At 44.6% G+C, this 144,179-nt stretch overlaps 2 protein-coding genes across 3 annotated transcripts in view; one reads left to right on the forward strand and one right to left on the reverse strand.

Moving 5' to 3' along the window:
- Positions 1 to 8,416: 8,416 nt before the first annotated feature.
- Positions 8,417 to 69,322, reverse strand: GPAM (glycerol-3-phosphate acyltransferase, mitochondrial). Of its 2 annotated transcripts, none has more exons than XM_056120564.1 (21): positions 68,814 to 69,322; positions 36,189 to 36,319; positions 34,089 to 34,211; positions 31,279 to 31,352; positions 30,479 to 30,592; positions 28,385 to 28,531; positions 27,577 to 27,673; positions 26,492 to 26,628; positions 23,218 to 23,317; positions 22,368 to 22,580; positions 20,226 to 20,339; positions 18,773 to 18,858; positions 17,866 to 17,984; positions 15,399 to 15,469; positions 14,619 to 14,883; positions 13,683 to 13,825; positions 11,978 to 12,055; positions 11,268 to 11,408; positions 10,992 to 11,181; positions 9,343 to 9,401; positions 8,417 to 8,756 (listed from the first exon to the last, which is right to left on the reverse strand). In XM_056120564.1, the coding sequence occupies exons 2-21, from the start codon at positions 36,288 to 36,290 to the stop codon at positions 8,640 to 8,642; spliced, it is 2,490 nt and encodes an 829-aa protein (XP_055976539.1). In that variant the 5' UTR covers positions 36,291 to 36,319; positions 68,814 to 69,322; the 3' UTR covers positions 8,417 to 8,639. The 2 variants fall into 2 exon arrangements, with proteins under 2 accessions (XP_055976539.1, XP_055976538.1); XM_056120563.1 differs by lacking the exon at positions 68,814 to 69,322 and adding an exon at positions 38,308 to 38,430.
- A 55,644-nt stretch (positions 69,323 to 124,966) lies between these two features.
- Positions 124,967 to 144,179, forward strand: part of TECTB (tectorin beta) — a 21,946-nt gene continuing 2,733 nt past the window's right edge. The window contains exons 1-8 of the mRNA XM_056120980.1: positions 124,967 to 125,077; positions 126,091 to 126,281; positions 129,297 to 129,439; positions 129,540 to 129,612; positions 136,882 to 136,985; positions 137,115 to 137,198; positions 141,618 to 141,780; positions 143,325 to 143,397. Coding sequence (XP_055976955.1) covers positions 125,002 to 125,077; positions 126,091 to 126,281; positions 129,297 to 129,439; positions 129,540 to 129,612; positions 136,882 to 136,985; positions 137,115 to 137,198; positions 141,618 to 141,780; positions 143,325 to 143,397 — 907 coding nt within the window. The 5' untranslated portion in view covers positions 124,967 to 125,001. The remainder of the gene's footprint in view (positions 125,078 to 126,090; positions 126,282 to 129,296; positions 129,440 to 129,539; positions 129,613 to 136,881; positions 136,986 to 137,114; positions 137,199 to 141,617; positions 141,781 to 143,324; positions 143,398 to 144,179) is intronic.

Consider the following 144,179-nt stretch of genomic DNA (forward strand, 5'->3'; position numbering starts at 1 on the left):
TTGGCTATTGTGAACAGTGCTGCAATGAACATGTAGGTACAGATGTCATTTCTACTGTGCTTTTTTTGCATCCTCGGGATATATTCCCAGAAGTGGTATTGCGGGGTCATACGGAAGCTCAATTTCTAGTTTCTGAAGGACTGTCCATATTGTTTTCCAGAAAGGCTGGACTAGTGGGCATTCCCACCAACAGTGAAAGAGTGTCCGTTTCCCCCCACATCCACGCCAGCACCAATTGTTTTTGTTCTTTTGAATTTGTGCCAGTCTTTGTGGTGTGAGATGATATCTCATTGTTGTTTTGATTTGCATCTCCCTGATGGCTAGTGATGTGGAGCATTTTTTCATGTGCCTCTTGGCCATTTGTATTTCTTTTTTGAGGAAACTTTTGTTCATTTCTTCTCCCCATTTTTTGATGGGGTTGGAGGTTTTTTCTTGTACAATTCTACTAGTCTTGTATATCCTGGATATTAATCCCTTATCAGATGGGTATTGAGTAAATATTCTTGCAGCGCTGTTCACAATAGCCAAAATCTGGAAATAACCCAAGTGCCCTAGAATAGATGACTGGTTAAAGAAACACTGATACATCTACACAATGGAATACTATGCAGCTGTCAGGAGAGATGAAGTCATGAACTTTGCTTATAAATGGATAGACATGGAGAGTATCATGCTAAGTGAAATGAGTCAGAAAGAGAGCAACAGGCATAGAAGGACTGCATTCATTTGTGGAGTATAAAAAAACATAACATGAGGCTGACACCTAAGGATAGTAGATACACAGGACAGATAGATTGCTCCATAGCTGGAAGCCTGACTCATGAGCAAAGGGGAGAAAGCAGCTGGAATAGAGAAGGGATCACTAAGAAAAAAATGGCTGGAGGAATCGGTCGGGATGGAAGATGTGTGCAGAAAGTAGATACAGGAACAAACAGGATAACCTCTCAGGGTCTGTATTGCAAACCATAATGCCCAAAAGTAGAGAGAGATTATGGGGAATCATGTCTGCCATGGAGGCAGGGGGAGGGTGGGAAAGGGGGGGTGAGTATACCGGGGATATTGGTGGTGGGGAATGTGCACTGGTGGAAGGATGGGTGTTTGATCATTGTAGGATTGTAACCCAAACATGAAAGCTTGTAACTATCTCATGGTGATTCAATAAAATTTAAAAAAAATAATAAGACTTGTAGCGTAACTGTCTGGGTGGTCAGAGAAGGTCCCCGGGGCCCTCCCCACTGCACTCTCCTCAGCAACACTGGTTCCTTCATAAACTCAGCAACTTGGATTTTTCTTTAGACCCCTAATTATTTCTCTTAGACCCTTTTTTTTGCCAACTAGAATGGAAGCTGCATGAGAAACGGCCATTGGCATAGTTCACTCTGTGTCCTTTACAAGTGCTCCATAAATGTTGGGAAGGAAGGAAGGAAGGAAGGAAGGAAGGAAGGAAGGAAGGAAGGGAGGGAGGGAGGGAGGGAGGGAGGGAGGGAGGGAGGAAGGAAGGAAGGAAGGAAGGAAGGAAGGGAGAAAAGGAAGGGAAGAAGGAAGGGAGGGAGGGAGGAAAGGAAGGGAAGAAGGAAGGAAGGAAGGAAGGAAGGAAGGAAGGAAGGAAGGAAGGAAGGAAGGGAGAAAAGGAAGGGAAGAAGGAAGGGAGGGAGGGAGGGAGGAAAGGAAGGGAAGAAGGAAGGAAGGAAGGAAGGAAGGAAGGAAGGAAGGAAGGAAGGAAGGAAGGAGGAAAAGGAAGGGAAAGTAGAAAGGAGGAAAGGAAGGATGTATAATTGAAAGGAAGACAATGAACAGATAGAAGAATGGTTGAATAGAGGGCAGGACAAAAGGAAAGAGTATGGGGGAAATTGCCTGCCAGGGAGGCAGGGAAAGGGTGGGAAAGGGGGGGTATACTGGGGAGATGGGGGGCGGGGTGTGCTCTGGTGGAGGGATGGGTGTTTGATCATTGTGTGATTATAACTCAAACATGAAAGCTTGTAACTATCTCACGGTGATTCAATTTAAAAAAAAAAGAATAAAAGGCAGGAGGCAGGAATGGTTAGAAAGGAGGGTGGGTGGATAGAGGGAGGGAGGGAAGGAGGGAGAGAGGGAGGGAGGGGTGATGGGTCTGGTGAGGTGCAGTGAGGGTCCTGAAGCAGTAACAGCCATCGCAGACCACCTAGCGAAACTAGGAGCCCAGCGTTGGGGCTTAGGGAGCAGAAGGTTCGGGAGCCGGAACGCAGAGGTGGGCAGTGACCTGCGCCCAGCCGTGTGGGGCGCGGGGTGGGCTGCAGGGAGCACGCCCCTTGCCCCGGGTCTGTCTCCCCTTTCCTCCTTTCTTCCACTCGGCGGCCCCGTCCCAGGGTCGTTAGTGGCACAGCGGCAGTGTGAGCCGCCCCACCTGCCCAGGGGCACCCCGCGGCGGGAGGGGCAAGCGCGGGTGCAAGGATCCCACCTTCGCTGCGGGACCCTGAACGCCCGCGGTGGAGCAGCAGCGCCACCTCGTGGGCAGAGCTGACAGGCGCGGCGTGGCCGCACCCTTCGGCCGCACCCAACTCGCCTCTGAAGTTCCCGCGCCCAGGTCTCACCCCTACCTGGTGTTCTGTCGGAGCGTCCGGGAAAGCAGGGGTCCGCAGAAAGGCTTCTGAGTCGCCCTGGAGCTAAAAGCGATCTCGGTAGCTCGCCAGACTTGGCGCGCGATGCTACTGCTTCGTGCAGGTTCTTGGGTGCACTGTGTTGGCCAGAGGAGGCCGTTTATCAGGAGACTTGCACCCACCCGACAGGCTTGCAGAACCGGGATTCAAACTTGCAACCGCCTCCAGGGCTCCTGGGTGCCACCTGCTCCGGAGGTGTGGTAGGGGGAGTAAGGGGCAGGGAGGGGGATGCTGCAGCCACAGAGCAAAGATCATAAAAACCAGAATCTCCTGGCTGGCTGTGGTACCTGCTCAAGCCTGCTTGGGCCCAGGTGCCTGGGATTTGGAACGTTAGAAAGCCTTTAGGCGCGTTCCACAGGTTAAGGCACTGGTGATGCGAATCTCTGGCATAGGGTCCCTCAAGGACAATTTGGTGGCCCAAATTCTGTTCACTTCTCTCTAAATTCTGTTTCCATTGTCTTTGGGTATTTGTTACAGAATCGATTTATTCTTTTTTTTTTTTTTTTTTTTTTTTTTACAGTTAAGGCAATGTAGGGCTGATATTTGTGTTCTTGTGGGACACCGTTCCTTCACTGGCCCACCACCAAAGTGCTCCAGGACACCCACATCCCCTACCCCATGCCTCTTTACCTCACCTCTCCCCAATCCGCCCCCTTTCTGGAGTTCTCATTTGTATCCCAGTGCCCAGTGTGTGAACAATCTTATCTGGAGCCTTGTTTCTCTGTCGGGCACAGGTGAGATGACCCGGTGCTTGTCCCTCTCCCCTGGCTCACTTTGCTCAGCACAGCACCCTCCAATTCCCGCCAAGTTCCATTTTTTTTAATTCACTGCTGCATAGTATTCCACTGCATCTAGAGACAACTCCTTTATCCATTCATCTATTGTTGGATGTTCGGGTTGATCCTATCTCACACATCAGAATCTTAGAAGTATCTATGGAGGCCTTCAACATGTGAAAACTGGGCTTTTCACATTTAAAAAAAAAACTGATAAAATCAAAAACAATTTTTTTTTTTTTATTGACGGAGCAGAAGGTGAGGAAGTTGGCAGGGAGTGAGAAGATGCAGCAGTGCTCAGGGCTGACTCCTGGCTCTGTGCTCAGGTGCTCGGGGATCATGCCTGGTGGGACACAGAGAATGCAGTGCTGGGCTCAACCCTGGGTGAGCTGCATGGAAGGCAAGCACCAAACTTGCTGGGTTGTCTGTTTGTTTTGTGGCCACACCTGGCAATGCTCAGGAGGCTCCTGGTTCTGTACTCCGGTGGGGCTTAGGGAACCATCTGGGGTGCCAGGGATAAAACCTGAGCTGACCACACACAAAACAAGCACCCTGCCTGATGTACTATCTCTTCAGCCCCCTCAAACAATCCTTTTAATCAGAGGACCAGCAGTGGCCGCTGGGCGAGAGGAGCAAGGAAGCACTGGTAGTAGTCCAGCAGTGGACTCATAAAGATCAAGAAAGAGTTGCTCATGGGAACTCAGTCAGTCAAGGGGCCAGGCGTGGACATCCCCCGGGGCAGACAAGAAAAAGCCTTTGTGTTGGTTGAGGACTTCTCTTAGGACTTTGCTGCTGGTACTTATGGAAGACAGACTGCCGAGTGTCAGAAGGAGAGTGGGTGTGATGAAGCTTAGCACGGGACTAAGCATCCCGAAATGAGGCCTCCCGGTCACCGACTAGGAGAGTAGTGGTATGGGTTCGTGCTGCTCATGTTTGACGGGTCGTGCGTGGCACCAGCTAGAGTTGCTCTGGCAAAGAGGAGAATGGGATGGTCTCAGGGTCCGGTAAGGGGAGTCTGGGCACCAGCATCAGAGAAGAAGGCAGAAGGTGGGAGCTGAAAGTTGTGAGGAGGATGGTCACGGGTATGGGGGTCAGCTGTGACACCTGGGGAACGAGCTTGTCCCCTCTCTGGGGAACTTGCTCTCAGGAGAAGCCACATCTGGGTGCTTCCAAAGGACCCAGAGCACTCCTAAAAAGACTTGTTTGTCAAAAAAGCAAAATAGTTGAGAACTTAAATTGAATGAGTGAGGAGCCCTGACCAGGTCAGTGCATACTTCTGTGACACATCTGTAAAAATATGGCAGGAGCCTTTTTCCAGGAATCTGCACACAAAGCCAAACTTGTACATCTCCAAGTCTGCTCAAGTTTAAAGAGCTCTGGGTCAATAATAAAATCGTACGTTGCAAGTTCGTAAATTTAGGTACAATTGTCATTAAAGACTGCACGCGTGTTAAGAAGAGTCCAAAGAAAGTCAAACAACTATAAATGAATCACGTAGGGAATGTTTAACTACAAAAGGAGGACAAAAGATGTTCAACATTTTTATTTATTAAAACAAAACTACATCTCTGTGCTTCTTACAATACATCCACAGGCATAAAAATCAATCAACATTTTCAAATAAGTCTCTCTCACAAAGTCACGTGTGTTATTTTACAGTACTTCATAGCAATTCTTTTTACAAGAGTCTAACATTTCTTTGTACAACAGGCAAACAGTTTAACACCTTCCATCAAGGCATTTCAGAGCTTTAGATCTTTAGAAATAAAGTCAAAGTCTCTTTCAAATGCAATCATTAGTTTGTATTAAACTAAAATGCCGAGTCTCAATTTCCTAAGAGTGTTTAGGAAAAAAACAGATTTACATCCAAATTAAATCTTATAAACCTTGATGATAGATTCTATCACGTTTAAACACTAGAACTATCTATGGATAAAAATCTGCATTCAAATATGCAGTGTTTCCTCCTAGATCTGTATTATCCATTCCATTTAATTTTTGTGTTAAATCTGCTTTTAGTGGAAAAAAGAAATCAATGTCAGTTGATCTTTCCATCAAAGGAAAGAGCATTCATATTACAGTTTTCTGTGCTTTTGTCTCAAGGGGAAGAAACAGATATCCATTGAATGATAGTACAATTCTACCAATTGTACAAAATGCATACAAATTCTGCCCAAGTGCCATCGGTTGATTATTCTTATATCCCCCGAAGGAACGACCTAATATGGTACTTCCATGGGGTAGTAGAGAGAGGTTCGAGCCCCGATGGGGGAAGAGGTCCTAGGCTACAGTAATTTGGGACATGCTGGGTCAGACAGCCATGCTTGGCCAGACCCGGAGCCCTTATTGCGAGAAGTGCACTGTGAGACTGTGAGTTTCTAGGACTAAGAGAATCCGTGAGCAAACTCATTTACCAGCGAAACACCTGTAAAACACCTACATAGACACAAAGAACTATGGGAAAGGCTTTCCCCTTCAGGGAACAGGAAATTCCACCATCTGAGGTTACAGTCCTGATAACGTCACCGCGTAGGGAGTCTCTCTTCTCCTGAGATTCAACGGACCTCGGAAGGACCGAGAGATCGTGCTTTCTCTTACGACTTCTACACGCTTCGCGCTCATTATTTCCCTCTGTTTTTCTTAAAAATTTAAGAGAACAAGATTTCCTTCCCCTGTTCTGAATGACTTAGGACATTCTCATTTTGAAAGAATGCGGCTGCATATTGCTTATTATGAGGTTTGTTTTTTCTTTCTTTTATTTTTTTTTCCTGGCTGTTGTCAGGTTGTGTTTTAGCTTGACTCACAGTCTTCCCCTGGAGAGCATGCATTTCAGTTTCAGAGAAATGCAAAAGAGTAAACTGTAATAAATTATTTACAAGCACCTAGTTTGTTTAATCTTACATGGAAGCCATTCGCTCTTGGAAAACAATACGAATTAATCTCCTAGCAAGAGAGTGCTTCTGGAAGCCTAATTGTGATGACATATGTGTTTCAGTAATCAGGCACTGAAGAATGAGTTGTGCGAAAAATTAACTCAAGGGTCAGCGTGTCTGGATGAGCATAACTTTGGTTGAGATTTTTCTTCCTTAAGAAAAGGTTTCAAAGCACCAGTTAATTAGGAAAAGCATGCGCATTTATTCTCACAGTGAGCTAAGTGGCGAGAGAGTACTAGCAAATCAGAAGCGGCAGGCATTCCCGGAAGCGGTTAAGGTTTCCAGAAAACAAACCAACTGAAAGGAAAAAGAGAGCCCAAGAAGCCAGGGGGCTCTGCCCAGGATGGCCAGGTGAGGCTCTCAGCAGAGGCCACGGTGCTCCTCGAAGGGCAGCCTCCACCAAACTCATCATCAGCTAACTGCGCCTTTGGGTCGCCCTGGCTCTGTCCTTTACAGGGTGAATGAAAGAGACCGGCAAAATGTTCGCTTGCCCTGTGAGAAACTCCCACGGGAGAGATAAAGACCCCCGGGGGGGATTCTCCCCAAGGCAGCACTTTGTAAGTCAAGTGCTGGGCCACCAGAAGTCCCTTCCATCCAGCTACTGTCACACTCATGATGGCTGGGGGTGGGGGGAACAGGGTGGGCGGGGGAGAGGGATTAGGGCAGCACAGACCGACTCCTCCAGTGGGGCAGCGGCACTACCAGCATTACTGCTCTGAGCATCACGGGAGCACTGACCTGCGGGCCTGGGCCCGGCGCTCTCCTTCCCCAAACCCTGCGGGACCTTCACAAACCACTAGCAGTGCTCAAAATCCAAACTTCTCCAAGCACAAACCGATGTCTCGGGCCTCTTAGGGTCAACTCAAAAGATGAGGCAATGCTCATCCGGTAAAGATGTCCGGGTAGGTAATACCGAGGGAGAGAAGGAAGCTGTCAGAAAAATGGCTGGGCATCACCCGATTACGGAGAATCCATCACAATTCCTACCACAAACTAACAAATATGGCCCCTGCTCACAGAAAGAAAGGCACCTGCCCATCAGGATCAGATGATTTTTTATAATTGTTTGCTACATAATTGTCAAGTCACTTGCCGCTGTTTGGCCTTGGGGTTTAGGAAGAAGCCCATTAAAAACTTGTAAAAACCATGATTTCATTTTATTTTTTTTTTCTTGATGCTAAAAATCAATAAATGCTTCCATCCACTGACCAGCCAGCTGGCCTGTCAGTACTCTGGACAGGCTGCTCACCGTCAAGGGAGTTGGGGGCCCCGCCGGCACCCACATACCATCCTCGGGGCCAACACAGACCACCCCAAGCAATCAAGCAAGTCAGCACAGCTGCTGTCCCTGCAAGAGGCTGACAACAGCGGGGCCAGGGAGGGGCAGGCCAGGGGCCGGGAAGCAGAACGGAGGGGACACGGGAGTCAGTCCCAAATACTTGCTGGTCATTTAATACAATGGCACTTTTTTTGATATGGGTGGGAGTGTTTGAATTCAGCTTTCTGGCCAGGTTTCCCCTGAATGTGGCCAGCCAAGCTGACTTCCTCCTGTAGCCCGGAACCTTAACTCGTCACAGGGTCACTTTCCCTGAACGGGGGTCCAGACACTTCCTGAGCCTGCCAGCAGGGGGCAGCACAGTGATCCCTGGCTGTGACGCACATCAGCTCAATCATTTTTGTAAAGCACTTGGGGGGGGAGGGTAGGATCGGGGTTCCCATTTAAAACCGATCGACAAAGGTAAAACTGCAAAGAAACAGTGAAGGGACGATTCAGTTATTTCCAGAGGAAGCACAGACCATCAGAAAATAAACCAACAAATCGCCTGACGGCACAAGTCTCCATAAGATTCGGTTCTAGGACACAACTACATTTGAAAAAAAAAAAAAAAAAAGAAAAGAAAATCCATCACAGTAATTAGTCCTTAACAGTTAAGTCGTACTTAAAACATAAATTTTTAATAAGCTCCAAAATAACTGTTTTCAGATTTCATTTTTGTACTCTACTGATTCTGATCGAGTTTGGAGGCTGCGCCCCCCCCACCCCCTCTCGACACCCCTCCCCCCAACGCCGCCTGCGGGATCCTTTGTCACCTCAGCGTGGGGGTGTGCACAGATGCACGGACGAGGGCTGGGCGAAGGCACTTGTCTCCCAGGAGGTCCCCCCAGAGCGGGGCAGGCCGGACCACACGCCACACCTTCCACTCTCCGGCTTGAGGCCAGCCAGAGCCCACAAGGGGCGGGTCCCGTCCCGGCCGGGAACGTGCCAGGCGCGGGGGGGTGGGGGCCAGCGTGGCCTACAGCACCACGAAGCTGAGGATGTACTCCAGGAGTTTCTGCCGGTTGCACTGAGGTAGGAAAGTGCTGCTGAGTTCTAGAACAGACACTCGCTTCTGTTTGGTCTCTTTGAAAACCTAGGGAGGGAAGGAAAAGACAAAATTCAGGACCTGAAGATTCAGAGAACATGCTCGTCACTCCACCCTGCTGCCTGCCACCCAGAAAGGCCTCGAAGACCCGGGACTGGCAGGATCCTGGACATGGGTCCCCGGGGGATGGAGCTCAACCAGGGAGTCTGACTGTACACTCCATGGTGGAAGAAGGTCATGATAAGGCTCTTGGGGGGGGGGGGAAGCAATTGGGGTCTCCGGGCAGCTCAGCTCGAACGGTACAAAAGGCGCGGGCTATCTGCAGGTAGCCTGGCAGTGCCCACAAGGATGGGAGACAACCATGACGCTGGGACAGGAGGAATGTCCCCGCGGAAGTCCTGGCACCACCCAAGACACACTGGTTCATGCTACAATGCAGGAACGGTTCAACAAGGAAGAGGGAACCCAGGACAAGGCCAGCGCACATAGGTCTATACCGACAGGCCTGGCGCAGCGGGGCCCGCACCGGTGAACCTGGCAGACGGTGTGTCTCGGGGGCCACACACCAGACCTACACCGGGGGCAAAGACAAGCCCCCACGGAAGTCCTTCCACCGAAATCAAAGGCCACTCACCCCGATGTCCTTGAACATTTTCACGGCATTCTTCACGAGGCAATAGGTGGCACTCTCAGCTGGAAAGGAAAGGCAAGACCCCGTCAGCCGTGCAGGCCCCCAGAGCAGGAAAAGCCAATGCAGTGAGGACGGGGGAGGGGCCCCCACACAAGCCTACCCCACGTGGCCTGTGAGCTGAAGCTTCGACAGTTTAGGTTTCTTGAAAGCATCATCTTCCCAGGGAAGAAAGAGGAAGAGAGACAGGCGGAGGGGGCACGTGCGGAGCTGGACCCTTTCCACGGCCCCTCTGTTTCTAAAAGTTCAGGTTTATTTCAGCTCCTGTATAAAGTGCCATTCACGACCCTCGCATGACAGGCTGTATCGAATTCCAGCCAGAGCAGGGAATGACCGAGACACCTCTACCGGAGCATCCTGTGTGAATGGGGGGGTGCGTGCCCCCCAAAGGCGGGGTGGGTCGGGCACGGCCCAGCAGAAGTGCTCACAGCAGTGAGAAATAGAGTCTGAACCTAAAGCCACCCAAATGCCCATCAACCAAAGCTATCGCTCTAAGGCGGAAAACAGGCCCGTGACGGATGACGAAGCAAGACTGGCCGCCAGGACAAAGAACCAGGTACTCAGGGCTTCACTTATCCCCGTGCTCTGGGTGAGGGCTGGAGTCACACAGCCAAACACAGACTCAACACAGAAAACGGAGATCTAAGCGGTCACCAAACAAACACACACTATCCTCCCGTTGTTCGTCGATTTGCTCGAGCGGGCCCCGTAACGTCTCCATTCTGAAACTTGTTGTTACTGTGTTTGGCATAGCGAATATGTCACGGGGAGCTTGCCAGGCTTTGCCATGTGAGCGAGATACGCTCGGTAGCTTGCCAGGCTCTCTGAGAGGGACGGAGGAATCAAACCCAGCTCAGCCGAGCAGACTGCATGCAAGGCAAACGCCCTACCGCTGTGCTATCGTTCCAGCCCAAGCGGTAACCACTAGAACTTTGTAACATGCCTGCCCAGGTGACAGCTGGGAAGGTGGGGGAGGGGGGCATGGGGGGTTGGGGTGGGAAGAAACCTGGGAACAATGCTGGAGGGAAGCTGGCACTGGTGGTGGGATTGGTGCGGAAATATTCTATGTCTAAAACTCAACTATGAATAACACTGTACGTCACTGTCACTATCACTGTCACTGTCCTCCCGCTGTTCATCGATTTGCTCGAGCGGGCCCAGTAACGTCTCCATTTTGAGACTTGTTGTTACTGTGTTTGGCATATCGAATACGTCACGAGGAGCTTGCCAGGCTCTGCTGTGCTGTGGTAGCTTGCCAGGCTCTCCGAGAGGTGTGCATCACAGTTCTTTAATTAAAAAAAAAGAACAAAAATATAACTAAGGGCAACAATGTGGGGGCTCTTAGTAACAATGCTAGGAGGGAGAGGGGGAGAGGGGAAGAGAGGGAGAGGAGAGAGAGAGAGAGGGAGGGAGGAAGAGAGAGGGAGGGAGGAAGAGAGAGAGAGGGAGGGAGGAAGAGAGGGAGGGAGGAAGAGAGAGAGGGAGGAAGAGAGAGAGGGAGAGAGGAAGTGGGAGGAAGAGAGAAAAGGAGGGAGGAAGAGAGAGAGGGAGGGAGGAAGAGAGAGAGGGAGGGAGAGAGGGAGGGAGGGACGTACCATACACAGCAATGCTCCTCTCCGTCCTGGTGATGAGGTACCGGTGGAGCTTCTGCAGGTACTCGGGCTCGGCCACGGGGCCGCTGAAGTTGTGGATGAAGATGGCCGCGGAGCTGTAGGCCTCCAGCAGCGGGCCCAGGAGCCTCTGCAGGAAGCCGATGAACTGCTGGTGCTCCTTGGACTGGCTCACCTAAGGGTGCGAGAGCGGGCGGTGAGGGGACCACAGGGGACGAGGGCCGGAGGCGGGAGACTCCCACGCGTGTCGCGGCAGCGCACCTTCAGGTAGCAGTCCCGCTGCTCCTCGCCGAAGTCGCTGTCCTCGTCCTCCTCGTCGCTCCGCCAAGACGGAGGCGCAGGGAGCTTCTTCCCCCAGTGCTGCTCGGCGAGGCCGGGGCTCATGTCCTCCTGGTCATCTTGCTGCGTCCAGGAGAGGACACGAGTGAGCAGGACGCGAGGCCACCTTCCCACCCGCTCTCTTCCGCCTCCCCTCCCAAGCTCAAGGTCGCTGGGGACACAAAAGGAGTGAAGGAAGGACCAAACAAAGGCCATGTGAAAGTCCCCTCGCCTCTCCTACACTGAGATCTACTTTCCCAGGCCACCTCCTCTAAAACAATCACACCAGAATTAAAACGGAACCTCCAGCGGGAAACGTGCCCGCACGCATGCAAGCTAATGAATGAGCCCGCTTGGGAGGTCACACCTGGCACTTCAGAACACAAGCCGCCCGCGGGGGGGAGGGACAGGCATGCGTTAGACAACACAGCCATGCAAATAGAAATCAAAACGCTCAACAGTCCCCCCAGACCTTCCCTCTCAGACCACCTCCCAGACCTTCCCTCTCCTCCTCATCTGGATTTGAGGATGCGTCTAGCGCAATCTACCCGTTACAGTGACTGGCCATCATGTTAGTTAATATTACTGATAGAAAAGATGAGAAAATGAAGAGCCAGAAACGGAAGAATAGAACGGTCAGCTTGTCCTCTTACCTCTGCCACCGTGAGAATGCCATACTGGATAAACCTTCCGACTGTTTCATGGCAAACCTGGTAAAACGTCTGGCAGGGCTGCAAGAAAAGGCACAGGAATGTGAATGTCGCTGCTGCATCCTGCCTGCTTTAAAGGCTGAGAGCACAGAGCCGGGGTGCTTACATCCCTCCCACAGACCCCCCAATCTGCCCAACTAAGCCTGCTCTAAGATTTCTCTTGCCCACCCTCTTAATGAGGACAGCAAAGTCTGGGGGAGCTCTCACTCAGCTGGCTGGCACAGCACCCAATACCACCCGCCCGCTAAGGGTGCTTCTAAGCTATCTTCCTGCGCTCCCCTCCCTGCCCCCAGCCCCCCAAGCAGAGCAAGCCCTAGGAAGGGTTGCCTGTCAGGACACTGCTAGTCATTTTTTTGGGGGGGGGGCTTCTGGGGTCACACCCAGCGATGCTCAGGGGTTTACTCCTGGCTCTGCACTCAGGAATTACTCTTGCTCAAGGGATCATATGGGATGCTGAGGATTGAATCAGGGTCAGCTGCATGCAAGACAAATGCCCTCCCCACTGTACTATTGCTCCAGCTCCAGGATTTTATCCTAAGACGATCTTTCCATGATAATTTCCCTTGTAACAAATATTGGACACAATCATGGTACATGAGAGAACGCAATAGGCAAATGCCCCAAAAGGGACAAGGTTGATCCTTGGGATGCTTATTCGCCCCGCCCCTCTCGAGCTCCCTGCTCCCATCCTGCCACCCATGGGTTCTGTCAGACTTAACCCAGGATCCCCACCCTGCCACATACAAGAATGCCAAATTTGTATTTCTCCAAATACGTGTCCTCAAAAATGCTCCAAGGCACCCACGTAAGTGAGGAGGACAAGATTAGACTCTGTGGACTGAGTGATTGCAAAGGCAGTGAATGAACACAGGTCCTCAAGTGCAAGGCTGTGCCTGCCACTGAGTCAATCCCAGCCCAAAACATGAGACTTAAATAAAGTATGATTTCTACTTGGGGCTGGAGCCATAGCACAGTGGGTAGGGCGTTTGCCTTGCACGCAGCCAACATGGCCGACCCGAGTTCGATTCCTCCACCCCTCTCGGAGAGCCCAGAAAGCTACCGAGAGTATCTCACCAGCACGGCAAAGCCTGGCAAAGCCTGGCAAGCCACCCGTGATGTATTCGATATGCCAAACACAGTAACAACAAGTCTCACGATGCAGATGTTACTGGGCCCGCTCGAGCAAATCGATGAATAACGGGAAGACCGTGACCGTGATTTCTACTTGTCGATGAATTCAAAGGAGGAAAGAAAATCTGTTCTATCTATCATACCTATAAATGCCTTATAAATGTCAGGTCATGCTGTTCTGGAGCCCAAATGCTCCTTGGGACTCCTGGGCCCAGTTGGGAAGTGAGAAAGGACTGAGCTTTTCCGAGTGTTTCGGTCTCCGAGGTTTCCGCCCAGTGACCCTGGACCTGACTCACAGAGAGCAACCCGTGATCAGGCCCAGGATTGCCCAGAGCTGGACAGCAAGCCACGATGATGAGGACATAGCGGGTTAGTGTTCGCCAAGACCCGGGATCGACTGCAAGCTTCGATAATGGACCAAAACCCAAAAAAATCTCTCAGAGAAGAGCAAAGAAGCTTCGTGATGTCACAAAATGTCCCAGACCAGACCAGAAGGACAGGGGCATAAAGTACTTACGAGTGATATGGTGCCTTCATTCGAGAGCAGGTAGCAGAGGCTGGCAGCTTTCCGCACCAGCTGCTCCTGGCTGACCAAGTTAGGGGATGCACCTGAAGGTCCCCCCGAGCCCCTCTTGTTCAGAACTGCGTAAAGGCTGCAGGCTGCAAAAATAAAAGCATCAGGGAAGCTGGCAGCTCCAGAGCGCCAAGAAGTGCTCTGGCCGACTTGAGTACGTCAGATTACCTTAACTGCTAATACAACAAAAATAGGACCCTACATCCCCTGGACACATGGATTTTTATAAATCCCTGCCTGATTACTGTCCAGTCACCCCTGTGGTCCCAACTCCATCACACTCCCATTTGGGGAGCTTCAGTCTCCTCCACACTCCTCCTCTACTTCCTCATTGTCACATATGAGTGCCCTCTGTCCACTTCAATGCCACGTCTGTGTAACATCTCATTTAGCTGTCCTGCTGTTCCTGGAGAGCAAGACACCTTGCCTGTCCTCCTTAGTACAGAGGAATACTGTGCATTCTGTAACTAAAAGACTACGGAAATACTTGTCCCAAAAAATGGGAAAAGATAGCACAGCGGTAGGGTGTTTGCCTTACAAGCGGCCAACATGGCTGACCCGAGTTCGATTCCTCCGCCCCTCTCGGAGAGCCTGGCAAGCTACCGAGAGTATCTCATCCGCACGGCAAGCCTGGCAAGCTACCCATGATGTATTCGATATGCCAAACACAGTAACAACAAAGTCTCCAATGGAGATGTTACTGGGCCCGCTCGAGCAAATCGATGAACAACAGGAGGACCATGACCATGACCACGAAGCTATAGTATTTATACTTTCATTAGAAAACTAAAAACAGAGCAAACAGGGGTCCCATTGCCCAAACCGAATTCAACTGACCATGTGTCTTAAGCCCCTTTTCTTTTCCATGAGAACACATACCTATGATGGCCTCCATGATAAAGACGTGTAGGACGCCATTGCTGTAGAAGTTGAGTTCAAAGACTGATGGGACCGTGGTGCTGGGAGTAATAAAAAACTCATCATTCCTGCTGGTGTGGGTGATGGTGACACAGTTTCCCAGCAGCTGGATGGCGTGCATGACCACATCTTCTGAATTTCCAGAGAACCCCAGGTCAAAATCACGAGCCAGGACTTCTTCCTTCATCACAAAGAAGTCCTCCACCAGTGTGGAGAGATCAATGCCCTAGAGAAACCAACAGAAATGGTGAAATAGTACCTGCCAAAAGGCAAGAGAGGCTGTTCAAGGCACTTTTCTTCTTGCCTTGCCTTTCCACACGTACAGAACACCCATGCAGAGTTATTCTGCAAAGGGGTGAAAAAAATTAGACCTCCAAGGCCAGAGAGATAGTACAAGGGATAAGATGTATATACCCCCCATACAGCTGACAATGGTTTGATCTCCGGCATTGCCTGGACAGTCTGGAGTCCCACAAGCACCACCAGTATGGCCCATGTAATCCTGGCACCACAAGGCCCAATCGGCGCTGCATCTTTGTGCCAGCCTCATTGGCTGAGAATTTAACAAAGAAAAAGGAAAAGCCAGTAACTGGATGAGTACACACAGCACTAGCCACAACACTGAGCACACAGGATCCCAACGAGGAGGAGCGCACCCATCAGAAAGTCAACAGTGCTTGTGCTGCTCGCAGGAATTTCCCCAGATGTTCTATTCCACTCCGGGGGACTTTGCGGACATACCTGCCTGTGTCTGTAGAGGAGCAGGCAGGCCACGATGTGTGTTGACATGATGGCACAGGATTTGCTAGCAGCTGGAAGGCAAACACCACGCATTAGCTGTACAGATACGTAAAATAGAGATAAAACTCGTGGTGAAGGAGATTCTGAAAGTGGTTACTTAGAAGTAGCCAAAGTACCTAAATCTGAGTCCTCCATCCACATCCTCCACCTGTGATTTACCAAAAGGAACTTGGACCATTACATGGCATTGTGGCAATGCAACCTCATTGAGCTCACTATTCATCAGAGCCAATACGAGAAAATTCAATGCAAGACAGATCACCCTTCATGCAAGGGGATGTAGAGACTGCATCCAGGGCACAGTTAGGAAAACATCCTGATCCCAAGCACGGGCCAGTCCCAGGAGCTCACCTGTAAGTGCTCCTAGACTCGGGCTACTAGAACGGCAAGTCTACTCTTGAGCAAGGATTTACCACCACACTGACCCACAAATGGAGTGGGGGTGGATGAATCTGAAGTCAGAGATTCTGAGTTCAAATTCTAACTTCTACACTGATTTCATGACTTGGAGAAAAGTACGTGAAATATCAAGCCTCAGCTTCCTTGTTGGCAAAATGAAATTCTCACCTACTTGACTGGGCCATATAAAAATAAAACAATTTTCATCCAGGTCCGAAGGTAGGTCAGAGTTAAGAAGGAAGGAGGTAGAAACACCTTTGAAAATGACTGCGGTCCACAGCCCAGCACTCAAAATGTATGGAAAATCATCATTACATAAATTAAACATGAGAATGTCCAAGGAGTAATCTGAAATCAGGACATGATTTGCAAATATTTTTAATTACTATAGATTCACAAATTCACCCTGAACGAATGGTTTGAGGCTCTTCGTGTTCCTGGAGCGAGCAGACGCCACTGGGCTACACTAGCATGCAACAGGGATAAATGGAGATGGTACTGGCGCCTGCTCGAGCAAATCGATGAGTAACGGAATGTCAAGTAATCAAGTGATCAAGACTCACAAATACTTCATTGTTATTGTACCTAGTGCTCAAATACATACACACACACACACACACACACACACACACACACACACACACACATATATAAGACAGTACAGTGGGCATTTGCCTTACACATAGCTGAACCAGATTCACTCCCCAGCACTATATATATGGTCCCTCTAAGTCCTACCAGAAGTGATCCGTGGACACAACTGGATGTGGCCCAAAATCAAAAATGAAACAAACTTGAAAAAAAACACCCTAGACTACCTAGTATCCTATGTATGGACATTACAAAGAACGGTTCACCGTTCACGGTCCTCCCGTTGTTCATCGATTTGCTCGAGCGGGCCCAGTAACGTCTCCATTGGAGACTGTGTTGTTACTGTGTTTGGCATATCGAATATGTCACGGGGAGCTTGCCAGGCTCTGCCGTGCGGGCGAGATACTCTCGGTAGCTTGCCAGGCTCTCCGAGAGGGGCGGAGGAATCGAACTCGGGTCAGCCATGTTGGCAGCTTGTAAGGTAAACACCCTACCGCTGTGCAAAGAACATCTATAAAAAATTTAAAAGCCTGAATATTTGATTCAAAACTGCATAACAACGAGGTTGAAAACCCTCAAAGCGACACCCTGACTGCTCGCGCGTTGGGATTTGCATGGCCTCCCAGCCCATCAACATTGAGGCATGTTATTATTAGCATCCAGACTCAAGACCATCAGATGTGCTGAGAAAGGTGGCCGGGAGCAGAGCAGTTGCTGTGGAAGGAGCAAGCCAAGAGGAGGAAGACTCAGCAGGAATCGCTGAGGGGGACCTGGACAGCAGACAAGGATGAGGACGACCTGCCACCTACAGGCTGGACCATGGGTCCCGCTGCAGCTGCCGTTGCAACTGCTCTTGTAGGACATTAAAGCTGCCTTGACCCAACAATGCCGTCAGAACTTCAGGACACTGATCATGCCCTCCCTGACCCCTGCTCCAATCTGGGTCTTCCCACCCAGCTCTCCAAACAAGGACCGATGCTCGTGACGACAGGGATATTCATGATCCCGCAGGTGGTCCCGGCAGCTAACACTGGGCTCTCCACCTTCACAGCTGCTGAGTGCAGCACCCACAGATCATCTGCGTGGCCAGAGGGAAGGGCACACGCATACGACTATAAACGAGGCGCTGTTATCACAGTTCCAAGGAACGAACTCCTGAGACTGGCAGTTTCCTGAAAGATTAAGAAGCGACAGGCGAGCGCCCACTACTCGGCAGGTGAAGGCGCCACACAGGGGATATCGCTTGCTAAATGGGTCCCTCAGCACCACCTCGCTCCTAGCAGCCTTCCAACTCCCCGTTGGCATGCTGGGTGGCTGAACCAGATGCACAGGCAAACCTTTGCACACTCCCAAGCCGTGTGTTGTGCACGGCCTGACCCTGCGCTGCAGGTCGAGAAGAGCTGGGCCTCCCACTTACTGAAGAGGATGTGCTCGGCCAGATTGGCGATCAGTCTCCTGCGGAATGACTCGTCGGCTGCATTTCTCGACTCGTTGATGGCTGATGCATCTGCGCCTTCTTCAGCGGCATCATTGGGCCTGAAAGGTTTCGGGTTTTTTAATTAGCTCTTTTTAATTACTATAAGGCAAGTTGGATGGGAGAAAGGTTTTTAAACATACTGGATACTTGGAAGCAATATGTGTTCCAAATTTAAACCATAAATAGATACACTTTATGTATGGTAGGCACATTACTTGTGAAATCCATTGAGAAATGCACAAAACATTTATGACATTTCTGGTTTTCCTGTTTGTTTACATGTTTTGGGCCACACCTGGCAGCGTTCAGGGCTTACTCTTGGATTGGCACTCAGGGATCACTCCTGGTGGCCTCAGGAGACCATTTAGGGTGCCAGAGACCAAACCCCGGTCAGCCCTGTGCAGGGCAAATGCCCTACCCACTGTACTATCACTCTGGCCCCTGTATGCCATTTCTGAAGACAAGATTCTTGAATACATTAAAGAACTTACTATTCTTTTTTTTTATTTATTTAACTATTCCATTTTCTAAGTTATGATTCAACTCAAATTCTACAGTTGGGGGCAGTAGTGGGGGGAAAACAAAGCTTTTATATGTATAACTTTGTATAACATGCATAAACCACTAAAAAGAATTCATTTCCAATATACGAGAGCATTTGCCAAAGAATGAATCACAGAACCAAAAGATTTTACAATGCAAATAATCAAAGACCTCCAGACTGATACAAAAACATGTCACTTGAATATGTTTTGTTGGACCAAAAGAAAAGCTTTTCAGGTAGCTCCTCAAGGAGAAGTGAAATGCAACACATTCAATGCAAAGCACACGAGGGAGCCACTCTCACCTGGAAGGAAGGATTGCTGGCAACAGCGCCTGTTCCAGGGAGACGGGTGCAGATGCTGGCTTCTGACTCTGGCTTTCTAAATATTCCTGGGAAACAACAGAGCACAGCCATTCATTCTCGGCCTCTTGCTCGCGCCAACACAGAGGAGACATCATTTAATCTTCAAAAAGGCAGAAGGCAATAAATGGCTTATAAACTGGGCCGTGCTACAGAGGATGAGCAATATTTTCTCCATCCTGCACACTCTGCACACTCTTCACAAGCCCAGAATGACTCAGCACGCTACCAGGGATAAAATCCAAGAACTGAAGACCCGAAGAAGCAGAGAGTGCTGCTTCAGGAACACTGTTTTACCACAAGAGAAAATATTTTAACTTGCCTCATGATTATTAAATAAAAAAAAAAAAAATTACACTCCCAGTGCAAATCTGCTCATCAACACATCCATACTTTAAAAAAAAAAAAAAATCTGACCGCTTGCAAGCCACAAATTAGTCCAAAGAACCTTAATTCAAAGGCGGATTCTAACAAGAGAGAACCTGTACCATGGCCACAGTCAAACAAATCCAAGAGAAAGGGTAGAAAGAAATGACGAGATTCTTAAATCTCACAGGAAATGAGCGTCTGCTCGGGAAAACTGCAAAGCAGAACAGAGTGGTGGGACTTAGGCTCCTCAGCCCAGGCTGGCCAGTCCTCTCCTCTGCCCTCTTTCCCCAGGACAAGGAGCCTGAGCACCTCGGGAACCTGCCCTCGCTGGCTGCTCCCTGTCCACGCTGTGGGCATCAGAGTTCGATCAGCAGGTCAGTCTGATAGCAGTGGACTGTCACTGTCACTGTCCTCCCGTTGTTCATCGATTTGCTCGAGCGGGCCCAGTAACATCTCCATTGTGACAACTGTTACTGTGTTTGGCATACTGACTACGACATGGGTAGCTTGCCAGGCTTTGCTGTCCGGGCAAGATACTCTCGGTAGCTTGCCGGGCTCTCCGAGAGGGGCAGAGGAATCGAACTCGGATCCTCCATGTTGGCCGCTTGCAAGGCAAACGCCCTACCCACTGTGCTATTGCTCCAGCCCATGGCAGTGGACATAGCCTGCTTTGCCCAGCTCTCAGGACTCATGTTTTCAAAAACTTCTCCAAGGGCAAGTTCAAACCAGAACAGGGAGTGTTGATGATATACAGATGCACAACACAACATGGAAAGCACGGATGTTGAAAAACAGCAATGAATGTCAAGATCAGTATCTCCCAAAGGCAAGAAAAATTCACTCTTCTTGGTCAACGCATGTGCTGTGGTAGAAAAATCTAGGAAACACCATCCTATCACCACCCTCTGCTTTCAAGAGAGGACAGTGAGGCCCGGATCCTACAGAGCAGAGGGAGAGTTGGGGCCCAGGGCCAACCTTGCTGTCCACCTTCTGCATGCAGCCCTGCTAGGCCCCCAGGGACACTTGCCTTCAGGGAAAACGGCTGTGCAAAGTCCACCCGGACACACCCGTAGTTCTTCCGAAGCATCCGAATAACGCCTCTGGCCACACTCCAAAGACTCTCGTTCTTCTTAGGTTTTCCCTAAATTCCAATTTTGAAAGAATGAGATGGTGAGAAATAAGGCTGATGTACCGCCAACATTCTGTTATCCAACGTAGCATGCACTGTATGTTCTGGAGGCGGTCGTGAAAAAGACCACCAAAAATGAAGGAAAATCAAGACTCCTGACTGACACTGGTCAGAAAATGTTCCGCAATTAAAGATGAACTTGAGACAAATATGAATCTCAGACTTACTTGGTCGACAACACGGTTTTCTAAGTGTTTCCTAGAAAGGGAAAGGGGGTACAAAGGGTGGGGTCGCAGGGGTCATTTTAATAGTGTAATGGCACCGAAAACAACGGAGACAGGCACAGTGAGGACGACACACATATGCTCCTCAAATGTGACAAGTGTTAGTAAACCAACGCTGAGTCGGTTCAAATGCGATTTAGAAAATTATGCTATGGTCATGTCACTGGGATCTCCATGTCGGCGATGAAAGCCAGAACATGTAATACTGACTCACTGTGTGTGCAGCTGTGCACAAGAATTCAAGTGGCGACTAGTTCAAAACAAAAATGCTCAGGAGCCTGGAAAGCCGGTTCGCTGTGAGCAGGAGAAGGGAAGGCGTCAAAGAGGCCCTGGTCTGAGGTCTGACCATCACCAGAACCTCAATACCTTCCGGTGGATAATGGAACACCAGCTCCAGCCTGGCAGTGGCCTTTAACTCACTGCCCATTTCATAAGCAGGTACTGACTTGTGAAGAGCCATCAGGCACAATGATGGCCACATAATGGATACAGGACTCAGGCGGGACCTCAGGAGGCTCAGGCAGAGCAAAGAGCGTAGACAGGACACTCACACAGTGTGGGGCAAACCCTTAAGACATATCCAGGTAGTTATCAGGGTTACAGGCTTATTTTTCAATATCTCAAGTATCCCAAGTTCCCAGGCGTCTTTCTGGTATTTGGATGGGGGATGAGAGGGAGTGGAGGCTGTAGTATACTTGAAACAAACATCTTGGCCAAGACTTCCACACTAAATAGAACCAAAACTAAATCCCTTTAGAATTCATACCCTGCTGGTAGAAACCGTGAAGGTACTTTGAAATGTATTTGGGGATGGCAAATTGTATTTTGCTATATGTATTTTGAAGGACTGGCAGTACCTGCGAAGCTAAACACAGAGGTACCACCCATTCTATTCCAAAACACAGACAAGTGAAATGCATACAAAACATAGGTCATTAAGCCGGACATCCAGGAATGAGTCCCATCCCCAAAGTGGAAATCGAACTCCCTTCCGCCACTGGGCAACCAAGCGTCTATTCTTACGATGGAATGCCATCTGTCCGTACGAATGGGGACACTCTAACTAGAGGCAACAACGCGGTTGACTCACAGGCAGCTGCTAGAGCAAAGCACACTGGATGCGACAGAGTCTACACACTCACAGTAGCAGGCTGAGAGGCACAAAACATGCGCAATCGATCTGCTCTGTCAGAAGTCAAGGGGAAGCTGTGCTTAAGGGAACAGTGGAGAAAGCAGTAGAAGGGGTTGGTTCCCAGGTCAGTAGTGCTGGTTACATGGGCATGCGCACTTTCTGATCATTCATGCATGCTTACGGCTCATATAGTCTTCTGTACCTATTCTACTTCAGTGTAATAAAAATGTATTGACACTCCTCAAATTAATTTATGGTTGCTTTTCAAACATGTTCCCAGCCATGCCACAGGCCCAATTTAGAAGCTGCACAAAAGGAGACCCTGGGGAGAATGAACCTCATGTAATTCCCCACATGGCAGCTCTATGCTAAGCCTCTCCCTTCTCCCAGCCCTAGGTCCCAGGCCAATACCGAGGAATGGATTCGGTTCCAGCAAGTCCAGAAAGCACCACGTCAGCATTACCAACCAAAACGAGAGAGGCGGCGAAAGCCACTGTCCAGGCCCCCCTCACCCTGTCTCTGACTGTGCTCTAGGATTGGGGAAACTAAACACCATTCTTAGTTAAACCTAAACACATTGATCCCTCAAAGAACAGAAGCCTCTGTCTTCAGGAGTCCTCTTACCAGCTGTTCGCCATTGTAGTGGCCTTCAATAATACGATCATAGGCGATTCCAACAGGTATTACCAGGATGTCTGGGATGGTGTTGGCAGACAGAGTATCCACCACTACTGACAAAAGGCCTGCTCGAGCACAGGACGTTTTCCCACTCCTAGAGCGTGTCCCCTCCAGGAAAATCTCCAAGAACTGTTGTTGTCGAAGGAGTTCAACTACATGCTGGAATACAAGGAAAAAGTAAAGCATGAACTTAAGATCACACAACACAGGACAAAAACTCAGCATGCTCCATTTTATTTTTTTTTTATTTCTTCGTGTACTTTTTTTTTATTAAAAATTTTTTTAATAGTGAGACATCATGAGGTACAGTTGCAGACTTACACATCTTTGTGCTTGGGTTTCAATCATACAATGATCAAACATCCATCCCTCCACCAGTGCCCATTTCCCACCACCACGGATCCCAGTATCCCTCCCACCCCCCATCCTCCCCATCCCACCCTGCCTCTGTGGCAGGGCATTCCCCTCTGTTCTCTCTCTCCTTTTGGGTGTTGTGGTTTGCAAAAGAAACATTGAGTGGCAATCATGTTTGGTCTATAGTCTACTTTCAGCATGCTCCATTTTAAAACAACCAACAACCACCACAAAAACATTCTGACTTGACTACTGAAATATATATATTTAGTATCTATTTTATATTAGCACATTATATTTTGGTGTTATCAATAATTAATCTAGCCTCTCACCCAAGCAATAATCACTCAAATAATTAAAAATCTCCCTCAAGTCCATCCTTTCATCCACACCCACAGGGAAAACCATCATCTGGGCTTTAAGGGTAAAAGGTGGCACATACCCCGTGGAGCAAAGCTCTGTAGAGAATATCTTTCCGTCCATCTGGCGTTTCATCTAGCCTCCGTCGTATGAAAAAGCCCCCAAGCTTGTGGATCAACGTACTATGAATTCAAGAATGCATTAATTATTTATGAAGAAAAGTATCAAAGAAAGACTCAAATCCAAATTATTTCCTAATATTTGCCATTTGGGTATAAACCATGTACATCGTTTGAGCTACTGACAACACCAATATGCTATGTTTCCATTATTGACTCATTTCAGTTATTTGTACTGTTCATCAGCCTTCAGAATTTCACTGTGCAATAAAGACCTACTGTGCCTGCTCCAAGCTATTACCCCACGAAGGTGATGGTACGGATTCTAAGAGTTATGACAGGTTCTACCCTTTTCAAATTCTGTCCAGTATCTCAAGACACTGACTGCTAGACATCCTAAAATTTTCTTATAGCACATTTATTACAAATGAAAGCTCCTTTAGGAAAACTCTCTCTCTAAAAAAAAAAAAAAAACATACTGCTTAGAGCAAGTACATGTGAGAAAAGGACAATTTTATCACATTGAAAGCAAGCACAACCATCCTTCCAAAACATAAAACAGAAACCTGCTGCATGGACAGAGAGAGGAGTAAAACAATTCTCTTCACAAACCCGAGTCTCTTTCTGCAACACTGATTTAAGTCAACTTCTCCACACTCGAAACTTCATCCTACTCTTTTCAAACAGTGACACTAATATAAGTATGCATTTCAGTATCTTTGAGATTCAATTATGAAGGTCTCAATAAATGGCCCCAGACTTATATCACTCTTTGAGAATAGAACTGTAGAATAAATTCATATAAAAAAATAAATGTGACGAACCATCCACAAAGATTCCTCCTTAGAAGTGGATGCTGAAAACAAGAGACTTACAGGTATCAAGAGAAAGTAGACAACAGACTGGGATGTCTATTGCCTAGTATATCTGAATGAATGATGAGCTAAGCCTGTAGTTCAAGAAAAGGAATCCTGGGGGCCAGAAAGGTAGTACAGCAGGCAGAGTCCTTGCCTCACACATGGCTGACCCAGGTCCAATCCCCAGTATCCCTTACCAACCCCAGAGCTCACCCTTCTCTGAAGGGATCCCTAAGCATAGAGCCAGCAGTAAGCCCTGAGCTCTACCAGGTGTGGCCCAAATACACACACACACACACACACACACACACACACACACACACACACACAACACAGGAAAAAAAATGAGTGAGAGAGAGAGAAAGTATGTTGGGTTATGAGAGATGCTTAGTGTTTAAGCACTTGTAAGTGGAGAGCCAGACCTGAAGAGAAATGAGTGCTGAGTTGTTCTGATTATAGGCAAGGCAAACGACCGTGTAGCAAGATTTCTCGAGAGCCCAAACGGAACAGTCCTCTTTGCTCAACTTTTCTACCCACCAGCAATTTTCTGATCATTTCTAATTTGGCGTTCTGGGTCCTTAATAAAGGGAATTGGTGGCCAGGAAAGTAAAATATGCTATTGCCCAGAAGGCATGTCTATCCTCGATGGCAGGGGCCTCTCTGTTGTGTGGCTGTTGTTTGTCTATCCCTGCCCCCTCCCCATCATACTAGGCACTATTTGAAGGCAAAGTCTATGCATCCTGTTACATCTTCTGTAAGCACAGCTACGTACCGACTGGCAAAATGAATGAATGCCTTCTTTTCCAGCATTCACATGGGTATGATTCCATATGGAACTTGGAATCAAAGGATTAGGAAGGCGTTCCCTGGACTATAAGGCTGAGGATCAGACTTCACTGCATGCAAAGGATGCCTGCCACCCAGCTAGACCCAACTTGCCATGCTGCCAGCCCACTGCCCTTCCCGCCACTCTCCAGACGGAGCTCCTCACAGTCTCCCCTTTACAGAGCAGACCTGACTAACCATCCCCTAGGCCTATCCAGATACCACTGCTAAGACCTGGGTGCCTCCCTCCCTTCCTGCCCCTCTGTGGAGCCATAGCTGGACTAGCACAATTCCTAAAACAGTCTCTAAATCTACGCCCCACCCTCCAAGAGCACTCAGAAACTCTTCATTTAAACCTCCAATATCTTTCACCAGAACTAGGCAACAGACAGAACTGATTTCACCCCTTCTAATCCAAAATGACTTTCCAAGACACAAAATTACACCTGTCATTTCTCATGCTTGGGGCACACTAGACTCCAGCTGACAAACTGTTTGGGATCCAGTTTTCACTACCAATGCAGTCTCTACCTCCAGTCTGTGATCCTTTCCAAACATCCAACATCCTAATTCTACTGAGCATGGCTGCCATGGACACACTATTTCCTCTGCATGCCATAGAATATACTCCCAAGGTAAACCTCTAGAGCACACGTTATTTTCTTTTTCTGTTTTGAGTGACAGCATAGCGGTAGGGCGTTTGCCTTGCGTGCAGCCAGCCCAGCCGAGCCGGGTTCAATTCCTCCACCCCTCTCAGAGAGACTGGCAAGCTACCAAGAGTATTCAATATACCAAACACAGTAACAAGAAGTCTCACAATGGAGACGTTACTGGGCCTGCTCGAGCAAATCGATGAACAACGGGAGGACAGAGAGTGAACAATGTCTCTTCTAGCTCTACTCCATTAGGAGATTAAAGTAACAGGTAGAGTTCTTCTGTTTTACCCCTAGGTTATCACCTCACTATTCGGGTACCCCCATTCTAACCCCACTCCCTACTGCCAAGCCAAAGCAATCTGGCTCTCCTGTATTCCCAACTGCATTTCATGCACTTGTTAAATCATCACCATACAACTGAAGTATTGTTTTCACCAACTCTGCCCTATAAATCACAGAAACATGAGCCCGGGGTGTAGCCCAGCACTAAAGCATAAACCTCACGTGTACAAGGCCCCGGGTTCGAGACACAACACCCCAAATTAAAGGAATAACACACAAAAAAATGGTGATAGCCTTCATGCCTTTACATACAATTTAAATTTTCTAAAAATACCATGCATTACTTTTATACTAAGGGTAAAAAAAATGCTGCCATTTTCACATCGCATATATCAAAAAATAAAAAAGCATATTCAAAATGCAACTTTTTATAACTTTAATTTCAAAATAGTCTGTTTTTACTTTGAACAACTTGGAGCCAAGGAAATGGCTCAAAGGCTGGAGTGCATCTTTGCCTGCAGGAGCCCTGGGTTCAGTCCCTGACACTACATGGTTCCCCAAAGCACTGAGCTCCGGAGTAACAAAAGAAACAAACAAACAGGAAAAGCTGGTCTTACCTGAAGATGGGGATGTTGAGATTATTGCCTGAAGCAATATAAGGCGCTTTGATGTTATGGCAGAAGAGAATGAAAGTGAGCAGCAGATAGTCAATATGTGATCTATGAACTGGTAGAAATATAAGCGGCAAATTTGTCTAGTAAAGGGAAAAATGCCAAATTTAAAATTCAAAACGTAGAGTTCAGTCATCATACTTTGCAACTTCATACCTGGTCAGAGTCACTTCTGGCTAGTCAGTCACTTGCCCTAAATAAACATTTTCCAGTAATATGAACATCTTTTATTTTAATACTTAGCTGGCTGAAAACAACAATAACGGCCACAAAGAATCTGAAGAAGAGTAATCAGGAGCTCAAGCCCATTCCATAAACTGAGAGGGAGGTCTAACCAAATAAATGACTTGAATATCCCAGGCCAAGTCATTTATTAACTGCTACTTTCTTGCTGGAGCGATAGCACAGTGGTAGGGTGTTTGCCTTGCACGCAGCCAACATGGCCGACCCGAGTTCGATTCCTCCACCCCAGCAAGCTACCGAGAGTATCTCGCCCACACGGCAAGCTCCCCGGGACGTATTCGATATGCCAGACACAGTAACAACAAAGTCTCCAATGGAGACGTTACTGGGCCCGCTCGAGCAAATCGACAAACAACGGGAGGGCCTTTACCTTTTTTACCTTTTACTTTCTTGCTACTTATCATAAAGGGTCAAATCTTCCCAAATGGTCAGAATCAACAAGCATATACAAGAATATATTTCTTGAGGCCCGAGATATATCACAGCCTCACAGCCACTAGGGCGCCAGCCTTGTATGTAGTCAATCTGAGTTCAATCCCTGGCACCCCATATAGTCCCATGAGCCTGCCAGGAGTAATTCCTCTGTATAGAACCAGGAATGACCCCTGAGCACTGCTAGATGTAGCCCCAAAAACAAAATAGTAACAAATACATATATGTAACATATATATGTATACACACACACACACACACACACACACACACACATACATATATATGTATTTTAACTCCAAAACTCTATAAACATGGAGAAAAACAAACAAGCAACAGATCGACATGGTTCTTGCCTCAGTCGCAGCTTTCACCATCTCCAACTGGCCCTTATGAATCTGAATGTTCCAAAAGAAGCTGTTGAAGAGTTTGAGCAGCACCCACCCGGTCAGTCTGAAAGAAGTAAAATAAGTGGGTGAATAATAAATGTGTCTACACGTAGATGGATATGTAGCTGACTTCAACTTCAACTCCACTGAAGGGTGCTGAACCTCCCCTCAGTGAGCGCTTGTGTATGGATTAAGTTGCTAACTGACACATATGTAATTTACAGAAATATTTATAACGCAACAGGATCTTACATTTCACTCCAAGAGCACACACTTCAGAAGCAAATGGTCAAGAAATCCTTAGGAACACAGAGAATACTGAGGTGGACAAAATAACACAAAAGCACTTCCAGGGGCCCCAGAGACAGGCAGGGGGAAGACCCTTGCCTTGCCTGAGGATACCCCAGGTTCAATCCCCAGAACCACATATGATCCCCTGAGCCCTGTCAGGAATGTCCCTAAGCACTGAGCCAGGAGTGAGTCCTGAGCATCCCTGGGTATGGAACCATTCCCCAGGGCCCCTCCCAAAAAAGACCTCACTTTAAGAAATAGGTCCATGAAATCTGGCTTGCTCTCAGTCAGAAAATAGCTGCCATCCATGCAGTGATTAAGACCTTCCCGGGTGCTGCCTCCCACCCAAAGTAAGAGTTTCCAAAGGGCATGGTTTAACCTCAGAACATGACCTAGTATTTGGGGGCCAAGAGCTCTGTGCTGGCAAAGGAAGGTCCCGAGTCCTGTCTGTTCCACACACCTTCCCTGCCTTGCCTTTTCATACCTGATCATTGCCGGTGAGACCGTGGCGACCATTTCCTGAAGGATCCTTTTGGCTTTCTTGTTCACTTTGCTGATGGCTTTTGACTGCTGCTGGGCGGACCCATCAGGATTTAACTCAGCAGCCACTTCTGCGATTGCCTCTTGCACTCTGGTTAGGAAACCCAAGAGAGTGAAGACACAATGTAACTGGCTCCCAGCTACTTTGCTTTCAGTCATTTCTAAACTGTAACTACGGACAGCAAAACAAAATGGTCTTTCCTTTTACTCTATCATAACATTGAGGGATCATATCAAGTGATTCTGTTATACTAGCTATTAATTAGTAAGAACATTCATATTTCAAAGTGAAACAATCCCTGAGGAATCTGAGAAGCAAACTGAACAATGTAATTCAAAGTCACTGGCTAGCAACTAAGTGTCTCTGAATACTCTGGCTATGCTGTTAGGGACACAAAGTTGCAGGAAGAGAGAAAGGAAGCTTCCACTGAGCCACGTAATTCAGAAGTATCCAATGCTTACTGCCAAAGCAATGTGAGATTTTTCTTCTGAAGACCTAATTTATTAATCATGAATACTGTGACATTCCCAGATGAATTATACGCAAAATTCTCTGGATGGGATCAAAATGGAACATAAATATTTACAAGTGTTTTCCAACTCAAAGCAGAAACTTTAAAAATGCATAGCTCTACGGGAAAATAGCAGAGCCAGGGGCAGGGACGCAAAAGGGAAAGTTTAATCCGGCTTTGTCAATCTTCCAAGTGGTTCTGGAAGGATGCCTTAGGTTAAATGTTCTCAAATCACTTCTAACATCCAAGTTACTATCACTACATATCTAGATGGAATGAAATATGCATGAAAGTTTTCACCTAGAAAATAGAATATGTAATAATCCAAGAAAGTTTCAAACAATCTTTTTTTCTCTCTGTTGCTACTAGTTTCAGATTGCAGCAAAAACTGTTTTTGTACAGCAAAAATTCCACACAGCCCCCAAATTCATACTACTAAAAGACCAGTTTTTCAGGACACTGAAGCAGTCTGAGTTTATTTATCTATTCTTCAATTTTTTTATTTGTTTTTGAGCCACACCCAGTGGTGCTGAGGCTCATGGCTTATTCTTGGTTCTGTATCAGGGTCACTCCTGGCACGGCTGAGGAAACCTTATGGGAGCCAGAGATGAACCCAGATTAGCCGCATGAAAGGCAAGCGCCTTACCCATTGTATTATCTCTCTGGCCCTGAGTTTATTCTTTTGAAGCACTGTTTCCTTAGAAAGCACTTATTTCAATCTGGCCAGGAAAATAGTCACAAGCAACAGACTCATATCATTATATTATCAACAGACTATTAGATCTCTTATGTTACTTATTCAAAAAATTCATTCATTCGTTCAATATTTACCGAGCACTTAGCACAGGTTGGTCTATTCAAGCTTTAGCAATCAAACCACAAGGCCTACATCTCTCTGAAGGCTTTCAACACACCTGGTTTACCACTCCCCAGACCGAGGTAGATATCCACCACGACATCAAGCCATATTTCATTGCCTAGACTTCCAAATGATTGCTTCCCACTACACCGGAGTTCAGTTCAGTGTTTCCTATTTGACAACAAGCTCCTCTGGGACAATAGTAATTTCTAATGGATATTTTTCAGAACAAGATAATTTGAATAGGTACTCAAGGGTTTTTTTTTTTTTTGGGGGGGGGGGTTGGTTTTGTTTTGCCTTGTTTTGCTTTTTGACAGAAGCATCAAGCTTGCTTCTCTCTTGACTACAAGATAGGAAGTGCAATGTCCCAAACGTTTATAATCAGAGAAATCTGGCAATGTGTGTCTCTGAGCTCCTGCCTGCCTTTCAGGTGGCAGAAAACCACCTAATTACTAATCCATAAGATAAGATTGGTGTTGCCCCATGGGCCTGCTCCCCAAAATCTTGTTTTTCTTTTTCTTGGTTTTCTTTGGATCTTAACATTTAATATTTAGGAAAAAAAAATACATCTGGAAACCCAAAGAAACCAAAGGTTAACAAAAGAAACTGCCCCCTCGTCCCCCTCCCCATCGCCCACTCCCCTGGCCAGTACTCATTCCGGCCTCACCTACTGCTGCTCAGCACATTTTCAGCCACGTTGGTGGCAAACATGCCTTTGTGAACATCTCGCTCCTGAACAAAAAGCACGTAGGAGAGACGCCTTGCGAGCCAGCCTCGGTGCCTGTAATGAGACAATGAGGTCGTGGAGAAGTTAAGTCTATAGCATCAAAAGCAAGAGGCTGCCATTCTGCAATGTGGGAAAAAAATTCTTGCTTTATCCACTCCACCAACATGGGGTTGTAGAGTAGAGTCACCAAGCGCTGCAGGAGTGATGCAGGTAATTCTAGTCCGACTTTCTTTCATGCACCCTTGACTATGTGACTTGAGACTGAATATTGTGAATTGCTGTTTGGGTAGTGTTACTCTGCCAAACAGCCCAAATACAAAACCAAGTCATAAGTCACAAAAGAGTTTCTCAAAAGAGGCTCGCATCTTCTGAAACTCTATAGGCTTAAGCAAATTTCAACCAGTTACACTGCTTTATAAGTTGCATGTACAATAAACCATATTAGGAGATATGTAAACATTTAGCTCTCCTTAGTTAAAGCCCTTCCACATTTTGGCACATTTCAGTTGCCAAGTCAAGAGAAGAGTCAGTTGGAGATAGCTGTAAGAGACACCTGCTCTCATGGAAAGACTTATCCGAGCATCATGGCAGCATTAAGAATCACAAGTGTCCAGTTTTAGAAAAACCTTCCTGTCAGTCTCACATCAACTTTCCAAAACACAAAGACATTAATCTCATCATGAGTATCTACTCTGGAGTTTTCCTTTCAAGATTTAATAGAAATATGAAACTTATTTTACCTTGTGTGAGTTTCATTGATATAAATAACATTCCGCAAACCCAAAGATGGGATACTGGGGTTGAAAAATTTATCCTGCATAAAACAAAAATTAAAAAAAAAATTAATTGGTGTAAATATGCAACTGGATTTAACGACTTTTCTAACTCAAGTACAAAGTTAGGTGTCATATCAAAAATCTAAGTGATGAAAGAAAACTGTGTTTAAGTAAAAAGCACCTTTTTAGTCTTGAAAGATCACTAACTCAAGATAAATACTTAACCCTTAGAAAAAAAAATACATAGTGCATCTTCCTCTCTTGCTAGAGTCCTCCCTTTCCTCCAATCTCTCCTCCCCCCAAGCCCAAAAGATTGAAGCTACATATCATATTAAATCATGACAGGAATACTGGAGATTTCAGTGTCACCCAAACATGAAATATCATGGTAAGTACCATGCAGTTATTTTTATATTACTACGTATCCCAATAATCCTGACACTAACCCTATTAGTGATCATTTGTTGGGGATCATATTCCCTAACATGACTGTCTACTTGGTGAGAAAATATAAGGAAAAAAGTTACTTACTTCACAGGTAACCTGAAAGAATAATTTATAACTCCACTTAGAAATCTTTTCCTGTTTGTGTTTTGGTTTGGGGGCCACACCTGGTGATGCTCAGGCTTACTCCTGGCTCTGCGCTCAGGGATGACTCCTGATGGGGCCGGGGAGCACATGGAGCACCGCAGACTGAACTTGGGTCAACTGCATGTGAAGCAAGCAACTGACCCACTGTACTATTTATTTCTCTGGCCCGAAAGACAAAGTCTTTTTACATTTCTTTGTTGAGAGTGGGGGAAGGAGTTTTCTTGGGGCCGCTTCCATCTCAGTGCTCAATGTGGTGCTCGCTTTCGGTGGTGCTTAGGGGCCTATGCGGTACCAGGGACAGACCCCCGGCCTCTGGCATACAACATATGTGCTCCATTCCTCTGTGCCATCTCCCAGCCTGTGAAAGTCTAACTTTACTTATCAATGAGGACAAAAAGGCAAACTCCCCAAATATAAATGCTGAGAAACCATGATATGTCTCTAGCAGAAGACGTGAAACACTTAAGTAAAATCTTCACAGAGAAAAGGAAACACAGAATCTCAGAGAAAGGGCTGCAAATATCAAAACTTAAAAGTGTTGTCAAACTGGGACCAGAGAGATGGTACAGGAGCTAAGGGACCTGGCTTACGTGCGGCAACTCCAGATGGACGCCCAGCATCACCAGGAGTCGTCTGCAGGCACAAAGCCAGGAGCAAGCCCTGGGCACCAGTGGGAGTGGCCCCAAACCAATTAATATGTAAATATTTCCAAATAATACTTTAAAAAAATACTCCATAGATGAACATTAAGGTATGCTCTATCAGGTAGTACGTTTGGGCAAAAATAAGTTATCTTTTAAAAAAATTCACCTACTTCCACCACCAGACCATCACCACCACCAAATAATCTCCTAAACTCTTTCCTGACTAGAGAGTTAAGGTATGGGTTTAGTCTTTTACACATTCAAAATTAGACTTAGAGGAGATGCCAAGTCTAAAAAGAAAAGCCACATGATGTTCTATTTAAATATTTATTCCTACTGTCATATTAATCTCAAGTAGCCCAACTTTAGACTAGATATGTCCTGATCTTCCAACCCATTTTTTTTTGCCGTGAAGCATTTGTGTTTTAAAAGGAACAATATTTATATCAAACATTCTTGAGAAGACCTGAATACTTATCACACATTACTTGGGTGGTGCCCAAATCTCTCCCATGTTAGTAAATCCCTTCATACCAGACTAGGAAATCCATTTCCTGCCAAGTCAACAACGAAGAAAAAATGCACTCACCGCAGTTAGCAAAGTACAGAGCACAAGCAACCCCCCTCAATGACAGAACTTAACTAAATTGGGAGTTTTCTACGTCCTATATAATTGGCCTATTCCAGAGAAGGCTGCATAGGCCTCTTAAAAGGCAAGTTATTGCTTAGAATATAATCACCATGAACCCCCTTGCCTGTGCTCCCTCATCCCTTGGGCAAGCTGCAACGAGAGGCAAATCTCTCCTTCAGTTGATTCTACTCATTCTACTATGTGGCGATGTTATACCAGGGTTTGGGGTTTCCCGTTTGCAGAGAGACCAATTCCACACTTGAGAATGCAAAAGCTAAGGAACCTTTATTTCCAGCTCGAGCTAGGGTCCAAGTGGTTTCTCTGCGAACAGGAAACCCCAAACCCGGACATAAGAGCAACACAGAAAATTGTGCTTGACTTGAGTTTTTCCACATAAAGCCCACAGACGCTCTTAAATCTTCCTCCTGAAATTTTATTGACCATCCTTTTACCATATGATCCCCACAGCCTTCCTCCTGTGTCCCCTCCAAAACAGAGACCTGACAAGAACGAACAGGGTAAAACCATAGCTTATTCTGCCCCCTTATTTTTGCTCTCATCTTGCAAAGATTTTCACATTTAAGTGCTAAAGTTCAGCACCCGAAAGTTACAAGAAGGTTCTCAATAACTTTAGGAGAATTAACTGGAAGAAAAATCTATCCTCTGCCTAAAGTTATAATAAACTTAAAAAAAAAAAACTACCTATCACCTTGCAGCAATTCTAGGGGAACTATCTACTAATAAATAAAAGGAAGAAAATTTGAGCCAACATCTTTGTAATACCACAGGCTTAGGGTCTAAATATGCACTGCTCATTAAGGTAACATCCTAACAAATTCACTAACTTGGAAATCTGAGTTCGGGATTTTGGTCCTTTTATGAAGGACAAGTAGCAGCAGCTTTCTTACCCAGCTCTGAGGCGTGCAGGAGTAACAACACCTTCCCACAAATGGTCTTTTCCGGCTCATTAGGCTTTCTTTCCATTTTAAGGTTGCAGATCTGAACACCGTGGGGCGGAATCCACACTCACCCTAACAAAAATGGTAAGACATTGTGTCTGGATGGCGAGACAAGGATGGCAAGAAACTTCATCTCTAAAATTCAGTTACTTCCTATAGAAAAGACATTGGCAGCATCTATTTCTTTTAGAGCTGTATGTTTCCCAAAGTGCTTTTCACTCAAGGTACCCTCTTCAAGATCAACTTTTGGAACAAAGCTTGGAACATAAGCAAAGTAAAAGTTGGCAACAGCTGTTACACACTCAAAGGCTCATTCATAAGAACAAAGTTGCAAAAGGTTCAAACAGCCTTGTAATACCAGGAGGAAAAAATTCTGCCTCTGGGTCGAGAGTAACAGTCCAGCCAAGTGGCCATTTACCTTGCATAGGGTCCACCTGGGTTCCATCCTCATCCCATGTGGTCCCCCCAGCACCCATCAACGGCCAAGACTCAGAGACTATAAAAACCAGCTCCCGGAAGTGCGCGGCCGCATTTGGGGCCGCACAACATCTTATTATGACATCTTATTATCTCATTCCTACTTTGGACAAATTGGCAGGCTACCAAATGTAACCTGCCCACACGGCAGAGTCTGGCAAACACCCCGTGGCGTACCCAATATGCCAAATACCAGTAACAATGATGGGTCTCATTCTCAAGAGCCTTGAATATAGCACTTTCTTAAAAATCTCAGGGCTAGGATGAAGGAGACGTTACTGGGGCCTGCTCGAGGCAATCGATGAATAACAGGAAGGTCGTGGTCATGGTGGCAGAGCCAGAGTAAACCCTGAGCACTGCCAAGTGTGGTCCCAAAACAAACAAACAAACAAACAAAAATTCCTTAAATTCTCCTTGAATCCTATCATAGAAGTCCATGTTCACTGTATCACTGTATCACTCTCATCCAGTTGTTCATTGATTTCCTCGAGCAGGCACCAGTAATGTCTCCATTCATCCTAGCCCTGAGATTTTAGCAAGTACCATATTGGAGGTTCCTTCGGGTCAGGGGAATGAGACCCATCATTGTTACTGGGTTTTGGCATATCGAGCTTGCCAGGCTCTGCCGTAGCCTGCTGGGTTCTCCGAGAGCCTGAGAGCGAGAACTAGACAATAAGAAGTCCATATTAGTCCCCCTTAAATCATTCCCATAAAAGTGTAACAGCAGCCTTAGATAGTAAGCAAGCTGTTAAAATACAACTCAAAATTATATAACACCGCTTTATTTTAAAAGACAGTTGAAAGACAATAATTTAAATGATAGCTAAGGTGAGCCTCTGTTCTTCTATTATAAAAATTTGCCTCTTTGAGTTATACAAGCTCTTCAGATCCCACTGATAGAAGATTCTCAAGAAGCAGAAACCAAAAAGAGAGACCACAACATTTTTCATATCAAGCACAGGGTGCTCAAGAAATATTCAAAACATGCCATGATGGGTACATAAAACAACATAGGAAAATGCATTGAAATTCATACTGAACTTTCTTATTTTTAATAAAACTTTTTCATTATAAATTTCCTATTAAATATATTATGCAAAATGAATAGAGAAAAATAACTACAACACCCAAAATGACTACTAGCAGTGCTTTTCTAAGTAAATGTATTTTGCCTTTTTATCATAATCACTAGATATTTCTTACCCAATATTTTTTTTTCTTTTTGGGTCACACCCAGCGATGCACAGGGGTTACTCCTGGCTCTGCACTCAGGAATTACCCCTGGTGGTGCTCAGGGGACCATTTGGGATGCTGGAAATCGAACCTGGGTCGACCGCATGCAAGGCAAACGCCCTACCGGCTGTGCTATCGCTCCAGCCCCTTTACCCAATATTTTTTCTCAAACTAACATAATACTCTAAGAATTTTTCAGTGACTTCAGTCACATAAAGTAACAGCTAAAGGCAGTTCTTGTAGCTATAAAGGTGATCTGATAGCACATTACATTCAGAATTTTCCATTTAATAAACAAGACAGTAACGGGGCTCAGTTGAACCCCGTTCTTAAACTTACCCATTCTTCACTGGTGTGCTTACATCGACCAACACTGTATTCAGATGAATTTGGCAGATAAGAAACATCTATGGTGCCAAGAGTCAGTGAAGATTCATCCATGTCATAAAGTGCAATTTCCAAATCATGTGCTACAAAAACACACAGCATATAAGTCAATGAGGAACGCAAATTTCTAACCTCTATATTATTTTGCTTCATAATAGACTGTTAAACAAGCTACTACTGGTAGATGTTTAGTCAAAGTGTAAGACTGAAATTCGATGTGTCTATATGAAACCAGTTAAACTGTTGTTTTTTTTAAATAAAAAACATTTCTAGACATGTCTAGGATTTCTAGACATCCTAAACAAAACAGCTGTGAATTTGCAAGAGTAAAGAAGTTTTTTCCAGGTATGTGACAAATGAAGAATTACATCATTTGTGTGATTATTGTAAAACCTCCTGGCAGCATAAAGGAATGTGTGTATTTAATTTTACATGAATGCACACAAGAAGCCAACTTTCTGAAAATTGTGCACAGGGAATTTCAAGGCACACATTATGCAACATAAAATGAGTAAAGGCAATGAGAGAACTCTGTATTTTACCCCTTACATGGGATTAAGCTCTTGTTTTCTTTTGCCTTAAGTGAAATAATATTTGCACCTTTAACACACCTACCCAATTCTAAAACAAAAGCATACCTTTTGCGAAATATCTGATTTATAACTTTCTTCATTTCAATAAATAAGCCTTATACTACCCTAGGGGTAAATGTTCACTAACATTTAACTACCTGCTAACAAAAAATTGTTAATAACCTCTAATACGAAAACTTCCTAATATTCCCAAATTGTTTTAGCCTTTGGGTTATTTCTCACCTGGTCTTAAATTATTCATCTAAAACCTTGAAGGGTCATGTCAGGTTAATAGTGTTTCTTGGAGGACATATTCTGAATTCTGTTCAATCCCCGCGAGACTGCTGCAGTAACTCTTATTCTCTGCATAACTGTATAACCTGAACAATTTAATGGAAGTAACAATGTAACAAAAGAAGGAGACAAGGAGAGCAAAGTAGTGCACCCGGCATGAAAGCTCTTTTGTATTAGAACATCAAACTCAGCTACCCCGGTTCAGGCACAGAATTTAGCTACAACAGAGGGAGCCCTTGGCTGCAGAGAAAAAGAAGAGGTAGCCAGCCTCGTGATGAGCGAGCGGAGGGGAGGAGAAGGAGTGCGAGTCCAGTGCCAATAGGAAGTTCAGGCTTAGTTCCTCCCACCCCACAGCGTTTATCCAAGGTCAAGAAATTAAAAAAAAAAAAAATCCCAGAGGCGCCAGATTAAAGACAGAGCAGTCAATTGTGGGATCTGAACGGGAGAGATGGAAGCAGGACCAGCTCAGACAGCACACATAGGGGCTGGAGAGATAGCACAGCCGGAAGGGGGTTTGCCTTGCATGCGGCCGACCCGGGTTCAATTCCCAACATCCCATATGGTCCCCTAAGCACCACCAGGAGTGATTCCAGAGTGCAGAGCCAGGAGTAACCCCCGAGCATCCCCGGGTTTGACCCAAAAAAGCAAAAAAAAAAAAAAAAAAAAAAAAAAAAAAAATACCCGAGTTCAAATACCCCACTGTGTGATTTTGGACAAGCTGGTTAACGTCTAGGCCTTGGTTTTCCGCATCTGGAAAATGGACATGATATGGCAGATTTTCTTTTTTTTTTCCCCCTTTTATTCCCCGGGCAAGCTCGGAGACCGGGACCAAACACCTACGGAGCCCGGAGCGCAGTGTCTGACACCTGGCCAGCGCGCAGTCCCGCCGGCCCTCGGGGTGTCCCCAGCGCCAGCTGCTTGGGGAGCAGCCCTGCAACCTCAACCTCCGGACCGATGCCCCCCCGCCCCTCTCCCACGCGGGAGCGTCAGGTCTCGGGAGTCCTCGAGCCCGCGCGGCAGCAGCCAGGAGCTCCCGGGCACAGACCCATCCCACCCGGAGGCACGAGCCGGGTGGTGGGGGTGGGGACCCATCGCTGCACGCGCAGCGCCGGGCTCGCGTGGGGGACGGGGGGCCGCGGGGTCGAGGACCCTCCCCGCCACTTGCAGGAGCCGCGCCGGGTCCAGCGGAGAGGGCGGCGACGCACCTGTCTCGGCGCTCCCGGCCCGGCCCGCGCTGCCTCCCCGCAGCCCGTTCCCGCCCCGGCAGCTCGCGGGCAGGTGCAGCTCCGCCGGCTCCGGCTGCTGCAGGCGCCCGCACTTCAAGTCTCTGTCGGGCCGCGCTGCGGCGTCGCGGCCTGATGACGTGAGGGCTCGGGGGCGGGGCCAGGGGCGGGGGCGTGGTCAGGGGCGGGGCGGGGCGGGGCCAAGGCGCTACGTTGCAGAGTCGGGTCTGTGCACACCGCGGGTGTTTGCCTGTGTGAGTGTGCGTGTGTATGTGCGTGCGCGCGGCTGCGGACTGCTGTGTGCGTGCATGCGTGCGGGCGTGTGGGCTTCTCTCGCTGCGTTTCCCTCTGCTCTGGGGCTGGGAATGTGCGCGTGGGCTGTGTGTTTTTCTCCGTGTGGTCTGTCTTTTATAGGATTTGCCAGGCGGTGCGGCATTTACGAGGAAGAGGGAGGTGGGGATCGGAATCAGCTCTCTTGTGTAATTTCCCTGGTACACTACCCGAGCTGCTTTTCCTTCAAGGAAGAAAATGAGTTAAAAGAGAAACATAAATAGGACTTGAAAGAGCCTGCATCCAGACTGGCCCTTCAAACAAAACGTGGGAAACAGCACCGAGAGTTTCTTTCACAATATTTGTGGTGCCCCTGACAAGGCCGGTGGTTATCTGGAGTGTTAGCCATTCAGAAGGAAAAGGACAACCTTTAACATGCACTTAAACAGGCGTTGAGTTTATCTGGCAGTAGTGAATACAAAGATAATTAAGACCCCTGCCCTGGAAATATTGCCACTAATTTTCGTCTCCTCACACCAACCCTAACTCTGTCTCCTTGAATTTCCTTTTATACTTAATCTATATCTATCTGTGATATTTCTTATGGTTTCCCGAGTTCGCATTCAGCTGGGCAGAAAGAGAGAGAGAGAGAGAGAGAGAGAGAGCATCACTGCCAAAATCAGTGTGCTGTTGCTTTAAATGATTGCTTTAACTTAAATGCTTCCCATTGGAGGTGGTGAAGCAACTAACCAGAACTCCACGTTAGTCAACTTTCTCTGGGTTAGCCTTCAATCTTGCCTCTGAAAGTAAAGTTTTCCTTTCTTCTGTGCAGAGGTGATTCCTCATTATGCTCATTACGGTAATGAGAAATGAAGTGATCACTGTGGGAATTAGATCCAAGACAGAAAAAAATCAAGATTGGTTTACATAAAGCTCATTTGTAAGTGGCTCTCCTGCAATACCCATTGCACAAGGATTATTTATGGTCCTTCCAGAAGATGCGGATTTCAATGTGAGGTGTTTCTGGTTACTTAATGAAAATTGTTTTAGAAGCAGGTAACACCCCTGGCAATCTGTTTTATCAACAGACCACAGTAATTTATGGTGATCCAGTCTAGCCAGAGCAACAGGGACTGATTGTACTGTCCTGTTAGACAACTTTTTTTAAAAATGCCAAATGAAATAATAGGACATAGCAGTCAGTTCAGGACAGGAGGACAGTGATCCGAAAGGGAGAGGAAACAAATGAGGTGAGAATCATGGTTGCCTCAGTTTACCTGCTGCAGTGCAAGGAGGAGGAATCCTGAAAGAGTTAGGTAAAGTCTCTGAAGAGATAGAAGGGGAGATACAGTGAAACCAAGGCGCGGAGTTGGTTATATATGATGGAAGGTCACATGGAACGAGGGAGTTGTTCTGACCTGGGTTAGATCCCCAGCACTCCATATGCTGGATATTAGGAGTGAATCCTGAGGTTAACCAGGAGTAAGTCCTGATTACCATCAGATGTGAAGAAGGAAGAGAGGGAAGGAGGAAGGGAGAGAAAAAAGTTTCTGGAAACTTACAAAACAAAGTCTTGTACCATCCTTAGAAGATTCTTACTTGATAAGGCCAAGGAGAGAATCACCTCCAGGGAAAGAGAATACAATCACCTAAACTTGCACGAGACAAGGATTATTCCTGTTCCTACAAGCCAGAATGGAAAGGTACTCTGGGATCATACAAAACCAGAAATAGGGCCTGATCCTGGCACCCAAACTGGAAAGACTCATAATTTATGACTCCAAAGGTCTTGGCCCAGTAGTGGCATAAAGTTACTTTGGAGTAAATGTGTCTCTGTCTTCCCAAACCAATCTTAAAAGCCAGCCCCAAAGGAATCAAGCCTTTTCCAAGAACAAAATGTACCAACACAATTGTACAGGAATACTTAAAAGAAATAAAAACTAACACCTACCAAGGTGAAATTCACAATGTCTGGCAACCAATCAAAAAAATATTCAACCAGGCAAAAAAGGCAGGAAAGCATGGTACATAATGAGAAAATAATTTTCAAAACCACAGCAATGATGGACAGGATTATTTAGAAAAGAATATGTTTTAATTTGTTTATTCTGTATGTCCAATGGAATACAGATACTAAGACATGAAAAATCCCTTTTAAAATCTAAAACAAAAATCTAAAGATATTAAAATCATTTTCTGGTATTTTGTTAACACACACAAATGCTACTTCTATGAAACTAACAAGACTAAACAAACATAACTAGGAAAAAATGATTAAGGAAACTGAGTACATAACATAGAAACTATCCAAAGTGAGAGATGAAATAAAAAAAAAAAAGCTAAACTAAAATTGAGCAGCAAATCACTGAGGTGAAGAAAAAAATGGCAGAAAACTTTCCCAATTTGCTTTTACCCATAAATTCACAAATCCCAGGCATTCAGCAAACTAACTAGAAATTTGAAAATTTTACCAAGGAACATCACAATTAGTTGCTCAAAACCGATGTAAAAGTAAAATAGTTCAATAGTGGCCAAAGATGGGGAAAAAAAAGAAAAAGACATTACTATACAGATGAACAAAGAACTATAATCAACTTCTCATTGGAAATTTACATACAAGCATTGAGTAAAGTATCACGTTTAAAATTCTGTGTGAAAAAGCTGTCAATTTAGATCTATTTTGATATGTATATATTTCAACAACAAACCAAAATAATGATGTTCTGATATACAAAAGCTAATAAAGTTTATCAACAGCACTTGATAAAATAAATATTCTGCAGAGAGAGAGAGAGAAAAAATGAAACTGCATGGTTGCATTCAGAAAAATTAAATCAGCACAAAGGAATTAGAAGCTCAGGAAATCACGTGAGGGACCTAGAGACAAAGAACAGTGAGAATAGCCACTAGTCTTGCATGTAGCCAACCTGGATCTGATTTCCCTAAACATTGCTGGGTGTGGTCCAAGCTCCCCCCACACACCCACCAGCCAAAAAAGGAAAAACAATCCCATGAAGGTAAATCAAAAGTTCTCTTCTTTTTACAAAACTTTCTTAAAAAGGTCATTGCTTCATGTAAAAACAAAAGCACTGTTTTACAGGATTTATAATATAAAGAATAAAATGTATAACAACACAAGATCCAGAAAGGGATAATCATTCTCTTACGATATCTTTACACTAAATATGGAGTGGCATGATGTACTTCAAGGTACATTACTTCAAGGTAAACTGGTTGGTTTAAGACATAGATTCTAAGTACCAATGCAACTACTATGTAATCAAAACAAATTAATACATAAGCAAGGGGAATAAAGTAGAAGTATTGAAAAGTGGGGGGAGCAAGGGCAAGGGAGATAGTTCTATAGTCGGGGCACGTGCCTTTCATGCACTGGAATTCTAGTTTTATCCCTGGGACCTAGTGACCTCCCCCCCCACTACAGGTACTGTCACAACAAAGTTGCCTTTGTGACCCACCACCCTCCCCCACTCCCCACCAAACAGTGCCATGTCACCAGGCATGGGCTTTTAACCATCAGGATCACTGTTTGGAAGGCTTGCGAAAGAAGAGAAGAACAAAAACAAAACCACTCAGGTAATTCAAAAGATGGCAGTCCAGAGAGAAAGGGAAAAAATTGAAGGGTTAAACACACAGCGTAAGAGTAGAACTAAATCTATATAAGCAATCACATCAATTAAAAGACAAAGTCTGACTAGAATGAAAAGGAAAAATCAATCTTTTATGACTGAAAAATATAGTTCTAGGACAAATAAATTGGAAACAAAAGATTGTAAAACAATACATATAATTATTTGCAAATCAAAAGAAATGTAGATGGTTATATTACCATCAGACAAAGTAGACTTTGATGCAAAGAAAATTTCCAGAAATCGAGTATCATTTAATGATGATAAATGATTCAATCAAGAGGCAAAACTATTCTAAATATTTGTGCATCTTGTAGAGTTCAGATAAATGAATCAGAAAAGTATAACATTGTCGGGAGAAATAGACAAATTCATGACTACAATAAAACACTTTTAACACCCCTCTTTCAATAACCGAAGAGAGCAAGTAGGCAGAAAATCAGTATAGATATAAAAAGTTTATATAATGCCATCACCAGCTTTTCATAATCAGTGTTTAAAACACCATACCAGCAAATATCATTCTGTTTATTTGTCTTTGCGAGTGGGGGATATGGGGTCAGACCTGACTGTGTTCAAGGCTTATTCCTAGCTCTATGCTCCTGGTGGTGTTTAGGGGATCATATGTGGTTTCAGGGATCAAACCCAGTTCAACAGCATACAAGTACTCTATTCATTGTGCTTTCTGAACCCAAGAAATTTCTTTGTGTGTGTGTGTGTGTGTGTACACACAAAACATTTACCAAAGCAGGCCACATTCTGAGTCAATAAACAAATATTAATAGATTTGTAAGTATCTAAACCATGCAAAATATGCTTTAATCACAGTAGAAACTGAAATAATTGAAACGCATCCGGGAAGTCCCAAATATTTGGAAATTATGTAGTTTCTTACAAACTATTCATTGAAAGGAGATGTAGTCATGGAAATTAGAAAGAATTTTGAGTTCAACGATAATTAAACTATAACACAATAATTTGAGAGATGCACCTAATGCTGTATTTCGTGAGAAAGGTATAGCAGTAAAATGCTTATATTAAAAGAGGTCTCAGTCATTGATCTCAGTGTTAGCCTTAGGAAAAAACAAACTAAACCTGAAGTAAGTAAAATAAAAATCAGCAATAAAGGACAGAAATCAGTGAAATAGAAAACTGAAAAAATAGAGAAATCATTAAGCCAAACCCTTCCATTTTGTGAATCAATGAAATGCACAAACTTCTAGCCAGAAAGTTAAAAAAGAGAGTGTGAATACACATATTACCATTCACAAGTATGAGAAGTGTCCTCTCCACAAATGCTACAGAGAGTAGACTTTTAATGTTTTGTTTTCGAGATGGAACTTTAAGGTGATAGTCTATTTTGTTTTGTTGTGTTTTAGGGCCACACCTAGATGTGCTCAGGGATTACTACTGGCTATGGAATCAGGGGTCACTCCTAGTGAGGCTCAGGATCCATATGGGGTAGTAGAGATTGAACTCAATCTGTGGCATGCAAGGCAAGTGCCCTACCCACTGTACTCTCTCCTTAGACTGTCTCTGCCCTTTAAAAGGGTGTCTAAAGAACCTTCGGGGGAGGTGGGCTAGAGGGGTAATAGGCTGATCCTACCAATTGCATCAGCAAAGAAGTTTCAGGAAAGCCAGGCAGTACCTATCCTGCTCCTGTCAAAGTAGCACTGTAGCACTGTCCTCTCGTTGTTCATAGATTTGCTTGAGCGGGCACCAGTAACGTCTCCATTGTGAGATTTGTTGTTACTGTATTTGACATATCGAGTACGCCACAGGGAACTTGCCAGGCTCTGCTGTGTGGGCGGGATACTCTCAGTAGCTTGCCGGGCTCTCAGAGGATGGAGGAATCGAACCCAGGTCGGCAGCATGCAAGGCAAAGGCCCTACCTGCTACTGACACTTACCTGTGTATGGCATTTGTTTTGTCTATTTCCCACTTTCCAGTCCTTCAAAATATTTTTATAACATTCTTTCCAGCCATCCTACATATTAAGATTTCTGCTGACATCTTAATAGGCCCCATTCCCATGATTCTGCAAGATGGTCTTAAATTTACAGGTAAGAAAACTACAGCTAAACCAGTTGAATAATTGTCTAAATCATCCATCTAGAAGGTACAGAGAAGGTGTCTGAAGCAAACCCTTTATTGTACTAAAACCCAAGTTATTATCTATAGTTTTTCCTTACCTTCCTTCTACTTCCAATTCAAAAGGTTTTGGTCCAGATTGACTTGGATTTGGGGCTCAAAACTTACTTTTGTACATGTTCTCAACTGCTTCAGATTCCCCTATGTATATAGGAATTTCTTTGAATTACTGTGAGAAACACTGTCCACCAAGTGACTGAAATCCAATGATACATTATCTTTACTGAACTGATGCTCCAGATTCCTTTGGTTCCTTCTTTTCATCAGTGACAGTTTATTGAGTACCTAATGCCCAGCTAGCAACTTGTTATGAATATAGCAATGAAGGAGATGCCACAAAGACTTCTCTCTTAGAGCACATGGGCGGTGGAGACACATACAACTCTGTTTTAATGATTGTTTCCAAAAAGTTTCTCAAACAAAGGATCAAGTTGATTAAGTCCACAACTTTGAAATCCTGTGACTTTCTAGATTTGGGCCAGGTACTGAGACCAGCTTGTCTTTTCTCTTCCACTTCCTGGCTATCAAGAGCCTGCTTTTGTTCAGAGTGCTGTCTTCTATAGCCCTAGAGGAAGAATGAATTTATGGTCATCTTGTTCTCTAGTTGAATTAATTGTCCCTGCAGCCTTATGGTCCTATGGCCTGCTCTGGGCAGTGAAATCTGAAGTCAAACTTGTGAATTTCTGGAACATTTTTCCCCACCCCCACTTGCTGTGGATATTAAGATACCTTAAGTTTCAGAACAAGGAAGCAAAAGCCAGGGAGAAAGCTCAAAGGGATGGAGCACATTCTTTGCATGCTTAAGTTCCTGACTTCAATGCCTAGCACTACACAGCCTCCTGAGAACCACTGGAGTAGTCCTGGTGGGATCACAGTGACAGACCAGAGCACAGAATCATCTGACTCAGTTAGCCAAGCATTGGCAGAAGTGCCCCCCCCCAGTCTCCTCAGCATTACTTAGGAGATCTCCCCCCAAACAATAAAATTTAAAGGAATAAAGCCTACTCAGCACACACTTCCAAGTACTCCTGGATTTTGTTACACTTCTATCTGTCTAAACCATTATACTCTGTTACTTCTAGACAAATGTATCCTTTACTCACGTAATTTTGAGCCCAATTCTGGGTGCTAGAGAAATTCTAGCCTATATGAAGAGAATAGAATCCCTCTGACTCACTTTTCACACTGTGGCAGGATGATGACTTGGATTTGACTGAAAATCATGCCATCCATAGAATAAGCTGGAAACTTTAAATAAACCAAGCAAGAGGCAGTCAGGCTCCTAGGAGTCAGGCTGCCTCAGCATCTCCTACTGGATGGACTACAAGACAAGTCTCTGACCCCTCCCACCCCAGGGTGCAAGACTGGCAGGAAGTAGGTTGTCTCCCAGGCTGTCGACCATTGGCTGGCCCTTAGGGCAGGGCTTGTCCCTTCTGGATAACTAGTAGAGCAGGAAAATTAAGAAATTAGCTTGTAAGATTTTATTTTTGACAACTATTAGCTCATCCTTAAGAAATGAAAGGTCTTTCCTCCTCCTTCCAGAATATCAAGACTTCATAATTTTATGTCCTGAGGTTTTTCAAGACCCTTAAGGAAAGTTGAGAAATTTCCTGAGAAACTATTGTCTATTGTAGAGACTGTAAATGACCTCTGCTCTTGGAGATAGGGAGAGAGAGAGAGAGAGAAAGAGAGAGAGAGAGAGAGAGAGAGAATGGGTGTGTGAGAGAGAGGGAGAGAGAGAGACTATTAACTAAGGTAGGTCACCAGGAAGACAAAAACTCAAGGGTTCTTGTATTTCCTATGGAGTAAAACTGGGTTGTGTGGAAAGGAGAGTCTGTGAGAGAAGTGGAGGCCTGTGCAGCTGAGGGGCTAGTGGCGGAGGGTTCTAATGACAGTTGTGATGCAGCCTTAGAGGTGGTTGATGTTCAAAGGGAGAATGCCAGTAAGAAGACAGTAAGGAGTAAAATTCTATAATTTTGGTAGTTTCCACAAAAGTCCATCATTGCCAAGAATTTTGTGGAGGAAATGAAGTTCTATTATGCCAAAGGAAAGAGAAAGAGTGAAGGAAACCCGCTGAAATGGCCATCCCCTTGGCTTTCAATCTGTATGACACAAGAGCCAAGGTGAGAGAGATGCCGGGATTGCCCCAAATGATCACTATTGGGCCTCTGGAACCCTTGTCAAGATTCACTGGAGAAGTAGCTGGAGCAATAGCACAGCAGGTAGGGTGTTTGCCTTGCACGTGGCCAACCCAGATTCGATTCCCAGCATCCCATATGGTCCCCTGAGCACTGCCAGGGATAATTCCTGAGTGCAGAGCCAGGAGTAATCCCTGTGCATCGCTGGGTGTGACCAAAAAAATAAAAAGAATCACTTGGAGACAGATTAAGTCAACATTTACTCGTTCATAACACCCCAACTGTAGTCCACTTTGGGCCACGAATCTCTTTGAGACGCTGGGGATACACGTTTGGTGTCACATCAAAGCCCTTAGAAGAGAAAAACAGTCTCCTGGGTCTGTGAAGGGAAGGATTAACAAAAGACAAAGCAAATAAAATCACCACCTGAGCGGAAAGTGTGAAGAAGATGCAAACTGCCTCTGAAATAGAAAATTCCAGAGGTGAAGACACAAGAGAAGTGAACCAAAGAGGGCCCCTCTCAGGCATAGCTCTGCCACTGAGGCTGGAGTCTGAGGAGGTCCTGGCAGTGAGAGGAACCCACCAGAGACCTTTCCAAGTCTAGAGAATATACTAGGCAGAGTCCTTAGGGTGGGTGTGTGGAGCTTGGCAAGAATGGTTGAATGGTTGAATGAAGGCTTGTTGGGCTGGACTGGAGAAAGGGTAAGGGTGACAGGGATGGAGAACAAAGAGGACCCAGATAAAGCAGGGCTTTTTTCAGTCTGAGTAAGAATTTTGGAAAAGTAAAAATAAAATTGGGCCAATGTGTGATCAGCATCTTGGAAGAAGTCATACAACCATTACCATGAAGGTCAGAGAAATAGGAGTCAGAACTGCAACCTGATTCATGACCAACTTTAGGAACTTGATCATCCTGAAAGGAGGAGACATGAGCTATGATTTGAGAGAAGGCTTTCCTGCAAATCACTAGGGTTTTGTTTTTGTTTTTGTTTTTGTTTTTTTGCTATTTGGGTCACACCCGGCGATGCACAGGGGTTACTCCTAGCTCTGCACTCAGAAATCACTCCTGACAGTGCTCAGGTGACCATATGGGATGCTGGGAATCGAACCTGGGTCGGCTGGGTGCAAGGCAAACGCCCTAACTAGGGGTTTTTTTTTTGGTAAGAGATGACCCACCATGCTTTGTGGAGCTGAGCTACAGGTCAGAAACAAGGCATGTATCAAGGGGAAGTGGATACTAAATGAGCTGGCGTGTGTGTGTCCAGACTCACCCATCACTTTTCTGCTGTGGGATAACTTGCTATCAGATTCTGGGTGCTGATGGCCTGTGGAGCAAGTTTAGGCTCTTGGTATAAGGATCAAGGCCTTTCCCCAATTTTCACAATAGCAGGCTCTTTTGAGGTTAGCCCTAGCTAACCTCACTACCCCCATCTCCTCCCTCTTATCCTTTCTCACTCCTCTCTGATCACCATTATTTCTACATACCTGGATGTTTTATCTGAGCATCTTTGGCTGGCTCAAGGCCCTTTATTATTCTTGCTCCATAATCTCTTCTTAGCAGGCAGGGACCTAGGAGTCTACTTTCTTCCCACATCACAATCCAATGCTAACTTGGCCATTTTATTTTCTAAATTGCTGGTCCATCATTTATAGATGCCCCTCTCTACCTGCACTACCCTCATCCAGGCTTCTATCAGCTTTCCTGGGTGGTATTACCAACTTACTCCCTAGATCCTCATGTCTGTGTTGCCCCCTACAACCCTTCAAGACAGATCCAGAATGAACATTGTAAAATGCAACACAGAGCATGCCAGATATCCCTATTTCTTGGCTTGATCTTCATTACAGCTAATTAAAATCCTTTCTATTATTCTGTACAGCTTTAAAAGTAGAGGCTAATAACAGCCATAAATACCTGGCTCCGTCTGCCCTTGCTAACCTCACCATCCTCATCTCCTCCCTCATATTCTTTCTCACTCCAGCTCTAGCCACAATTGTGACTTTCAGCTCACTGCCTTTTCCTTGCATACTTTCCTTCCAATGCAAGTGGGCTTCCCCAACAATTCACGTTTTTCTCTCCAGTTTTTGCTTTCTTATATAGCTCACTTCTGCTTCTGCATGAGAACCTTCTTGGTCCTCTGATGAGAAGTACCTTGCTTCTCTACCACTGGATTCATTATAATTGAATAGGGAATTATAGAATTAGTCATTTAATATCTGTCTTTCCATATTAAATGTCATTTTTGACTTCTCTCACTCATTTATCTATATGTCTCACTCATTTATGTATATGCCCACAAAGGAGTGCCTTGTCCAGAACACACAGTGAATGTGTAGATCTTTGGTGAATGTCTAGATCTAAGACATAATTGATTAACGAAGTGATAAAGGAGAATGGGAATGTCAACAGTTCTGAACAAGGAGAGCTTTGAGTCGGCAAGTTTGAATATATTAAGTGTAGAGTTTGAGTGATGGGGGATGGCGCTCCTATACTCAAACCCAACCCGACTGATCCAGCATTAGGGCTATAAATGAGAATGGGATACAGCAACAGCACTCCACCATGCAGAGAGAAGCCAGTCAAGAGCCAGGCAATACTAAGTCTGGAAGGCAACACCCCAGAAGCCCAAGACATTAGAATAAAGTTTAAAATATCTGAAAAGAAAATAAAGACATGTCTGTAAACAAAGTATTCTCAATATTCTTGGAATCATTCTTTGTCAGAAAGGAAAATTTTTCCTAAAGAGGAGAAGGAGTAGGAGGATTACATTTACCTTTATTCTTTTTCAAATGTGTTCAAATTGAGCTAGTACTTCACAAATTAAATCTAACTGAGAAGATCAATGAAGTTTATCACAATCAGTCCAGTTCAAAATTACCTAACTTACCTGGTATGAAGCAAAAGCTAATAAGTATGATACAACATGGGGGTTTTGACTATATTTGAAAATTTTTTGCAGTGACTCAAATGTGCAAGTAAGATGTTAGTGATTAGACTTTCCAGAAAACAGACTAAGTGCAACCCTTGCCACCTTCTCCACCTTGTTCAATTCCTGACTAGGGAGGCCACTGAGTCCAACCTTTCTTGGAGATAGGGTGACTTATACCCCCTTCCTGTTGCAGATATAGATGTAATTATTCAATTTTGGAGGAAATCCCCCAATAGTGTCCAGTGGGAGTCAATCCTGGTGATAACCAGCCAACAGGAACAGTGTATCAGTGTGTGCTGGGATGCAAGAATTTGGAGCTTCTAGAATGCTATGGTATGGGAGACCACCAGAGCTGAACCTAGCAGTGGTTGGAGGGCTCTAGGGCTATGCCTGAGATGCTGTGGGGGTGGGGAGGTAGAGGGGAGAACATAAGGTAAGAGGAACCAAACAAGGATGTCTTTCCCTAAAATTTGCTATCTCACCAACCCTATTAAGTTATTTATAGTTACTTTTTTCCAGAGACTTCCAGGTTTACTACAGAATTCCTATTCTACCTCCATAAGTCACTGAAACATGGATGGATGGATAGATAGATAGACAGACAGACAGACAGACAGACAGACAGACAGACAGACAGATAGATAGATAGATAGACATATAGATAGATAATGCACAAATTTAGAATTACTAGAAACCTCTATAAGTGTTAGATAAGATTAATATCCACAACTTATTTTACTAGATTATTTGTAAGTACATGGAGGGCAGTCCATTTAATTTTTAGACCCCTACTCATTGATTATTAATAAATATAATCTAGGTAGTATATGAATCTTATCTGAAGTCTCATCAATTGATAATATCCTGAAATTAATAAAGATTTTAAGCTCTCAGAGTAAGATTTGGTGCATTTTAAGCTATGTTGGGTTTAGCATGCCCTATGTACATAGTGTTCATTTCTAGTGTTGGTGATTAATAGTGATAACATATATCATTTGATCAGTCACTCAGTCATATAAACCACAGTAACTCTTAGGCAAATCCTAATTAAGTAGATCAGTCAGCTGAGTCTCCTATGCATGTAGCCTGCAATCTGCTCTTATTCACAAGACCAGAAGTGGCACATGTAGGAATCCTGTTATTAATGGGGCACGTGCTTCAAGATTGTTACCTGACCATTATAATACATATCCAAAATGATCATTATTCTGAACCACTTATTACAGCTGGACAAACTACATGACCCAAAACTATGAAGGGTCTTGGAATGAGAAATGTAAACTCAACCAATGGCTGTAGACTCTCTGTGCCTCATTTTCCTTGGCTGTAAAACAAAGTTATTACTCGGACCTGCCCCTGCAGGGTGGTTAAGACTGAATGAAGCATGCGAGGTGTAGGATAGAACTGAGAATGTAGTGGGCACAGCAGAGCAATTGCAGTTATCCTATGGGTGCTGAGCAAAATTTTCCAACCTGTACAAAGGAATGTACCGTAAATGTACAGTAAAAAAAAAAAATGTACATCGTAATGCCCGCCTGTCCTTCACCAACTACAAAACCAAGATGACTGCCCTCCGACATCATGATGGATCTATCACATCTTCCAGAAGGGCAATGGAGAAGATTATTCATGACTTCTACTCAGATCTCTTTAATAGCCATATCCACTTGCCCACATACCACATACCACATGATGGATATGTCGTTCCCAATGTTCTCCCTTCCGAAATTCAACATGCCATCTCGTCGGTAAAGAAACAAAGAGCACCTGGCCCAGACAAGATCAGACCTGAACGAACACCTGAAGAACTTACCATCAGTACTCATCAATACATTGGCTCGGCTCTTCACACGCTACCTGTCTGAATGCAAGGTTCCATCCCAATGGAAAACCAGCAGGACTGTACTACTATACAAGAAGGGAGACATCATCCACGACATTGGCAACTATCGCCCAATCTGCCTATTATCTGTCATCTACAAACTGTTCACTCGAGTCATCCTGAATAGGATTAGCAGAACACTAGATGAAGGACAACCATGTGAACAAGCTGGATTCCGAAAAGGATTCAGTACCATCGACCATATCCACACGATTACTAAGCTCATTGAGGTTTCTCGGGAGTTCAAGATGCCGCTCTGTCTAACGTTCATTGATTTAAAGAAGGCCTTTGATTCTGTTGAGACGGAAGCGGTCATGGAAGCCCTAGCCAATCAGGGCGTACAAACTCAATACATCAGGATCCTTCGTGAGCTCTATTGCGGATTCACTACCAAGATCCCACCATTCTACAAAGAAGTAATCATCCATATCAAGAGAGGGGTTCGGCAGGGTGATACCATTTCACCAAAACTCTTCAGTGCCACCCTCGAGAACATCATGCGACGACTGGAATGGGAAAGCATGGGAGTGAAGATAGATGGTCGGCAACTACACCACCTCCGCTTTGCTGATGACATCGTTCTAATAACACCAAACATTAGCCAAGCGGCACAAATGCTGAACGACTTTGACCGTGAATGTGGAAAGGTCAGACTACAGCTGAATCTTACGAAGACAATGTTTATGAGAAACAGCCTTGTTCCTGACACTCCATTCGCTCTCAACGGAACCACCATCTCGGAATGCAACAGTTATTTATACCTAGATCGAGAAATCAACATGATAAATGACCTGGCACCTGAGTTGCGCAGGAGGAAGAGAGCGGCTTGGAATGCCTTCAAGAGCGTTGAAGAAATAACTAAAAGGACAAAGAAACTCCAGCTACGAGCACATCTCTTTGATTCCACTGTTCTTCCTGCATTAACATATGTCTCAGAGACCTGGACCCTACGAAAACAGGATGAGAATGCTATTCAGGTCTCTCAAAGAAGAATCGAAAGAGCTATGCTTGGAATATCACGATTCACTCAAATGAGGGATAGAATCCAGAGTTCTGATCTGCGTCAAGGCTCAAGAATCAGGGACGCTGTCTCATTTGCCAAGACATCAAAAATCAGATGGGCTGGACACGTAATGAGGTTTACAGACAACCGCTGGACTAGAGCCATTACTGATTGGATTCCACGGGACATCAAAAGATCACGTGGACGCCCACCTACAAGATGGTCAGACTTCTTTGTCAAGACCCTGAATGATCGGTTTGAGGCTCTGCATGTTCCTAGAATGAACAGATACCATTGGGCTACGCTAGCACACAACCGGGATGAATAGAGACGTTACTGGCACCCGCTCGAGTAAATCGATGAATAACGGGGATTAAGTGATTAAGTGAAGTGAAGTACAAAGGAAAGCCTCTTGTTAAGCAGCTTTAAGCATAACTGATACATTAGATGTATTCAAGAATCTCAGACTTCCCCAATACACCTTTCTTTCCCAGAGTCATGTTTTCCTTCATTAACTCTGCTACTGATTGAGTCAGGACAGTATAACAGTACTTCCTAGCATTGGGGATCAGGGCATGTATTGATAATCTGATGAAACTGCAGATTCTTCTTCGGGGGATGAAAAGAGTGCATGTAAATAGTTACATTAAATTTTAGGGAGTTATTTGTGGACTCCAGGTTAAGAATATTCATGATTTAAACCATAATTTAGGGGGATGGAGTGATAGTACACTGGGGAAGGCATTTGTCTTGCACATCGCTGACTCAGGCTTGATCTTCAGCACTCCATATGCTCCTCTGTGCACCACCAGGAGTAATTCCTGAGTGCAGAGTCAGGAGTAAACCCTGAGCATCACCGAATGTGATCCAAAAAGATCAAACAACCCAAAAACAAAAACAAAACCATGACTTAGAAGATAGTGACATTTGGATCTTGTTCCTTGAACAACATCTAAGGCAAGATGAGGCAGAAGCACATAGGTATCCTAAAGGAATTGTTCAAGAAAGGATTTTGGTGATGGTAAAGGATATGAAAGCAGAGAATAAAGAGGGGAACAAGGAGAGAAGAAGTCATCCAAAATGGATAAAGGTAGGTAAACTAAAGGTATTCTTTTACGTTTCAGTAATCCGAGTCTGCAGGAAAGCTTTGAAGAGAGCAAATAATGCCCAGTGGTCATTATTAACAACTCCTGTGTAGCTGGAACAACTGATTATATCTAAAACTTTCTTTTAGACCTGAAACAGGTAAAAATATTATCACAGAAGCTCTTCACGCCTGTTCAATGGTCCAGACATAAAAGAAATGCTAATTATGGGAACTGAGCTGTGAATTCTGAAGGACCCTTGAGAACTGAAAAAAAAATTATCTGGTGGTCTTAGGTTGCTGGAAATTTATTAGAGTGTTTTCAAATTACTGTTAACTGATTTTTACCTTAAGTGCTCCCCCTGGAGTTGTTTTAAAGGCTCTTGACAAAGAATGATTTCAAAGGGGTAACGGCATTGGTGGAAGATCTCTGGGGCGAGGCAGGGGTACTGTAAGGCAAAAAGCCCAAGTGAGGTCACTGTGTTCAGCTGGGGCAATGTGATGTGCTTGCCACAACCTAAAGTGCCCTTTTGACTAGGGCTCACTGGGGCTCCTAATCGTCTCCTGTTTCCATCGTCACCAATGCCAACTACCAAAGAAGATGAACGTAATTATAACAAGGGTCATAAAATGAGGCCAAGGACCCATTTACATTTCTGTCCCATTATGATCTCAGATTGCATCCCGGCCTCTACAGTCCAAGCATCTTCTCTGGGCTTTCTCTTATCCCCACTGACCTCTGCCCCCCCCCCCAAGTCTCTACCATTCTCCCCTCCCTCATTCTGCCCTAGTCTCAAGGCCATTGCTCTATTTTTGGACCATCCCAGGCTCAACCCTGGCCAGGGCCTCTGTTTTATGTCCCCCTTCTGCCAGGAACATTCTCTTTTGAGATAATTGCATGGCTGACTCATTCTTACATTTAGGTCTTTGCAACTTTCTGTCCTCTGCCTTGTCACTTATTTTCAGATCCTCCTCTTTTATTTATAGTATCCATCACTCTCTAAAATAATCTTTTGATCTCTCTTAATCCTAGTATCTATCTTCCACACTGGAATATGAGCTCCATGAGAGCCAGGCCCATCTATATTTTGATTATTTGCTGTAACCACGCAATCCTCTGCCCCACTGTGAGACACACACACACACACACACACACACACACACACACACGCACAAACACCATCCAAGATTAGCACAGAGAATGCATAAAATAAATATTTCATGTATAAGGATATGAATAATCAGTGATAGCTACCATTTTTCTTGAGCATTTATTTTGTACCAGAAACAGAACTAAAGGTTTTGTTTATTTGTTTTCACACACACTATCTTACTAGATTCTCATACAATCCTGTTAGTTTCCATTAGCTCCCGTGGTTCCAAGGTCAAAGCTAACCATTCACAAACTAGCAATTGTCAAAGACCTGAATTGAACCTAGGTATGTTGGGCTGCAGCATACCTTTTTCTTCAAAGGATGAGGCTGTCAATAATTAAGTTTTGTGGTCCAGATGACCTCTCTTGTGATTATGCAATGCTGTTGTAGTAAGATAGCAGCCAAGGAGAATGCATACACAAATGTAGCTGGATTGGGTGGGTGCTAACAACACATTTTTACAAAATCAGTGGAAGGAGGATTTGTCCTATATTTTCCTGATCCTTCCATTACATCATCATTCTATATACACTGCGGTACAAGAGAGGATGGTGGTCTAAAAATAAAAGAGTACCCGTCCGTGCCCGTCATCCACCACCATGGGTACTGGTGGAGGGATGGGCACTTGATCATTGTATAACTGAAACCCAAGCACATAATTTGTAAGCCTATAACTGTACCTCATGGTGTTTCACTAATAAGAAAAGAAAAAAAAAGTGTGATGACAAAAAAAATAAATAAATAAAAATAAAAGAGTAGAAGTAAAAGTAAATATGTGTTCTGTTCATGGTGCCATTTTCCAGAAAGAAAGGAGCAGATGCTACTGGAGAGTATTTTTCCCTTGCACTGCGACACCGCATAGGGTCCCCTGAAACTTGCCAGGATGATCCCTGAGTGAAGAGCCAAAAGTGCACTGAGCACTGCTGGGTAGGGTGCCCCCCCCAAAAAAAAATAAAACCAAAAAAGGGAGCAAATGCATAGTCATTTTAGGAAGGCAAAATAACTGAGAGTTTAGGTAGGAATTGTAATTGTTGACTCAACCTCATCAATTGTATAGCCTTCAATTAAGGCTACTGTAACACTATAGTACTGTCCTCCTGTTGTTCATCGATTTTCTCGAGTGGGCACCAATAATGTCTCCATTGTGAGACTTGTGTTACTGTTTTTGGCATATGGTCTACGTCACGGGTAGCTTGTCAGGCTTTGCCGTGGGAGCGAGATACTCTTGGTAGCTTGCCGGGCTCTCTGAGAGGGGTGGAGGAATCGAACCCAGGTCGGCCATGTGCAATGGCAGATGCCCTACCCACTATGCTATCACCCTGGCCCCGAAATAATATCTATTAATAAAATATATGAATAATAAATATTGATAAAATATATAAATAAAATCACTGTCACTGTCCTCCCCTTGTTCATCGATTTGCTCAAGGAGGCCCAGTAATGTCTCCATTTTGAGACTTGTTGTTACTGTGTCTGGCATATTGAATACATAATAGGTAGCTTGCCAAGCTTTGCTGTGCGGGTGAGATACTCTCAGTAGCTTGCTGGGCTCTCTGAGAAGGGTGGAGGAATCAAACCCAGCTCAGCCAGGCTGGCTGCATGCAAGGCAAACACCCTACCACTGTTATCGCTCCAGCCTCTTTATGTTTGATTAATATACGAATATAATATTCAAACAAGATTAAAACTTTCTAAAAGCTTAATTCTGATTCCATTTTAACCAAGATTCCATTCACATTGCAATTACACATGATTTTGTATATCTGTTTTTTCTCTAGCAAATGTTGGGGTTATTGGCAAGAGGCAAAAGATGTGAGATGAGTCGCATGTCTGAACTAGTCCAGAGAAATCTCTTGAAGCCTCATTGGGAAGGCGAACATTATCTGTGCCCAATTGCTTAGTGAATTAGGGGAACTCATAAAACTGAGTATTAGCACTAAAGCTAAAATACTGATACTAATACATCTTTGGAGGTCTGAGCTGGGAGGTAATGGTTGAACTTGGAAAGTGTGGAAGACAAGATGAAGCCATGGTTTCTTTTCTACTTGGGTAAGAGCCAGGAGGTTAATTTGGGTGAGAGCCTGAAGCTATGAGACCTCTTCTTGGTGCTCCACTTCTTCCCAATACTCTACTGCCTCCTGGTACTCTACTTCTCTCTTGGGTAGCTCCTAGGTCACTGGGAACACGAGACAAAGCATCTACTTCTTCCTGGAAAGAATCATCCCTCAGGAAATAGCCTCCAGTCCCTCAGTAAACCCACGGGATTCTTAACCCACCAGGCACCTGTTCTGCAAGGAGAGCACAGTTTTCTACACACGGGCTTTAATAGTCAAGCTGGTGCCAAAGATTTAAGCTTCAGACTCACGACTCTTCCTTGGCTCCGGGGCTTCCTTTAAATCCAGTTTCAGCAGGATCTGTGCCTAACTAGAACCTGCCATTGAAGAGCTCAGTGTCCTCAGCAAAGACTCCTATTAGTTTGGTTCTCCCAGAATCTGGCATACCCTTGCTATTGCCTGTGAGTACCTTTTCCTCTGAGTCCTACCCTGTCATTGACTAAAATTTCCCTTGTCACTGTGGTACTAAGGTCATTCTTATCTCCCTTACTGTCCATGCCATAGAAATGATCCCGGGAGTCTCTCACAAAGGTCCTTAGTAAGTCTGTCTTAACAAGTTTTATTGATGTTTAACAAGTGTCATTGATTCTGTTTGGTTTTTTTTGGGGGGGAGGGGAGGGCCACTCCTGGTGGGATTCAGGGGATATTCCTGGCTCAGTGTTTGGGGGCACTCCTGATAATTAGGGAATCATATAGTGCTCAAGATCAAACCCAGAGACCTTTTGCATACAAAGCATACACTCAGACCTTTAAGTCATCTCCCCAGTCCTGATTTTTCCAAAGGAAAGCTGCCCTTCTGGGTAGAACCAGAATCCAACATAGATATGGAGGGCCTATTCTTTCTCAGCCTTCAAGGAGTTATCCTTCCCCTCAGTTCCATATTTTGACTCTGTTTTCTAATGGGGACCACGAGCAATCTTATTCCTTTTCATTCATCCAAACATTCATTTTATCGAAATGTCTGTTCAATGTGTTATGTTTATTATTGTTTATAATTACTATCTAAAATGACACATGCAAGTCACAAAAAAATGAATTTCTTTGGAGCATTTAAAACAATTGCACTGGGACTGGAGCGATAGCACAGCAGGTAGGGCATTTGCCTTGCACGCGGCCGGTCCAGGTTCGATTCCCAGCATCCCATATGATTTCCTGAGCACCTCCAGGGGTAATTATTGAGTGCAGAGCCAGGAGTGACCCCTGTGCATCACCAGGTGTGATCCAAAAAGCAAAAATAAAATAAAATAAAACAGTTGCACCATATGCTTTCATAGTTCTATTATTTCATTCTCCCACCTCTCCTCTGAGGTGGGGCCCTTCTTATCGAGGTCCCATACTGACAGAGGAGGTTCTGATACATGATATAAACTCCCAAATATCAGTCCATCATTCCAGTTGGGAGCAGGGTGGGGGGAGAGGAATAAATTCCAAAATCATCAGAGCAGTGTTGGAAAACCTAATGGTTTTCATAATTTTAATAACAATCGAAGATATAATTTTTTCCAAACTTGAGGGAGGTAAAGAGGAGTGAGTTAATTACTGACAATCTACTATGATTTGATGCCAAGGTTGAGATACCCTGATCTAACTCAGTTTTATATACTGAGCATTAAGTTCTGACAACAATGTGTGAAGTTAGTGTTTTAGATGTTAAATGAAGCTAATAAGAATCCAGGCAGGGATTTCCTTTCATTATACTTTGAAGTCTATGTAGACATAATCTGAGACTAATTCATAATTTAATGAAATATATAGCATCCTTTGAATATAATATATAGTATTTTGACTGAAGAACCTAGTAACTAGAATAGAGTAAACTCTCAATCACTTGATCACTAGATATCCTGTTACTCATCGATTCGCTCGAATGCATGCCAGTAATGTCTCTATTTGTCCCTGTTGCATGCTAGCGTATCCCAGTGTCGTCTGCTCACTCCAGGAACACAAAGAGCTTCACACCGTTTGTTCAGGATCTTGATGAAGAAGTCTGACCATCTCGTAGGTGGGCAGTCATGCGTTATTTTGATGTCACATGGAATCCACTCAGTAACAGCTCTAGTCCAGCAGTCTTCACATCACATTACGTGTTCAGTCCATTTGATTTTTGATGCCTTGGCAAACTAGACAGCATCCCTGATTCTCGATCATCAATGGAAGTCAGAACTCCGGATTCCTTCTCTCACTTGAGTGACGCGTGATACTCCAAGCATAGCTCTTTTGATTCCTCTTTGGGTGACCCAAATAGTGTTCTCATCCTGTTTTCGTAGGGCCCAGGTATCTAAGTCATATGTTAGTTCAGGGAGAACAGTGGAGTAGAAGAAATGTGCCCGGAGCTGTAGGTTCTTCATCCTCTTAGCTATTTCTTCCATGCTGCTCTCTTCCTCCTGCACAGCTCAGATGCCAGGTCATTCCTCATGTTGAGTTCTTGACCTAGGTACACATAACTGCTGCTTTCAGAGATGTTCATTCTGTTGAGAGCAAATGGAACGTCAGGAACTAGTTTGTTTTTTAAACATTGTCTTCGTGAGACTCAGCTGCAGTCTGATCTTTCCATACTCACGGTCGAAGTCAGCCAGCATTTGTGTCACTTGGCTAGTGTTCGATGTTATTAGAATGATGTCATCAGCAAAGAGGAGGTGGTCAGCAAAGCCGACCATCTATCTTCACTCCCATTCCTTCCCATTCCAGTTGTCGCATGATGTTCTTGAGGTTGGCACTGAAGAGTTTGGGTGAAATGGTATCACCCTGCCGAACCCCTCTTTTTACGTCGATGAAAGCTTTAAATCTTGAGGGCTTTAAACCTTCATTGATTTAAAGCTCTCAATAACAAGAGGAATGACAAGTCTTAATGTAGTTTCTTAAATTGGTTCAGGCATCATCTCATCCCATTAGGGTTGGTTTTGCCCCCCAGGGAACATTTGGAAATGTCTGGAACTGTTTTTCATCACATAGAAAAAGGTGAGGTGTGCTTCTTGAATCACATAGGACAGGCCAGGATGCCACTGAACATCTGTGGGTGTTCAACATCCCCACCAAAACAAAGGAACCATACTCTAATATTAGTGGTGCCAAGGATAAGATGTCCTGATCTCTTTCAGCACACTTTCAGACGTGTGTTGAAAATAATGAGCCAGAAAGATGAGGCAACTTGCCCACGGCATTAATAGTAGTTTATGACAAAGCCAAGATGAGAAACATCCCCTGGAGACTTGTACATGTTCTTATTAGATCTTAAGCAGTTGATCAGCCAGACTGCCTGCCATAAGAAGAACAAATCCTGTGAAATAGATCAGCGAAGCAAACCAAATACAATTACACCAACTCAAGTGGAATAGGCATGCAGTTCCACAGTGTACAGTTTCAAAGTCAGCATCACTGCCTGAACACACATCTAGGAGCAGTTCCAAGCCCTAGGAGACCAAGACTTGGGACACAGAGTGCTCACCTACAGGCCTTTGCTGCCCTTCACTCTCCCACTCCCATGTCTTCCTTTCCTTAGGGTGCAGAAAAACACAGAATGATCTAGGGGAAGAGGAAATTTTCTTTTAATAATTAAATAGGCAAGTTAAAAATAGTGATGATGAAGAGCTTATATCAGTTCAAGGTAAAAGCTGCCAGAAACTAATTCTCTTCAAAATATATTAATCATTTGCATTATTTGTGTCACCAGAAATTTTTAAAATTTCTCTGCCAAGACGTAAGTTCGGTCCTAGGGGAGAGAAAGGCAGCAGGAGAAAGGGCTATCCAATATTACACACACACACACACACACACACACACACACACACACACACACACACACACTATCCTTGGCCTCAAGAGATGCTTGATCCAAACATTAGTCTTCTTTGCAGTGAATGGCCCTCACAAAGTCACATGGCAAAAAAAAAAAAAAACCCTACTCATAGTAAGGGCCTAAGCGAAACATGACTCACCTGTTTTCTACAACATTTAACACAGAAACATTCAGTGGCAGCTCAAGAAGTTGTAATTTTGGAATCAGGCCTGCGTGATAGACAATTTCTTCTATCTATGAAGCTCTGTGGGGAAACTCCCAATGCCCTGAACCTTATCTAAAAGGGCAGAATAACTCAATGCAATGCGAAACTTGGTTTAACCAAGAGAGGTCTGAGACCAGCTGCCCCACCCTAAGCTGAAGGATTGAGAGCCCCTTTAAAGGTGCCTTTAGACAGCAGACTTGCATCTATTCTAACAGTGTCTAAGGTACACCTCAGTGAAAGCTGAAGATCTGGGTTAACACAACTCTGAAGATCAACTTTATTCTTGAATTTTCAATGAAAAATTAAACATCTTGATAACTCTGGGTACTAATGGCTTTTATTTCCATTGCAACTGCTTTCTGAGACGGATAATTCCCCTTTAGATTTTTATGAGTTTGGCCCAGAAATTAGATACTCAAGTCATTAAACATAGAGGAGCCTGAGACACCGAAAAAACAGTAGCATCTATTTAAGGATTTGGCTATCACAGTCAGCTAAGTGTCTTGGGGGAGTGAGTGGAATTTGAACACAACAGTTGGGTCACTTTGCTTCGTGAAGCTCAATGCTAAGAAAGACACTCTTCGGGCACCTGTTTGGACATGAACAAGGGTATTAACCTTGGCGACAAACAGCTTGTTGGACAGAGCTTCCCAATCTTGGAACCCTCAAAATGAAAGCAATAAAAGAAATTTAATGTTTTTCCATTCTCCCCAGGCCTAATAATTAAATTAAACTCAACCAAGATTGACAATCTACTAGCCCCATCATTGGATAAAAGGAAGGTTTGACCTTGCAACAAACAGGAAGGACAGATTCTCAAAAGAAAAAAGAAGTTTCACAGAGGTAGGGTGGGATGGGGGGGTGGAGGGTGGGAGGGATACTGGTATCAGTGGTGGTGGAAAATGGGCACTAGTGGAGGGATGGGTACTCGATCATTATATAATTGAAACCGAAGCACAAAAATTTGTAAGTCTACAACTGTACCTCATGGTGTTTCACCAATAAAAACTAAAAAAAGAAAAGAAAAGAAAAAGAAGTTTCATACTCCTCACCCTATTGAAGGCTTGCTACTTTGTCCTTAGTTCTGAAGTCACCCTCCGCAGGAAATACACCTCATACCCAGGGCCAATTTGCAGGCTGATATGGGGTTGCTGTATATAGTACCCAGGAAATCTGCCCAGCCAGGATTTAGGGTTGAAATCCAGCCTCAATGGAGAAGGTGTTGCGAGACAAAGAGACATTAGGAGGGGTAATGGGGTGGACTTGAAAGGGACCAGTGTTGCCCAGAGAATAAACTACAGTGCCCTGGGCAGCACTCTGTACGCTGTAGAGCAACACCAAATTGTTTGTTTAATTACCCATCTCATCCACTGGGCTTTGAGTTCCTTGAGAGCAGTTGACTGTGCCTGGTTGCCCAGTCACGGAGCTCATTAAACGTGAAGTAGACAGGGGTGGCAGAGGATGCTGGGAGCATGGAAGGGGTGAGGGCAAAGCATCAAGGACCCGGGGCTGCTGTACCAACCCGTACAGCCTCAGGACTCTAGAAGGCACATTCTTTGATCTAGTCAGACTGGCCAATTCTGTGGGTGTAGGGGAGGGAGCCATAGTGCCCTCCTACCCTGCAAGCTCATCCTGAGCATCATCCTACAAGATAATTAAAATGTGCCCCAGAGGGAGGGTGGTGGTGGTCAGGTGCCACGGGACCTCAGAACAGAGACTCAGCTCCTTTTCCCTGGTCCCGGGGGATATCTGGCAGGGCCCAGGGCTGGGCGTGCGGAGCAGCCAGCATCCTGACTGCCTTGATCCCCACCACGCTGATCCTCCCCAAGTTCCCATGGCCAAGTCCAAGAAGAGCTCCCCAGGGTTTCAGTTTTCCCAGGCTCTTGTTTCTCACAGTCAGTTTCCGGAATTGACTCAGAACATTGTCCACCCTGTTACTGGAAGCCCAGTACTAAGGCCCACGGCCACCTGCTTCCCCTACAAGCTAGAGTAAGTGCAGCCCAAGGGGAGAAGGATGTCGGGGTGTCACTTTCTTTTAAGACTCATTATGTGAACTGCATATGGGTGCCATTTAAGCACATTAACAGCCATGATCCAGAGACTCACAAATGAATCTTGGGACCAAGCAGCTCGCTGCAGAGATGCCTCTGGACCTTGCACCAGGCCAATTTCACCAGGGTACCTCAAACGGGAGTAGGCTTTGTTCCCTCCAACTGCCCCCTGTGAAACCTGGCAGCCACAAGCTTCCAGAACCCAATGAAAAACCCAGGTACAGGGACAAGTGACTGCCAGGGTTTAGGGACAGGCTACTCCTTCCCATCTCCCCGGCCCTATAGGGTCCTGGCTGTCACACCCACAAACTGCCTCCAGGTGCCATTTAAGCGCATTAATGGCCAAGATCCAGAGACTCACAAATGAATCTCAGAACCCAGCGGCTTGCTGCTAAGATGCCTCCTAACCCTAATTATTTAAAATTTTAGAATTTCAGGAGTCCGCAGCTGCTTTTGCGGCCACGAGACATCTCATGCTATTCACAACAAGCAATACAAAATAAATTATCTAGCATCTGCCTGTTGGGCAGGTTTGAGTGGTGGTGGGAAAATTCAAAATAATGGTGATGGGAAGGTATAATGGTGGTGGGATTGGTGTTGAACTATTGAATATAATCTGTTATTGTGAACAACTTTCTGAAAATAAAACTTTAAAAAGGAAAAAAAATAAGACTCATTGTGGGAGGAGGGGAGCCAACCTGATTCTGGCAGGATGCTGAAGCCAATACACAGAGCCAATCTCAGCAAAGCTTCCTGCCAGCCCCATGGGGTACTGGGCAGAAGCCAGGGGCACGGCTCAGTAAGCAAGTGCAGTGAGCATGGGGGAACTGCCCCTTTACTCCCGCAACTCAAAAACCCCCGGAGCAAGGATGCAGTGTTTTCCTTCCTGCTGACCCAGCAGGACCACCACATGGCAGCCCTATCACAGCAGCTAGTGGGGGGTTAGAGGGGCAGGTATCACTTGGGTGGCAACAAGCATAGCTGTGGGCTCTGAGCTGAATGGTTACAAACAAACACCCCATACCTACATCCTGGTTTGTTCCTGTGATCTCTGGGGGTTGGGGATTTGCTTTGGAGGTACAGCTTGCTACTCGACAATCTTCAGATAAGATTTTGGTGTCTACTGTATTATTTATTGCATTGATTCTCTGCCCCTTTATCAATATCCAATCTTCCCTGACTCCCTACCAACAATGTTTCGATCCTGAGTGCAAATAAAGACAAGATGTGCTGTGATACGTCTTTGCACCTGGAATGCTCCCCTTCAAATCTCACTGTATCTGGAAAGAGCCCACTAAACTGCCAAAACCAGAAAACAAAAGTCGGGGATGGATGAGTGGGTTCACAGGTGGCTGCAGGTGAAAATGAGCCCAGGTGGGCAAGAAAAGATGGAGAGAGAATTGATGTGTCCCCGAAGGTCAGAGGGACAGGCTCCCCCTACGGAGGAAGGTTGAGGAAGACTTCAAGAAGCTGACAACCCCTGAGATGCATCACTTCCTCTCGTCACTCTCTGTACCCTTGGCCTTCCCATCACCCCCTAGAGCTTCTGGCTGTGTCTGGAAAAAATGCTAAGCAGCTTCTTGCAAGAGCTGTCACCTGTATAAACTCTGGACAGAGCACTCACAAGAGAGGCCATGTGCCTTGCAGATGGAACATAGTGCTCTTGAGAAGTGGGCTGCAGGGAGCACGTGGGTGGAGTTCCTGGGAGTAGCCATGTGCAGACAAGGAGACAATGCCCAACCCCCCCTCCACGCCCAACCCGCCCCCCAACAACCCTGAAGCAGACTGCTTCCCTTCCAGCCAGCTCCCGCATGGAATTTCACCCCAGGGAACAACCACTCGCCCCCCCTTCCACCACCAGGTGGAACATCCCAGACTTGTTGGAACTGGGGGAAGGAGGAAGGATTCTGGATTCCTTCCCAGTCTGAAGGGTTTCCTTCTGATAGGAGTCACCCAGAGCAGTGAGGGTGCTGGGGTCCAGCTGGGGAACAAGGAAGGCATTCCTGAGAGAAATCAGGAGAGGGTCAACCAGCTCACTCTTCCTACCCAAGCCTGGGCCCAGCCTCCTCCAGCAGGGGACACAGCTAAGGGAGAAACCCACTGACCTGGAGGCTACACTGACTTCACCCTACTGCTTAGACTGGGGTCAGGGACTCGCGAATGCCAGGGATGGGCATCTCTGTAACTAGAAAAACTCGGTCTCCCCTTCCCTGAGGGCTGCATAACATTGGTTTGCCCTTGCTCCTCCCACAGGGAGATTAGGTTTATTGAGCTACTCCCACCACAGTGCTCCCAAGGCACATCCCATTCCATCAGGCACTCCTAATCTTATTTTGCTTTTCTCTTTCCTTTATGTTCTCTGCATAGCTTAACAATGTCCCTTTTGTATAGATACGGGAATACAGTTGATGCTATGCTTTTGTAACATGGGAGTTAATTGACTCCAAATATTTATTCCTGGATATCAATCATATTTACTTGACTTAAGCCTCAGTTGCCCTTACTTCTTATCACCCCCCCAAAGGAGGATCTTGGTGGACTCAGGGCAAGCTGTAAACTACCCTGGCATCGAAAAGGGATAGGTTAAGCACCATAAAAAATATAGTAAGTTAAGAACATGGTCATGGAATAAATTTTGTCATGACCCAAAAAGAAGTAACTGAATAAGGACCTTGCAGGGGTTAGGAAAGACTAACCTGGCCTGAGGACTGTAGTCTGGAATATATAGCGAGTTGTCCCCAGGAAGAGCTACTCTTTAAGCTTAATAATATACCTCTTACTGTGTTCATACAAAATGACTAGAAATATTAATATTCAATATGACTGTTTAAATGGACTCTCGGAGAGCCTGGCAAGCTCCCTGTGACGCATTCGATATGCCAAACACAGTAACAACAAAGTCTCCAATGGAGACGTTACTGGGCCCGCTCGAGCAAATCGACGATCAACGGGAGGGCCTTTACCTTTTTACCTTTACTAGCTAAGGAAAGGAGACTGCAATACACTCTCGATGGAATCCCACACTTGAGCGGATCTCCTAGTAATCTGGAGGGCTGAACCCCCAGATGAGATTTTGTCCTTGAGTTAATCTCCTAGAAGTACTTCCCCTGAAGGAGGGGCTTTACATCTGTTTATTGTTATGGGCTGGAGCTATAGCACAGTGGAAGGGCGTTTGCCTTGCCAGCTGAGCCGGGTTCAATTCCTCCACCCCTCTCAGACAGCCTGGCAAGCCATTGAGAGTATCCCGCACAGCAAAGCCTGGCAAGCTACCCATGACGTATTCAATATGCCAAACACAGTGACAAGTCTGACGATAGAGACGTTACTGGGCCCACTCGAGCAAACCGATGAACAATGGGAGGACAGTGCTACAGTGCTATTGTCATGGTAATGTTCAACCCCAACTATGTGTACCCCCACCCTTCACAATTTCTATATAACTACACTTCTGTAAGAGAGAAGTGGAGGGGAGAAAGGAATAAACGGTCCCTACCTGTGGCCCCTTCCTTCATTTCTCATTGGTCAGCCTAGGGAGTCGGTTCTTGGCCACCAAAGTCACACAAACGCACCCATGCATTTGAACTCACACCTGAGTATCTGACATGTGCAGACTCCATACCCCAAGAGTCGCTGGTCTGTGGTCACACTGGGCAAATATCAAGCGTCTACTGTATTCAGACCAAGGAAGTTGGTTAGTGCTCACAGCTGCAGAGGCACTTGGAGTCTCAGTGGTACTGGGAGGCCTATACAGGGCTGCACGTGGATGGAACCAGGGTCGACTGCAGGCGCCTTAAGCTCTGTGTATCTCTCCAGCCTTAAAATAGGCCTTTCTTCAGCTCAGATAGCGAAGGGACCACCAAGTAAAGGGTGTTTGGAGGGCCCGCTTGGGATGGGAGATGCATGCCACAAGTAGACCATAGACCGAACATGATGAGCATTCAATACTTGCATTGCAGACCACAACACCCTAAGGAAGAGAGAGTAAAGGGGAATGCACCTGCCACAGAGGTGGAGGGGAGTGGGGTAGAATGGGGGGATGGGAGGGATACTGAGAACATTGGTGGTGGAGAATGGGCACTGGTGGAGGGATGGGCACTCAATCATTGTATGACTGAAAGGTAAGCACGAAAGTTTGTAAGTCTATAACTCTACCTCAGGTGATTCATTAAAAAATAAAAATAAATAAATAGGCTTTTCTTGACTCCCCAAACCCCAAATGGATAGGTGCCTCTTTCTTTTCTTCTCAGGATGGATAGGAATAGTGTGTGTTTGTGTGTGTGTGTGTGTGTGTGTGTCTGTGTCTGTGTCTGTGTACAATGCACAAGCTCTCCCCTGACCTCTGTGATTCTATGCAATGCCTCTCAGTCCTATCCATCTGTGATGAGTTCAGGGAGCTTTTTCTAGCCCATCCCTGCTAAGTTCCAGAGCCAGACACAGACTATTCTTAAAGTAACCCACTGGGAAAATATTATGTCCATTTTACAGAGGAAGAAAGTGGAGCTCAGACTATCTAAACAACACAGGGCAAAGGAGCAATATTCCTGATTGTCCTTAGGGGCCCTCCTCCCTTGCTGCCTGATTTTTTTTTTTTTTGACAAAGACCATCAGAACAGTGATTCCCGGGAAGTTGAGGACCTTGCTTTAGGCATTTAGAGCTATAGGGTTCTAAGATTTGCATTCACAAAGAGGAGTGTCCCTCTCGGTACTGCCAGCAGGCCCTCACCCTTGCCAAATCAGGTTGTAGACAAGAACCCTGGAGGGGAGGTTGAAGCTGAAAGCCCTACAGAGGTGAGGGGAGCCCCCACTCCGCACCTAGAAAGGGATGCAGGAGGCAAAAGGATTTGCCTGATGGAAAATTTGAGGGCACTCACCCCTATGATGCAGTGAGTCCAAAGCTAGGGGTCTGAGCATAAAGGGTTTGGGGTAGGGAAGGACATAGGCCTGACAGACACAAGCAGAAGAAGTAGGTTTCAGCCAGGTTCTAAGTTAATGGGGCGGGGAGGGGGGTCTGAGCTAGCCTTGGGCTGTCCATCCCATCCACGGGCTCTCTTCCACCGGGTGCTGGGGACCCTGCTCCACCACACGGATAAGAAATGAAAAGCAGGGGCTGGAGTGATAGCACAGCGGGTAGGGCATTTGCCTTGCATGCAGCCGACCTGGGTTCGATTCCCAGCATCCCATATGGCCCTCCGAGCACTGCCAGGAGTAATTCTTGAGTGCATGAGCCAGAAATAACCCCTGTGCACCGCCAGGTGTGACCCAAAAAGCAAAAAAAAAAAAAAAATGAAAAGCACCGGGGACCCCACTTAACACAGTGCCCCACTAGACCCCAGCCATTGCCCATGTCCCAAGCACTGCCAAGGCACAGCTGTGGCATCTCAGCATCAAGGGGGACATGTCGGGGCTGTACTCTCTTGCCACGGGTTCCCGCCTGCCCCTCCAGGCTGAGTGAAGGGATGGAGCAGGCAGGAGCCTGGCCTGGGAGCCCAGGAGTGACTCTGCCACCTACTGGGTTAACTTGGCCTCTACCTTCCTCATCTGGGAACTGGGGTGGCACTCAACTCACCAGCTGGCTCTGAGGACCCAGGAAATGTGTAGGCCCTGAGAACACTGCCAAGTGGGAGTAGGCACCCCCGCCAACCCTCCCACTTCTCCCCCACCCACCCACACACACACATCATCACCACCACCACCACCATCAGCACCAGACATCACCACTTTGAGCAGTTCTTTAGGGCCCAAGAATCTGTCTGATTGGCAGGTGCTGGCCTGCACAAAGCTGCTTGTTAGCTGGAGGTGAAGGATCAGGAGGACCCCAGGAATAACTTCAGGGGAAGCCCAAAGTAGATGGGAAGGACATAAGGTGAGAGAATGGACCCCTCTCTCCAGCTGCAAGCAACACACACCTCTCCACAGAACCCTAGGATTCATCCTTCTCTTCTCTCTGGCTTCCGTTCCCCCGGTCTCTGCCTCCCCATCTTTGGTGCTGCCTCTAATGTCACAACAGTCTTAAAAATGAGAAACCCATCCCTCACATGCCCCCCACCCCCCACCCCTGAATACCTGTATCCTTGACTCTGATGTTTGAGAAGTGATTTCCAAGTTGATAAAGCAACACAGAAGAGCTCTGGAGAAGGCAGTCTGGACAACGTCTGGGGGAAGAAAAATGTGAGTCCCGACTTCTTCTTGAGACTGTTGGCAGGACCCGGGCTTAGAGACTGGGTGCTCGAGAGTGACCCCAGCAAAAGGACCTTGGCAGCAGCCAATTCTCCCAGCACAGTTTTGAAACACCACCAGAGGAGGAAGCCTCTTTAATCAAATAATAAATAATCAGTCTGAGATAAGTCCTGCTAGGCTGAGCTGGGCCGGCCAATCACAGGCTTCCTGCCGACAAACCACAAGGACAAACAGACCCGGCTTTAGGAGTGAGTTTCAAGGCTTGTTATAATTTAATGATGCTGTGGGTGGTGTCTTCTTGGCTGTACCCGGAGGGGATTATCTAACTGCGGAGTGAAGTTCCCGCCTCAGAAACCTTCCTCCTTGGAAGTGGCTGGAACCGGGTCGCAGTTGAACCATCTGAGTGATGTCGGGGCACACAGCCTCCTTCGTGGCTCAGAGTTCTCACCGCTGTGGCCAGCACCGGAAGCTCTGAGAGGGTCCCAGGCCACAGGGGCAACTCTTGGGCCTTAAAGAGGTAGTGAAAACCCTGCTGCTCTCTCTCATCTGCCGGAGATGCTTTAGCACTTTTGCTGAGCTCCTGAAGCTCAGTGACCGTGAACTTCTTTGTTCTTTGGCTTTTCTTCCCTTGCCAGTGTTGTCAGGAGGCCACAGAGGGATAAGGGGATGAGTATAAGGAAGCCTAAGAGCGAAGCGTGACCCGACAACTTCCCAGCCCTCTGAGTCTGCCTGAACACATCGCGTAACCTCTTCCTGGTCAAGTTGCTGTAGGAATTAAATTGGGGGGTGGGGGGGAAGGCCTCCACCAGATCCCAAGATGGTTGTTAGGGGTCTGGAGGAGGGAATGTAAACAAACGGTCTTGTTATACGAGAGCCCAATATTTAAGGAATTTAAAGGAAAGCCCTTTGTTGTCCCCGTCCTCATGAGCAATTGGGACAGTTCAGCAATCCCACGAGACCCCTTTCCCCTTAGTTACCACCCCCAACCTCCCCCCAGCCCCCATTTATTAATTTGCTCGAGCGGGCCCAGTAACGTCTCCATTGGAGACTTTGTTTTTACTGTGTCTGGCATATCGAATCCAGCCCCCATTATTGAGTCAATAAATATTTAGTTTGCGTTCAGAGGTGGGAGTAATCACGGGGCTCCCCAAGCGCCCATGAGGATGTGTAAGGAGACAGCAAGGGGATGTTTGGGGATCCTGGGTGCAGCCAATGGCAGGGTTCCTCCTGCAGGGCTGGGCCCTGACCAAAGGGAAGAAGGGCAAAGAAGCAGTTCCAGTGGGAGTCACGCCTTCTCCAAGGGAACAGGCAGCGGTGGGGTGGGGGTGGGGGGACAAGGAAAGGTTATATTCCTGTTCATTTCTTAAAAAAATTAATTAACTAATTAATTAAAAGGCCAGGACGACAGTTCAGCTGGTGAAATGCAGGCGCTGCATGCGGAGGCCTTTGCTATTCCCTCAATTTATGCAGTTCCCTGGGATCCACAGAAGCACACCCCGCCCCCCTCCCCCACTCCTAAGAACTGAGCTGAAAATATTCCTGAGCAATGCAGGGGGTAGGCCCCAAACTAGAAAGTGAAAAGCATCACTTCCTTGAGATACAGCTCACTCACTATCTAATCCCTCCATTCAATCAATACATCTGATTCAGGTGATTCTAGTAGATTCCTGCGGTTGTGCTTTGGTCAGTTGAATCGAGTTCCAACCCTTGAGTCCCGCCCTAAGAACGCCCTTTTATTTGCCATGACTCCCCTCACCCATCCCCACTTCAGCTTAGGCAGTGACCCCAACACTCCATGTCCCACAACGTCTGTCTGGCCTCTTCTGGACATTTCCTTTAAAGACCTCCCCCACCCCCATCCCAAGGATCCCATGACAGACTTCTTTCACTTGGCGGGATGTCTTCATGGTCTCTCTTCATGCCTGTTTAGTACAAAATATCCTACCCCAAGGCTCTATCACACTTCATCCCCTGATAGACATTTACATTGTTTTCACTCGCTTGTTGTTAGGAATGATACAAGGTATCATTTGTATAGAATTGGGGCCTTTGCATAGAAGCCTCCACTCCCGTTTATCTCCAGAGTTACAATCCCCAACAGGGAAGCAAGCAAGAAGCCCAGCAGCTAGTCAAGAAAGAGAATGAAGCTCTGACAGCCTCTCTCCAGACGGATGTCAGATTCTCAGGGCAGAGCCTGGGGCCGCTGCATGCACAGAGCCATGCAGTGCAATGAAGCACTGCACATTCTCTCCCAGGGCGTCCTGGCCATGAGGGCGGTATTCTTTTGATTGTGACTTTCAAGATGTAGCACTGCAGCACTGTCCTCCTGTTGTTCATCGATTTGCTCGAGCGGGCACCAGTAACGTCTCACAACAAATTGTGAGATTTGTTGTTACTGTGTTTGGCATAACGAATACGTCACAGGTAGCTTGCCAGGCTTTGCCGTGCGGACGAGATATTCTCGGTAGCTTGCCGGGCTCTCCAAGAGGGGCAGAGGAATCGAACCCAGGGCGGCCCGGTCAGCCACACGCAAGGCAAACACCCTACCGCTGAGGTCACCACAAATCAGAAAGGATGAGTAACTTGCCAAAGATCCCTGGGACAAACTCTGTAGCCAAAATGAAGAGCTGTATTCTTTCCACTCCATGGAACAAGTCTTCGTTCTTCTCGGCTGTTTACACTCAGCTTCTAGGATGTGTCCTTCAAGGAGAGAGAGAGAGAGAGAGAGAGAGAGAGAGAGAGAGAGAGAGAGAGAGAGAGAGAGAGAAAGGAGAAGAAGAAGAAGAAGAAGAAGAAGAAGAAGAAGAAGAAGAAGAAGAAGAAGAAGAAGAAGAAGAAGAAGAAAAAGAAATAAAAAGAGGACTTCACCATTATTTATGGAGAAAATGGCCATTAGTCCCACAAAGAGTTGTTATTGTCTGCCTTTGAAAGACTGGCACCTAAGATTCAGATACATTTTGCATCTAAAGGCACAGAGCTTGCCAGCCAACCATTAAGATTTGAAAGGCAGGTAGGTGACTCGCAAATACAAATTAGGTCAGATTGCTTTTCCCAGCATCACACAGAGCAGAAGGGGAGGGGAAAGGGTGACTTCTGGAAGAGGAACTGCAAGAAGGGGGTGACCTGGGGGAGGATGATGTCAGACCAGACATTGTAGGGGGCTGGAAGGGGATTAAAGACCCTGAAAGTGTCAGGAAGAGAGAAGAGGTGACAATGAGCAGAAGAACAGCAAGGAAGTGAGGAAAAGTCCCGTGAAAAGGTTGGCCGTGCTCCTGATGTATTCCATGTATAAGAAGGAAATGCTAAATGATACAAATGTCTTCTGTAGAAAGTGCATCCGGGTTGGAGGACATCAACAGTGACCACACCAGGAAGCACTACCAGATTCTCCTTCTCTGTCCAGTCCCAGTCACAGAGAATGATCTGGGATTGAGATCCTGAAGTCCCCACCTGGAACAGGAGATCAAGGGGGAGAGGCAAGAGGGAGCAGACCAGGGCCACAGTCACCTCTGATAGGGAGACTCCTGGGCTAAGTTTTTTCTGCAGGGAGGAATGGTTGAACAGACAGCAGATGCTTGGGGGGTTGGGGGTGGTGGGGAGGGTGTGGGGAAAGGGGATTCCAGAGAGAGGGAGGCAGTGGTTCAGAAACAACCAGACCTGATCTTGAGTCTCAACTCCAAGTTTATGCCAGATTCACTTGGTTTCCTGCCCCAATATTTGCAGAATTCGATACTCATCAAGCAAGGCACTGTCAGAAAAAAAGAAGAAAAAAATCAGATAGATAAGCTTTCTAAAATAGGAAGCAGTCCCAAGAGAGTTCCAAGCCTATCAGATCTCTGAGTGAGTTGCAAGTTGCACTTCTGGAAAATGAAAGCTATCTTCAGGTTTCCACTTCAGAGCAACCAGGGTTGACTGGGTGCCAGGCTACGGAATTTAATGAGCATCTGGTCCAGGTGCTCATTTAATCAGCTGGTCCAGGGCGACGAAGAAAAAAAAAAAGAAAACTAAACAGAATGTATTAGGTATATTTATGCCCGTTTCAAAGATTGAAAAAGTAAAGTTCAGAGAGGTTACATAACTTTCAAGAAGTCACACAGCTAATATGGATAAGCAGAGATATGAACCCAAGATTTCTGACTCCAAAGCCCAGGATCTTTCAAGCTACCACTTCCAAGAATCCTTTGCTACATTTTCTTTCTGTCTCTCCTAAGTTGCCACTAAGCCCATGCTCTCGCCAGTGGTTTTTGGAGCAAGTCATTTGTGTGCGAGGGCAAACACAGAGCTTATGTCTTAGATCTTGCGCACTTAAATTCAGACTCACACATACCTGCAAGGGCAGATAGGCAATCCTCTATGCTGCGATGCTCAAGTGTGGGTCTCCTGCTTCGTCTCCTTGTGCATTATTCCCTCCAGAGAAGGATCCAAGAGTCTTCAGCTCATTTCCTCAAAGCTGTGTAAAGTTCTGGGCTGGAGCGATAGCACAGCGGGTCGGGCGTTTGCCTTGCACGCAGCCAACATGGTCGACACAGGTTCGATTCCCAGCATCCCATATGGTCCCCTGAGCACCGCCAGGAGCAATTCCTGAGTGCATGAGCCAGGAGGAACTCCTGAATATCGCCGGGTATGACCCAAAAAGAAAAAAAATAAAAGCTGTGTATGTGTAAAGTTCTGTCCTTGAGCCAGACAAATATCACAGAAGAAGATTAGGCACTTGCCTTGCAAGTAGCAACTCCCAATTTGATCCCTGGAATTGCATATGTGAGCATCTCCCAGTAATTGACCCCCGAGCCCCAATGGGTGTGACCCCAAAAAAGGTAAAGGTAAAGGCCCTCCCGTTGATCATCGATTTGCTCGAGCGGGCCCAGTAACGTCTCCATTGGAGACTTTGTTGTTACTGTGTCTGGCATATCGAATACTCTCGGTAGCTTGCCGGGCTCTCCGAGAGGGGCAGAGGAATCGAACTCAGGTTGGCCATGTTGGCTGCGTGCAAGGCAAACGCCCTACCCGCTGTGCTATAAATAAATATATGTTTGTCCTTAGATGGTTAGTGACAACCTTGCTACTTTACCAGCTTCTGTGACTAGAGCCATTTACTTCTTGCAGGCAGAGGGCCTGGCCTTGGGAGGAATCAATACCACATGATCTCTACTAACTGCCGTCAGTGGAATCTAATGGGAACATTGACGGCTACCTACTGACAAGCATAAACTGTCTCTAATTTGGCCCAGTCCCAGACACAGGTGCACAGTCACATCCACTGAATGTGGGGATTGCCAAGCAGATCTTAATCTCAAAAGCAGTCTGACACCAAGCAGGTAATGGAATTGAGAAAAATCAGGTGCAATTAAAACTTAATAGTGGGGATACAGTTATAGGAAGGCACAACCGTAAACAGACATTAATCATCTCTGGTTAGTTCTTGCTATGGCAAAGTAAACTCAGTCTCGAGTGTCTTTGTCCTTAAGAGAGAGAATGTGGGGACATGGTTTAAAAGGCGGGAACACAAGATTGTATGCTGGAGCTCAAGGTTCCATTTCCATGACTGCATGATCCTCCTGAGCACCAATAGGTGTAGTTTAAAAAAAAAAAAAAAGAACAGAGACTAAAACAAGTATTTTAATTGAAACAAAAAATTATTAGAAGTAGGGCATGCTCAAGGCCACAAAATACTTTAAGGGCCAACACAGCTACAAGGACTTGCAAAATAAATTCAGCTTATTGACTGCCAGTTTTTTACATTCATATGCTTTTACATTCATATGCTTACTAATTCTTGCATGGTGAGAAAAGATTCTAGACTGTAAGTCATTCTTCCAGTAGCCTGAGGGTTAATCTCTGTTGACCTCTTTATGTGGTGTTGTTGGATTATATGGGTTCAGAGGACTCCCTACATCAGAAGTCTCCAAATCATGAATTAACACACTGATTTCCCAGCACTGCTCTGAAAGCCCTAATAACAAGCCCAGGGATATACATTTTCACAAGAATACAAGTAATTCTGCAATACATAAGGTCAAGACCATTTACCTTCTAATTTCCCCCTAGAAAGAGATTCTCTTTTGCTTTTCATTCTAAAGATTATTTTCTTCCATTTAACTCTACCCAAGTTGTATCCCTTATAATAAATAAAAAATCTAGCAAATAAAATTTTTTCTAAGTACTGTGAGCCATTCTAAGCACATTGTTAAGCCCAAGGAGGAAACTCCCATTTTCATAGTTGATCAGTAAAAAATCAAAGAGGCCCCAATTTGCAATTGGCTTCTAAAGTGGGGAAGGCAGTCCTAGAGGTCAAATTCTTTCATCTGTAGATCTGTTGTGAATTCCAGTGTCAGAATCAAGTTGAATTGTAGGACACCCAGCTGGTGTTGGAGAAACTGCCATATTGCAGAAACACACAAGTCAAATATCAGGAGCATCGAGACTAGAAAGAAAATAGAAATTCCCCTTTACTGTCCTTCAACACTTGCAATTCTATCACTATTAAATCTATAAAAAAAAAATCACAGAGTTGTTTTTCCTCATATAACTAGTAGTCTAAAGGTAGATAATTACAGACATTAATTAGTTATTCAACACCTTCCTCCTCTTCTGTCCTTGGTCTGATGACCTTCTGTCCTTATAGGGTGTTGCTTTTTAGTATAAGCCAGGAACTACTACAATAACTAATAACTCCAAACCTCCAGAGGTTTTAAAATATATTTCCATGCATACCACACGTCCATTGCATATTGGCATAAGTCTTCTACTCATTAAGAATTATTCAGAAACCTAGACAAATGGAGGACTCAGCGTATCACATGCTTCTGGAGAGGGGTGGGGATGAAGAAGACAGTTCACTAGCAAAAGTAGGTCACATGGTCAAGCCTACTTTTAAACAGTTTAGGCAAAGCCCTTTCTATAGGTGCCCATAGGAAGGACCACTGGAAATATTCAGCAACTAGCACCAAGGATTATGACATTGTGTCATGCGTGCAAGATGGTGGGCACCATTTACCACCACACATTCAGGTTTAAGAAGCAGAGAGAGTTAATATATATGTATGTATGTGTATATATATATATATCTACATATATATATGGGTGGGGGAGGGGTAACTGCCAGGCAGCCATCCGTTTAACACATAAAAGAGTTGCTGGGACTGCCTTTGAGATTTCTACCTCCATCTCACTGGCCAGAGCTCTGTGACTTGCCCCATGGCTAGCAGGAAGGCTGCCTGTAGTATAACACTGTTCTGTCCTTCCTGCATAACCTCAGAAATAGTTGATAGTTTATTGGACTGAAGAAAAGAGAAAAACACCTTAAGAGGTATCTTGCCCTTGAGCAGTCAGGAAGGGCTTTCTTATGTTGATTTGGCTACCTGACTGGCTGGAGTGTCAGCCAGACTAGACGGGAGCTGAAGAAGGAGAGAGCAGGGCTGAAAGATGGACTACCGAGAGACTAGCAAGGAGAACTTGTGCTTGAGAGAACCTAGGCCCTCCATAACTGCCCACAGAGATTTTTCTTCCAACCAACTGCAGAAAGTAGTGGGAGGGCCATTGCCTCCCGATTTCGATTTCGCCCTGCCTTTCTTCTGCTCTTGGAATCCTCTGAAAGTATCTTCTCAGCCCAAGGCAGAGGAAGTGCTGGCTTGAAGTGGAGTGTGTGGGACTCTGAGTGTCTGACTCCCTGAGAACTTTTCATTCTGAGTTCCTATCTCCCTGTAGGATATCTCTGGAGCGCATCAGGATGGGCCAGTCCTGAGTAGCCTGAGTGATTTCTCTGCTGGGAAGAAGCAGGCATTGCCGAAGGTCTCTGAACCTGATGCCCAGCTTTGAGGGTCTCAAAAACAGAATTTTCAAAAAGCAAGAGAACAGAAAACAAACAAAAGGTGAACAGAAGCTCATCCACATTGGGATGGTTTCATCCATTCTCCAAAAGACCTTTCAGATGTATTTTCTCTGTGAACAGCTGTCTGGGGTCCACAATCCTTAATACCCTTTTTCATGGAGAGATAAAAGCTCCAGCAGTTGGCTCCTAAGAAGAACCTAACCTCAGTGCCTGGCTGAGCTGTGTCTTAGGGCCATCCTTTAGCCCTCAACTGGCTTCCTCTTCCAAAAGAAGGTGGCAGGAATGCATATGCCTGTGGGACCCCAGGACTGTGGAACCCCAGCACTGAGCTTGGACTGAACTTAGGTACATGAATTCTCAGAACAGAAGTCACAGCTCATGTGCTCTTTACAGGAGATGTGGGTGGTCCCACCCCTCAGACCTGAGATCACCTCAGACACTCAGTGGTCTGCTGCATCTTGGCCTCACTTGCAGATGACACTCTCCTTGAGCCAAAGCCAGTGGTTGGCACTCGTCCAGACAAGTCCTGATGAAGCAGTCTGCCCCCACCACTGATGGCATGCCTTGATGTTAGCCTCTTCATCTTCAGCAGGTGATCAAAAAGAATGCCCCCCCTACCCCCGCACCGCCTTTTCTAAGAATGTTCAGAGTCATCTCAGTGTGTCCTTGACCCACAACCATAAAACTGGAGCCCATTGACCTGGCTTCAAATGCTATCTCAGAGTGACCACAGTCCTTACTATTTTGCCTCTTTGTGCCTCCGCTTTCTCATCTGTAAAATGGGTATAATAACAGAGTGCTGAGGATTATTATGAGGATCAAATGAGTTAACATAAGTAAAGTTCTTAGAATAGTTCCTGGCACTTGGTATTGTCACTGTGACTTGTTTTCACTCAAAAATATTACCATTTGTGTTGTGAGATACACATAGTATAAAATTTAGCACCATAACCATTTCTTAAATGGATCTGGGTAAGAGGCATGACATGTTGGAGGTCATATTCAAGGCCTCCCACGTGCTAAGCATGTGCGCTACCCCTTCAAGCCATATCTGAACCATTTTTAAACATATAGTTAGTGACATTAAGTACATTCACAGTGTTATACCCACCTTCTCTACTCTTCACAGAACTCTTTTCATTACAAAACTGAAACTCATTAAACAACAAATCTGCAATTGTCTTTCTTCCCAACACTGGTAACAAGCATTCACTTTCTGGTTCTGAGTTTGGTTACACGAGGTACATCATATAAGTTGAATGAGATAGTATCTGTCTTTTGTGGTTGAATTAGTCACTTAGCATAGTGTCTTCCAGATTCATCCATACTGAATCATGTCAAAGTTTCCTTCCTTGATAGGTCAAACAAAGGTCCATTGTACATGCATACCACATTTGTTTATCCATTCACTCAACCATGAATACTTGGGTTGTGTCCATCTTTTGGCTATTAGAAATAACACTGTTTTGAACGTGGCTGTTGGTTCTAATTATTTTGAGTACATACTCAGCAGCACTGAGTATAGAGTTGCTGCATCTATTTTGAGGTTATAACTATTCTTAATAGTTATAAATTATAACTATTTTTAACTGTTCTAGGAGCAGTAATACTGTTTTCCATAATATTTACCATTGTACATTCCTACAATGTAAAAGCATTTTACATATTCTCATCAAGATTTGTGGTTTTCTGTGAAATTTTGATAGTGGCCATCATAACATTGAGAGAGAGTATTTCATTGTAGTTTTGATTTGCATTCCCCTAATGATTGGACTTGCATGGCAGCATAAGCTTATTAGTCATCTTGGGAAATTATCTATTCAAGTCCTTAGTTGATTTTTGGATTAGATTGTTCACTTGTGCTGAATTTTCATCATGCCTCTTAAAGCATTGACCCCAGTAACCTTTACTGCTTTTTCAGAACCTGGTAACAGTACCAAAAAAAATTTCTCATTTTGCAAATAGCTTACAAGGCAATGTATTAAAGCTATACCTAGAGCCAGGCTAGGGGTGTAGTCCAGTGGTAGAGCATGTGTGTGTGTGTGTGTGTGTGTGTGTGTGTGTGTGTGTAACTGCAATTTGTGGGGCCAGAGAGATAGCACAGCAGGGGCACTTTCCTTGCATGTGATCAACCTGGGTTTAATTCCTGGCATCTCATATGATCCCCAAGCACCACCAGGAGTGATTCCTGAGAGCTGAGCTAGGAATAAGCCCTGAGCATCACCAGGTGTGGTCAAACAAACAAACAAACAAAAACACTGTCACTGTCACTGTCACTGTCCTCCTGTTGTTCATCGATTTGCACGAGCGGGCCTAGTAACATTGTGAGACTTGTTACTGTGTTTGATATATCGAATACGTCATGGGGAACTTGCCAGGCTTTGCCGTGCGGGCAAGGTACTCTCAGTAGCTTGCCTACAACAAACTGCAATTTTTTTTGAGTGTGTAGGAAGGAAAGACCATACTATTGAAACCAAATACCTTTCCTTCCTTGTTATTGTATAACCCTCAGAGACCAGTGTATTAACATGAAATTTTATTTTGCCATGAGGAAACATTCACTGCAGATGAAAACAGCTGCTGAGAAAATCTTATATGAATGACAAACACTCTAAGAGAATTAACAGATTGTGAGACATAAAGTCATTATTTTATTATGTAAATCTGACTAAGAAACATATTGGCCCTAGGAGAGAAAATAGGGAGGGCCTCTGTGTTTATTTACACACGTGGACTCAACCTGGCTTTTGCCAAAACAGATTGAACCCAAATTAATTCACAAAGAGCTTTTATAGACCAGTTACAGATTGCATGCTTCTAGGGGACGCATTCTTCATTTAACATATACAGTCCATGATGAATATGATTTAAGTTCCCTACAGACATTTATTGTTTATGTGACCCTCATTCCTGCTCACACAACCTGACTGGGTTTGCTTACTTGCTCTTGTTCTTTCTTATACCTTTGTGATTTATGACCTTTGTGACTTATGATCTTTGCCCAGCTTCTAAATTGGGTTCCTTCAAGGTCCTGCCTCTAATTTTCCCACTTCAATTTAATCTGATAAGACTGACTTGATTCAACTCAAAATACCAATAATGGCAACTGAGAAAAACTATTATTCAGCACTACTGCAAAAGAACACAAAAAGAATGCCAGACTTTCACGAGTGTATAAGAGAGATTGTGTGTTCTTGGGTGTGACTTGTATGTGTAACAGTGTATAAGGGAAAAGGATGATTTCTGGGTACACACAAAGAATTTAGGTAATGCTTATTTATGTTTATTATGTCTAGCCTTTGGGTGCTTAGGATAATGATCAAAGTGTTTCTCCTTTGAGAACAAATCTGAGCATAGGAAAATATAACAGTGTTTCCTGGCAGGAGCCCAGTCCATCAAATATCATCTTCCATGCTAAGAGTTCTGTGAAGCAGAAGCACAAATAGCTAATTCAATTCTTTGTCTTGCTAATTAGACCAAAAAATGTTGTGGCAGACAATTAGGCTTTACCACCCTTCTTGTTTCAAATAGCCTCGTAGAAATCCTATGGATTATAAAATGACCAAAACAGGGGTTAGTTCCTGGGCTCAGCACTTTATACAGAATGCAGCTAATAATCCTGCAGAAAGATTTCTCATGGCCATTTTATATAAGACTCACGAGTTGACAATTGTTGCAATGGGGTGATAAGTCTATTCCTAGTCCAACCTGTGATTTATTATTCTAATTTTCCCTATTTTACAAACTTTTTTTTCTAAATTTTCATAGTGAATGGAAATGATTCCTTCCTATTGTGAGAAGGTGCTAGAAACTCCATCTTGTTCTCTACTGAACCTTCAGATAATTCCTCTAAATGCTAAGAAATGTTCCAATAAACTGTGTATTTAGTGTTAAGCTAAGAGCCAGTCATGGATTATTTTGAGGAAAAGAACCAACAAGAGATGTCTGATCCCTGATGGTATCATATTGACTACTGAAGGCTGCCACTGCTCATTGGCATTATAAATTTTACAAAGAACAGGTTGGTAGTTCTTCATCAAACCAGTGACTTCATCAAACCATTATTCTCAGCCTCATGCTGCATGATTGAACCCCATCTCCCCTCCAGCCCTCCTCCTTTTCTGCTCTCTTTCCCACTTCCTTCGCCTGCCTTTTATAAACTTTAAATCCCAACCTGACAGTAAGATGGTGTTCGGAGACAAATTTCACCATTATCTCAGCTTGCTAGCACCAGAATAAACCTATTTTTCTCACATTAACTCTTAGGTCTCAATTAATGGTCATTGAGCAATGATCAAACTTGGCCTTGGTGACACCCTTGCCGCATCATGTGGACAAAGCCGAGCAGATAGAAGGGAACTCTGTACAATGGATTTACTCTTGTTCATGTCTTACTATAAATATTAGTGAGCAAAATCGAATCATTTGAATCCACACATACCCATGCATAACTATATATATTTTAAATGACTCATCAAATGTCTACAAGGTCCCTTAATATCAAATATTTTTGGTCATGGATCCACATTATCAGATATCTGCTGTAGAGCCTTTGCTTGGAAAATCCCCAGTGGAAGAGTGAAGACAATATGTGAGTGTGAGGACAGTGGAAGTTACCCAGAACACCTACACAAATGCCTCTCGTAATGCCTAGTGGGCGCGTCCCAAGCCTGCCTTCCAGGGAACAAGCACACATTGTTCCCATCCATCTTGGATGCCCTGCCACTCTCCTTTCTTCCTTACGTCCGTCTTTGCTGAATGGACATATATTCAGATGTTTGAAGGGAGCATGTCCAGTTTCCCCAGGAAGGCAATGAGTCCAGGAGAAATGTGAACAATCCCTCTAATATCTGACCTCTAGGTCTACTGCAGTTTGGTGGATGAGGCCCAGGAAGGGGGTGCATGACATGGCACAGTGAGGACAATGCTGGGATCTTCTCCTTCCAGACAACCTTCTTCTGGTGTATGGCTGACTGACCACCCCATCACATCCAGCCCAGACCACACTTTCCAGAGCTATTCCAGACCAGTGGTTAATCTCCATGGGGACATGCAAGTTAGTCTTTCCTGCACATTGTTCCATCAGCCCAACAGAGTGATTCTCAAAGCTATGCAATGCTTCCAGGATTGCTTCCTCAGTCTGTCCTTCTCTCTCCCTTTTCACAAGGTCCAGCCCTATGTCAGTGTCAGGGATACCCTCCTGCCACTCCTTCCCCATAAATCTCTTACATGTCTCGTTTAGCATCTGCTTCTGGGAGGAGTCAAGCTCTTGAATAGGTGAAACACTAGAGCACCATTAACAACCAAGACTTCCACACTCTTATTCGTTCCTGTTGTAGGAATAGGAAAAGGGAGGGAGCTAGCAACCTCTCGACTTACCTGTGTAGGTTTGGTAGGAAATCATCATCCTAAAACCAATTTAAGAAATCCTGCTCCAAACCAGAATATTCTCCTCATTCTGAAGCCACACACTGCAAAGGGATGGATCAGGGTATTATGTTGAGAGCCACACAGTTATACTCTGGCATTGAGATCACTCGCAAAGCTTTCAATTTAATTGTTAAATGAAAAAATAAAATGAGGCTAATAAATCATTTTTCTTCATTAAGACATAGGCTATATAGAATGCTGAAATAATACCAAGTGTGTACTGTTTATGTCTATCTATTTATTTATAAAATATAAATGTGTGCTCTATAAATATTTTCTATAAAGAGCCAAATGGAAAATATTTTTGACTTCATGAACTATACAGTCTTCATCTAGTGACTTAGTTACATGTTAGTTTTACAGCACTTGGTAGCACAAAAGCTGACAACTAGAGAAGTTGAGGAAGTAATAATCAAGCTGCAATATAATCAAAAGGCATTTATTAGAGACTAAGAATCTCAATTCCGGGCCATGACTAAGGGGAAGTCCCAAGGTGTTCCCTAAGAAGATCAGGGCAAAGGGGGAACTATTGCTTTTGCTCTTACATAGAGATCCCCCCATGGTGCTGGGGCTAGGAGTGACTTCTGGCGAAGTTCATTCAATGAGGGGGGCCTGCAGATGGGGTGTGTGGATCCAGCCTTGCTCAGGAGTCACCAGAGCCACATTGGAGAGTGCTCTGGTATCCATGCAGTGTTGAGGATCAAACCCAGGGCCTCACACCTACTAGGCATATGTTCTACCCTTTAAGCCACACCCCCATGCAGAGAGGAGTTTAAAAGGATCAAGCAGGGAAGTAGTCAGAGTTAAGGTCATTTGTGGTTAAAATACGTGTGCATGTGTGTGTGTGTGTGTGTGTGTGTGTGTGTGTGTGTGTGTGTGCATGCGTGTTGCTAAGGACTGTGAAACCAAAGATCTCCCACTCCCAAGCTCTGTGCTCCATTGCTGAGCTATATCCCTGCTCATGTTAAGTCCATTTTTTGGTCTCTAGGTGGTAGGCAAATGTCTCCTGACAGAATCCACAGCATGGGTTCCTCTGCCACCATTAGCAGACAACATTCCAGTTTAGTTCATAGTCACTGAAGGACTGCATTAGGCTGTTTAATCATCACCTAGACATGACAAGCAAAAAACAAGATGGAGTCCATTGGACTCAGATCATATATAAGCCAGAGTATGACCATGTTTCAACAGAGTTTTGTTTAAATAAAAAACTAGTGGCAAGTTTAGATGAGTCAAAGGCTCTAATTTGCCCACCCTTGTCCTGGAGTCACAGAATTTTATTGCCGGAAAAGGTAATAAGTGTCATAAGGTGCCAAGGTCTTTCCTCTTGCACCCTGGGAGACCTGACTAATGAATCAGGAAGCTCCTTCCTGTAGAGCTCAGATGAGTCTCAGAGTCCTCAGCATGGACCTGTGAATTCAGCAGAGCTGGTCAGAGTCATGATGTCTGTCAATTTCCCCTGATCTTGATCAGTTCCCAAGAGACCCAAATGAGAAAACAGGAACCACTGACTTCAATGGCACAATATGAAAGTGTTATTAAATGTGTGAAGTACATCCTCAATGCAAAATGCACAGACCCTAAGCCAAAAGGCAGCCATTTCAGACAGAATCTAAACAGTAATATATCATTGCAGACAAAATGAGTCACTCTTTTCTGAGGCAGGAAAAACCTAATTGGAATGTTCTTTCGCCCTATTGCTATCTCCTATGTATGAAATAAAATTCTGCTCCTTTCCTGCACTCCCAGAAGTGATGCTCTGGCATTGTGGGAGTCCAGAAGACAGAGTCTTCACCCTTCCCCTGTGGGCCACAGAGGTGCCAGGACCTGGGTGCACATTGTCTTGGATTTCCTCCAACCAAGGGTCTATCCAAAGGGGTCTTCAACCTGACTTCTGGAAGCTTTGATCACTGAGTCTGGGGAAGGCAGCCTTCCAATTTCCTCTGCCCTTTCCACTTACTCATCAAAGAGATTAGTTTCCCATAAAACATGCACATCCTGGGACTTGGGAAATTGTGACGGATAGTAAGATGCTTTTTGGTTTCTGGCACAAGGTTCCTAAAACCCTTGGAATGTTCCAAGTGGAAAGAGTAATAAAGATATCTTCATACTCAGAACAAACCTCTTTCATCCACACCTGAGTTGATGTAAGTGATGTGAGTCTGGAAGGGCCCTAAGATTGGGGTCTGGTTGCCTGTAGAACCAAGTAGGTATCTGAGACTTGGAACTCTCAGTCCCACCCCATCACCCTATCTCTTCAAAACTCCTTCTTTCCTGATCTCCTGGAAGAACAGAGTGGCTGAAGACCTTGAGTTCAATCACCAATCACTAGTTTTGCCTATAGAATACAGCTTCTTTAGAAAACAAACAAACAAACAAAACAACAACAACAAAAACCAAAAGAGATAGGTTAAAGGAGATTGGGGTGTTTGCTTGCATGCAGGAGGCACCAAGTTTAACCCTGGACCCCCTGCTGGGCCCAAGCACTGAAATGTCAGTGGTGCACCACTAGACCAAGTATCATTAGTAATGACCCCAGACCCAATAACAAGGATAAGAGAGATTCTGGGTTGGTGACTGTGAGGAGGAACACTCAGAGAGTGTGGAATCACCTCAGCCTTGCCCCTATCTTGCCCCATGGGTTTTTTTCAATGGACTATTCCCAAGTTGCCTTCTCTATGCTACATCCATACTATAACAAGAAAATTGCTATCCTGAGTTCTTAGAGTCATTCAAGCAAATGGATGAAACCCAAGGAGGAGGGCATGTCCGCTTCCAACTGAAAGTGAGTTGGTCAGGAGCACAGGTGGCAAGCTGGCATTGCAGTGAAAATTGCTTCCCGGGGAAGCTGACTCCCCAGGTAGAGTGTTCGAATCACGTTAAACTGCAGGTCTCCCAGCCACACTCACTGAATTGCCCCCTGTGTGTGGCACCTCCATGTCAGAAGCAGGGTGGTGTAGGGCCAAGAAGTGAGCATAGAGACCTTTCTTACCAAACTGCAGGGCTGAAAACCTCTTTCCTTGGAGCCAAGTTTCTCTTACAAATATGAAAGAGGGGGATTGTTACCATTTGAGATAGACTCCCACGTCTGCAACCAAGTGCAGCCATGAGAATGCAGTCATTCTTCACAGGAAGAGCACGTCTTGTGGTCATCCCCAAGGTCTCCAAACTCCAGGATCACTTCTTGTTGTGTAACACAACCACAGTAATTCCAGATCAGTTCAGAGTGTAATCCCCTCTGCAGTGTGCACATGGCCCCTTGCTGAGTCATTAAGTTGAACTCACTCTTGGTTGGAAGATGAGCCTTACGATAACTTTGCCTGTTGGGATCCCCCTGGATAATTCTCCATTAACGTTGATTTTGCAGCCAGGGCTCTCCCAGGGATCTCGCTCCAAACAGGCAGATGAACAGCCTTTGGCCTCGTATCCTGTGTGAAAGAGTATGTCACCCCTTCACAACAAGTGAGGTCCCTGTGCCATACACAAGGGCACAAACTCACCCGGAAGGATTCTTACAACCGTGAAACAATAGTGAAGCCTTGGACAAGGTCCCAGAAGTTTCTGGAAAGAAGGCTCTGTGGGTGGGGACTGCGTTATCAAGTCCAAAGACACCAGATGTTCACAGGTTCAGAACAACACGCCACCTGGCATAGGACACTGCCAGACTTCTTCACCCTCCTGGCTGTGCTAGACAAATAGGCTGATTGCAAGACAAAGATGACTATGTGGGAAATGAAGGAAAAGGAATGTTCTAGAAAGCAATGGGGTGGGGGATTCTGAGTGGAATCCCTGGAACTGTGTCCTGATACAGGACAAGATGTGATACAGCAGAAAACAATTTCCTCCTCCTCCTTCCCCACCATCCAGCCTCTCTTGGGTCCTTACCTAACTCCTGTTCTCCCTTGCATAACCTCTGAAATCCTACAGGTTATAGTGGTTTTGACATGGATGTCAGCTTCTTCACGGTAAGGATTTTTATTTAAATTGTTTTTCCTCACTGCAGTGCCCCTGCACCTAGAAACCTGTCTTGCCTGGTAAGTTTTGTTGAACAAGACAATGAATGAACAGAGAGATGACACGTATCTGCATTTGGGGAGTCCACCTCCTTCTCTACCTTCTCTGGGTACCTTACCAGATTGCTCTGAAGGCCACACCAGTTCCCTTGTGGCATTCATCCATTCTTTATTAGATACCAAATTAGGTCCTGGTTTTTAAGGGAAACGAAAGAAAGCCCTTGTCTTTGAAAAGCTCACAGTGCTGTTTAGTCCACAAAAGCATCACATATGAGCTCCCAATTGCCTCCTGATGAGAGATTTTTATGTTTGTTTGTTGTTTGAAGGTCATGCATGGCTATGCTCAGGGCTTACTCCTGGCTCTGCACTCAGGGATCACTTTTGACAGGTTCAGGGGACCATACGGTGCACTGGGGATTGAACCCAGGTTGGTCCCATGCAAAGCAAGCACCCTACTCACTTTCCCACCATCCAGCCTCCCTTGGGTCCTTACCTAACTCCTGTTCTCCCTTGCATAACCTCTGAAATCCTACAGGTTATAGTGGTTTTGACATGGATGTCAGCTTCTTCACGGTAAGGATTTTTATTTAAATTGTTTTTCCTCACTGCAGTGCCCCTGCACCTAGAAACCTGTCTTGCCTGGTAAGTTTTGTTGAACAAGACAATGAATGAACAGAGAGATGACACATATCTGCATCACGTAAAGTAAAGTAAAGTAAAGTAAAGTAAAGGCCCTCCCGTTGATCATCGATTTGCTCGAGCGGGCCCAGCTCACTGTACTATCCCTCTGGCCCGAGATTTTTTTTTAACAAACAGGCATATGTCAGATTTTTGCCATGTTCTGCTCTTTATCAACCAACATTTAATTTATGTATTTTGGGGCCACACCTGGCAGGGCTGAGAGTTTACTCCTGCTCTGTGTTCAGGGATCATTCCTGGAAGTGCTTAGGGACCATATGTGTTTCTGGGGATCAACTGGAATCAGCTTTGTGCAAAACAAGTACCTTAACTCCTGCATTATCTCCCTGGCCCCTGACGAGAGTTTATTTTTTATTCCCCCCCCCAAAAAAAACAAGTGGGTGCTGAAGAAAAATGAAGGCTGACATTGTGTGAACATTCCAGATAGTATGAACCGTGCCTATCTAATGACCAGTTTGGTCTCTCTACTGAAGTGTAGCTGATGGCAGGGGAAGTATAAGGCACAAGGAAACACAGAAAACCAGACTCAGAGGACGAAGGATCCTGGAGGCCATTTCTCACTGGAAATGTTAAAGGGAAAAAATAGGAGAAATAGGAAGACTCCCAAGGCCAACCTGTATCAGAAGCTGTTGTCACTGTGTCACGTCATTCTCCCTAACTGAACTGTTTCTATGTTGGCAAAGGCAATTCTCAGTCCATATATCTTTTTTGTTGTTGTTTATTTATTTACTTATTTAAATTTTTATTAGTGAAACACCATGAGGTACAGTTGTGAACTTACAAGTATTTTTTTCCTTCTTATATTTATCTATTGAATAACTTGTGGGAAAAGTTACAAAGCTTTCAGATTTAAATCTCAGTCATACAATGATCAAACACCTTTCCCTTCACCAGTACTCATTTTTCACCACCAAGAACCCCAATATACCCCCCTCCCACTCCTCCCAATGCCTTTTAGGCAGATGATTTCTACTTAATTTTTCTCTACATTGATTATATTCATTATTTCGACAAAAGATGCACCATTATTGTTCAGAATTTCCCCCCGCAACAATCAGAATTGCTGAAAAGGCGTTGTGAAATACTTTGTTTTCTATAGTTGGTTGAGTCCATATATCTTTAAGCATAAACATATCTGATCTTTTCTATTCAGCACAGTATCTCCTTCCTTTATTCCCTGTGGACCCCTTTCTCACTGGCTCTACACAGAATATGACTTCTAGTTGTTTCTGTGAATGCAGTCCTCCATAAGGAAGGCTCTATTAGCCCTCGTCTTTATTTCTTGGGCAAAGTAGTTTGGAAGAATAGAGGGTGAAAGAAAGCAGTGGGTTCTCTACTTTAGTCTTCTAAGTAACCTTACAGTCCTCTTTCCTGCTGCCCCCACCCCTCAGGAGCTCCCCGTCCTGGAACCCAGCCATTGGCTGTCCTTTCTTCTCTCGCTGAGTGGCTCAACTGATTGGTTGTGAAACCAAAGCCCTTTAGCCACCAAGAGACCTTGGCTTCTGGCTCTATGACCTCCCACATAGCCAACAAGACTATGCTCTCAACTGACCTCTTTGTCAATGCAATGGTAACAGTAAGAGAAGAAGACAGAGTGAGCCAAGCAAATGAAGGCTTGAGCTGAAGACACTTGTTTAGTAATAAACTTTTATCCCGCTGCTCCAAATAGCCAGGCAGAGGTCAAAGTTTCTAGCTCCCGCCTCAATCATGCCAAAGAGAACCACATGTCACATAGTACAGCACAGTATTGGAAAGCATAAACAGGACAGATCAAGTTGTTCCGTAGGCTCATTGAGCAACACTGCCCTCTTCCCTCTTTGTTAATTGGCTGTCAGGCTCTCTCCTGACCCAATATCTGCTTAGACAGGAAGAATACCAGCCCATCAGTTACAAGGATATAGAAGGCACCAAAGATATTCAGTAAGTCAATCACATTTCACTTACAATCATGCAGAGGCAACCTCCTCACTAATTATTTCCAAGTCCTTTCAAATATAACCTTTCTTTTAAAAGTTTAATCTTATCCCTGAACTGAGATACACTGCTAATAACAAGAGTGAAGTAATGAATGACCATCAGCTGAAAACTTCCTTGAACCAAATATTATAACAGTTCCATAAAACATACTTGATTTTGGGCTGGAGTGATAGCACAGTGGGTAGGGCATTTGCCTTGCATGCGGCCCGACCCAGGTTCAATTCCCAGCAACCCATATGGTCCCCTAGCATGGCCAGGAGTAATTCCTGAGTGCATGAACCAGGAGTAAGCCCTGTGCATCGCCAGGTGTGACCCAAAAAGCAAAAAACAAAAAACAAACAAACAAAAAAAACCCTTGATTTTAAGCCAACATGGCCAACCCGAGTTTGATTCCTCCGCCCCTCTCGGAGAGCTCGGCAAGCTACTGAGAGTATTCGATATGCCAAACACAGTAACAACAAAGTCTCCAATGGAGACGTTACTGGGCCCGCTCGAGCAAATCGATGATCAACGGGAGGGCCTTTACTTTACTTTACTTTACTTTACTTTACTTTAAGTGATCATCTTAGGGCCAGGGAAATAGCTCAGTGGCCAGGGAAATGCTCAGAGGGTTGGATTACATGCCTTGCATGGAAGAGCCCCTGAGTTTAATCCCTGGCACTGCAAGATCTCCCAAGTACTGCTGGGTGTCGCCCTGGTGATCTCTGGATCTCTGTGGCATTTCTGAGCCTGACAGTTCCTTTCTTATAGATCTAAGTTTTGAACAGCCCCAGCATTGGTAGCAGTATATGGTTTGGAATGGCTCCAGGGGTCCCTGAGCATTGGTTAGGAAATCCAAAGAATAAAAAAGTTAAAATAAATAAGAGATCATCTTTTTTTTTTCTTTATTTTATTTTATTTTTTTTAAAGTTGTAGATTTACAATTTTTTGTGCTTTGGTTTCAATTATACAATGATCAGATACCCATCCCTCCACCAGTGCCCATTTTCCACCACCATGGATAATATCCCTCCCACCCCCATCCCCCCATCCCCCCGTCTCTGTGGCAGGGCAATCCCCTGTGTTCTCTCTCTCCTTTTGAGTGTTGTGGTCTGCAAAAGAGGCATTGAGTGGCAAACATGTTCAGTCCATAGTCTACTTTCGACATGCATCTCCCCTCCTGGGAGGATCCTCCAAACATCCTTTATTTGGTGCTCCCTTCATAAGAGATCATCTTATAAGAATTTAACTCCCCAATTATACAATATAACTTCATATTTAATAATCTTTTTTAAAACGAGGTTTTTAAATACACTGTATTTGTAAGATGTATTTTATTTTATTTATTTTATTTTTATTTTTTTGCTTTTGGGGTCACACCCAGTGATAGACAGGGATTACTCCTGACTCTTCACTCAGGAATTACTTCTGGTGGTGCTCAGGGGACCATATAGGATGCTGGGTATTGAACCTGGGTCGGCTGCGTGCAAGGCAAACGCCCTACCCACTGTGCTATCGCTCCAGCCCCTAAGATGTATTTTAAAAAAATTTATATATACACTTCATATATCTAGCCTCTTTGAAAACCATATATCATATGATACAGCTGAATATCCATTTCTTTCCTGCACTCTTGTTTGGCTTGTTTCATTTTGACTTTAAGTATAACAAACATTATTTTGTAATAATAAAGCACAAGTCCTGCTTAAATAAGAATGTTCATGACTATGCATGAAACACTGTCCAATGAAAAAGCAATGGTTCCAAATTTTTATGAATATATAAAAGGGGGAAGCAAAGAGATAGTGGGCACTAGGTATTGGGAATATAGATTCTTGGCATTTCTTCCTCTGCTCAGTATTTCCCACGTTGAATACACTAAAAAAGTATTAGAAGCAAATAAGGATCACGGGGTATGAGGTTCTCGGCCTGGACCTGGAGGAAAGGGAGCCTTTGAGCATAAACTGAAAAACAGGCTTTGGAATGAAAACTGCAGCGAAACAAAGCCCTTGACTGAGGAACAGACCTTGTTTGTTAAGACCTAAAAGGAAACAGGGAAATGCTTCCCTCCTCCCTGTTTCTTTTCTCCAAAAGCACTTTCTGCTGAGAAACATTAAACCCCCTTAACATTCTTCAGGGGATTCTCAGGTCCGAGCTCAGAGCCCATAGAGCGATACTTGTTCTTTCTGGTGAGTCAGCTGTGAAACACGGAGCATTGTTTCCAGGCAAATATGGCCCCAGAAGGGGCCCTTTCATGGCCTGCTTTCCTCCCACGAGACTGGAGATGCTGGGTACAGAGGGAAGGCAGATGGCTCTTCTGCCTTTTCGATGGTCTGGACCATATGAAAATTCAGCAGTCATTTCCTTACTCTTGTTTTATATCTCTTTCCCAGAAATGTTCAGTTTTCTCCCAAAAGCAAGAGGCCAGCTATACTCCCTCTGTGTTTGCAAGTCGAAGATCATAGTCCAAAAGACCTGGAAAATGAACCCTCAACTAGCCGTCTCTGTAAGCATTAATTCATTCACTCATTCATTCACTCACTCCATCATCCATCCATCCATCCATCCATCCATCCATCCATCCATCCATCCATCCAGTCAATAATAGCACCTGGCCTAGGGACACCGGGAGACTAGGAGACCAAGGATAGCTTCAGAGAGTCCATATTTGAGGGACTGGGAGTAGGAAAGACAGAAATAAATGTAACAATACTTTCAGGGCCTGGAAGACAGCTCTAAGAACAAGAACATGCTTTACAAGCAACAAACTCTGTGTTTGAACCCAGGCACTGTATGGCCCCAAGTGCCACCAGATTAGGCCCTAGTGGCCTCCAGCACTGCTGACCTGAGCACACCTCACTGTTAGGCCCAAACACTGAACTGTCAATTCTGGGCTGATAATTCCAGGAAATGGCCCCAGGGTCACCTAAGCATTGTTTGGGATACCCAAAATAAAGAAATACTATAGAATATGAATACATGCATGAAGAATATAAAGTTGGAAAGGTTCTAGATATCACAGAGAAGTGGGTGGGTAGCCAGGATCTTTTAGGAAGTGGCACTGGAATGGAGACTTAAACAATGGAAGGAAGGGGACCTCAAGAAGCCCAGGAATGGTGTAAGCAAGTGATAGCGGGAGAGGAATGAGAGTCAGGATCCAAGAGGCTGTACAGAAAAGGACAAATGGTCATCAGTAGGTCCTCAGAGCCAAGGGGGCAAGCAGCCATTCAACCATTGTCCAGGGTTTGACAGGCCTACTGGGTGGGAATATGAAGGATTAGGTTAAAGCTTCTTAAATACTTGGAGCATCTAGTCTAGACCAGGAGATAAAACAATGCTCATCACAATTACAAGAGAATTCAGAGAAAAATTGGAACCACAGGAGTGGCACTAGTTGGGAGCAGGATGTGTCTATGTCTGGAAAAAGTGAAGATGAAACTCGCCCCCTAGCTCCATCTTACAGCACACAGCAACAAAGAAGAAAACCGGCTGGAGGGCCCCACAACTTCCAGAGAATGCTCCAGGTCCCAAACAGCCGATATCACCAGGAGGTCCCAGATGGGGTAGGTGCTGCCGTCCCGACTTCTCCAGATGGAACCGGGGTGACCATGAGCTTCTACAAGCATAGCTCTGGCATGCGGGTACCAGGACATTTTTTCCAAAACACATGGCCACTTATATACAAAGTGATCAATGGAAAGTGAATCATCCAACATTTCTCCCTAAAAATCAGGCTTAACTCTTTTGCAAATCACAACACCCAAAAGGAGAGAGAGAACATAGGGGAATGCCCTGCCACAGAGGCATAGTGGGATGGGGGTGGATGGGAGGGATATTGGGATCCATGGTGGTGGGAAATGGGCACTGGTGGAGGGATGGGTATTTGAAAATAAATAAATAAATAAATAAATATGAAGATGAGTAGGAATCTTGTGGGTAATTTAGGACTCAAGATTGGGAATTAGATGTGGTACATGTGGAATAGGGAAGGGACTGAGGCATGGAGTCCAGCTTCCTCCTTTAAGCCCCATATTGACAAAGAAGAAATGAAATATTACAAGGTCTGCATGCTTAGCTGAAGATCTGAGACACACATAGAAAGTCACACATGCATGGATCCATGAAGCAGACTCAAAGTTGTTTCTCATTTCTGTTTTGGACCACAGGAAAATTATATGCACAGGCCTTGGGGGCCAAGTTTGAAATGGCACTGAACAGGACTTTGGAAACTCCTGGATAGTTAAATTGCCCAGCACCTCATCAATAATGCTAAGGATCAGGGTTAACACTCCCAGCCACACAACAAGTTGTCAGTGAGGAGAGAGATTTATTAGACTTTTTGCTCATGCCTGGAGCAAATCTAGTATGTTTAGTCATACCCTCTCTTATCTTGCATGTTGGCACAGTCATGGTTATTGTGGAACTCTCAACCTGGGAGGGTGCCAAGCACCTCCAGGCCCTTCCATGTTCTAAATATGGTCCCAGGATGGCCTGGGGAAATAAATGCATAGGCAGTTTCCACGTTTGCATCGGGACTCTCTCCTTTCCCTGATTAGCCTGTAATAACTCCAAGCAGGTGTTGGCGGGGGCGTTCAGCACCTGAGATGGGACTTCGGAAGAACATCTCACTCCTGTGAACTGACCTTTGAGGTACATAGTGGCTCCCCCCAGCAGCACCTGAAACCTTGCTGTGTGCACAGGCCCTACCTTCAGCACCCACATGTGCTATATTTACAGGAGTTCTATCTAGGCTTAGTAGTACTGTAGCACTGTCCTCCCATTGTTCATGGATTTGCTGGAGCAGGCACCAGTAATGTCTCCATTGTGATACTTGTTGTTACTGCTTTTGGCATATCGAATATGCCGCGGGGAGCTTGCCAGGCTCTGCCATGTGGGTGGGACACTCTCAGTAGCTTGCCGGGCTCTACAAGAGGGACAGAAGAATCAAACCCGGGTCGGCTGCATGCAAGGCAAACGCCCTACCTGCTGTGCTATCGCTTCAGCCCTCAGGCCTTAGTAAGTACTTAGTAAGCACTTCATTAATTCAAAGAAATCAAAAATCAATTTTTTCAAAGGTTGCCTTATCCTGAATTCTAGACCCTTTTGAACTACCCTCTTCTGATAGGGCATGCAAAGTCCCAGCAGTTGCGCTGCAGAACAAAAGTAAGTGATGAGATATCCAAAGATGGAGTAAGATCTGGGGGTGGGAAGGGAGAAAAAGGAAAAGGGGAGAGCAACAGGAATCTTAGAGTCTGGGAGGGGAATACCCACTGGAGTTGGCCCTGGAGACAGACTAGACTGTGAACAGGATGAACTGGCCAGCATAGGCCTGCCCATCTCATTCATTCATTCATTCATTCATTCATTTTTCAACCAATACTTATTTAAAATGCCTTCTAAAGAACTTAGGGTGCTGAAACTATAATAACATACACAGTAGACAAAAACCTGGCCTTGGAAGAGACATCAATAAAGTAGTGAAACTTAGGGAAGAATTCGTGGAGTGGGTAGCAAGAGAGTACAAGGCGGGCTAGAGAGATAGTACAGGAAGTAAGGCACTTGCCTTGTTCACAGAAGACCCCAGTTTGATTCCCAGAACCACTTAGTCCCTCAAGCACCTTCAGGAGCAATCACCAAGCACAGAGCTGGGAGTAACTCCTGAGCACAGCTGGGTATGACTCAGTTCCCCCAACACCAAGGAATGGCTCACCTTCCAGTTATATCACAGGAGGGAAGTGACATTTATATGTCTTGCTTCAGGATATGGACAAGCCCTTCTCCACCATCTTCGTTATTAAAAACTGGTTAAGAAAGGGAGGAAGAACAGAGTCCAGAGGTGTTAGGATGCACAAAACTATCTCCATGCACCTCTTTAGGGCAAGCCCCAGAGTGGGAAACAGCCGTCTCTCACATAGTTGTGGAGTCTGCAAGTAAACAAAATGTTACTCTAAAGTGGCAGTGACCAATATCCCTTCCAGAAGACACCCTCAATCTGTTCCTCTTGTCATTCAGATCTGCTGAAAGTCTGGGACTTCCCGCAACCTGGTCTGGCAGCATGCCTTGTGTACTGCAGAGAAGTTTATAGAGGTTCTATGACAGTGACTGGAAAGGAAGTGATCCCACTCCATCCTGTCCGATTCTGCACCCACAGCTGTGGGGGGAATGATGTCTCCTGGAACTCCAGTGTTGGCACAGGATGACCCTGAAAATATTAACTTCCCAGGATCAGTCACGATCCTCCCGTTGTTCATCGATTTGCTCGAGCGGGCCCAGTAACGTCTCCATCACGAGACTTGTTACTGTGTTTGGCACATCAAGTACGTCACCGGTAGCTTGCCAGGCTCTGCCGTGTGGGCGAGATACTCTCGGTAGCTTGCCAGGCTCTCCGAGAGGGGCAGAGGAATCGAACTAGGGTCAGCCATGTTGGCCGCTTGTAAGGCAAATGCCCTACCGCTGTGCTATAGCTCCAGCCCAACTTCCCAGGATAGGGGGAGACTTATATGGCAGGAAGTTCTGATAGTGGACATAGATAGTGGACATAAAAAGGGCACTGGTGGAGGGATGGGCACTTGATCAATGTATAACTGAAACCCAAGCACAAAATTTGTAAGCCTATAACTGTACCTCATGGTTTTTCACTAATAAAAAAAGAAAAAAAAAGTCTACTCCTGTGTACATGCATCCAAATCACATTTACTAAGTTGATGGTAAACAAAAGACAAACCATCAAAAGCAAACTATTACTTGGTATTGCCAAAGGAAGAGCATTCGACAATAAAACCAAAATAGAGAACTCTTGAAGATATAGCATAGAGTGAAAGAAAAAAGAAACATTTCATTCATGTTGGTGTCTGTTTAATTTCTATGGAATTTTCTTATTTGCTTATGGGAATAAACAAATCAGGAAAATAAAAAAAGATGAGAAGTTTCCCAGGCATAGAGAATTGTTGGGATTTGAGGAGTGACTACTCATGGCAATGTGGTTCGTTTTTTATGATGATGAAAATCTAAAATTGATTATGGTCATAGTTACACAACTGTGCAAATTTACTAAACACCACTAGACTTCACACAGCTCTCAAGGGGTCAACTATCAGTGGGTGGATCATATCTCAATAATAGTGTTACAAAGTGAAAATTTTAAACTTTCAGTTCAGCAAACATTTATAGCAAGTAATGGAAGTAGAAATGAGAATTTTTAAATGAATAGTTAAATGCAGCTCACTGACAACTAGTCATTATCTCATATATTTGTAAAGATGTCATAAGTACCTCTCTCCATGAATAATCCAGAATACAAAGAAGGAAAAACAGATCATGACTTTCTGAGACTTTCATAGTTCCCCCCCCCACACACACACATATCCATGCACAGTTTTTCACTTTCCCTTAGTCAAGAGAAGTGAGTCAGCAGGTTGGAGGAAATTTTCTTCATCTGAAGTTGTTGAAAACTGTCTTTCTGAATCCTTTCTGGGTCTGTTCTGGCTTCATTTGATTGTAAACAGATACTTAACTATAGGTGGAAGCAGGTCATTCATTCCAGGAGGAAATGACCCAGAAAGGAAAAACCAAGAGAAGGAGGATGAGGCTAGCTGTAGGGGAAATCAGCTGAGGAAGATTTTAACTCACAGTGAGGTGGACCCCAGTGTCCCCAGAACAATGGAGCCTTCTATTCTCCTGAGAATGAATTAATGACCTTCTGAAGCAAGGAAACAGGGATGTTAGTCCCTCTGCTCTGGACTGAGTGGTTTTCCCAAGGCCACTAACTGCCGCAAGTCCAGATCAGCCAAGTCTTTCATCCACTGGGCCTGGAGGGAGAACACTCCCCCTGGATATTCTCCTCTCTTAGATCCAGCCTCGTACTGCAGGAATGCCTTCGCTGCACTCATTGCTCTGTCTTCACAGAACTGTGCCACATTTACCACACAGGTAGAAAGCGCACACCATGTGTTTCTTCAGTGAAATTACAATGGGTCTCTTGCTTGCTATAACTGTCAAAGAGCATCAAGATTTCAGACCACGTCTGGCACCATTATTGCTGCTGCTGCTCTGATCCAGTGCAAAGCCATGAGAGTAAGCCCCCGAGCACTGCTGGGTGCGGCCCCAAATGAACAAATAAATTTCCCATCACATTGGCCTTTACTTCTTGTTTGTTTGACTGGGAGGTTGGGGTGGGGTGAGGGGAGTTCTTACTGCTTGCACTGCATTGGCTCCTGATACTACTCTGACTCCTTCACTTTCTCGCGAGCCTCCTTCTACTCTTCAACCTCCCCAGGCAAGCTCCTGCTTCTAGAACTTTGACCCTCCTGTTTCTTTTGATGAAGTCAGTTTCCACCTCCTCCACCCCAGCATTGGTGGGGGCTCACTCTCCCCCTTCCTACAAAACCATTGATCAAATGCCCCCTTCTCTGTGAGGTTCTGTGATATACCCCACTCCCCATCACACTCTTGGCTCCATAAATTCCTATTTCCTTCTGCTCTGTTTTGCTCATGATCCCGCCTCCCCGCCCCCACTATGTATTCTCCTGATGTGTTTATGGTCTTCTCACACTGTAAGGCACTTGCTAAATGTGGAGTGACTGGGTAATCAGTCTCTCTCAACCCACAGCAGACTCTATCTACACTGCACTTTACTCTGGTGACCTATTGGGACATCATTTCACTTCCCAGCTCAACTTAGGCTCTGACATCAAGCCACATCTTTCAAAACACGAGTTTTAAACTAATGTTTAAGCATCAAACATAAAGTTTCACTGCAACAAACCATCCAAAACTTTCCCTAGCCCATCCAACCCTACTTGCCCAAGATCCATACTGAACCCAAGTTCAGTTCTGGGCAGAAAGTCAACCTATTAACTGTTATTAACCATTTTCCCAGTGATGCTGTGAAGTCTAATATGTTTTTGATGATCCCAGAATTTCTCACTAGAGTGATGAACTGAAAGTAGTTTCCTTCTATTTAAATGTCCTTTCCCAAGGAAACCCAAAGGCACACAGAAATGTGAGGAGATGGGGTGCTAAAACTGGGCTGGACTCAGCAATTCTAGTATTGTCCTTTCCACTACTTGGTCATGAGTTTTGGTTAGTCCCTTATAGTCTCTAAACCTTCATTTCCCAGAGAGAATTTTATCTAAATCAGTATACTTTTCTACAGCTGGACCAACTCCTGTTCTACATTCCAATTCACTGACCATAATTAGAACCAAAGCAGAAGACGAGTAGTTTTTAATCTTTCTAGAACTGCAACCCAGTCTGGTCTGTGGATGAGGATTGAAGATCTTTGGACTAGATCACTCCTACAAGCTCCTTTCCAGCTCTGAAATGCTGAAATGTAACCTGCTAAATACTAAGTCTGTGAAGAGAATGTTGGCATGATCCCAGCATATGTTTTCCTGTCCCCCGTGACACACACATGTTCTGTCTTTTCTTTCCAACCATACCTCCAAAAGCACATCTATCACACCTAGGACCAGACTGATGGTGATACTCCTGCACTTGAATCTTCTCAACTCGAGGTGGAATAAGGGTTGAAAGTAGTTCTTGGCATTTGTGGGTGAGCTACTAACTTCCTGGCACAGAGTACACTCTTGTGGGGAAGGGGTTGGTCATACCTAGCAGTTACCCCTGGCAGGCTTGAGGGATCATACGGGATACTGGGAATCAAACCCGGGTCGACCATATACAAGGCAAGCTCCCTTCCCAGTGTACAATTGCTCCAGCCCCTACAGAGCATGTTCTTTATAAATAGACACCCCATTATTTCCTGGTCCATTCAGGACTCTGTTTTGATGAGCCCAGGAGCACAAGCCTTTGTACCAGCCTCTTCCTGATCTCTTGACCAGCTCCCTCATCTGAAATGACAGCCATGATCCACAGTTGCCCTGGGCTTGGTGCAATCTGCATGCTTCTTATGAGTCATCCTCCAGGACTTTCCTCCTTAATACAAGTGTTCTCTCACTTAGTGCTCACAGCAGCCCTGTGAGAGAGGGATCCTGTCGGGAGTAGACAGGGTGTGAGCCAGAGTCATGGAGGAGAGAAGGGGCTAGATGTGAACTTGAGTTTTCTGCCATTTTTCCCTTCCCACTGCTGTCCACTGAAATGGGTTTGAAGGAAGGAGTTAGGGCACAGAGTGCTAGGTGGACATGGGCCAAGCTGTTTGCTGTGTTCTCTTATTTCTAACTTTTCCGACCACCCACTGAGAAAACTGGGTCTCAGGGAAATGAATGAGCTGGTCTGAGGATACCAGGGCAATGACTATGGAGCTGGGGTTTCTACCCACACTCCTCACTCCATGATCCCCCCAGACAAAGTGGTGTATGACAGTTCTTCACTTACAATCGACCACAATCAAATAACAGATGACTTTCTCGTAGCATATAGTCAACTGTATCTGCTCTCCTTTTATTCACACCCAAGGAAGCATAAGAACAGGTGAACAATATGAAAGTCTGATAATCTTTTTTTATATTTTTATTTTTAATTTTTTTGCTTTTTTGGATCATACCCAGTGATGCACAGGGGTTACTCCTGGCTCTGCACTAAGGAATTACTCCTGGTGGTGCTTGGATGACCATATGGGAAGCTGAAAATTGAACCCGGGTCGGCCACATGCAAGGCAAATGCTCTACTCACTGTGCTATCGTTCCAGCTCCAAGTCTACTAATATCAATGATTGGTCTGTTTATTTATTATTTTCATTGTGATTGTAGTCCAGGTAACAAGTTTACAATGGTGTTGACATTTATGGTTTTGATGTACCAGTAACACACTTCATCATGAACAAAGGGTTCAATACCTACACCACTGTTGTTTCTAGTCCACCTCTTCTTCCCTGTCCACCTTCCCCTGGGTTAGTAATATCAGTTTTATAATCCAAGATCAAGGGATTGTCATTGTTCAGGACTGCCATTCATTTGTTTTTCATCTCTCTAAACAACAGATGAGTGAGATCATCCGGTATCTGTCCTTTTCCCTCCGACTTATTTCACTTAAAATGATGTCTTCTGGTTCCATCCAGGAGGCAGTGAACTGTAAGATATCATAATTTAAAACTATTTCTGAAAGACACAAGCACTTTGATGAATCAATGTTACAGATTCCTGTGATGTAACTCCAGGAACATTTTGAGCTCAAGAACCATAATGTAGGTGGAAAAATTCCTATCTTACAGTGAGGTCATTTGGAGAGTAGACCTGAGTTATGCTTCTGAACTCTATGGCTTTGAGAAGTAAATGACTTTTCCGAGCTTCTATCTCTTCATCCAAACAACACTGACTATAGACTTTGTTCACAATGCTGTGATGAACAAGGTAAAAAGGGCATGTTATCAACTCATGGCAACGAGTTTGAAGGCACATCTCCTCCTAATTCCATTCTTGCCCCCTTAGCTTTATCATACCTTAGACTTATCATCATCAGGGTGAGTAGATCAGATGACAGATCTTCTGTTAGTCCCCTTGCCTGCTGCCTCCTGCAGATGCCTAGCTATCTTGGGTGGGAGCCTTTACTGAGATGGAAAAAGGAGCTTGAAGCCCTGTTATCACAGTAATGCTTTCATATTTTCTAAGAGTTGACCAAGATATTCATGTCAACTTCTTTGTAGAAGTTTTTCTTTGGGGTCAAGAGAGACCTGCCCCCACCCCTGAGCAATCACAAAGGGAAAACAGGAGGCAATGGTCCGCATGCACCTTCCACACCCTAGAGATGGCAGGAAGAGTCGCCAACCTGATTCCTTAAATGAGGGCTTAGCATTCTTGCACAAATGCAGCAGGAGTTGGGAGCACCCAAGAACACAGCATGCACCCTCATCTCTTCTTGAGGTGCCAGTTTTACTCCAGCATAATTTGTTTTCTAAATCAACATTTGGATTTTTTCATACTAAATTTTTCAGGTGGGAATTGAAAACCTTATTTTGTTTTTATTCAAACACACAGATGACTGGGTCTGTAGTATAGTGAGTAGGGTGTTTGCCTTGCATGCAGCCAACCCAGGTTTGATCTCCAGCATCCCATAAGATCCTCCGAGCACTGCCAGGAGTAATTCCTGAGTGAAGATCCAGGAGTGTTCCCTGAGCATTGCTGGCTATGACCTCCCCACAAAAGACCAAAAAATAAAAAAAAACCCACCAACATTAAACACAGAAGTCTGACCTGTTCTCAAGGAGAAACACAGAACCCCATGAGCTCCCTAAAGTCTCCAGCTGTTGTAATATCCCTGACCTAGGATAGCTTTTTCTTTTTTCCTTTTATAATGTTAGAAAGCATTACACTGCCAGAGAAGTAACATTTTTTAGAATTCATTTTTATTAAGCTAACATTGGTTAATATGGACCAGTGTGTAACTTTATTATTTGACCTCATATAGTTATATAATTAAGAATAAATCCTAGGACAAGTGACATATTACAGCAGATAGGGCACTGGCTTTGCATGCTAGAAGATCTTGGTTCCATCCCCAGCATCGCATATGGACCCCCAAGTCCTGCTAAGAGTGATCCCTGAACAGAGAGACAGGATTTTAGCCCTGAGAACTGCCAGGTGAGACCCCAAATTTTAAAAGAATAAAAATATGGGAACACACAGAAAACAACCCCCTCTCCCATGAAACCCCAAGCAAAACAGATTGTACTCCACACATCTCCCATCCTGACCGATTCCCCAGCCATCTTTTTCTTAGCCATCCCTTCTCTATTCCGGTGCAGAAAGTAGATAAAGAACCAAACATCATAACCTTTCAGGGTCTGTATTGCAAGCCATAATGCCCAAAAGTAGAGAGAGATTATAGGGAATCATGTCTGCCATGGAGGCAGGGGAAGGGTGGGAAAGGGGGTCGTATACTGGGGATATTGGTAGTGGGGAATGTGCACTGGTGCAGGGATGGGTGTTTGATCATTGTGTGATTGTAACCCAAACAGGAAAGCTTGTAACTATCTTACAGTGATTCAATACAATTTAAATAAATAAATAAATAAATAAATAAATAAAGTCACAATAAAAAATAAATAAATAAATAAATAAAGTCTCCAGCTGGGAATTGGTATCACTGCCAGACTTGCCTCAGACAGCAGCATTGACCAAAAGCAAATCAATAATTTAAACTATGAAGCAGGGAGAGAAAGAAATCAAGTTCACCTTGAAAAGGATGAACTCTAAAAAGCAAGTGAGACAGAGATAGCCCAGTCTAAGAGCTCCTGGCTCCAGGCTGCAAGGCCACTTGGTCCTGGGGGTCATTTCTATTTAGTACCCACAGAAAAAACTCTCATGACACCTTAGGTGCCTTAGGATGCTGATGGCAGAGAGAGCAGGTTCTTAGGGTGCACAAAAGGCAAGTCGCTCCCATAGGGAATAAAAGCTCACAAATCAACAAAGCAGTAAGGATGATGCAATGCTTATAATTTCTGGGCACTTCTTTCACTATAAAAGCAACTCATTTTATTATGTTATATTGGGGAAGTGTAAGACAGCATAAACCAAAAGTAAAAAATCGTCCATTGTCCCCATAGCTGCTCCAACAGCACCCTGTGCTTGGGCACCATGCAGTGCTAAAGGATCAAACTTGGGGCCTCTGCCTGCCAGATAAGCACTCCAGCACTTTGAACTGTCTCCCTGGCCCGCCTAGATTCTTACACCTTATTTTTCTCATCTGAAAAATGAATTCCTTTGAGATGTGAATATGTATTTTTGTTTTTGACCCACACCTAGGGTTACCCGGGGCTTCTTCTTGATTCTATGCTCAATGATCACTCCTGGTGGAGCTCAGGGAATTATATGTGGTACTAGGGATCAAGCCCAAAATAGCAGCATGCAAGGCAATTGCCTTAAACCTCTTAATATCTCTCCAGCCCAGTTCTAACATATTAGATGGAGAATGCTAAGTGACTCAAAGTCCCAATGATGTAAACACTGAGATGTGACTTTCCAGCAAAATATTTTTGCCAATTTAGCCCTGAACTTCCCCTCTCCCAAAACTAGTAATAGATGGCCACCATGGAGGGTTGGACAAAAGATTCAAAGCTGAATTATTCTCAGGGGTGGAAATGAATCCAAGCAAACCCCTAAGGATGGACTTCAGTCATGCCCCACCAAGAATCTCACTGAAATTTTTATCACTTATTTGTTGGACCTGATAAATAGTTGCTCTGGAAGCGGGGAGCCATATTTGACAACAGGCACCCTGTCAATGGGGCTATGATAGAAATGAATTCTCTGCTTCCCTGAGCTTCTGGGCAAGACATGGGACTACCACACCGCACCCTCAGAGCCTGCCAACACACACAGATGAAAAGATCTCTCCAACCACACTTGGAAAGGAAGAACCTTCTGGAGGAACTCAGCGTGACCAACAGCCCTGAACCAGAAATGCAGAAATGTGAAACCGGGGCAAACAGGTGCCAGTCATGATCCCTAGAATTATCCCCCCCCCTGCCCCATGTCGAGTCCTCCCCACAGCTCTCCCCAGCCATCCAGGAACTTCTGGGATAGGGCCTGAGGAGTGTTTGCATGGAAGGAATGCAGCGTCATACTCTCTGCCCAATGGGCGTCCTGTGGAACCACCTCAGTTTCTTCCCATCACCCCCACTGACAAGAGAGAGGCAGCGGGATCTGGGGTTCTCAGGCCTCTGTTCCCTCATTGCAGCTGCCCCCTCTCCTCTGCCCCTTGACTGCTCTTACAGAGTCAGTAAAACTCAACAGCTCACTCCTTCCCTCTAGTTTCCCATGTTTTCTCCCAACACTGGAAGCTGTTTCAGAGGTTGAGAACTGGACCCTGGTCTGGCCTCCCGCCATCCCTCAAAGGAGTTTCTCAGTGCGGCTTCAATGCAGACCTTTCTCCAGTGTGGCCTTGAGAAAGAGGGTGGGGGTGGCCCAAGGGCGGGCAGGGGTGGGAAGCAAGCCAACCTGCCCACCCCTCCCTCTGGACCCCCACCTCTGCAGAGCCCTGGGAGAGTCAAAGGGGCTTTTGAAACGCAGAAGAAAGTCACAAAAAGCCCCAGGAACAAAGCTCAAACTGTTTACAGATCCCTCTACTGTACATGAGCAGGAGCCATGGATACCAGAGTAGAATGTTCCAGATGTTCTACACACTTCCCCCAATGTGTATCCATGGGCAGGGAAATGAGAAAAACAGCCACAATTAATAACACTCACCATACTGCGTGTCCTCAGCCTCCCTGGCAGGAAGACATGGAAGAGGCTCAGAAAATGGCATGTTGCATTTCCCTGCAAAATCCGTGCAAAATCCTGCAGCTGTGAGGGAGGGAGAAGGTGTGTGGGTTTTTGCTTGTTTGTTTGTTTGTTTGTTTTTCAGTTTGCATTTGTAGTTAACTTTCAAAAAGAGCACTGACTTCTGGATAGAGAGACTTTTAAAAACAAATGGAAGCACTGGCTCCCTTTTAAAGGAACTTTAGAGTCCCTCCCAATCAGGACACTGTAACTGTTTATATCGCAATGATTTAATTTTTTTAAAAAATTGTTTTAAGGGGCTGGGGAGGGAATTTGCCTTGCATGTGGCCAACCCGAGTTCGATTCCCAGCATCCCCTGAGCACTGCCAGGAATAACCCTGTGCATCATCGGTTGTGATCCAAAAAGAAAAAAAAAATTGTTTTAAAAAACCCATACCACTCTTTTTTAAAAAATAAATAAATAAAATAAAGGAAATCTAGAGTAATCAAAGAGTGGATCTCTGAATATCTCAGAAAATCTTTATTACAAACTCCTCAATTGGCAAATAAGACACAGGACCCCCGGAGAGACTTGACTTGCCCCAGCTAAGACTAGGCCAGGTAGCGGCTCACTAATTTGTGGGGAAGCTGATAGCAGGAGCCCAGCACAGCCTGAGTCACCCCCACTTCATGCACCTCCACCCCCAGAGAGAGAGTTTGGGAAATGTATGTATTTTTACGAGCATTTCAACTTGGGAACCCCCTTGGAGTACAAGCATTTCAACTTGGAAACCCCCTTGGAGTCTTGCCACCTCTTCTGCTATGTTTATATTTTGATTTACAAATAGAGAGGGAAAATCACAGGAGGTTTTAGGGTTTTGGCCTCTCTGCCCCTCAACAGGCTCCTAATTCCTGTCTCCGAACCTCTGCCTGTGGCTGCCCCAAACACACACACTCCCCATTCATAAGGGAGGGGGGTTCCCTTCTGCAGATAGTTCCCCCCGCTAAGAGGCTGCCCACAATTCTCCCACTAACCTTCCTCTATGGAAAATTCTGGAAGCAGAGGGGAATAAGGCTGTAGTAGTGGGTAAAGAGGAAGGTACCTGGGTATTTCCCTGTCACACTGAGTGGGAGAGGCTAAGAATTAATTGGAAAGAAAGAAACATGGGGTCGGGATCCCAGAATGCAGTCTGTCTCACTGTGCAGATGAGATAACCCTAAAACCCAGGGGGCTCAGATTACTCGGAGAAAAAACCAGGATTCAATTTAGGAGCCCCAGGTTGGATCAGGGCAATGTTCACATCAAACTCTCGCATTTGACTAGAGTAACTGTTGCCTGGCCCCTAAGGTCTTTGAAAGAGAAAGGACTAGAGTTTCTGCTATGGAATGGCTCTGGAGTAGAAATTTTTAAGTTTTAATTTTGAAGGGCTTAGGGAATCACACTTAGTGGTATTGGAAGAGGTGGGAGGCTTCTTTTACCTTATTGCTTGGAAGCTACCCTTGTCAGTGCTTAAGGGAGGCGGGCTTGTGGTGCTACGGATCAACCTGAGACTCCCACGTGCAAAGTATTTGACTCTACAACAGAGACACAGAGAGACACAGAGAGAGATGGATTTGAAAGTAAATTGTTTCGTACAGCTGCCTTAGTCATATGGTAGATCTAGGCCAGAGGCCAGAGGGTGTCACCCTGAATACCTAGGGTGTCTTCCAAGTTGAGCATGCCTTTCCATATCCACACCTTCACCTTTTGATGGGGAAAGAAAGCTTCCCCACCTTCTACCTCGCCTGAACACAAACCCTGGGTTCCCCCCACCCAGTGCTGGAGAGAACCAGAAAGTCCTAACCTGTAGCTCCCCAGGGCTCTCCTCACAATCTTTGAAGGTAGCTCATAAGAAACACCTAAAAAGACCTTCAGGAAAATGCTGGGGGAAATCTGCCTAAGGCCCCTTAAAGGTGATCAGGCTTCTTCATGGAGGTCAGGACATTCAGGAGATATTATGGGGAAGAAGCAGAGGGAAGCAAAAACATGAGATTCCCCCATCAGAACAAGCTTTTGCCCAACACTCAACACTCACAGAGTAAGAGGTGTAAGCAGGAGTCATTCTCCTTCAGTAAACACCTGACACCTTGGGCTTGAGTAGAAAGGTGAAGAAGGAGATCTACCCACAAGCAGAGGTGATCATCAACCCAGGTTCTGATTCCTGTGCCAGGGCAGCCCAGCTCCAGCCCTTTGAACACCAGGCTTTGAATGTGAGGCTCCACATGTTCAAACAAGGGTTCCATTCAGCACGATTAAAACAAATGACCTTTCAAAGGAAAGCAAAACCTGGGAAATACTAGAGGAAAATCAAAAGAGAATCACAGAAAATGCAGAGTAACTGTCCAGATACTTACATAGTAGAAGCTTCAATCACTGCAGAGTTTGGGGTGTGTTCTGCATATAACTAGCACATCCACAGACCTGGCTCAAGGAGGCCAGCTTCACGGGGGATGCTATCAGCTCTCTGGAAATCACAAATGTAGAACAGGAATTTCCCCCAAGGATAAAGATTTTCACGTGTTCCAAAAATGAGGCCTAACATGGCTGCACGGACCTTTGGGGTCCTGACTGTCATGCCCATGAACTGCCTTCAGGTGCCATTTAAATGCATTAACAGCCTTGATCCAGAGACTCACAAATGAATCTCAGAACCAATCATCTCACTGAAGAGATATCTCTGGACCCCAATTATTTAAAATTTTAGAATTCCAGGAGTGACATCTCATGATATTCATAACAAACAATAGAAAATAAATTATCTAGCATCTGTCTGTGGCAGGCAGGCTTGAGTGGTGGTGTGAAAATCCACAATAATGGTGGTGGGAAGGTGTAATGGTGGTGGGATTGGTGTTGAAATATTAAACATAATCAATTAATATGAACAAACTTACGAAAATAAAATTTAAATATTTTTTTAAAAGGAGGCCTAGCTTGAAGTCATTAGTTGAAGTGATGAGGGAATAATTCCTATTCCACATAGGATAAATGCAAATGGTTGACATTTGCAATTTTGCAAGGGCCATTTGGTAGGGTACCTCTACCGGTAAGAGGGTCTATTGGTCAGCTGATGATCATGTAACTAGTAGCCCCAACTTAATTTCTTTTTTCCAAGCTGGAAGACTTGTGGTGAGGGAGAAGGAACACTTCCCCAGTGACATGAAGGGTGAGCAAAGTAATTCTTTAAGGTTTGAATTCTCCCCAGTCCATCTTGGAGGAGAACAAGAAGCACAGATGAGAAACAGGATCTTGAACTGTCCTCTCAACAGTGTGACCACCAGGACACCCTTGGCAGTAACCATTAAATATGGGAAGCTTAAATTACCCACAAGTGACCTTGAATGTCCAAGAAATAGACTCATTATTTTCTCTCTGGTCTCAGGTGAGTGTCAAAAAGCAGGAGAGTGAGTTAGGGGATCCACTTTCAAAGTTAATGTTGGAGTCCAGTTAACAAGCTATAGTGTATTGTGGTTATTATCAGACAGGACTGGTTCAAGGAAAACACTCGGAGTTAACACTGAAGAAAACAAACTTTTGGTGACATCTGGAGAGAAAATTTTCCTAGGGAACTGATAACTCTACACAAGCTTCAGTTAGTAGGTTTGGGATATTCCTGTGCCCTACTATTAAAGATCACAAAGATTATACTGCAATGCAATCAGAAGTGAGGTGGGCAGGATATTTCCTGTAAGTAGGTTCTTGATGTTGTCTTTGAAAATGCATTGTCAGGCCAGATAATCTCGTCATTGACCATGATGCAGAGTTGCACGTCCTCTTACGGAAGGGAGCATAACATGATATAGGCCATAACGATGCCGCTGGACCCCATACCAGGCTATTTCACTAGGGGCGCCCCGCGGGGGGTGGTGAGACCCCTTCCCACTCCAAGGGACCCAGCCCTAGTAGCCATAAACCTCCAGAACTCAATTGCCACCATACTAACAGCTGCTTTCCACATGCACAAGCCAAGCCTCACCCACAAGTAAACCTGTTCCTGGACAACTCATACCTCGCACCACCCACACATGGAGTTTAAATTAGGAGGCAACCAATCTTAGAGGGAAATATTTTTTTTACAGATATATACATCTATATATATATAGATATATATAAGCCCACAAGGCTCAACCTTTAACAACATGTTAGTAATCTCTTATAGAAGGGCTAGTGGCCCCTGGGTGAAATAGAACAATCTTCACACTCTTTCATCTAAGGAAACTTTTTTGTAGCATTTTCATAGATTTTTTTCATAACAAAACAAATTATTTCGGTTCTGCTTTGGGGCAGGCGTTGGGGTTCAGGATGGAAACATCTGAAATATGGTGGTGGGAAGGTATAATGGTGGTGGGACTACTGTTCAAATATTAAATGTAATTAAATATTGTGAATTACTTTATAAAATTTAAAAAATAACTCACAAAATCACAAATCATCCTGTTACTCGTCGATTGCCTCCAGCAGGCCCCAGTAACGTCTCCTTCATCCTAGCCCTGAGATTATATTCAAGGCTCTTTAGGAGAATGAGACCCATCATTGTTACTGGTATTTGGCATATTGGGTACGCCACGGGGAGTTTGCCAGACTCTGCCGTGTGGGCAGGTTACATTCGGTAACCTGCCAGTTTGTCCAAAGTAGGAATGAGATAATAAGATGCCATAATAAGATGTCCCACGGCCGCGAATGCAGCCGCGCGGTTCCGGGAGCTGGTTTTTATAGTCTCTGAGTCTTGGCCGTTGATGGGATTACACGGTGCCAGGGGGCCAGTTGGTGGGTGTAACCCCCGCCTACTGGAATTTGGAGGATCTGGGTGGAGGATGCTCGGCCCAAATCCGAGTAGGATTGGAGATCTCGGCCCCGGAACCTGCATGACTTTGTCCCTCTGCCAGTACCTTCATGTGTGCGGAGAGTGGTCTCAGCATGGTGGTGGCTGGTCCTGGAGGTCTTTGGCTGCCGGAGCCCTGGTCGGGGCAGGGAGGAAAACTCAACCCGCTCCTCTCCAAGAGGTCCCAGCGAGCGAGGACAGTCAGGCGCAGGGGCAGGAGACTACCTAAAAATAAAAATAAATAAAAATAAAAAAATTTAAAAATGCATTGTCAGAGATGCTTCTGGACCTTATGCCAGGCTGCTGTTATCTGGGGTACCCTGGAGTCTGGGGTGAGTGACCCCAGCATCCATATAAACAGAGCCCTGGCAGCAGAAAACCTCCATACTCTACAATTGCCATCATGCTCGCAGCCAGACTCCACTGCTCGAGATGAACCTCAGCCAGAAATTAATTTGTTAAAAAAAACTTAGTTATGTGGAGCTGGAGAGAGAGCACAGCAGGTAGGGCATTTGTCTTGCATGAAGCCGACCTGGGTTCGATTCCCAGCATCCCATATGATCCTCTGAGCACTGCCAGCCAGGAGTAATTCCTGAGTACAGAGCCAGGATGCACCCCTGTGCATCACCGGGTGTGACCCAAAAAGCAAAAATTGAAAAAAATTTAAAAAATTTAAAAACCTTAGTTATGCAGATGTTGTGACTGAAATCTCCAGGCTTTCAAGGAGTTCAGAGTGGGCTACCTCCCCCTATCTCCCTGCACTTCTGAAAGCCTCTGGTGCCAAGTAAGCTCATTAATCAGCCAGAATCCAGAGACTCAAATAAATCTTGAAAAAGATCAACAAGTTGCAGAGATGGTTCTGGACCCTGTACCAGGATGAGTCTGCCTGGGTGCCCAAAGTCACCATCCAGATAAAAAATTTCACTCCAGCTCTATCACCCCATTCAATGTTGTGGAATTCCTGAAAAGTGAAGCTGCAACATCTCAAACTCTACATCACTGATAAACCAGGAGTAGCACACCATATTGGATGGGATGTAAAGTAGAAGTCAACAAACCTTGATTAACAAAATATAAATACACAAGGCTTAACTTGTAACAACACGTTAGTAACTTCTTATACATGGCTCCATGATGAAATTCAACAATCTTCACTAAGTTTCTTCTAAGAAAACATTTTTTGATAATTTTAGCAAATTATTTATAATAAGCAATATAAAATAAACTATTGAGGGCCTGTTATAGGAGAAGGCTTGAGGGGTGGTTGGGAAATTGGAAATAATGGTGGTGGGCAGGTGCTATGGTGGTGGGATTGGTGTTAGGATATTGAATGCAACAAATCACTATGAACAACTTTATTAAAGAATAAGTAAAACATGCACATTATTAAGAAAATTAAAATTCTCTGTTACAAAACAGGGACAAAGCAAAGAAAGGAAATAGGTCACAATCCTAACAGGGGGTGATCTCAAGAAGGGTGGGGATGAGGCATTTTTCAAAGCTTCTGTAATATTTCATAAACTTCCATTGCTTTTATAGTCAGAAAAAAAACTTTTGAAGGGAGTGGAAAATCGGATGATGATAAGAAAGATGAAAGGAAAAGTTTGGTGGACGGGGGTAAGAGTTTAAGACAGAGACTCCACCTAAGGCACATGCCAGGGACCATTTCCACCTGCACAGCCGGTAAATTAGAGTTAACTCAAGTCTAACCAGCAGGTTTTCCTGTGGATAAAGCAGCAAAAATTCCTGCAGATAAAGCACAGAGTCAATTTTACTTTTAGCAGCAGTGACCTCAAACACATGCATCATCTCATGGTTCTGAAAATGCCCTCACAATCTCCCTTGTATGTACGTCAATTTATTTGTATGTCAATTTACTCACAAAAGATATGTGTATGTGAGTGAGAAAATTGACATTACTTCTTGCCATTTCACTTATACACTATGTACTTGTATTATTAGAAATTATGTATATATTATACACAGATATAAATGTGTAGTATATATACAATCGTTAGGACAATATATATAAAAAGGTAAAGGCTCTCCCGTTGTTCATCGATTTGCTTGAGCGGGCCCAGTAACGTCTCCATTGGAGACTTTGTTGTTACTGTGTTTGGCATATCGAATACGTCATGGGGAACTTGCCAGGCTCTGCCGTGCGGGCGAGAAACTCTCGGTAGCTTGCCGGGCTCTCCGAGAGGGGCGGAGGAATTGAACTCGGGTCGGCCATGTTGGCTGCATGCAGGGCAAACACCCTACCGCTGTGCTATCGCTCCAGCCCAATATATATGTTATATATAATATACATGTATATTATATGTGTATATATATACATGTGTATATATATATATGTGTGTGTGTGTGTGTGTGTTGTAGAATATTTTGGAGTAAGAACAGAGATACAAATGGACTTTTTATGAATTCTAAATATTTTGCTTTCCATTGCAAAATACTGGTTGCATTCTTTTAACCCAACTATTAGAAAATAGAGTTGGTTTCGAAGCAAGGGCCAATGCTCCCAGATAACTAGCAAAGGTCATAGAAACAAAGGTCGGGACCCAGAACTATCCAACACTTGCAATACTTGGAAAAAATTACATGACCATTGCTTAATTTCATTGCTAGGCCTCACTGTTTTTGAATTTTCTTTCAAAAGATAAAAAAAAAAGGAGAGATTATTTTACTATAGCGCTATAGCACTGTAGCACCGTCCTCCCATTATTCACCGATTTGCTCGAGCAAGCACCAATAACATCTCCATTGTGAGATTTGTTGTTACTGTTTTTGGCATATTGAATACGCCACAGGGAGCTTGCCAGGCTCTGCTGTGTGGGCGGGATACTCTTGGTAGCTTGCCAGGCTCTCCAAGAGGGGCGGAGGAACCCAGGTTGTTCATGTACAAGGCAAACGTCCTACCCACTGTGCTATAGCTCTGACCTATTTTACTATATTCTTCCATAAAAGATCTCACAGCTTTGTGCACATACCCTCAATTCTAGATTGTTCCAGAATATCAACACCATTATTTGGATCAATCTATTTTCTCATTGGGTAACCGCCAGCTAAGGCCTTTCAATTATGAATTGTTAATGAGCTAGGAAAATAGCCAGTTGCCACAAAAATAACTAAACCAAAACAAAAATTGGCTCTGTAAAGATAGTAGTGTTGATAACAATTAAATAGGAATGAGACAAGAAAAAAGATTATTGAACCTTGACACCCCTCAAACTGCAGGTGAAATGTGGTAAGGGGTTGACCCAAATCTCTCCTGTAGGCCCTGTCCCTGCCTATTCATCTCCTCTGACCTGATTTCCCAACACATGAGCATACATGGGCTGACAATGCAGAGGTGTAGGATAAATAGTCTCTCAGGATGTATTTTAAAAACAAAACCAGTGGCAGGAAGACTAGAACAGTGCCAGAAGTACCTTGAGGTTCTTGAAGAAAGCTCTACTTGTAATGTGACAAGGTGGGTCCCCAGCCCCAAGATAGGTGAACCCCTGAGTCTTTGTAGCTATGTAGTATAAGCCCTAAAGGCCCAAATAAAAGATGTCCTTCAGAACATAAAGTAACAAAATAGGAGACTAACGCCCAAGAATGGCTGAGATTAGTACCAGGAATTTTACTCCATGGCTTGGAGGCCAACCACACATGCTAGGGGAAAAGGGAGCTCAGGTAGAGAAGGGAACACCAAATAAAAGTGTTGGGAGAATCGTCCCAGGATGGGAGAAGCAAGCTGAAAGTAGACTATAGACCAAACATGATTGTCACCCATTGCCTCTTTTGTTAACCACAACACCCAATAAGAGAGAGAGAACAAAAGGGAATGCCCTGCCACAGAGGCAGGGTGGTATGGGGGGGGGGGGTAGGGGGTGGGAGGGATACTGGGATCCATGGTGGCGGGAAATGGGCACTGGTGGAGGGATGGGTATTTGATCATTGTATAATTGAAACCCAAGCACAAAAATTTGTAAGTCTGCAACTGTACCTCATGATATCTCACTAATAAATTTTTTTTAAAAAGATGCCCTTCAAGTAGGCTGCTGTACCCCATGGAAGAAGGTGCCAACTAAAACTGCCCTCTTACTGAACTTTGAGAAATTGCAACAAGGCAATAATACTAGCTGTTGCTGAGAAGTACTGATTGCATTCCTTGAACACAACTGTAAAGGAAAAGAGTTGGACTCAATATCAAGTCCTCTGACTACCTTATCTCACTGAGTCCTCACAGTAGTCTTTGGAAGTAGGTGTTGACATTTACCCCTTTTCTGATAAGCAAGGTGAGGGAGAGGGGTTAATAACTTTATCCACAGACAAACTCTGTCTCACAATCTTGCTTTGGTGCCTAACCACCATGCATGACTTCCCACCACAACGCCATCTCCATCATTATTGAAATAATAATACCATACTCTATACCAGAGTACTGATGCTTTCTCCCAGTTGGAACAAGACTTGAGCATCAATCACTACATTCTATGCCATCGGCTGTGATTATTTAGTGTATCAAATGCTGGCCACCCAGCTGATTCAGCTAAATTCAGCTTTAGAGAATTCAGGAACCATTCCATGCTCTCCCAGCATTTTCTGTGTAATGGGAGAGACAAGTAGCCAATGAGAAATAATAATGATGTCATCATTAAAGCAAACAACTGATAAACTCAAAGCACTTAGGAAATGATGATGATGATGCGTCGGTCTTTTGTTCTTGCAGGCTCCTCCCCCAATACTCTTTTGGGGGAGTCAGTGAGTTGAAAATCATCTTCTTAATAATTATAAGGCAAGGCATCATTGACCTTTTGTACTGGATTGATATTTGCACTGATAGTGTAAAACAATGGCGGGAGAGGAAGGAGGAGTTGTTAAAATTGCTTAGCAGAATGCCCTGACCCTGCACCAAGTTGTCTTAACCGGGGCAACCTGGAGGCATGGCAGGTTGAGTTTCCCTCCCCACCCCAATGAACCCTGGCAGCAAAATACCTCCAGAATTCAACCATAGCCATGCTCAAGGCCACTCTCCACAAGCTTGGATGATCCTCACCCATGAGAGGACCTGCAGAAGAACCCAGGTATGCGGGACCCGTGACTGAAATCTCTAAGCTTGTTCAGAAGGGGGACTGGGCCTCCTCCCCCAGCTACCCAGTTTTCCAGCAGCTTGGCAGTCATACCCATAAACTGCCCCCAGCACCATGTAATCTCATCAGTGGCCAAGATCCAGAGACTCTGAAATAAAGCTCTTAGAAGAGAGCAACATTGGCCTTGCCCTTACCTATGAATCTGCTCTATAATTGTATTCTAAATTTCAGAATCCTATAATTGTATTCTAAATTTCAGAATTCCTGCAGTGCATGACCAGATTTGTAGTCATGCGACCTCTCATACTCTATCTCACTGATTTACCAAAAATAGCACACATTTGTTTGGGTTTAAATACATGGTTGCAATATCTTATATAAGAGCTTAAATGACCCCCTGATGAAATACAACAATCTTCACACACTTTCCTCTTATGGTGGTGGGAAGGTGCATGGTCGTGGGATTGGTATTTGAATATTAAATGTAATGAATTATTTTGAAAAACTATAAAAATAAAAACAAATGATTAAAAAAATAATATGGCTTTGCAATCACCGAACCATAGTGATAGATTTTCTAATTGTCAATGGAGTACAATCCCAGTTTTTAAAAGAAGCTCATTTCTCTTGTAAATATCCTTGGTGATGTAGTAAAAAAAAAATTACATAACTAGCTCAGCCCTTGAGTGCATACCTTTGTCATATTAATATTCACTTTGCATAACAACACAGAACCATCCATGCTGCATACCAGGGGACAGTGATGATGATTTTAAGGAAAAAAGATTTTTAATTAATGGATGACCTAGTTACCTTTTTCAGGGACCAACAATTTCATTTGAATAAATAAGTAATAGACCTGCTCTGGTTATTCAGTGATCTTTGGCATACATTCGTAGTAAAATGAGTCAGCTCAACTTGGTCACTACAAGAAAATACTTCATGTTTATTGTCAATGAGAAATATGAATTTCCAAAATCTACTCACTGCCCCCACAATCTAACTTCTCAATACTCATTAAATTTTCTGGGGAAAAGATATTGGTAATCTTAAGAAATGTGATTTTTAGAACTTTTATAGTAAAAAGTGTGCGTCTTGGGTAAATATGCAAAAGTCAGTGAACTAATATTTCCCAAAGAACCATGGACAATGTCTATGGCTCAGACAAGCATCATAAAAGATCCATAGAAACATTAAGGTAGGCCAGTTTGTATGTGAAAGAAAGGGAAGCCAAAGATCTCTGAGACGTGATACCGAACTTTATCTGACTTGAACTTGATTCTCAAATCCCAGCTAATTAGGTGAGAGGGGAAGAGGGGAGGTTCCTTCTCAAGATGGTCAACAGCCACTGAGACGGCTAGCTAGGTTGGCTTGAGAGCTGTGCCATTAGGGTGCTGGCTGACCTAACAGACCCATCAGGTCTTCTCCTTGGGTTGACAGTCACCTGCAGAGGGAAATGGCAGCAACAGAGCAGCCAAAATGTCTGTCCAGACATGAGAAAAAAATGTAACAGCATTACACCGATTAACTGTACCTGGCCAGATAATCACCAAGATCCCTGCCAGTCTGTCAGCTAACGGTACAGCGAGCCCAGGAACCTGAGGCTGCCTGTTCCCTCCCTCTGAGACCTGAGGCTGCCTGCCTTGGCCAGAATGCGACAACTCTGCAAAGTCTCCAATCTTGAGTAAACTCTGTGTCCATTTTCTCTGCAAGATCTGCTCTTTTGACTTGAGCAGTGAAGGACAGAAAAAGGAGAAAGAGCCCCCAGGCCATTTGATGTTTTTCCCACACAGTTGGCTTTCATAAAAGAAATGACAAGAGTGTCTTTACTTCTTCCGCTGGACCAGAGCCCAAGAGGTGACCTTCAAAGGGCACTTCTAACACAGCCGGAGTGACAGGCATCTCCTTCCCACATTGCCAAAGGGAGCAGAGGTGGGGGCACGAGGTGATGAAAAAGGACAGAGAATCTCAGCATGCAGAAGTTTTTCCTGGGCAGGAGTGTAAGAAAGTTCTCCCCAGCCCTCATCTTATTTATAACCTACATATACCACTTCAATCTTCAAGATGAACAATTGAAACCTTTCCTTTTTTTTTTTTTGTCCTATTTGGGAGGAGAAACAGCAATGCTTAGGGAGTGACTCTGGGTGGTACTCAGCCAATGAGCTAGACAGTTCAGTGCTCAGGCTTAGCATTGCTGGGTGTCCCTATCGTGGGATGCGACAAGGGAAGGGGACATACAGTGCCAGGGCTTGGACTCAGGGCTTGGATTCATGACCTCACAGATGCATAGCACACAATTCAGCCTTTTGGGCCATTTCCCCAGTCCCCTAAATTTTCAGCCATAATGAATGTGATTTTCATGTAAGGTTCTTTAAGCACCCAAACACCCTATTTTAAAAAAAAAATTTTTTTTTAGTTTTAATGAATCACTGTGAGATACAGAACAGACTTACAAACTTGCATGAATACATTTCATTTATACAATGTTTGAGTACCCATCCCTCCATCCATGCCCATTCTCCATCACCAATATTTCCAGTATTTTTCCCACCACTCCCACCCCTTCCCACTCCCTGCCTCTCTCTCTCCTTCTGAAACACCTTATTTTCTAACAAGAGTGTGCCCCTGAAAATTATCTGTTGCCACCATTGTTACAAATTCTTTCAGATAAATCTGGGTCAAACAAGCAGAAACCTTACATGGGTCCTCTGACCCTTTCACTGCACACAGTGAAGAGGTTTTCACTGAGTCTTGGCAAAGGAGAAAAACCAAGAGCACTGCAGTATGCTCCAAGTCTATTTCTTTGCTTTCTCCCCTACAGATAGTGGCCTGTACAGCGAATCCCAGAGATTCTCGGGAAGGAACACATGGAACTCTTCCATAGAAGATCAGGAGTCATTTCCTTTACTACCCAGAACCAATGCTTCTGAGCTCAGCTTTCTCTAGGAATGACCTATAGCATCTTGGGGTATTCTGGAACCAGACCAGTGTAGATTATCAGATTGTTTCCAGAACATTCTCCAACGTGGGGCTTTGAACCTTTGCTTTACATTTATTAGGAAGTTTATTTATAAAAAAAAAAAATAAAGCTTTTGTTTTTCATTCATTAGGGAGTTAGTTAACAAATATGTAGTTTTTAGGCATTTATTAGTCTTTTAGGCTTTAATTATTAAGATCAGAGTTGACTTTGGCTGGGGGCTTAGGGATGGTCGTGGTGGGCTGCACCAGTCTATGCTCAGGACTTACTTTTGGTTATGTGCTTTGGAGGGGAGTCCAGGCCAGATATGTACAAGGCTTGTACCTTACCTGCTATACTACCTATCATCTACCCCTACTCCCAACCCCACTTATAAGAAAATTGAGCTGTCAATAATATGCTTATTAGGCTGACATCAAGGAACAAAATTTAGTTATTAGAGCAGTTAAGTCAGGATTTGGGGAGGCAGGGATGATTTTTAAAAATCAGTGTAACTGTGTAAGAAACCACGTTAATAAGCAAACAGGGTATTGCCTTCAGAGACAAAAATTATGGATCCAATTCAAATGTGAGCACTCACCCCAGTAAGTGGCTGGATATTTCCAATTTCAGTTTTATTTTCTAAAAAGTGGAAATCATAAAACGCTCATCTCTTAGAGAGACAGCAAATAGCAATCACCCCAAAGGCAGATACATATATTTAACTGTATCTCTTTACCAAAATACATTTCCCCTTCTCTCTGTAGGGATAACTGAAGCTATATACTGCTCAGAAGAGAGCTTTAACCAATGAGTTTTCAGTAGAAGCGATGTGCCACTTCCAGTTCTGGCTTTCTTGGATGTCCTACTGGAAAGCCTTTAGACTTTCTCTATGCTGGCTCAGTGCAGAGATCTCTGAGGTTCCAGAAGAGATTAAAGACAAGAAATATGAGATGCTCAAGACATTAGATAAGGCTACCAACCAACTGAAAATATCTACTTGCATCCATGTACAGATAATAAATGAATTTCTATCTTGTTGTTGCTAAAATTTGTGACTTCACATCTACATATGCTTGTCCCCTGACAGGATAATCCCTTGATAAATGCTCATTATTTCATTTACTGCTATTATGAGGAATACAAAGTTACACAAGTTCTTAGTTTAATTAAGAAGGCAAAATACGACATATAGCAGCACATAATAGATACCATATATATGATGTACACAGTAGAAGAAAAAAGGATCTCAGAGGCAGGAAAATAAATGAGGCAACTTTGCAGGGAGTTTTGAGTTTAACTTTGAAGAATGGGTATATTCTGTGTGATAATGGAGACATCACTCATTAGAAAACAACAAAAACATAAACATGAACCCCCCAATATACACACATACATACACACACATACACACACACACACACACACACACACTCAAACAGTAAACAGTCATATAGTCTATAGAGCAATTGGTTTTCACCAAATGTTTTTTCACTGCTTGTGTCTTCTGCCAATGAATCCAAAGTAGCTAAAATCTGTTTTTAAATGCAACAGCTTTCTAAACTTCTAAAACCAATTACAATTATACTTCCATTCCAGCCACGCCAGTCCAGTCCCTGGAATTCCAACATCATAAGTTTTAATATCCTCTCCTTTGGGTCCTTCACAGTCAGGAATTTGTGGCTAGAGGTGCATGAGTTTGCCTTTCTACAGAATCATGGGATTATCACACTGGTCTTAAGGATAAATCTCTAACCAAAGGGGCACTCGTTTGTTGAACAGAAATAAAACTCAGATTTGCAATATCCACCAAGGGAAAATTCACCTGGCAAGGAAGGTCAAAGGAAAAAAAACTGACTTTGGGTGTCTGGGGAAAGAATTTTAAATGTCAATTATGTGGGTTTTGAATGTATCATCACTATTCCATATTGGTACCATTACCCCTTACCATCCCCAAAGAATGTTTTACCTTTACAGACTCACACGAGCATACATCCCATTGGCACTTACCCCTATTATTGGTTGTTGTTATAATAGGACTGGAGAGATATAGTATAGCAGGTAACGTGCTCACCATGCATACAGCTAACCTGGGTTTAGTCCTTGGCACCACATGTGGATCCCTCTAACCCCTTCAGGAGTGATCAGAGAGTCCAGAGTAAACTCTGACCATTGCTGGATGTGGCCCCAAATTCAAAACAAACAAAAAGTAATGAGGTTATAGTAGTGTTCAAGTTTATGATATTGATACACAAAGTCATTTTATAGCCCCACCACCAACATACCTATAACCCTCCTCCAGTCCCATATCACCTTCCATCCTTCTACCCTGACCCCCCAACCCTCCTCCCATTATTAGTCAATTAACAGTTGCAGTTTTTGTGCATGTGTTTACCTTCCTTTTGCTTCAGACCTTCCACCTATGTTCTGAGTTACTCTGGGGAAGCCTATTCATTCCTCTCACCCCTTCCTGGATACCTGGCCCTCTCAGGTCTGTATTCTAGTATCTGAGGTTTATTATATGTTTATATTCCCATACCCTTAACTTGTTTCTCTATATACCACAGATGAGTGGTATCTCCTGTATTTGTACATCCTGTATTTATTCTTTTACCTGAGTTATTCCACATAGAATACCACCCATTTTTTTAAATCCTTCTGACCTTATATCAAAACACTTCAAAGTGATTTCCTTAACAGACTGGCTAAATTTGTGTCCCCACCCCCATATTCTGTATCTCTAAAGTCTGTGTCCCTTCTCAAAATCCTTATAATTAACCTCAAGGAAGTAATGGGTGGGTGGATAGATTAATATGTGTATATCTGACTACTACCTGGTTCATAATGGATATTACCTATTTGATGAGTGAATGAATGAATGAAATGAGTGAAATGAAATGAGTGAAAAAATAAGGGAAGATATTTTGGGAAGATTCGAGAACAGAACAAATTATTGTCCTTGAATATTCAGACTATCAATGAGATCCCTGATCTTGCCTTGAAATTGTTTCTTATTCTGTAGACCAGATTTGAAGCAAGAAGCAAGTGATTGGTAGCTTTCACTTTACTAATCACTGTCACTGTCCTCCCATTGTTCATCGATTTGCTCGAGCGGGCCCAGTGACGTCTCCATTGGAGACTTTGTTGTTACTGTGTTTGGCATATCGAATACATCACGGGTAGCTTGCCAGGCTCTCTGAGAAGGGCGGAGGAATCGAACTCGGGTCGGACATATTGACTGCGTGCAAGGCAAACGCCCTACCGCTTTGCTATCGCTCCAGCCCTCACTTTACTAAGAAAAAGGTAAAGTTTACCCCCTACATAAAGCTGATCCAGAGAAGACTCCAGGGTTCTCTGGAGAAGTAATTTCACCCACAAGGCCACCAAGTTCTTGAACATTGGTGGAAGCAGGGTCTGAAGAGTGAGTGGGCAACCAGTGCTGATGGCTCTAAATTTCTGATGCACTACCAGTAGAAGTAGAAGAACGTTTCTCACTTCTCAGCTCTCCTTTATAAAGTGTATTTTCTGTGGGGGAAACAGTCCTTTCTTCAAAGAACTCTTAATTCCCTGGGATTAAAGCTCAGTGGCCTACTCCCAGGCATTAACACCCACTCATTTGCAAATTGGCAAACTGATTCTCCCACAAAGTAGAAAAAGGCTCAATTCAGGGTTTAAAGAAAACAATAGAGTCCATTTAACTAAGCCAACTTTTAATAAACTCAAAATAGTGCACATCAAAAATAAATTAATAGAGCAGCCTTTCAGTTTCAATGCATGCTTTCTTTTTCAGGTAGCATCTGCTAACTCTGTAGGATGATGCCTGAGATGATTACTGAACTAGGGCAAAAATATTCATTGGAATTTTACAAATGGCAACACTTTTGTATATGGGTCAACTTTCAGTATTTGGAGGAGCTGCAGGCGGAACCTTCCATTGCCTGGTAAATTAAAAGAAAGAGATAGGAGAGAAAAACTTCGGCTGAGCTTGCCTTAAACTCTCTGTACTGGGGCTCTTCTAGGATTTAGGGATGGTTCGAATTGTATCAAAAGTTTTATCTGTACCTTAAATGGGACACAGAGCAATGGGTCATGGATCTCAGTGGGAGATTTTGCTTTTGGATTCTGACTCCCAGTGGCACCCCTCCCACTCACCTTCATCCTGTGAAGAGAGAGGAGTGTTGGAAAGTAGAGGGGGACAAAAGGAGATGGGGCAGCAGAATTACCAGGGAAAAAGAAGGAGCCTCCTACCTTTTTTTTTTTTATCAGAGCAAGTATCAAATACTATTTGGCCCAAGTACATTTTGTCCAGTTCTGTTTCTTATGCAAATTCAACACCCAGAGACTAGCCTTCCACAAAAAGTTGACTCTGCTTCCCAACTTCATTCATTTTGCCCCTGAAAGGAGTATCATGTACCTGATTGTAAGCAGGGTCCCCTCTCTAAGAAACTGTAGGCGAGATCTTATCATGATCAGGCTTCTCTAGAAATCAAAAGCAGCTGCTCTTTGTTAAGGCAGACTTGTAAAGGGAGCCACATTCCCATTAGAAAAGGTCCTGAGTTCATCTGGGAACATGATGGATGGCTCCTTCCAGCCTGAGAATCCCATCCTCACAGGAACCAGTGCATGGCTGTGCACCTTTATGGTACATAGTTAGTACCTACTATGTGCCAGGTACTAAGTGAAGCAACTTCCATGAATAATTTCACTAGGACCTGCTCTAGATGACTAGAATCCTGATTTTTACACATTTGAAAACTCAAACTTGAAAGGGTCAAGTGACTTACTCCAAATCAAAAACTGGAAATATGGCAGAGCCATCTCCTGCCTCCGCTGCCCAGACTCTTAATGACAAATAGACAAAATTCAGCATCAGTGACAAAAATGTATACTTCCAGCACTGACTCACTCCCAAGTGGAACAAAGCCTATGACAAAATTCTTCTCTGATTTCCTGCCTCTACTAAGACAGATGAGCCACAGCTGTGACAGTATAGTCACATCCCATTTAATGCGCTGAGTAATCATGTCACAGACATTATTTGATCTCTTCAGGAGAGGAGAAAGTTAAAGAGCATTGAAGCCAAGTAGTCAGTTGGCCAAGAACACAAAGAACACCAGAACTCATGGTGGAGATGGGCATTTGCTTTCAGGCCAGCAACAGAGTCAGCCTAGAGGTCCTCCAGACATCACCATGCAGAGACAAGAGAGCTGTTACTTCTGCACCAGTACTTCCTAGGAGGCCAGTCTGTACTCTAGGTCTGAGAGAAAAGCATGGTGTTGACCTGCCTGGGCCCGGGTCAAGGTTGACTGAAAGAAGAGCATGCTTGAAGATACGTGAAAAGCATCTTGAAATAGAAACCAACTACCAACACGCACGGAAGAGCACTATCAATATTTATCAACAGTGGCATCCACCAGTGATGAATGGTTGTTTGTAATGGGTCAGAAATGACATTCCTTATAGAACTATCATGTTTCAGGCCTTTAAGGTTTGACTGACTTGTTTCTTCTGCAAGCATTTTGGTTCTCATCCCCCCACCTCTGACTCCCATTTCAAACACAGGCTTCCATCATGTTGTACATCGTCATCTATCCAACCACATCCCAGCTCTGCTGATTTGCACACATCTTCCCAGGTACAGTGCCTGGTAAACTCACAGGAGATCAATAAGTAAAGTTTTATAAGAAAAAGAGGAAGAAGCATAGAGTTAATGCAGAATCCTAGAAAAGAGAAAGACATAATTTACATATATCCATGAGATTCAAGACCATTTTTTTCTATTCAGAAAAGAACAGATTTAAGTGTCTATTCCCTGTTCTGAATAGAAAAAATGGTCTTGAATGAACTATAGGAACCAGTACCAATATCCCTAATGTATGCTGGACACCCTAATCTCTATCCCTGTCTGGTAGTAGTAATAGTTGTCAATAATAATAATGATGATGATGGTCTTCTCTTAATCTCTTTTGCCCATTTGGCTTTTATAAATAAAATATATCATTTTATGTGGACACATGGTCATATTTTTGAAGAAAAGCAAGCAATTCAGAGACATTTTCATATTGCCAGAAATTGTATGCTGTCTTCTTATGTAATTTGTTTCTCTAGTATTGTTCAGTTTATCAGTCTTCATATAATTACTCTTCCCTATTCTGTGAGGTAATCCCAGGCAATAGATTGGCAATAGACAATCCCATTTAAAAAAGAGAAAACTGGGTAATGGAAACTTTTTTTTGTTGTTTGTTTTATTTTTTTTATTTTTATTTTTATTTTTTTATTTATTTATTGAATCACTGTGGGAAAGGTTACAAAGCTTTCAGGTTTATGTCTCAGTCATGCAAATATCAAACACATTTCCCTTTACCAATACTTATTTTTTACCATGAAGAACCCCAATAAAACCCCACCCTCCACCCCTCCCCGTCCCTGTGAGGCAGATGAATTCTAGTTAACACTCTATCTGCTTTGATTAGATTCATTGTTTCAATAAAAGATTCACCACTATTATTTAGAGTTTATTCCCCCCCCCCCCCCAAATCAGACATGCTGAAAAAGCATTGTGAAGTGATTTGCTTTCTACAGCTGGGTTCAAGAATTAAATGTTGGTTTTGGATTTCTGCTATTTTACCTATTGACCCTGGAAGTATGGAAACTTTTTTAAAGTTGTCATGTGGTGATTTCTTCTATTCTAAGATACCCTCATTTGTAAGACTTCCCATCAATTTAACAAAACCAAAAATTAAAGTGAAACATTGTTTTTCTTTATTAAGTTTCTGGATGCTAAAAACGACCAATGAATACATTTAGAAACTTCCCAGGAACAATTTTATCTACTATTTTAGGTAGGCTTCTGTTTGCTGCTAAGGACTGACTCCTAAGTTAGCCTTTCGAAGTTTCTTCTTCCTATAGCCTTCATCTGGAAGATGAGGAAGACTTTGGAAAGCCTAAAGGTCTATCACCTAGAGTGAGAAAATTTTTATTTAACTTCTGGATGAAACTCAAGAATTTATAAGATTATCTTAAAATATTAGAAGAAAAATCTTGAACATGTTGACATGCAGACAAACAGCGGATTCTTTTGTTTGCATCTCAGATCTAACACTGGTAATGCATCCCCTTAAATTCAAACTTAAATGCTAGGGTTGTACCTCAGTGATAGAGTGCTGCCTTGCATGTCGGAGGTGGGTTTAGCACCCAAGACCACACATACACACACACACACACACACACGCACACACACACACGTGAGAGGTGACATAGGGGCAGTGATGGGGGGTCATGGGCACTTTGGTGGTGGGATGATTGCAATAACTTTGTACATCAATACTACAAAATTTAATGCTACTGTAACCACATTGCCTAAATTATAATATTAAATATAAAAAATTAAAGCAAAGTTAACATAGACTACACATAGAAATAAGAAAGACAAATAGAATAAGACATAAAGAAAAAAAAATGTCCTGGAACTGTATAGAAATTAATTTGCCTTCTAGCAACATCTTGTGTGAATAAGAAAAAAATTCAATTTTTGGTTCTAATCCTGGTTGGAATGATTTGGAAAAAAAAAAAAGCAGGGGCAGGGGGTGTTCCAACTCTGTGAAGTAAAGAAATTAGAAGCTCAGCCCGTAACTGAGCTTCCCATTGGATTATTGTGCACGGTCCCCTTTTCATCCCCCCACGGTGGATAAGGTGTGCTCATTGTCACTTATCTGGAACAGGTTTCTTTTACAGTCTCCGTCTATATAAAGTCAAGCTAGGGCTGGACTGGAGATACGGGAAGCCCCGGAGAGGCAGTGGACACAGTCAGAGAGAATGAAGCAGTCGGGGACATGAACAAACCGCTGTATCCTTGACGCTCCAGGGATAGGAACCCAGCGCTGCCTCTCAGGTCGGATGAGTGAAGGGGGGAGGCGGCAATCTGGATCAGCTTTGGGAGGTCCCCTAAGACCGAATGCGCTTCTTTGTTCTCAGCCTCGATTTTAACTTTATACTCATGTTTCTAACCTAGGGTGACCATAGCTCGGACCCTGGAAGACCGTGACAATTTGGCCAGCTTGGATTGGCCGCCTGGCAAGGACCAGATTCTGGGAAGCAATGGTGATGCGGGCCTTCGTGCTATTGGCCGTCTTTGCGGAAGCTTCTGCAAGATCCTGTACCCCAAATAAAGCAGGTACTGCACTAGAAAGGGAAGTTTCTTGAAGCTTCCCCCGCAAAGCTGAGAGCTGTGTGTGTGTGTGTGTGTGTGTGTGTGTGTGTGTGTGTGTGTGTGTTGTTAGGAACTGAAACATGGTCTCATGCATACAAGGGACCCTCCATGTTGTGAAGTCAAATGCAGAATGCCACTAAGTAGAAGCACTTGTGCTTTCTGATGTCCATCCTAATTTCTCATAGGAAGTAAAACTGTCTGGCATACTCTGGGACTTTAAAAATCAATGAATACTGGGTGAGAGATAGATAAGTAGACATAGATCAAATCTCCACATTTTTTTCCTATTTTCCATTGAACTACTAAATTTCTGTGCCATACTATAAAAAGACTGCTTTAGTATTACATATGATATGAACATTTTAACTTCAGTTGCAGGCTCATTTTCGTGAAATCATTTTTAAAATTAGATTCAATTCTGTTTCACAACTATAGTTCTTTAAAAAGGATCAAGGGGCTGGAGAGATAGCACAGTGGGTAGGGTGTTTGCCTTGCACGCAGCTGGCCCAGGTTCGATTTCCGGCATTCCATATGGTCTCCTGAGCACTGCCAGGAGTAATTCCTGAGTGCAGAGCCAGGAGTAACCCCTGTGCATCGCCGGGTGTGACCCCAAAAAGCAAAAACAAATAAATAAATAAATAAGATCAAATTGAGGGCTGGGACTGTAACTTCATAGAAGGTGTGCCTTGTATTGTGTGAAATCCTGTGTTCTATTCACACAAAATATGTTCAGTTTTAAAGTGGACCATGTTTGAATATATACTAAGCGCAGTATAGATATTGCATGGATAAAGCAAAAACTATCAAAGCAGTGCCTGAGGGTTTAAGGGAAGGACCCCTTCTGGCTCATGAAGAACAGAAGGGGGAGGTTTTAAAGTAACTGCTGTGATTGTGGTGGGAACAAACCCTCTCTCCTCATTTCTTTCATGGACTAATATGGCCACCATACCTGAGATCTAATCCTGCCTGCTTTTCAGATGTCATTCTTGTGTTTTGCTATCCCAAAACCATCATCACCAAGATTCCCGAGTGTCCCTATGGATGGGAAGTCCACCAGCTCGCACTCGGGGGGCTGTGCTACAATGGAATCCATGAGGGAGGCTACTACCAGTTTGTCATCCCAGATTTGTCGCCTAAGAACAAGTCCTATTGTGGAACCCAGTCTGAGGTAGGTCCGGATAGTAAGTTAGTGTGGGAGTCACTAAGGCAAGAGAACCCAAAAAAGGAGATGCTTGCTCCCAGTTTTAACAAAGACTCAGACTTCACCAATTTTCTTTTAAGAAGCAACCCTGGCTCATTTCCTGGGGATGTGTCTTTGCAATTCTCCCCTTCTGTCGCTTCAGAAGAGACACGGCTGCAGCCAGCTAGACCACCAGTCAGGAAAAAAAAAAAAAAGGATTTCCCCACCTCCCTTGCTTGGAGTTCAGACCATAAGCTCATGGGCTGTCATCCTTCCTGGAGATAATAGACACTTGGAAGGGCATTTGAAAGGAGTGACCAATGTGCAATACAATTCTTAATGGGGTCTTTGCAAGAATCCAAGACAAGTCAACAGAATAGAAGGGAAACATCAGGCTGGAAATAGTGCAGTCGGTAAGGCGCTAGCCTGGCACATGCCCAACCCAGGTTTGATCCAGGAATGAGTCTTGAGCACCCCCTTCAAAACCCCACCCTAAAGAGCTATTGGGGCTGGAGAAATAGCACAGTGGGGAGGCACATGCCTTGTTTGCTTCAGACCTGAGTTTGATTCCCAGGCACCCACATGGTCCCCCAAGCCCTACCAGGAGTGAGCACAGAACAGAGAGTAAACTTTGAGTATCACAGAATTCAAATAAATAAATTAAATTAAAAAATGAAAAAGGAAACATGAAGTTCTCACCAGGTATAAAGGATAGTGGAGAGATTTGAGAGCACCAAATTCAGTTACTACTTGAGGTCACAGAACCTTCATTATCATTAAGGGAAATGGGTCTGAGGCCCCTGCTGGCTGGTGTCACTGTTCCCACTGCCTTAACTATACAGAAGCTCAGACCACTTTTAGGGCTCAGAAAATGAGCCTAAAGGCTTCCAGGGCCACTTCCTTTTCCTAACATCCCCACTACGGTTTGCTGGTTTCATGGGAAGAATCACTGTATGACTCACAAAAGCCCCGTCTCTCTGAGTATCCTGATAAAGTGAGCAGAAATCATAAGAGTGACTTTGTAAAGCTCCCTTTTAAAAATTCCTTTTCCCTTCCTTTCCCTTTTCATTGTGTTGCAAGAAACCAGTGTCAAAACTTGGCCACAAAGTTCACACACTTAGTCATAGAGCACACTGGGGATCACATACATATTTTAACTGCAGTGCTCACACATACTCTGTGGTGATGGTAAGGATTCCAACTGGCAGAGCAGCTGGGTTTGGTACAGGGGTTGAGGCCAAGGTTTGAACTAGTAGCCTAAGACATTCAAGGCAGGTATTTGGCCAATACCCCCAAAAAGGTTCTTTGAGTGGAGGTTAAAGATACCTTCAGCTCAAATCATCTGTGATTTCAGAGTCCAACAAGTTAGAGAAAAAGAGTCTCAGGGAAAGTGTTCATGATTAGAAAAATGAGACTAACATTCTAGAAAGGTGAGATAGATGATAGCACACACTACAAATTACTTAGATGGGGAAATGGATGAAAAAGTTGATATGTTGGCCAGAGTGTTAGTACAGCAGGTAGGATGCTGGGTTCTATTCTTAGCACCACATATGGCTCCCTGAGTACTTCCAGGGGTGATTCCTGAACACAGAGTCAGGAGTAAGCCCTGAACAACACCAGGTATGAAACTCATTCCCCCTCCCCCTCAACAACAACAACAACAAAAAAGACTTGATGTTGAGGAATAGAGATTCTTTTAAAAAAATTGTATTTAGGTGCCATGATTTACAAAGCTTTTAATGATCAAGTTACAGAGATTCAATGGCCCAACTTCAGAAACTACCATAAGTTTTAGAATCCCTCCACCAATGACCCATTTACTCCCCCACACCACTGCCTTAGCAAGTTTATATTTTTAATTTCAGTATTATAGTTTGAATCCCATATTTATAATAATGTCTACTCATGGTTTTGATGTACATAGCTACACCACTGAAATGCCCAAAACTCTTGACCAGTGCCCTTGGATTATTACCAGTCACTTCCTCATTCCCTCCCTATCCTCAACTCCCCTTCCTTAGCATTCTTGTTTCTATAATCTCAGGTCACTTGTTTATCGTTATCTGATATCATCCATTCCCTTGACTTGTCACTTGAGAATAGAGATAATTTGGAACTATTATTTTTGTCTGGAATCTCAGTGTATATATGGGTTTCCCCGAAGCAGACAAATATATAATATAGAACGTTTTTATCAATGTTAGTGGAATTGATTAAAACGAACCCATACTAAAAACATTTTTAATAAAATCATCTTGGGGCTGGAGCGATAGCAGGGGCTGGAGCGATAGCACAGCAGTAGGGCGTTTGCCTTGCATGCAGCCAACATGGCCGACCCGAGTTCGATTCCTCTGCCCCTCTCGGAGAGCCCGGCAAGCTACCGAGAGTATCCCGCCCGCACGGCAGAGCCTGGCAAGCTCCCCTTGATGTATTCGATATGCCAAACACAGTAACAACAAAGTCTCCAATGGAGATGTTACTGGGCCCGCTCGAGCAAATCAATGAACAATGGGAGGACAGTGATACAGTGACAGTGATTGTTACTAGAGTCCACAAACACAATATTACCTGTAAAAGTCACTGAGATAAGAGATCTTAGGGGCTGGAGCGATAGCACAGCGGGTAGGGCGTTTGCCTTGCACGCAGCCAACATGGCTGACCCGAGTTCGATTTCTCCGCCCCTCTCGGAGAGCTCGGCAAGCTACTGAGAGTATCTCGCCCACACGGCAGAGCCTGGCAAGCCATCTGTGATGTATTTGATATGCCAAACACAGTAACAACAAAGTCTCCAATAGAGACGTTACTGGGCCCGCTCGAGCAAATGGATGAAAAACAGGGTGACAGTGACAGCGAAAATCATCTCAGACAAAAAGAGTAGGCATGGCTGTCCAGGGCAGATACTGATCTTTCACCCTGGAACTGAGCCACCCTCACCCACCTCTCCCAGAACCCTCATTCCTACCGCGGGACCACCCTAACTTACCTTCTTGCTTTCTCCAGTACAAGCCTCCCATCTACCACTTCTACAGCCACATTGTTTCCAATGATAGCACAGTGGTGGTGAAGAACCAGCCAGTGAACTACTCCTTCTCCTGCACCTACCACTCCACCTACCTGGTGAACCAGGCTGCCTTTGACCAGAGGTAAGCTCAGCTGTGGGGTGGGCAGACGGCCACAGTGCTCTGCAGTCTCTGGCAATCAGGCATGTTTCAGTCCTTATGCAAATTTCTCTCCCCTTTTCAGAGTGGCCACCGTTCACGTGAAGAACGGGAGCATGGGCACATTTGAAAGCCAATTGTCTCTCAACTTCTACACTGTAAGTGGTCTCCATACTGTCCTGTGAGCCTTTCAGGAGATAATGGGCTACTGTCTTACTCTTTCCTGAGCTCTCTGAAGATTCCTCTTCTTGAATTCACCCCTTTAACCACCCCTTAAAGACTAGATGAAAAATTAAGTTCTATTAATAGACTGGATCGAATAGCTGAAAAGTACAAGAGAGATCAAAGGTCAATCTTCCCATTTAATAGACGAAAAATTGAGGCAAATAAAATCCTGTGAGTTGTTGGAGACTGTTAGGGAATAAGAGAGCCAATGTCTAAATCTTAATCAAGATTAATTCCCACTACAATATACTCCAAAGATTTCTGTTTGAGATCTAACTCTTGTTAAAGCACTTAGCACTGAGTAGTAAGTCTGGAGCAGAGATAAAGAGAAAGGTTTGGATTGATCTCCACAGCCCAGCTCTTTGGTCTCTGAATCCTCAGTTAGTGGACTGTGTCTTCAAAGGTGGGCATACTGCCTCTGTTGAAATAAAAATTAAAAGCATGCTTTGGTCTCGCAAAATCAAGGGCTTGGAAGAAACTAAATATGCCATGGTCATTAGCCCAGCTTCCCTTTTGCTTAGGAAAGAGTACTTTGATTTTTCAACCTGTAATTTCCAGAGAGAAGGCACACACAAAGGGGCACTGACTTTGCTGGCTGGGGGAGATGTAGGCTGAAATAGAACCTTGCTGTAGAACTCGAGAACTGGATGGTGACCTTAGAGGTCATCATGTCCAACCTAATCATCTCACAAAGGAAGCAACCATATTACCATGAACACCACTGACCTTGAACTCTTTGAACATGCTTTACTGACCCTGGAAGCTATTTTAACCTCATTGGATTCAGAAGGCGAGAGCTAGAGGAGACTTTAGAAAGCCTCACTCGTTTACAGCTGAGCAGCTAAAGGCTAGACAGAACCAATGAATGGAGTGAAGCTTGAGTTTCATGATTCTTCACTTGCACAAGTTCCTTTAAGTCCCTGGGTCTAATGTTGCATATAAAAATCTTTATTTCTTCTTTTTCTCCTTCTCCTTCTTTCCTTTTCCTCTCCTCAACTTCTTCTCTTTCTCATTCCCTTTCTTCTTCCCTTTCTTTTTCTTCTCCTGCTCCTGCTTCTCCTTCTCCTCCTGCTTCTCCTCCTTCTTCTCCTCCTTCCTTTGGTTCTCTTTCTCCTTCTCCTTTTCCTCCTTCTCCTTCTCTTTCTCCTTCTCCTCCTTCTCCTTCTCCTTCTCCTCCTCCTTCTTCTCCTCCTCCTCTTCCTCCTCCTCCTCGTCCTCCTCCTCCTTCTCCTTCACCTTTCTAAACTATATAACTTTAAGGTCCCATAAAACCTGCATGTGCCCCTGACCATGTGCCATTGGTGGTTAAGTCCTGAGAGAAGAATCCGTGTATCCCTTTGACCTGTAATCAGGGAGGGTAATAGAGGGGGACCGCCAGGTGATGAAAGGTTGGCTAAAGCACTCTAGTGGATGATGAGGTTTGTCTAGCAAGGATAACAGGCTTCTCACAATGACCATCTCAGAGTACATCCTGATGACAGGCTATCTTAACCATTGAGTCCCTGATTAGAAGAGCTTGATTGTTGCTTAACCAGATGGAAATTATAGATAAGATCCTAGGAAGACATTTATTTCTATGAAAGTTGACAATGGAAAGGCACCAGGGTTGTCAAAAATTGTCATCCAGCCATGATCGCTTAAGTTTCTAATCTAACTAAATTTTTTTTTCATTTTGAGGCCACAGTGGGAGTTGTTTAGAGGATACTTCAAGCTCTGTGCTCAGGGGTAACTGCTAGACGTGTTTGACGGACTCTGTACAGTGCTGGAGATTGTCTTAGGGTTGGCTGCATACAAGGCAGGTGCTTTAACTCTTGTACTATATTTCCAATGTCAACCTTAAACATTTTTAAAGAAAAACAAAATTCAAGTTAAGAGGCATGTCCTCAGCATTATTCAGGCTAGTGATAGACTGAGCTAGATGCTTCTTCACATGGTTCTGGAAACAAGGCCTCCCCTGGGGTGCACTGTGACCCTTATAGGACTAACAACGTCAGCAAAAGGGAGCTCCAAAGGAACCACAGAGACTTATGCACTCATTATTTCTCACCACGGGCCTGGTTTCTCATACTTGACTCCAGCACTTGATATTTTTCTTCTCCCTTCTTTCCCTTAGAAAGCATTCTCATGTGTTTCTGAAGCAACAGCTGCTCCCTGCATATATTTCCATCAAATTACCAGGGACAGAGCTGTGCCCTAGATTACACAATGGATTCAATGCACTGTGGATTGCTTAGGATTCCAAGGGCTCCACATACTGGACTCCAGAAGCCCCGATTACTCAGCTGCTTGTCTCTTGTCTCTCTGCCCCTCCCACGCACTTCTGCCAAAGAACCAGGGTTGGTATTCTTGGCAAAAAGTTAATTCAACTCCCAACCAAAACAAAAAAAAATGTGTGTGTGTGTGTGTGTGTGTGTGTGTGTGTGTGTGTGTGTGTGTGTGTGTTGGGGCGGGCTGGTGGGGGGAAGCTAATCAGCTTGAAAAAGTAACTTGTATTGAGGTTAATAAAATATTAACCATCAGTCCACTGGCTTGAAACCTGATTCTGCCACTAACTAGGTGTGTGACTTTGGGCAAGTTAGAGAACCTCATTGGGCTTCCCCCTAAGTATCTTTGATCCCTTAAGTTTACCTTTCTATAAATATGAAAGAAAATTATCTTTACTAAGCACTTAGCACAGAGCCAGGCACTAGGTGAGTTCACAAGAAAGTAATTATTCTTTTGATTCCAAGCTCTGGTCACAGTTAAAGCAGAAATTTGAAAATCCTGAGGCTAAACATCAATGTGAGCATAGGATTTGGCTCAAGTTAGAGGGAAATGAATGAAACACCCTAAGACAGAACAAAGTCAGGAAAGCAAAAACTAAGTCACAGACTCCCTCACTCAGAACAAACCTTGGAGGTGATTAACCTGCCTCTTCCACTTCAAACCCAACATTTTTTAAAAATGACATAATGACAGATGATGCCAAGTATGGGTGGTCTTCTCAGAACTCTAATTGCATCTTTTCTGAGTAAGATTAACTGGATCAATGTCCCATTACAAAGTGGAACTGAGAATTAAATTTTATAATTTAAGCCTGTCGGACAAGTGAGATGAGAGATGACCTAAGTTTCTGGAAAACTCTGAAAGTATATTCTAGGGTAATTATTAGCTTTGGGGAAATTTTTTCTCACCCTTTTCCTATACTGAATCTGTAAAAGCAATCCACAAATCCTTTCACAAGAGCCATGGGGAGATGAGATGTGCTTATCCTAACTTGTGTTGCCAGCTATAGACTCAACCTTTGAGAATGACAGCTAGAGGAAATAATGAGATGACAGTTTTTCAAACTGTTCTTCCATCTTGTTGCATAAAGGAGCAGTTTGAATGCTTTTCTCTGTTTGCATTACTGGACCTGTCAGTAGCTAGACAGTTACACCCTCCAACTGCCGTGTAACCCCAACAACAGCCAGGATCCAGAGATTATCACAACAAGCTCCCAGGAGAGCACAAGGCAGAGTCTCCTACCCTGTGCCTGACTATCCTCGCCAGGGCCCAACAGCTGAAGACCTCCAGGCCCCAGCCAAGGCCATACTGAGGCCACTCTCCACATACTTGGATAAGCCTCAGGCATAACAGAACTGGCAGAGGAACCCAGGTGTGTGGGACCCGGGGCTGAGATCTCCAAGCTTGCACGATTTGGGACTGGACCTGTCAGTAGCTAGACAGTTACACCCTCCAACTGCCGTGTAACCCCAACAACGGCCAGGATCCAGAGATTATCACAACAAGCTCCCGGGAGCGCGTGGCGGCATTCGCGGCTGCGCGACTATTTATTTACTTTTCTCTAAGTTTTCAGGGTACCTTTAAATATCCCACCCACACGGCAGAGCCTGGCAAGTTATCCGTGGTCTATGCCAAATAGACCAAATTGATATGCCAAATCCAGTAATAAATGGATCTCATTCCCCTAACCCTGAATATGGCAGAGTTTGCAGGGACACCAAGACAAATAATCTGAGTAATTCAAGGTGAAGCTATCTGAAAATAAGCCTCTTATTCTCCTGTTATAAAGAAGAGGAGGGAAGACTCATAATAAGCATTGCTTAAATTGCCCAATGAGTAAAGAGAACTGACCATTATATGTATTTTGTTTCAAGGATCAGGGATGTGTCTCAGTGTAGAATACATACATGTGTGAGCTGCTCAGCTTTATTTCCTGCACTATCAAGAAAAAATTGTGTGTTTTAAAAATTAGAACTTGAATCAATGGTGCATATTCTACTTACCACTTTGTAACAGAGTCAGGCCATTCTCATACAAGAAGGGAATTTTCCCAGCATTTCGGTCTGCTGCTGGCTGGTCTCTTAGAGACAGAACTTGGAAGCACCTCTGGTTAGGTTAAGGTCCACATTATGCTCACAGATTAGTTCTCACTTTCAGAAACAGTTTCTTAAAACTATGACAAATGTCAGAAAGTATAAATGGCTATTCAAAGTCTTTATACATATGGAACTTCAATCTGCATGGTAAGCTAGAAAGTCACATAATTAGAACATCTTTGTTTGATCCTTGCAGATATTTTAATGGTGTAAGGGACTGACAAAAAAATGAATGATTTCAGGTACAAAGTTGGGGGCCCTGACTGGACCTGCAGTCAGCTCACTCGTGTAATACTGTACTGTACTGTAGTACTATCCTCCCATTGTTCATCGATTTTCTTGAGCAGGCCCAGTTACTTCTCCATTGTGAGATTTGTTGTTACTGAGTTTGGCATATCGAATATATCATGGGTAGCTTGCCAGGCTTTGTCGTGCAGGCGAGATACTCTTGGTAGCTTGCCGAGCTCTCCGAGAGGGGCAGAGGAATCGAACCTGGGTTGGCCGGGCTGGCCACATGCAAGGCAAACACCCTACCGCTGTGCTATGGCTCCAGCACTCATGTAACAGGCATTAGAAAGTGATTCTAAGGCTTCTCAGTAAATTCCTTGAATTTGACCCTTGGAGTGTTAAAGTTCAGCTTCACTACATAAGATGTTTTTGCTGCTGCTGCTGCCTTCCTATTTATGTTCTGTAAATCTCAAAGTCCATGAACTCAATCTTTTTTGTGGGGAAGAAGGGCCCCAAGTAGTATTCAGGGGCCCAGGGATCCTCAGTCAACTGGGCCAGGCAGTTCAATACAAGGATCCAAGGATAAGAGACACTCAGCCCTTGAAGTTGCAAAGACCATCGGGGTCACCCTGGGAGTTTTCAGGGGCCCCCAGAGGCACACCCAGCAGTGTTCAGGGACCATCAAGGCTCTATCCAATGGTGCCCAGGGAGGCCTTCTGGTGCCAGTATTCAAATGCAGGTTCCAGTCCATACAAAGCACAAACACCAGACCACTGAGCTCCTTAGTTCAATCTTTTAACATGTCTCTCAGTCTAAGCTTTCTACTTTCGTTGTATACAAGCACCATACAAGTTTCATGAAGGTAAGTCAAGGCAAAGATGGTTTCCATTTTAAAGATGGGGAAATTTAGATTCATGTGGCTAATTTTTGTCTATGTGTATCGCAAATTAGTAATGGGAATGTGAATTATCCTTATCCAGGCAGAACGATAGCACAGCAGAGATAGCACAGGTAGAGCATTTGCCTTGCACACAGCAAACCTGGGTTCAATTCCTCTGTCCCTCTTGGAGAGCCTGGCAAACTACCGAGAGTATCCCGCTCGCACAGCAGAGCCTGGCAAGCTTCCCGTGGCATATTCTATATGCCAAAAACAGTAACAAGTCTCACAATGGCGATATTACTAGTGCCCGCTCAAGCAAATCGATGAACAATGGGAGGACAGTGCTACAGACAGTGTTTTATCCTCCACTTCCACTCACAATTCTTTTGTGTCTGGTGAGTAAATGTGGTTTCCCAGATTTAATGAACCCCAGACACAGAGAATGGAGTCATCACCTACTATGGATAAATCCCCTGAGAGCTTAGGAATAATAACTACTATTATTCCTACTAAATAATAGCTACTATTATTCCGAAGAGCTCACTCAGAACACAGAGCTACTTGGGAGATGGTAGCAGCAATCAATGCCAGGCCAGAGACCCATGCCCTGATCTCTACCACACACTTAGAGTTGGAGCCACACTCTCCCAGCCTGGCCTTTGTAGCCCTTAGTACTCCGTCTCATGCCCTCTATCCCTCCCTGCATCCCCTCCCTCCCCCTTGGCTCACTCTGCTCCAACCACTTTGGCCCCCTTGCTCTGTCGCTGACTATACTTACCCCTGCTACTTTACTCCCTGAAGACCAGCATATTCCCTTTTCTCACCTCCTTCTACGCACATCACCAATGAGTCCTTCCCAACACTGCATTTATGATCAACAAATTCTCCTACTCACACATGTGTCCCAACTTATATTGTTCTATTTTAAATAGTTTTTCTATATAACATATTAGATTCTACTCAAACACATGATATAGAGTCCTCTTGCCTACAGTCTTTCTCCCTGCTAGAATGTTAGGGGTTCTATGTTCATCATCAGGCCCATATATAGAATATTTGGACACAGACACTACCCCAGTAGAGAATAATAAACATAGCAGGTGATGAATAAGCAGTGTGTGGATGCAGTTAGTGGTGGTGGTTACTATACTGGGATCTTATCATAAACTCTCCAACCTATGCTGGAATCAGAAAATAGAGTTGAGTCAGGTCAAAGTAGGGTTACGTATGATTGGTCTACATTTCCTCTGGTGAGTGGGCAACATTCAGATCTTTGGCATTCTTCAAATCCACAATTTCCCTATCAACCAAGACTTTTTTTTTTTTTCTTTTTGGGTCACACCCAACGATGCTCGGGGGTTACTCCTGGCTCTGCACTCAGGAATTACTCCTGGTGGTGTTTGGGGGATCACACGGGATGCCAGGGATCAAACCTGGGTCAGCCACATGCAAGGCAAACACCCTACCCACTGTAGTATCGCTCCAGGCCCCCAAGTCTTTTTATTTTTAGCATTGATAAAACACACAGCTTGTTATGTATCTGGTGATGTATCCTCCCTTCTAAGAATGCAGAACACTCTGGGATGGAGATGGAAATACCAGCTTTCTGCCCCTAGACTGCCTATGTCTCTGAGTTGACTCCCACCCAACTCCATCCCATTGCATATGCTCCTATCAGACCCAACTGTTCAATCTGTGAGGTCATAATTCCCACTGTCAATTTCCTTCCGAAGAATGCCAAGTTCTCCACCAAGAAAGAAGCTCCTTTTGTCCTGGAGACTTCCGAAATTGGGTCAGATCTGTTTGCAGGAGTAGAAGCCAAAGGGTTAAGTGTTAGGTAAGTACATTTTTTTTTTCCTTTTTCTGTTTTCACATACGAAGGGGAAAAAATTATCGACCATGAAAGTTTCTGATCACCAGAGGTTAGTAAATGTGTTGAGTGATTCATGTTTTGCTTTGTTTCCAGGTTTAAAGTGGTTTTGAACAGCTGCTGGGCCACTCCCTCGGCAGATTTCATGTACCCCTTGCAGTGGCAACTGATCAACAAGGGGTAGGTGTCACTACATGGAGCACAGTTATAAGAACTGGGACAGGGAGACCTAGAGGTATTCTGGTATACAATAGTATGACAGTGGGATAATTTGGAAGGAAGAGGTGAGGTCCGTTGGAATCAGATCTGTGACATTATTTGTCTTTGAGGCTGAATACTGAAAAGACAGAATGCTTTCTAGTTCTTGGGAATTTCTCAGAGCACTTTATCACAGATAAATATTACCGGTAAAAAGGAAACTGAGACACAGAAGGGATAATCCATGTCATTTAGTGTGTAAATATGTGTGTGTTTATTCAGTGGAAAAGTGGGCAGGCTGTTCAAATCTAGACAGTTTGGCCTAAAAACTCTGGGAAGGAAGGCATTAGATAATCCACTTGAAAAGCTTAGCACATGGTATCTAAAGGATATAAATAATATACTTTTTTCATTTTATTAATTCAGTCAATAATAGGGTTCTCAAAGTAGAGAATTGCGTAGAAAACTGAGGAGTTTGACTTGCACCAGAGAGAGGCAGGTCTAGAAGTTAAACTTAGCAACGGTGTGTGGTTGGTTGGAAAGACCACATCAGACCCCGGCAGTCATCCAGACAAAGGCGATAAGACTTGGGAAGGTCATCCAAGAAAGGGAGAAGTGGTCAAAATTTAGCAACCATCTGGATACAGGGAGGAGGGAAAGACAGGCCCAGGCATCTGAGGAAGGTGTGACAACCCTATATCTGCCCTGTGACAACCCTGGCTTGTGAAGGGGAAGGGTTATTTGCTGCCTGCCCAGGGGGAAGGGCTTCTGGATAAGGGAGTTTGGAATTTGTAATCTCCTTGAGTTGGAGACCTATGTGTTGAACTTAAGAAGTACCTAGACTTGTACCTTTGGAATGCAGAGGAGAGAAGGAGCGAGACTAGAGGTGTGGGTTTGCTTCTCCATACCAGGAGTTGTAAATACAGAGGAGGCCAAAACAGATAATACTGAAGCAGGCCTGAGTGGTTTTTGTCATCGCTAGTATCCAGCAAGACTAAGTCAATGTTGGGGGTCAGGGCCATAGATGGTTAGATAACAAAGGTGGAGTCACTTTGGACTCCACAACAATATTTAACTATTGATTGTTATTGAACAAACAGTTATGTAGCCCTTATAGCATTCCAGACATGTTCTAGATGAATGCTTTACATTTCTTTATTTCAGTGTCATTAACTCCCCCTAGAAAGGGGGAGAGAGAGAGAGAGAGAGAGAGAGAGAGAGAGAGAGAGAGAGAGAGAATAGGAGCTAATAGATTCACCTTGCATGCAACTGACCCCAGCTTCATTTCTGGTACCATATATGCCCCTGCCCCGCCCCCAACAGTCAGGGGTGACTCCTGAGCAGAGTCAGAAATAGTCCCTAAGCACCACAGGGTGTGGTCTAGAAAGAAGCATTTTCATCATCCTGTTATTCGTCGATTGCCTCAAGCAGGCCCCAGTACCGTCTCTTTCATTCTAGCCCCGAGATTATATTCAAGGCTCTTTAGGAGAATGAGACCCATCATTGTTACTGGTATTTGGCATATTTGGTACGCCACGGGGAGTTCTGCCCCCGCGCCTGGCTGTTCCTCGCCGAGGCCCCTTGGAGGGGAGCGGGTTGAGCTTTCCTCCCCACCCCGACCAGGGCTCCAGCAGCCGAAGACCTCCAGGACCAGAAAGAAGCATAAGTAAATAAATTCCCTATCTATTGGGAGTATAAGGTAAAGGCCCTCCCGTTGATCGTCGATTTGCTCGAGCGGGCCCAGTAACGTCTCCATTGGAGACTTTGTTGTTACTGTGTCTGGCATATCGAATACTCTCGGTAGCTTGCCGGGCTCTCCGAGAGGAGCGGAGGAATCGAACTCTGGTCGGCCATGTTGGCCGCGTGTAAGGCGAACGCCCTACCCGCTGTGCTATCGCTCCAGCGATATATTGGGAGTATAGTAATCACTGTGTTACAGATAAGAAAGCCGACTCAGACAGGTCAAGACCTAGTGAGGATTTGTTAAGGAGACTAGCAGACATGCTAAGGTTCAAATCAGTTTGTGCCTGCAGAAGCCCCTCAGAGCTCCCTGTAGAAATGGGAGGCTCACTGCAGGTGTGCCTGGGTCGTCACTGTTATTAACAGTGACGTTCTCAAAGAGGTACCAGGGAACTGCCGGACTGAATTGATTCTAAACCTACCGGAACCTGAAATTACCACCAGGCCTGGGAACACCCTTTCAGACAGTGCCCACAAGCAGAGGTCAGAGTGTGCTGCCCACCATGAAGTCACCACTCCGTAGAAAACACTGCTTCCTAGGCTGCGACCTGTGTGAAATGAAGCAGAGAAAGGTTTGCTAGGTGTGGGGCAGTCCTCAAACTCCACTGCACAGGAGCAACCTAGCTGCCAGGGAGCCCCCCAAATACCCACATTGGGAGGTCTGGGTTGTACCACAGGACCCCGCATTTAAGTCACAGCGAATAAACCCTGTGCCTCTCCCTATTGGGTGGAGAAAGTGGGGCCGAGCTAAAATCCGCTGCCTTGAGATTGGAGATCTTTGCCCAAAGACCCGCCATGAGGGCAGCTATCGAAAGCCCACTTCTTCAATCGCCCTGATATTTTAGGGTCATGCTGGGCCTTTGGTGAAGAACAGTTCAGGTATGGAAAGTGCTTCGGGAGTGTAGATATGCTGCCTGGAATTTCTGATGGGGGAGAAAGGAGACTCTTTACAGTGATGTCAAATCTTCCCTGCGGGTGTTCCAGCCAAGCAGAGATCTCTGAGGTCTCTGAGGGAGTGGGCCCAGAGTGCCTCCAAGAGGCACTAGAACCAAGGCCTGTGGGGCCTGCTCTGCCTGGCCTCACAAGCCCTGGACCAAGCTCTGTTGACTTTGTTCCCATTGGCTGGCACCCACTGTGGACACTCAAGTGGCAGCGAGCTATTTTGAGGGCTCACATCTCAAGCTCATGCAAGGATCTGGGACCTATTGCAAGAGTCCTGTTTCATATCTCGGAAAACGTCCTCAGCTCCGCTGCTACTCGGAGGTGCTACTTCTCACCCTGGCTGACAGAAGGCCCAGAATTCCTGCCCTACCTGACTCTCGTTCAGCATTATTGATTTTCCTTGCACCTGACCTCTCACTGGGTCCCTAAGGGGTGGCTGGGCTGAGATGAAGTGGGGAAAGGGGGAGTTGACCCATCTCTGCAGGATGAGCTGCACTGACAGCCGACTCAGGGGTATTTGGGGTTCACTTCTGGATACCCAGTGGTGCAACCCAAGATCTTTAGTTTTCTAACCCATCAGTTTTTTCTCACCTGCAGACCACAAGCCTCCATCTGTGGGCCTCGCTAGACACCAAGAAAGCCGTGTCTGCTCCCACACCTGGCTGCAGTTTTGGCACTGACAGAGTGGCCAGCATGTGTCCATCTCCATGCTACCGACATGTGGGACTGTCCCGTGCATTGTAGAATTTCTGCTGCATTCCTGGTCTCTAACCACCAGGCACCAATAAGTAGCACCATCCACATTCCCCCAGGTCACCATTCACCATAATAACAATTTCTGTAGGGCTCTCTCTCTCTCTCTCTCTCTCTCTCTCTCTCTCTCTCTCTCTCTCATTTTGTGTTGGGGCCACACATGGTGGTACTCAGGACTTACTCTTGGTTATGTACTTAGGGATCGCTCCAGACAGAGCTTGGAACCCATATGCAATGTCAAGATAAAACTTGGGTCAGCCACCTACAATGCAAATGTCTTACTTCCATGCACTATTTCTCTAACCCCCCAAAACTACCCTGACAATGCACCTCTACATCTTTCTTCTTTTCTTTCACTGCTCTTGTTACCTTTGTGGTTTTGGAACTGCACCATTTCTGATTTCTCTTTAGAATTTGAAAGAAATACATAAAGTTACAAAGAAACAGAAACGGTCCACACTGCCACCATGCCTTTACAGTCAGCGGTAACCTAGAGGTGGTCTCCTCCTTGTCATTTTTCTAGCCTTGGACATAGTTAAAATATAACACAGACTCAAATGCCTAATGGCAAACCCTCTCAAGCACACACAGAGATGAGCTGGATGGGGCATGGGTTGAGTGTTCCAGGGGAAACTCCCTCATCTTTTTTCTACACATATACCAGGGCTCCTTCCAGATCTCAACCCTCCACAGCATTTTCTCCTGGGAACTCCCCATCTTCGGGAAAGAAGGTGGTGACCTCCTCAGTGGCTTCTTCTAAGACATTCCCCTCTGTTGTCCTGTCAGTATATTGGGAGACCTCACACCCTACCCCCTAGCTTTTCAACATGGCCTCATGGTCCCAAGGAGGGGAGAGGTGCTGTCAGTCTAAGTTTCCAGGAGGGTAACACACTATGCAAAGGCCCAGTAACACACTGCTTGTGGAGGTAACATTTTCTCTTCCCCTTCCTTCCCTACATGACTTAGCTGCCCTACGGATGAAACTGTGCTGGTGCACGAGAATGGGAAGGATCACAGGGCAACCTTCCAGTTCAACGCCTTCCGCTTCCAGAACATCCCCAAGCTCTCCAAGGTCTGGCTACACTGTGAGACGTTCATCTGTGACAGCGAGAAGCTCTCCTGCCCTGTGGTGAGTTGGAGCACATTTTCCAAGGGGAAGTGAGGGACTCGAGGGCTTGAATTGGACCAGATACACGTTTGACCGGAAAACTGTCACCAAGCCCCATGGAAGTGTGTTCTGAGCAGAGAAAATCAGCCCATGTGTGTGTTTGTGTGTGTGTGTTGGGGGCATGGATGGGGGACACATAGCAGACACTATAGTCTTGCCACTGACAGCTTTCATGACCTAATATGTACCACTTGAAGCTTCAGAGCCTAGTTGTCTCATCTTTAGGGAGGTGGTAGTGATTATGGCCTTTTGCAGAGCACATTGTTCATTTAAGGGAACAGGGAACAGAGGAAGAAACACAAGATGGGAGCCGCAGTCATTGAACAGAAGACAAAAGCTGCATGTTTTTAACCCCAGAGAGGCAAACATGAGTTCTGCCTCTGGAACTTGAAAAGGACCAAAGATGCTGGAGAGTCCCAACTCGACTCTGAGTCACAGCTGACCTGACCAAGTGTTTGCCATTTTATATACTTCCTTATTAGGTATAAAGTCAACCACCTCAAGTTGCAAAGGTTGGAGGAAAACAATTTTCCAGTGCCACCATCTGTGAACCTAGATGGCCTGGCAAAAGGGTGGTCCCTGGAAGCTTCAGCATCACCCGTGAACTTGTCAGGAATGTGGCAGCTCTTTCTACCTCATTCAGGATCCCTGGGGTTGGCCCAGAAACCAGTACTTTCCCAAACCCTTCGGGCAAGGCCTGCTCAGGTCTGAGAACTACCATGGTCAGGACCGGAAAGGGGTAAAACCCAAACGCACCCCCTCTTCTGTGTGGAGGAGAGACCCCGGCAGAAAGAGAAGGGAAGGAACTTCTGAGGAAAGCACTTGCTCCCATCATGTCTGATTCCCCACAGAAATCAGATTAAAACCTCTCTGTTTAGTGAATTATCACAAGAAAATGCCTCTCAGTGAGCACAAATAGAGCAAGGAAGGAAGGAAGCAGAGAGAACGGACTCTTTGAGGAGAAGATCATTGTTGGTACTAGGTTGCAAAAAGAAAACAAACCAGAAAACACTGGGCAAACGTCAGCTCTTCAGATCACTTAGGGGAGAAGAACTGTAGACAAACACTTTACTGATTAAGAAACACTGCGTCAATCCTGACCACAAATGGGAACCTCTCCCAGAAGGGCCTTTTTGGTTTAGTTTCATGTCTATTTCCCTTCCTCACCCCTACATCCGGTGGTGCACAGGGGCTACTTTTGGTTCTGTGCATAAGAACCCTTGAGGTGTTGGGGTCTAACATGGCCCCCTACCATGCTCTCATCTTGTTGAACTATCTCTCAAAGAAAGCTTTAATTTCGCTAGTTGAAGAGATTTAAAAAAAAAAAAAATGTCTCCTGAGTTCTAACGAAAAAGAAAGGTAACTGATTATCTGTTGGTTGGGGGATTTAGACTCCATTGAGTTGGGACTGCTTTTTTTTTTTTTTTGAACACGCATTTCTTTTTTTCTCTCCTCCTTTTGCCTCTCACCCCTGGACCCCTACTTTGCCTCTCCTATGTTTCCAGACCTGTGACAAAAGAAAACGGCTCCTCCGAGACCAGACCGGGGGCGTGCTGGTGGTGGAACTCTCCCTCCGAAGTAAGCTTCCCTGAACCCCAAGAATGGTACCACTCCCCGCTGCATCCACAGGCACTGCTGCGATGAGCATTTTGACTGAACTGCCAAACCAGTTGTGTCTGTAGATAGTCTTTTTCTGTTCCTCCTGTATTCCCCCATGAGGGGTGGGGTGAATAGTAATTCAACCAAGGGTGAAGTTAGGGAAGAATTCTGAAAAGCTTCCTCTGGAGCCTTACTCCAGTGTCCTGGGGGCTTAAGAAGGGTCTTGCAAGGAGCCTGCACTCCACCATAGCAATAGGCAACCAAATGCGTGAGCATCCACGGCAGTCAACAACATGTGCTGGCCAGTCAAAGCTGGTCACAGCAATAAAACAGACCTCCATGGGCTGTATCCTCTCAGCTTACAATCTAACAAGGAGAGATGTCAAATGCTAAGAACAAGGGGAGAAAATTGTGGGAAAGGAGGCAGAAAACTGAACCCTAAGGACACATATGACAAGGAAGTTAAACCTAGTCCTAGGGTTAAGGGAGGCCCATTGGTAATTGTCAAACATGACCTATCACACTCACAAGTATGAACCTGTGTTGTCAAATGAAGGGGAACCAAGGTCTTTGAAAGTGGGGGTTCTTGGTAGTTGTACTTCATCACTGCATTTCTCAACCAGGTTTCATATGAGCGCTCTGGATATATCCAAGGAAGCCAGAGGTGAAAATTGCATAGATGGGAGACAACAGCATAAAACTAGGAGGCCAACAAGTAGGGCAGGGAGGTCACAGGAAGAAAACAAGTTTGGGACAGGGCC

Source organism: Sorex fumeus, unplaced genomic scaffold (genome assembly GCF_029834395.1).
Source record: "Sorex fumeus unplaced genomic scaffold, SorFum_2.1 ptg000043l, whole genome shotgun sequence".
Taxonomy (NCBI): domain Eukaryota; kingdom Metazoa; phylum Chordata; class Mammalia; order Eulipotyphla; family Soricidae; genus Sorex; species Sorex fumeus.

Coding starts and splice junctions, on each gene's coding strand:
- GPAM (XM_056120564.1), bottom strand. CDS start 36,290: ATGGATGAATCTTCACTGACTCTTGGCACCATAGATGTTTCTTATCTG. Junction 28,532..30,478: donor AATGTGCTGAGCAGCAGTAG/GTGAGGCCGGAA, acceptor TTTCCTAACCAG/AGTGCAAGAGGCAATCGCAG. Junction 9,402..10,991: donor GAGGAGCATTGCTGTGTATG/GTACGTCCCTCC, acceptor TTTCCTTTCCAG/CTGAGAGTGCCACCTATTGC.